The 125,364-nt window shown below is 46.3% G+C and overlaps 1 protein-coding gene across 1 annotated transcript; it reads right to left on the reverse strand.

Annotated features, from left to right (window-relative positions):
* Positions 1 to 16,354: 16,354 nt before the first annotated feature.
* Positions 16,355 to 77,649, reverse strand: LOC137374203 (NXPE family member 3-like). The gene is made up of 5 exons (XM_068039992.1): positions 77,560 to 77,649; positions 72,124 to 72,902; positions 53,558 to 53,631; positions 25,601 to 25,810; positions 16,355 to 16,908 (listed from the first exon to the last, which is right to left on the reverse strand). The coding sequence occupies exons 1-5, from the start codon at positions 77,647 to 77,649 to the stop codon at positions 16,355 to 16,357; spliced, it is 1,707 nt and encodes a 568-aa protein (XP_067896093.1).
* Between the last annotated feature and the right edge of the window lie 47,715 nt (positions 77,650 to 125,364).

Consider the following 125,364-nt stretch of genomic DNA (forward strand, 5'->3'; position numbering starts at 1 on the left):
ATGTTTCAAAAGATTGCTTTTCATTCTTCTAAACTGCAATGAGTATAGGCCCAACCTGCTCAAACTTTCCTCATAAGACAACCCCTGCATCCCAGGAATCAGCCTAGTCAACTTTCTCTCAACTGCCTCCAAATATATCCCTGCAGAGGATCACGACGATCTGAAGATCACAGGGATCTGAAGAACACTGCAGAAGATTGAGAGGGTCTGAAGATTGCTGCAGATGATTGAGGGGGTCTGAAGCTTGTCAGTGTCTGAAGATCACTGCAGAGGATTGTGGGGTCTGAAAATTGCGGTGAGGGAGCCTGAATGCTGCAGGTTCTGAAGATCGCAGTGTCAGAAGATCTCTGCAGTGGATTGCAGAAGTCTGACGATTGTGGGGGATCTAAAGATCGTGGAGGTCTGAGGAGCTCTGCAGAGGATTGCGAGGGTATGAAGATTGCAGGTCTGAAAACTATGCAGAGGATTGCGGGGGTCTGAAGATCTCTGTCGAGGATTGCGGAGGTCTGAAGATATCTGCAGAGGATTGCGGAGGTCTGATGATTGCGGGTGTCTGAAGACTATACATGTCTGAAGACAGCACGTGTCTGAAGATCGCTGTAAAAAATTGCTGGGATTTGAAGATCCTGGCACTCCTGCTTGACCTGGCTCACAAACAGTGCTCTAAAAAGCACTTATCTGTTGCATCTGGCAGTTTCTGCCTCTCTTTAGCTGCTGGATTTTCTAAACGCTGGGAAACCAGGCCCACAATTACACAATCCAAATGACTCCCAAAATCTCAGGAGTGGAACTTCATTTAAATATTATAATTATAGACCTATCTCGCCAGAGCAAGTTACTCAAACACTCCCAAACCCACATCAGTATCATACGCGCCATAGAAAAGGCTATGGGCATTCTGGAATCTTGATTTAGACGCCTGAATAAATCTGGTGGAGCTTTGCAATACACAGAACAAAGAACAAAGAACAGTACAGCACAGGAACAGGCCATTCGGCCCTCCAAGCCTGCACCGATCTTGATGCCTGTCTAAACTAAAACCTTCTGCACTTCCAGGGACCGTATCCCTCTATTCTCATCCTATTCATGTTTTTGCCAGGATGCCTCTTAAACGTCGCTATCGTACCTGCTTCCACCACCTCCCCTGGCAGCAAGTTCCAGGCACTCACCACCCTCTGTGTAAAGAACTTGCCTCGCACATCCCCTCGAAACTTTGCCCCTCGCACCTTAAACCTATGTGCCCTAGTAACTGACTCTTCCACCCTGGGAAAAAGCTTCTGACTATCCACTCTGTCCATGCCGCTCATAACTTTGTAAACCTTTATCATGTCGCCCCTCCACCTCCGTCATTCCAGTGAAAACAATCCGAGTTTATCCAACCTCTCCTCATAGCTAATACCCTCCAGACCAGGCAACATCCTGGTAAACCTCTTCTGTACCCTCTCCAAAGCCTCCACATCCTTCTGGTAGTGTGGTGACCAGAATTGCACGCAATATTCCAAGTGTGGCCTAACTAAGGTTCTGTACAGCTGCAGCATGACTTGCCAATTTCTATACTCTATGCCCCAACCGATGAAGGCAAGCATGCCGAATGCCTTCTTGACTACCTTATCCACCTGCGTTGCCACTTTCAATGACCTGTGGACCTGTACACCCAGATCTCGCTGCCTGTCAATACTCCTAAGGGTTCTGCCATTTACTGTATAATTCCCACCTGCATTAGACCTTCCAAAATGCATTACCTCACATTTGTCCGGATTAAACTCCATCTGCCATTTCTCCACCCAAGTCTCCAACCGATCTATATCCTGTTGTATCCTCTGACAATCCTCATCACTATCCGCAACTCCATCAACCTTTGTGCAAACTTACTAATCAGACCAGCTACGTTTTCCTCCAAATCATTTATATATACTACAAACAGCAAAGGTCCCAGCACTGATTCCTGCGGAACACCACTAGTCACAGCCCTCCATTCAGAAAAGCACCCTTCCACTGCTACCCTCTGTCTTCTATGACTGAACCAATTCTGTACCCATCTTGCCAGCTTACCTCTGATCCCCTGTGACTTCACCTTTTGTACCAGTCTGCCATGAGGGACCTTGTCAAATGCTTTACTGAAGTCCATGTAGACAACATCCACTGCCCTTCCTTCATCAATCATCTTTGTCACTTCCTCAAAAAACTCAATCAAGTTAGTGACACGCGACCTCCCCATCACAAAACCATGCTGCCTCTCGCTAATAAGTTCATTTGTTTCCAAATGGGAGTAAATCCTGTCCCGAAGAATCCTCTCTAATAATTTCCCTATCACTGACGTAAGGCTCACTGGCCTATAATTCCTGGATTATCCTTGCTACCCTTCTTAAACAAAGGAACAACATTGGCTAGTCTCCAGTCCTCTGGGACCTCACCTGTAGCCAATGAGGATACAAAGATTTCTGTCAAGGCCCCAGCAATTTCTTCCCTTGCCTCCCTCAGTATTCTGGGGTAGATCCCATCAGGCCCTGGGGACTTATCTACCTTAATTCTTTGCAAGACGCCCAACACCTCCTCCTTTTTGATAATGACATGACCCAGACTATCTACACTCCCTTCCCTAGACTCATCATCCACCAAGTCCTTCTCTTTGGTGAATACTGATGCAAAGTACTTATTTAGTACCTCGCCCATTTCCTCTGGCTCCACGCATAGATTCCCTCCTCTGTCTTTGAGTGGGCCAACCCTTTCCCTGGGTACCCTCTTGCTCTTTATATACATATAAAAAGCCTTGGGATTCTCCTTATCCTGTTTGCCAGTGACGTTTCATGACCCCTTTTAGCCCTCCTGACTCCTTGCTTAGGTTCCTTCCTACTTTCTTTATATTACTCAACGGCTTCGTCTGTTCCCAGCCTTCTAGTCCTTACGCATGCTTCCTTTTTCTTTTTGACTAGGCTCACAATATCCCTTATTATCCAAGGTTCCCGAAACTTGCAAACTTATCCTTCTTCCTCACAGGAACATGGATTTTAATCAACTGACGTTTGAAGGACTCCCACATGTCAGATGTTGATTTACCCTCAAACAGCCGCCCCCAATCTAAATTCAGTTCTGCCTAATATTGTTCTAATTAGCTTTCCCCCAATTTAGCACCTTCACTCGAGGACTACTCTTATCCTTATCCACAAGTACCTTAAAACTTACGGAATTATGGTCACTGTTCCCGAAATGCTCCCCGACTGAGCCTTCGACCACCTGGCCGGGCTCATTCCCCAATACCAGGTCCAGTGCGGCCCCTTCCCTAGTTGGACTATCTACATATTGTTTCAAGAAGCCCTCCTGGATGCTCCTTACAAATTCTGCCCCATCCAAGCCCCTAGCACTAAGTGAGTCCCAGTCAATATAGGGGAAATTAAAATCACCCACCACCACAACACTGTTGCTTTTACATCTTTCCAAAATCTGTCTACATATCTGCTCCTCTACCTCCTGCTGGCTGTTGGGAAGCCTGTAGTAAACCCCCAACATCGTGACTGCACCCTTCCTGTTCCTGAGCTCTACCCATATTGCCTCATTACAGCCAGCAAGAGTCTTCATAATCATTATTGCTAGCTGTATACTGCCTAACATCGCAACGAAGAACACATTACAGTTCTCGCAAGCTGAGCAGGCTGATGATGAAGATGGGGAGTGGGTGCGGGGAAGGAGGAGATTCCTCTCTACAACATGAGGAGTGTTGCAGGAGGGGAAGACTGTCAATTAGGACAACCAGTAGCCAACAGCCAGAGAAACTATAACGGAGGCTTTCAATGAGTAAAAGATGACGTATCAAATAAAGTTGCCTTACACCTTCCTGTTCTTTCCCCCAAGACCCATGCTCACTCTCAAAGACTTCTGCTTATTTCTTACACAGTACAGATTTTACGGTTTGCCTGACACAAGCAAACTATGAAAGGTTGCAAGAGCACTCAGACAGACATAAATTCAGTTTGCCTATTGCCGAGGCATATTTACTTTGCAAAATACCATTCATCCAGAGGTGCCAAACAATCTATTCACCTGATCTACATTGTGTTTATCTTACATGCCAATTTCTTGCTTGAGCTCCTATTCTGCTACTCCTATGAGTTGTTCCCTGTGTGAAATGCAGTTAAATGGTGGGTGGCTGGGTTGGTTCCCCTATTCACTTCTACAGACTGATCAGGATTCTCACTAGTGCAAGGGGAATTGAAGCAAGAAAGAAATTAATGTAATTTATTAAATCTTATAATGCCTGCATTTCACTCAGTGACCAATAAAGTTCCCTTCTTGAAGGTGTGTGTAACTTCACTGAAATACTTGCTGGCTGCACAATAACCATGATTTTCATGTTGCAATGACCTTGTAGTTAATCAGAGCTAAAGTCCAACTGGTCAGCTGTTGGCCAGGGGCTGCAAGAAGTACAGAGTCTGTTACAAACTGTTGCTTAGCTCATGAACTGAAGTAACCTGAGCTCAGACACTGTTGAACAGCTCATGAACTAAAGTAACCTGAGCTCAGATACTGGCCTGTGCTGGTAAAAACCAGTTTAAACTAATTAATTTATGTGAAAGACAAGGGAGAGATCACAAGAATAGAGCCTTATTTGGACATGGAGTGATACCGGGGTCTTTGGGCCTGGGCCAATAATGAGAAGATACGAACGAGGTGAGCAGGCCTAAACCAACAGGAAAGAGACAGCACAGCTCGAAGAGATAAGAAAGAGAATAAGTATGGAGAATCTCGGGCATAGAGCCAGCGAAAAACTCCGGAGACCAACCATCGCGGAAGTGGAAGACCCTGCGTCAGCAACGCGGCAACATCGTAAAAGAGAGAGAGAACGGAATGCCTGGCCAGCGTCAGCTCTCCCATTTTCCGGGTATTATCCTTTGTTTTCTGTGACTAGGTCAGGGAAGGTCAGAGGAACCTCGTGGGTTTGCGTATTGATTCTAGCTAGCTTTCTCATTAACTGTATAACCCAGTTTGAGTTGCATGCTTTTGTCTAACCAAGTGTATAAGCCTTATTCTTACATTGTACAACAATGTGAATAAAGTAAATTTATAGTTAAAGAAAGGACTGAGTTTCCTCCTCTTTGTACTAACCCATTAACCGTAGCCGGTGGATTAGGTGGAGGGTGGCTCTCCTGTAACCCCGATATCCCAAACACCCAGCCTGAGCCTGAATTAAGAGGATTTAGTCCCACGTGACGGCCAGGATCAAGTGGGTGAAGGGATTAAAGGGGCCAAGGGGGAGTTGACTCCTCGCCACGGTTTAGACAGCTCTTAACTCTTAGTCATGCTGAAGGTTGGTCGATGTCACTGCCTGCTGAAAGCCCGACCAGGTGAATTGGCATGCTACACTAAAAATTAAAGTATTTCTCCCAAACAAATATAAATCTAGTTTGTATAAGGTGTGCAGCTCAGAGATAGAAATCAAATAGATTTTTTAAAAAAATACTATGCTTGAATTTATTCAAAGACACTGAAGAAAATGGCTGTTGTAAATCCCTATAAGGAGCTGAAGTGAGAAGGTATTTTAAAATACCAATACACCTGTTGCCATTTTGACTAGTAAAGTGAAATTGGCATTTTAGTTGCTGGGCCACATTTCTAACTCAATCATGGAAAAATGGTGGTTGGAGCCTCCGTAATTAAAGGAAGGAGAATTATGCTTGAGATGGTTACCTTGTTAAATGTTTTTTTATCTCCTGCTCACTTTGAATGCTACCTTATTGCTCTGAGTGCAGACTGGTTTATAACCTGATGCAATCTTGTCTGAACTGATAAATTCACACTGTTTGCAGGTACGTTGCAGCACAAACAATAAGAAGAACTAATTCAATTTGAATCCATGAAATTCAATCCATGGTCATGATGGGGATCATAACAAATTCTGTTTTACAGCTGCAGCACATACTGTGTTGAAACCATGCATAGCCTAGATTAATCACACGCACAACATACAGGAACTTGTAAGGAGAATAAATAAAGGAAATATCCATATAATTGATACTGATGCTGTAAGCATCAAACCATTAGGCATTTACGTCACAGAAGGCGGTCCTTTATAAGTATGAAATCATTGGCTAATTAATTTATACAAATCACCAGCTAAGTCACAGTTAGAGTAGTGTTTGCAGTTTTGAGTGCCCCATTATCAAAAGGGCATGAAAGCCATATATATATTCAGTATGGATTCACCAGAATTATTTTAGGGACGGGAAACTCTAGATATTAGATGTGGAGATACTGAGACTAATTGCACATGAGCAGAGAAGGCTAAGAGGATATTAATAAAGGTTATTGAAATTTTGAACAGCTTTGATAGGGTGAATAGGGAAAATCTGTTTCCTCTGGTTAGGGAGTCAATGATGAGAGGTTATCAATTTAATAATACACCCAACAGAGTAAGGAGAAAGGTTTTTGCACAGCAGGTTGTTGGAACATAGGAGGCTGAATTTTACAGCTCCCCACCCTCAATGTTATGGGTTGTGGGGATTTGCGGGGGGGGGGGGGGGGGGGCGGTCCAGAAAATGCCTCCGACAGAGGCCTGCCACAGGCCTCGATGCGGTAAGGCCCAGCCTGAATATTGCCGGCAGCAGCAAGGCCTTGTGGCAGCCCCCCACCACTCGGTGATGGAAGTAAAGTTTACATCTTTTAAAAAATTCAAATGAATGAATAAATGACCTACTTACTCCTGCCGTCCATTCCAGGACGATATTGGTGCTAGTGGCCGGCGCTCCCACGCCTTCGGATACTCGTCTGGGGAACGGAGGTGGAACACCAATAGGGAGTGGGTAGCAAGAAAGTTTTTCAGTGCGGGCTGGGGGGAGAGTGGCTAATGACGCCATTGCCACTTGCCCCGTCCACGTCATCGGGGGCTGGGGCGGTCTGCCCTGACCATTTAAATGAGCTGCCGTGTTTAATATTGATGTGGCTTCATAACGTGCGGGCCGTGTGGGTGGACGGCCATTGTTTATGTCTATCGCCGAAGATGCAGCCAGAATATTTTTGCCACATTAGATTTTTTCAGGCAAAATTGTTAAGTATTTGAAGCAGAGAAAGTTACAGGTTAATGGGGAGAGTGGTCCAGTAGAATTAATTTATATTCCCTTAGCAAAACATGATTGACTGAATACCCTCCTTCTGTGCTGCCAAAGTCTAATGTTCAATGCTGAAAACATGTGTATCAATTTTAGAGACATGGGCCGGGATTTTATGCGGCTCCCTGAGGTGGGAGCAGAGGTGGGGTGTGGGTGGAGGGCCTGTCACCTCTCTGTATCCAAGCGATCTTCCCAGGGGTGCAGGGTGGGGCGGGTGGGGGGAGGCTTATGACAGCTTTCCCGCCCAGAGGCCAATTGAGGTCCTCAAGTACCCTATTAATGGCTCATTAAAGGCCTCTTCTCACCACCACTGGAATCCAATCAGCAGCAGGGGTGCCTCTGCCATGCGGGGAGGACACCTTGTAACACGAGGGACCCTCCCTCTGGGCTTGGGAAGGGGGTTTCCCTCCATCGTGGGCAATTTGTGGTCCACGGAGTACCCCTGTCAGGAACCATTTTATCCCTGGTGATGCCCCCTCTTGCCCTGGGCTGCATGACCAGCCCCCAACGCTCCCCTTGCTAGGGTCTTCCGGACTGGACCCAATGACCCTGTTGCACCTACCTCTGGTCCAGGATTCCAGTGCAGGGCCTGGGTCCGAGGTCTCTGCAGTACTGGCAGTGCCAATATTGCTGGGTTTCCAACCCTCTGATTGGTCGGCAGCTCCTGGAGGCGGGATCATTGTCTTTAAATGGATGGAGATCACGGCTTGTGAAACTTGGAGGTTAAAAGACTGGAGGATCACACTGTTGGTGGGGGTTGGTGGGGGGGGGATGTGAAAAGGCCGAGATGGAGATCCCCCTGTCTTTTCAGTTCATAGTGGGAGCCCTGCCTCCAACACATCCAGCCCATAGAAAATTTATGGCACAGAAGGAGACCATTCAACCTATTGTGTCAGTGCCAGCTGGAAAAGTGCTATCCAGCTTAATCCCACTTCCCAGCTCTTGGTCTGTAGCCTTGTGGGTTACAGCACGTTCAGTGCAGATCAACGTTTTTTTTAAAATGCAGTGAGGGTTTCTGCCTGTACCACCCTTTCAGGCAGTGAGTTTCAGATCCCCACCATCTTCTGTCTGAAACAAATTCTCAACTCCCTTCTAATCCTTCTACCAATTACTTTAAAATTATGCCCTGGTTATTGGCCTCTTTGCTAAGGGAAATAGGTTCTTCCTATCCACTCTATCTAGGCCCCTCATAATTTTATACATTTCAATTAAATGTCCTCTCAAAATCCTGTGTTCCAAAGAAAACAGTCCCACATTGTCCAATCTTTCCTCATAGCTAAAATTCTCTATTTGTGGCAACATCCTCATAAATCTCCTCTGTACCCTCTCTCATGTGATCACATCTTTCCTGTAATGCGGTGACCACAATCAACACAGTACTATAGCTGTGGTCTAACTAGTGTTTTATACAGTTCCAGCATAACTCCCCTGCTCTTGTACGCTATGCCCTGGCCAATAAAGGAAAATAACCTGTTTGCTATCTTAATCACCTTATCTGCCTGTCCTGCTACCTTCAGGGATCTGTGTACTCCAAAGTCCTTCTGTTCCTCTACACCTTTCAGTATCCACCATTTATTGTGTATTCCCTTGTCCTTGAAATCTCGGGGAGTCGAGGGTTATGTGGAGCAGACCCAAAAGAGGAGCTGAGGCCTGGGACAGATCAGTTATGGTCTTAGTGAATGGCGGGGCAGGCTTGAGGGGCTGAATAGCCTACTCCTGCTCCTATTTCTTATGTTCTTGTGTTCTCATGTTTCCCCAATGCATTATCTCACATTTCTCTGGATTGAATTCCATTGCCATTTTTCTGCTCACCTGACCATTGTTATCTTCCTGCAGTCTGCAGCTTCTTTCCTCACTATCAACTATGTGATCAATTTTCATATCACCTGCAAACTTCTTAATCATGCCCCATTGTTATGACCGAGTGAGGAAGGGGTCTCAGGCTCCCCTCTTGCCCCTTACCTGATATGGCCAAAACAGAGTTTATCTTTGAAAAGCACAGTGATTGTAGCTTACCCCCTCAGTGAGCTCTGGCTCATTGCACTCGAATTGTAAATACAAATGAACCAATCAGACAGGTTTTCTTGAGTTTAAACAAGAAAGATGTAAGTTTATTAGCCTTATCACTCTAACCCAGTTAAAATGATTAAAATATGTGACGCAACCATGCTCGCATGCATACGAGAGGCGCACTGTCATGGTCCTGTAGTTTTTTTTCAGAATATGTGCTTTGCTTTTAAGGCTTGCAAGGGATCAGTATTGCTTTAAGAACCAGCAAGCCTCAGAAGTTATAGAAAGGTGCATTTTTGATTGCCGTTAGAAACAGCCATTTGGAGACTGCGATTAAAAGGGTGCATTCTTGTTACCATAGATACAACCACTGTGAGTTAGTCACAAATGACACATTTGTTATAATTCAATTTTGAACTGGCTTTTAGTTGAAGACAGTTTGTTCTAACAGAACACACAGACACAGAGGACACAGCTGTGATGACAGCACCTGGAAAAAGAGCTCTCAACCATTTAAACTGAAGGAAGAGGATTTTAGTCTGTTTAATTATTATCTCTCAAAATTCTAAAAGAAGTCAAGCCAAAACAGAGATCTCTGGTAATTTATATTGAAGAAAGGGAAGTTGGACTGTGACAATCTTTTATCCCTCAAAAACTCTAAAGTCAGATTGATACTATCGAAAGTGTTTGCAAGTCGTTAATTGTTGAAATGCGCTAGAGAAGGAAAGCAACATTCTGTGAGCACTTCAAGCAACATTGGACTGTAAATTTGCAAAGACTCTATTTTTTTCTATTTTAAATGTTGTTTATATCTTCATGGTCTTTAAGAATTTAGTTCTTCTAATTAAAGAGTTAATTTGTTGATTTAAAGATACCTGGTTTGGTTAGCCTCATTCGGGGGTTAATAGATAACATAATTTGGCTGGGTCTTTCTTAATTTGGAAAGTTTTAAAGATATGTTAGGCACTCTGTGGAGTGACAGGATTGAATTAACAGTGCATTGGTCCCACCACAATCAGAATCGTATATTTTGGTTTGGGGCGTTGACTGGAGCGGTCGGTCGTAACATATTTATTGGAGCTTGTCCCTGGATTTGAAGAACATATTAATTGGGGGCTTGCTCAAGATTTGAATCTCATATTAATTGGGTTTCTGGATTTGAATCATATCTTAATTGGGGGCTCGCTCGCAGTTGCATCATATTTAATTTGGCGGCTCGCATCTGGGATCAGAATCAGACTAATCTGGAGGGCTCACATTTGGAATCATAGTAATTACTCGTTTCTGAGATGGCATATTCAAATTGGGGTCTTGCGTTTGGCATCATATTAATTGCTCTTGAGTCTGGGATCATATCAGTTGGAAACTCAATTTGTTGGGATCTAAATCTGACACCAATTACAAAGAAATTAAAAGAACCAAGTCTCTTGTATAATAAGGTACAGTCTATAGCATTGTTATGGCATTAGTGATTGTAGCAGCATTTTTGGGAAAACAGAATGTTTCCCTGAGTGACTTGATAACTTTAACTAAAAACAAATTATAAGAATTGGCAGCGAAATTGGGGTTGGAATTGAAATCAGGTGCCAAAAAAGCAGGGATAATTGAAATAATAGCCAAACATCTGAAATTAGTAGATGATGATGATAATACAGATGAAGGGTAATATGAGAAACAAGAAAAGGAATATGAGAGACATGAAGGTAATAGGTCTGAGACTGATGCAGTGGAATTGGCTAGGATTCAGTTAGAAATGAAAAGACTGGAGCTTCAGCAGGAAAAAGAAACAAAAAAACTTGAGGCAGAAAAAGAAATAAGAAAACTTGAATTGGAAGAAAGGGAAAAAGAGAGAGCATTTTGGAGAGAAAGTGAAAGAGAAGAGAGGAAATTTAGGTTAAAAGAGATGGAACTAAGACGAAGGGGTAGTCTTAAATCCAGGGAAAATTCTGGTCAGGAAGAATCTGAATTTAGATCAGGACCCAGCAAGAAGTTATTTAAATTTATACTGGCTTTTCCTAAGTTTGAGGAAAGGGACGTAGAGGTATTTTACATATCTTTTGAAAAAATATCCAAACAGATGAAATGGCCAAAAGAAAATTGGACATTGGTAGGCAGAGCTCATGAAGCTTATGCCAGGCTTTCTGAAGAGGCTTCTGCAAATTATGAGATGGCAAAAAAGGCTATTCTTGCTGCGTATGAGTTAGTCCCTGAAGCTTACCATCAGAAGTTTAGGAACTTACGGAGATTGACTGTGCAGACATATTTAGAACTTGAGAGGTGAAGCAAATGAATTTTGACCGTTGGATACAGGCACTAAAGATAGAAACCATGTATGAGAACCTTCGAGAATTAATTCTCTTAGAAGAGTTTAAAAACTCCATTCCTTCAGTAGTGAGAACTCATACAAATAACCTGAAAGTTTTGAAAGCTAGGCAAGCAGCAGAGATTGCTGATGATTTTGAGCTTGTGAATAATCCAACCTATTTTGTCCTTCATCCCCATAAACCTGAGAAGGATAGAAAGTGGGCGAGTGAAAGGAAGGCAAGTTGCCAGGGACAAGAAGGTACAGCTGGGAATGCCCCAGGATCACCTCCTCAGGTTAGAAAGGATACAACCACTTGGACTGAGCATCATGCGATAAATTTATTACAATTCAATTTTGAACTGGCTTTTTAGTTGGAGACAGTTTGTTCTAACAGAGAATACAGACAGACAGCTGGTTTTAGCACCTGAAAATAGAGCTCTCAGCCATTTAAACTGAAGGAAGAGAATTTAGTCTGTTTAATTATTATTATCTCTTAAAATTCTAAAAAATGTCAAGCCAAAACAGAGATCTCTGGTAATTTAAATTGAAGAAAGAGAAGTTAGACTGTGACAATCAGAATCGTAGATTTTGATTGGGGGCTTTGACTGGAGCGGTCGGTCATAACAACACACACCCAAATAGATGCAGAGGAGAAGAAAGAATTGTGGCGGGGGGGGGCAGTGGTTGTAGTAGAGTTTGTAATAAATGGAATACAGATAGAGTTATTATTGTCCTTGTGTTAGTGTTGATTGAAGTGATGTTCTTGGAGTCCTCGTTGGGGCCCAAGTGCACAATTTCAGACTTGCTTCGCTGGTACCAGAAGGCCGAGGAGGGGCTTTGTCTGTAGTCTTGAAGTTTACAATGTCAGCATGAATTCCCTTGGACCTTGCTGGAGAGAGAGAGACAGAGCGAGATCTTCTCTTTGGTGTTCAAAATTGCAGTCCTTTTCATTCTGTGTGGCACAATTCAAAAGCCCCAGTCTTTTTTTTTTTGAGATACAGCACTGAAACAGGCCCTTCGGCCCACCGAGTCTGTGCCGACATTAGTTTAGTTTAGTTTAGTTTAGTTTAGAGATACAGCACTGAAACAGGCCCTTCGGCCCACCGAGTCTGTGCCGACCATCAACCACCCATTTATACTAATCCTACACTAATCCCATGTTCCCTACCACATCCCCACCTGTCCCTGTATTTCCTAACCACCTACCTATACTAGGGGCAATTTATAATGGCCAATTTACCTATCAACCTGCAAGTCTTTTGGCTTGTGGGAGGAAACCGGAACACCCGGAGAAAACCCACGCAGACACAGGGAGAACTTGCAAACTCCACACAGGCAGTACCCAGAATTGAACCTGGGTCGCTGGAGCTGTGAGGCTGCAGTGCTAACCACTGCGCCACTGTGCCGCCCCCATTATATTATATTATATCTTGCCAGCAGGTTGGTCATGTGAGCACCTCTTTCTTTGAAACAGAAACTTCTAGGAGAGTTATTGGATTTCAAAGCTTTCCAAACACACTTGGTTGGGGGGGGGGGGGGGTGGGGGGGCTGCCATTCTGGCTCTTACACAGTCAAAGGATGTTGATCACCACTATTGTCCAGACCAATCTTGTTCATTGAATCAAGGAGCACCCCAATTATTTCTCCATTCATGTCTCTCAGAATGCAAATGTGCAACCATGTTTTCAGCTACTCAGCTCTGCTTTTTAAAAACAAGTTAGTTGCAATGTCCAGTCAAAAGTTTCAAGTAGTGTCCCATTTGGCAGGTGTGATTTCTGTCACACCATACATTTAAGTCTAAATCATGAATACATATCATAAATAGCAAGGGACCCAGTACTAAGCCCTGAAGAACCCCACTGGATACAGCCTTCTAGTCACAAAACACCCATTAACCATTACCCTTTGCTTCTGCCACTCAGCCAATGCCACTTGTCCTTGGATCCCACGAGCCTTCAATTTTCTGATCAGTCTGCCATATGGGACCTTGTCAAAAGCCTTGCTAATATCTATGTAGACTACATCGACCTCCTTGTTACCTCCTGAAAAAATTCAATCATTTTAGTCAGACCTAACCTTCCCTTAACAAGTACCTGCTGACTGCCCTTGATTAATCCATGCCTTTCTAAATGATGATTTATTCTGTCTCTCAGAATTTTTCCAATAATTTGCCCACCACAGAGGTTAGATTGACTAGCCAGTAAATATCCCTTCCTCCCTTTTGAAACAATGGTACAATGTTTATAGTTCTCCAGTCCTCTGGCACTATGCCTGTAGCCAGAGAGGATTGGAAAATGGTGGTCAAAGACTTTGCTATTTCTTCCCTTGCTGTTTTTGGCAGCCTGGGATACATTTCATCCAGGCCTAATGATTTACCCACTTGCAAGGATCTAAATGCCTTAATATTTCCTCTCGCTATGCTTATCCCATCCAATATTTCACAATCCTTCCCCTTCGCTACAATATTTGCTTCATCCTCCTCTTTTGTAAAACAGACGCAAAACATTGATTGAGAGCTATGCCCACATCTTTCACTGCCACACGTTACCTTTGTCGTCTCTAATTTGCCCTACTCTTTCCCTAGTTATCCTTTTGCTCTAATGTATTTATAAAACATTTTCCTTGATTTTACTTGCCAATAGTTTTTCATGCCTTTTCTTTGCTTTCCTAAGTTACTCCCGAATAACCTCTCAGAGATGGGACACTTGGGCATGTCAACCCACTGCTGTAAAAATGGCAACAGGTGTCAGGTTGGGAATGCATTCCCCATCTTTTAGCAGTTAAACCATCCCAATCTCCTTTGCTTTATAATGGGGTGGTTAATATCAAGGCCCATTTTTTCTGATTTCTCCACTGTTTACAACAGCCTCATTATTACACTAGCTCCTTCCATCACATGACTAGTTATATCCGTCCTTGTTTGTCTCCTGATGTATTACCATTATCTTATCCAGATGGTGCCAAACCCAATTTCTAAATAATGTGCTCACTTTATGTTACACACTACACTGTGCATTGAAGCTTTAGTTACTCATCGCTTTTATTAGCAGTTTTTACTACTTAATATAAATAAGAATGAATGATCAAACTCAACAGCAAATTACAATCAAATTTAAAAAGAAATACACAGAAATAATAAAAACCCAGTAACAGCAAAGTAAAGAAAACATTTCTTGTTTAAACTAAATCAAAAATAATGATTATTTTTATATTGTGCATCTAGAACCTGAGGACACAATTTCAAAATAAGGGGGACACCGCTTAGTGCAGAGATGAGGAGAAATTTCTTCACTCAGAGGGTTCTGAATCTTTAGAATTCTCTACCACAGAGGGCTGTGGAAGCTCAGTCATTGAGTATGTTTAAAGCAGAGATTGACAGATTTCTAAATTCCAATGACATAAAGGGATATGTGGATATTGTGGGAAAAAGGCATTGAAATGGATCATGATCATATTGAATGGTGGAGCAGGCTTGATGGGCTGAATGGCCGACTCCTGTTCCTATGTTCCCAATATTTCGGGGCTATAATCTGCTGATTTGCATTAGAGTGCAAAAAAAAACTTATGTAACCATTCAAATATTTTTATGATAGCATCGTCCCGATCCTGAATTGTCTCAAGTGCATAGAATGATTTTACCTTTTCAGTTTGTACTGTGTAATAGTTCATTTACACTTAAGAATCACTCAATTCAAATTAAATGCCACTTTAATGCAAATCAGCAAATTACAGCTCCAAAATAAAAAAGAGCCAGTTTAGATTACGTGCTGGAATTATATCAGAGGCAACTTTCATACCCTCCTGTGAACATCACACCTCATCACCACCAGCTGTCAGTTTACCAAAGAACATAGCATGTAAACCTATACGACACACAGTAAAACATTCTGTATTTCATTCGTATTATCATTGAATAGCAGTAAGTGTTTTAAGACTGTAATCTAATCTCAGTTTTACATGATGGTTTTAAGCACTTTGAGTTCAGCCAATGAGCTATGATATTATCCGAGCGTCTTTGATTAGATTATGGACCCAGAAATATTTCTTACTGTCTTTAACGTAACTATGATGAATCATAGCATTTTACATCACAGGCATTAAACTGTTAAATGAGTTTATTAAGGTTTCTTTTAAACAGATCCAACACGACCGTCAAATTCATGCTGCCAGTGCGTTTCTAATGGTGAATGCACTCTTGAGCAAGCTCTGCGCCTGAGAGTATCAGCCCTAAAAAAACCTCTGTGAAAAATAGTGTAACTTCTATTTCAGCAATCAGCTCAATCAGCTTCTTAAAAGGACCGCAATCAACTAGGCAACATTTTAAATTATATTTTTATCTGTATGTGGAGCCCACCTTTTCCTCCACCCAGTCACTGCCACCCTCTCCCCCACCCAGTTGCTACTACCCCCCCACCCCTCGTTCATTGCTTCCTTTCCCCCCTCATTGGCCACCAGTACTTCCCCACACCCTGTCACTTCTGTCCTCCCCTCTCTTGGCCACTTTTACCTCTCAACTTGATTGTGTTGACATCGCAGCTGCCTGCTATCCCATTCTGCTTTGCCAGTGAGCTGCCTGTTAGTATCCACAGCTTGCTGGCTCAAAAGAAATGTGGCTTGAGGCCCAAAACCGGGTGCGCCTTGGGCCTCACCATTTAGGCACTGTGATGGATGCCTGCATGTCCAAAAATTTCTAGGCTGGTGTGTTAAGTTAGAGACTTAGTGAATGCCCACGGGCGTTAAATTTGACAAGTTTCCCTTGGGATTTTTAATGTTCAGCGGATGATCAGGAAAAACCTTTCTGGAAATAACTGCCATGCATATTAACTAAGACGGTTCCACAAAACCTTAAGAGTTGTGATGGCAGAGTTAGTTTTCATCATATTTTCTACATTAATCACATGATTGCCAAAACTTGGTTGGAACATATCTAAAACAGTTTCTAACCCTTTTTCAAAGGACACACATATGAAAGAAACACATCTATTTCATTCTTTATAATGACTCGCTGGGGATGTATTTCATGACGCAGGTAATGGGCTATTGTCATCTCCCAGGCATCTACTAATGCCACATTGATGCCCTCAAACATCTTTCTCAGCACTAAATCAAGTTGATAGGAATACCAGTCACTGCTGTAGAGACTGACCTTCTGGTTTAGGTTCTGGACATTGGCAGTCTTTATTACAACCAATGTATCTGGACTCCTATCCAACAATCGTAGAATTGACCTGCGGATGTTCTGTAGCCTTCGGATGTATGGTTCGACTGGAAAAGTGTTGAAATGACACCATATGGTGAAGGCTATAACTGTGCCCTTTCCTCCTTTAATGTCATCTAGTTTATTTGCAATGAATGGCAGGTCCTGAATCGAAGTGGGGAAGATTCGGATCGGTGTGGCGTGGGGGTAATATTCCATGCTGATGTTGTTTGCTGTATCCACTGTGAGTTGAGGACTGGCCTGACTATGATTGGCAGTACTCAACTTTCTAAGACCTAAAACAGAAGATAATCATATTTTTAACATGATGCGTTTTCATTTTGCGGCTAAGTACTGACAAGTGTGAAGCAGGGACACATAGGACAAGCAATCCATTCACATAGCACTGCTTCTAGTGCGCTACAGGTTTAACTTGCTTCCCTGGGGGCAGGCAGCACCTAGGCTGCTGCCCACATGACAGTCTTCATTGATATTGGTGCACGCAGCTGCACCCCCTGTGTGCTCTCGAACACTTTGAAACAGCGCTATCCTGACGTCACCCAGTCCAACCAGCTGATGTCAGGTGATGCTAGGATCACAAATTTAGACAATGGAGGTCCTGGCAATGCCTGCGTTATCTACTCCCAAAAAAAGAGGCATAGAGTAGCAAGATGGACCCTGTAGTAGCATTATTCAAAGGGCTAGGCACCTTTATTGCAGATAATTATGAAACTTTTTCTGTTGAAAAGTATCTGAAAATAACCTGGAATGTTCTTGGAGTTGTTTTGGTGTATTTGCCAGAGAGTTTTGCTGCATCCTCAAAGGGATGGCAGAGACAAAGACTGCAACAGGGGTACGGGACAGTGACAGTACCTCTAGGTCTGTAGCATGACAGGGGAGATGGAGCAGAGGCTGCAGAGAGGACAAGCTCTGCTCCATGCCCTCTGCCAAGTTGGAGTCAGACTACTCCATGCTTCTTGCAGGCCAGCAAATGCAGCCAGCATCTCGGTGTGCATGCCCATTCAGTGCTCTCCTGCATGCTGCCCCATTGAGATCCTCCACTGAGTCCTCTGCAGCAGCTCTCGTCTGCCACCTTGTCCTCCAGTGAGCTGGTAAACAAACCATCCTCTACCTGTGGCATGCTTGCAGCTAATTTGTGCCCAGTAACTCATCTTGTGCTGATCCCAACTCTATGCTAGTCTCCAAGGTACATGCATTGCCAGTATCTGCGTTGGTGGCTGCAAATGTCACATCAAGTGGCGGGGCCCTCTCATGAGTGCTGTGCTGTTGTTCTCTCCCTTTGTCCTTGGCTGTGGCTTTGCAGGCAGCGGTTTTTAAGTGCATAAAGGCAGGAATTCAGACGGGGAAGATTGGTGAGAGGGAAGGCCGTTGAGACAGGAAGCCAGAGGTCCATGGCCACACCATCAGCAACTTGCTCATCATATCAGATAGCTGGATGTGGGAGAGCTGGGAGTTGAGAAGGGCATAAGGCAGGAAGATTGCATCACCCTCAATGTTCTCAGCCGCACTGGATGCTGAGTGCCCTAATGCAGCTGGCCACATAATGCAGAGAAGCATCTCTGTAGGGCTGAGGAGATGCAGGTGTTCTTGTGCACTGCTGGCTCTTCTCTGCTCCTTTCCATTGGGTGCCACCTTGTCCTGCAAAAGAGAGGGCAGAATATCAATGATTGTGTGGCGCTGTGTTTGGGTAATGTTCCCGCCATAGCTGAATAGCTGGAGGTATGTGGAGGTGGTGAGAGGTGGGTGTGAGGTTGGCACCTGCATGTGAGTAAGGTGGAGTATCTGGATGTTAGGCATGATCCCTGTGTGTCAGGGTGTGCTGCTGAGTGAGAGATCGGGTTGAGGTGCACTGAGCAGTGTTAGAAGCTGGTGGTGTGGTGAGTAGGAGATGTCATGTGAGGATGCATTCAGTGACCTTGACCACCAGCCTGAAGCCTTTAGTCCTCTTGTGATACTGCTGCCTGGTCTCTGGGTCCACACTCCACTTGAACACTTTGGCCACTTGTTTCCACTCCCTTCTGACAGTGGTCTCTGAGGATCTCCTGGTCTCTGTGGGACCATTGTGTTTCTCCTCCTGCCCACCTGCACCACTAATATGTCCAGGGCCACATATGTCAGTCTGTATACCTCTAAGTGCCCTGGTCTGCATGCTGCAGGAATTTCCATTGCAATAATCATTTTTTCCACCTTCTCTTTAGGAGGCAGCCTGCCTTTAAGAAAAAGCAGGCTGTCTGTACTATGCGATGGCAAACAATGGCCTCCTGCTGTTTGCAGAGTTGACTGGCTGGAGGATGGACACCTGCCTCATCAGCCTGGACCAGGAGAAGGCTTTTGACAGGATATCGCACATCTACATGATGGACGTTCTTTCCAAAATGGGGTTTGGGGAGGGAATCTTCAATTGGATCAAATTGCTCGACACAAACATCAGTAGCGCAATCTCAATCAATGAGTGGGAATCGGAAAGTTTCCCGATCCAATCTGGAGTCAGACAGGGCTGTCCTCTCTCCCCAGTCTTATTTGTTTGCTGTATTGAACCCTTTGCTGAGTCTATTAGGAAGGATGCGAGCATAAGAGGGGTGACAATCCCAGGCAGTGGAGGCAGTCAGGTTAAAACCTCCATGTACATGGATGACGTCGCCGTCTTCGGCTCGGATCCGCTGTCCGTGCGCAGACTGATGAGCATCTGCGACCAGTTCGAACTGGCCTCGGGAGCCAAAGTTAACCACGGCAAGAGCAAGGCCATGTTCTTTGGGAACTGGGCTGACCGATCCTTTGTTCCCTTCACCGTCAGGTCAGAATACCTGAAGGTGCTGGGGATATGGTTCGGAAGGGCCGGGGCGTGCACCAAAACCTGGGAGGAGCGAGTAGCCAAGGTACAACACAAGTTGAGCTTGTGGGGGCAGCAATCTCTCTCCATTGTGGGTAAGAACCTGGTCATCAGGTGCGAGACACACATTGTTGTTGTACGTGGCGCAGGTCTGGCCCATACCCCACTCCTGTGCTGTGGCAGTCACCCGAGCCATTTTCCGCTTCATCTGGGGATCTAAAATGGACCGGGTCCGGAGGGACACGATGTTCAAACCTCTGGATAAGGGCGGGAAAAATGTACCCAACTTGGCCCTCATCCTGATGACCACCTTCGTGTGCGGCTGCATCAAGCTGTGTGTAGACCTCCAGTACGCAAACTCCAAGTGTCACTACGTGCTGAGGCTCGATCTGTCCCCGGTGTTGCGAAGGATGGGCCTGGTTACATTGCCGCGGAACGCTCCATGCAGTTGGACCGTGCCGTACCACCTATCCTGCGTGGAGCAGTTTCTGCGGGAAAACACCTTTGACCACCGATCCATCAGTCAGTGGTCTGCACGGAACGTCCTCAAGGCCCTACGGGAAAAGGAGACGGTGGATCCTGTTGGATGGTTCCCCGAGCAGACCGCCAAAGTCATTTGGCGGAATGCCTCATCACCAGAATTTTCAAACAAGCACCAAGATGTAGCTTGGCTGGTGGTGAGAAGAGCCCTCCCCGTCAGATCCTTCCCGCACGCCCGAAGTCTCGCCCCCTCCGCGCAATGCCCCCCTGGTGGCTGTGGTGGCGAAGAGACGGTTGCCCACCTCTTTCTGGAATGTGTCTTTGCAAAGCAGGTGTGGAAAGAGATGCAATGGTTTTTGTCGAGGTTCATCCCAAGCAGCTCTGTAACACAGGACTCTGTGCTCTACGGGCTGTTCCCAGGGACGAACACCGAGACAAACATCAACTGCTGCTGGAGGACTATCAATTCAGTGAAAGATGCAGTTTGGTCTGCCCGAAACATGCTGGTCTTCCAGCGCAGAGTTGTCCACCACCGAATGTTGCAGACTGGCATATTCCAAGGTCCAGAACTACGTGCTGAGGGACGCACTAAAGCTTGGGGCAGCCACAGCAAAGGCTCAATGGGGAAAGACCACAGTGTAAGGTCCCCCCACCAAGCTGAATGGAGGGGCTGGATCCATGGGAAACCCCTCGAACTGTATCGGGAAAATTTTCATTTGCTGTAAAATGTAAAAATGTAATTGGCATGACTATTGTGAAATGGAAGGGTTGTGAGGCAACTCATGATTGTAATGAAGCAAATGGACCTCCTTTGCACTGTTTGTATTTTTTGACTTGGTGCTGTTTGAAACTGGTAATGTAATTTTTCCAGATTTTTATGAATTAAGTATATTTTGGAAATAAAAAAAAAACTGGCTGCACTGAGAAGAGGAAACTAGAAATGGAAGCACAGGTACTGGCACTGAAATCATGCAGATGGGTGGGTGAACCAATTTCGTTTCTTACCCACCTTGATCTGAACAGGTGCGGGCACGGCAAGGATTGCAGTCCTTGCGCCCAAAAATATGAACACATGAATTTAGCACCCATACTATTGAAACCACAGAACATCAAAATAGAGCCAGACCTCCAATCCTGACCCACTGAGATCACATCAATTTTGTGCAAGGACAGATGTCCTGGATAGCACCAGACATTGTTAATTATACTGTATTAATGCAATGGCACAAATATCCCCATCGTGGTGATTAATTCCACCATCAGCCCCCTACGGATATGGGAAAGGGTTTTCACCAGATAAATTACAAGTTCGACTTCTTTGATCAAATTTTTTCCTTTAACCCCTGACAGAATTTTCCTTTCTACTGAAGTAAATAGATACCAAATGGGGGTGGGTTGTATAACAGGCAGCCAATCTGCTAGCTCCCACTTGCCACCCTGTGGTAACTGAAATTTGGCCCACCCTATGCACGTATTCTTTGGTGATGCATTCAGAGAATGAATCAAAATCGTCTGTGTCAACATGCATCCTGTGTTCACATTAAATTATTGCAGCTTCCATATTACCTCACGGCACCCAAATTCTCAGCCATCCTTCCAGCAAGTAGTTAGCTCTCATGCATTCATTAAATCAGAGTTACTATTTTTCTGCTCCTTTTCTTAGGTACTTGCAACAATACCCTTATTGCATCTGGAGCTCCGATTTTAACTCAGAGCAGGAGTTGTGTGGACAGAGGTGAATGACAAACTATCCTGACGTCGGCAGCATGAGGCCCAGGAAATTTTATCTCCTGGGCCTCATCTCCAACTGAAGCCAGTGAGGAGCAGCAGCTGGCCAGCAGCCGGGAGCGCAATGCTGGGCGGCACAGAGACTGCTGCTGGGAACCTGAAGGTTCAGAGGGATTTCGAGAGGGCCTCACCTTCAGGGGAGGGGGGAAGCTGGAGTCTGGGAGGCCTAAACTATCTGCATTGGGCCAGAAGAACCGATCCTGCTCCTTCTGGCCCCACACAAAAAGTAACTAAAAAAGAAATCCGCTTATTTTTATGGGCCACTTCTGGTCAGGCCTCCTTTTCCCACTTGGGTTAGCCTGGCAGTGAAGCCACATGACTGCTCCTGTGGTTAATCGGAAACATCATCGGAGGCCAATCTGAACATTTAAAGAAGGACCCGACTGCATCTGGCACGTGTAGTCCGGTCTGCTCAGAAGAGCAGTGCAGCTGAGTCCCACGGGCAATTTTAACTGCTGGGCAGGCAGTGTTAAAATCAGCAAAGGAGTCTCCTAGAAGTTGGTACAATACAATTAATAAACAGGAAACAGAGTAGTGGTGAATGGTTGGTTTCCAGACTGGAGGAAGGTATACAATCTGGTTCCCAAGGAGTCAAGTACTAGGAGCACTGCTTTTCTTGATCTATATTAATGACTTAGACTTGGGTGTACAGGGCATCATTTCAAAATTTGTAGATGGCACAAAACTTGGAAGTATTGTGAACTGTGAGGAGGATAGTGATAGACTTCAAGAGGACATAGAGAGGCTGGTGGAATGAGCAGATACATGGCAGATGAGGTTTAATGCAGAGCAGTGTGTAATGGTACATTTTGGTAGGAAGAATGAGGAGAGGCAATATAATCTAAAGGATACAATGCTAAAGTGGGTGCAGGGACAGAGAGACCTGGGGGCACAAATCATTGAGACGTCAGAGCAGGTTGAGAAAGTGGTTCGGAAGGCAGATAGGATCCTGGGCTTTATAAGTCGAGGGATAGAGTACAAAAGAAAACACGTTATAATAAACCTGGTTCGGCCTCATTTGGAATATTGGGCTGGACCTTGTTCTCCTCCAGGCATCGGGTTCCGTGGTGGGGGGTGGGGGGCCTGAAGATGGCTCCGGATGAGACCTGCCATGGATCTTGATGCCGTGAGGGCCTGGCCCGACCCTCCCGGCGGTGGCAAAGCTCTGAGGTGGCTTCCCTGTTGCTGGTGAAGGGACCATAATTTAAATATTCAAATTAATAAAATTAATACATTAAAATATATGTACCTGAGACCTTGAGGGCCCGCCGCAATCTTTGGCACGGCAAATGGCACTCCTGCGCCTTCAGATCCCCATCCGGGCAAACGAGGCGCCACACTGGTGGGGACGGCGGCGAAGGTAATTTTGTCAGTGCAACGTTGTGTGTAGGGGAGGGTCAAATACATGTAATCGGTGTAGGGAATGGTGGAAAGGGTTGAACTGTAAACTTTGTGCACTTTGGGGGGCAAAGGTCAGATGTTAAAGGTTTTGGGTGGGGACGGGCAAATAGTTAAAGTAACTGTCATGGGGGGGGGGGGGGTGGAGTTGGTGGGAAAGGGATGTTAGAAATTAGTTAATTTATTTTTTGTGGTCTGTCTTTAAAAATTTAAATTGGGTGGCAGGGCTGACTGCCTCTTAAAAATGGCACTAGTGCCTGCGCATAGGCAGCTGACGCCATTGCCGGGGATGGACAACCCACCCCCTCCATGAGGGGGGTGGTGGGCTGCCCCGGCTATTTATATGAGCCATCACACTTAAGATCATGGCAGCGCTTTGGTATGTGGCCCACACAGTAGGGCTACTATTTTTTTGAGCTCGCTGCTGATCACGGCAGTGGGGTCTTAAAATCCAGCTGATTGTGTCTAATTCTGGGACCACACTTTAGGCTTTAGAGGGTGCAGAAAGTGAAAGCTTTAGAGAGGGTGCAGAAAAGGTTTACGAGAATGGTTCCAATGATGAGAGACTTCAGTTATGAGGTTAGATTCAAGAATCTGGGGCTGTTCTCCTAAGAGAAGAAAAGGGTGAGAGGAGATTTGATAGAGGTGTTCAAAATCATGAGGTGTCCAGACAGAGTAGATAGGGAGAAACTGTTCATGTTGGTTGAAGGGTCGAGAACCAGAAGGCACTGATTTAGGTGATTGGCAAAAGAAGCAATGGCGACATGAGGAAAAACTTTTTTACGCAGTGAGTGTACTGCCTGAGAGTGTGATGGGGGCAGATTCAATGTGGCTTTCAAAAGGGAATTGGTTAATTATCTGAAGAGAAAAGATTTACAGGGCTGTGGGGAAAGAGCAGGGGAGTGGGACTAGCTGAATTGCTCTTGCAGAGAGCCAGCACAGATACGACAGACTGAATGGCCTCCCTCTGTGCTGTAATCATTCTATGATTCTATGCTTCTACTGAACTGCCAATACGAATGTACGGGGCTAAAGGATAACTGAAGCTCATGGTAAAGTAGAAATTCATCTTGGGCCATAGTGTAAAGTGGGAGGTACCACCCATAATAAATCCTGCCTCATATTCAGTTCCATTGACTTCAACAGAATTGTCTGACTCTGCTTCTGTGAAGTGCCTTGGAATGTTTTTCTAAGTTAAGGCACTATACAAATGCAAGCTTTTGCTGTCACCATTTGCAAATCTAAGGTTGTGCACTAAATGAACTGTAGTGTGACATATATACGGAGGCCTTCACTTAAATGGAAATATATCTTTTGAACGCTAACTACTTGTGTGAGAATTCCATAATGGAACTGTCTGAATAGTTGACAAATGAAACATTCGGTGATTGACAATAACAAACATTTTTTGTCATGCAGAAAAGGATTGTGCACAACTCCCGGGAAGAACAGGAGGAGAAGCGACAGCAACAAAAAGAGGTAAATGAATCATAGAATATCTAGCACAGCAGGAGGACATTCTGTCCATTGAGTCTGTACTGGTTCTTTCGCAGAGCAATTTAGTTAGATCCAGTCAAATGAAATGCTAGGAACTCACTCAGCTATCATGGTAGGAAATGGAGGCATGGGACAGCCTGCACCTACAAATGGTTTATGCTGATTAAGTGTTTACAGTCAAAGATCAGAAATGTTTTTTTTTGAGATCCATACTCTAATGAGACCCTCACATGAGCAGGAAGGAAAACATGGACAGCTGAAGCATAAGTGTAATATTCTTATTTCCAGGAAAGCAGGATACATATAAAGAGAGAGAGAGCGAGAGAGAGAATGAAAGGGTGAAAGAAGCAGTGCCAGAGCCTTCAACATCTGGTACTAAGGGCTGAAATTGACCCACAGCGGTCCAGATAGTTAGCTTGGGGCAATACAGAAGGGGTGAAATTTGCCTAACGCAGTAGCATGAAATGAGCGAGTGATAACTCATTGGCAGCTTGTTTTACGCATTCAATGGAAAAGAAAATTGACTGTGATGTGGGTTGTTCCACCCACTGTCCTGAATTGGATGGCACTCCCAGAGGCGGCCTCTTAGTTGGCCTCCTTTGGTAAGATCACGCAGGTAGGTGGCCAGGTATAACCAATGGGGCCAGAACCTTCTTTTAGTCTCAACCTCTGAAAGTAAGGTTCCGCCCATTGTCTTGGAGCCAACTACACACAAACAAGCTTCACTTATACCTTTACAGTAATAATTAACTAATGTTTTGCATTACCAAAGCAAATATTAAAAATGAGTAAACTGGGCAGTTGCTAGTTCCAGCAAAGTTATCACCAGGATGTTACAGTGGCTTCAGCTGTACCATGTAGAAATGCCAAACTGATGATATTCAAAAGTGCACTTATTCATGGAAGTACAAGTATATGAGGTTCTAGACTGGTGTATATATAGGACTTAAAAGCAGATTATACCACAACCTAACCTGGTACAAATCTCGTCATGTATTCAAACCACTGGCGTATAGTGGAATCTCCAAAAATGTAAACTTTTTTTCCACGAAGACAATCTGTAATATTTGCAGGAGTGTTGAAGTGCCGAATGTCACAGTTTGTTGACATCCACCGATTCTGATAATAAAATCCAGATGGGGAAAGCAGAGTCTTGCCAGGGACACATTTTCCAAGACCTTTGCCTGAGAATAAAAGAAGGAAGGCTGAAAAGGAATTCAGGAAAAGGGAGGTGGTGGTGTAGTGGTATTGTCACTGGATTAGCAACCCAGAGACACAGGGGATTGGTCTGGGGACATGGGTTTGAAACCCACCATGGCAGAAGGTGGAATTTGAATTCCATGAATAAATCCAGAATTTAAAAAAAAGCTAGTCTGATGATGGCTATGAAATGATGGCCATGAAACCTTTGTTGATTGTCATAAAACACCATCGGGTTCATTAATGCCCTATAGAGAAGGAAATCTGCGGTCCTTACCTGATCTGGCCTACATGAGACACCAGACCCACAGCAATGTGGTTGACTCTTACTGCCTTCTGAGATGGCCTAGTAAGCCACTCAGTTTTATCAAACCGCTACAAAGTCAATAAGGAATGAAACCGGACGGATCACCTGACATCGACCGAGGCACCGGAAACGACAACAGCAAACTTAACCCTGCTGACCCTGCAAAGTCCTCCTTACTAACATTTGGGGGCTTGTGCCAAAGCTGGGAGAGCTGTCCCACAGACTAGTCAAGTTGCAGCCTGTCATGGTCATACTCACGGAACCATATCTTGCAGACAATTTCACAGACACCGCCATCAGCATCCCTGGATATGTCCTGTCCCAACAGGCAGGACAGACCCACCAGAGGTGGCACACAGTGGTATACTGTAGGGAGGGAGTTGCCCTGCGAGTCCTCAGCATCGACTCCGGACCCCATGAAGTCTCATGGCATCAGGTCAAACAAGGGCAAGGAAACCTCCTGCTGATTACCACCTACCGCCCCACCTCAGCTGATGAATCCATACTTTTCCATGTTGAACACCACTTGGAGGAAGCACTGAGGGTCGCAAGGGCACAGAATGTACTCTGGGTGGGGGACTTCAATGTTCAAAACCAAGGCTGGCTCGGTAGCACCATTACTGACTGAACTGGCCGAGTCCTAAAGGGCATAGCTGCTAGACTGGGTCTGTGGCAGGTGGTGAGGGAACCAACTAAACGAAAAAACATACTTGAACTTGTCCTCACCAATCTGCCTGTCACTGATACATCTGTCCATGACAGTCCTTGTGAAGACAAAGTCCCGCCTTCACATTGAGGATATCTTCCATTGTGTTGTGTGGCACTACCACTGTGCTTAATTGGATAGACTTTGAACAGATGTAACAGCTCAAAACTGGGCATTTATGAGGCGCTGTGGGCCATCAGCAGCAGCAGAATTGTAATCAACCACAATCTGTAACCTCATGGCCCAGCATTTCCCCAACTCTACCATTACCATCAAGCCGGGGGATCAACCTTGGTTCAATGAAGAATGCAGGAGGGCATGCCAGGAGCAGCACCAGGCATGCCTCAAAATGAGGTGTCAACCTGGTTAAGCTACAACACAGGACTACTTGCATGCCAAACAGCATAAGCAGCATGAGATGGACAGAGTTAAGCAATCCCATAACCAACGGATCAGATCTAAGCTCTGCAGTCCTGCCACATCCAATTGTGAATGGTGGTGGACAATTAAACAACTAACTGGAGGAGGTGGCTCCACAAATATCCCCATCCTCAATGATGGGGGAGCCCAGCTCATCAGTGCAAAAGATAAGGCTGAAGCATTTAGGGCGGCACAGTGGCGCAGTGGTTAGCACTGCAGCCTCACAGCTCCAGCGACCCGGGTTCAATTCTGGGTACTGCCTGTGTGGAGTTTGCAAGTTCTCCCTGTGTCTGCGTGGGTTTCCTCCGGGTGCTCCGGTTTCCTCCCACATGCCAAAGACTTGCAGGTTGATAGGTAAATTGGCCATTATAAATTGCCCCTGGTATAGGTAGGTGGTAGGGAAATATAGGGACAGGTGGGGATGTGGTAGGAATATGGAATTAGTGTAGGATTAATATAAATGGGTGGTTGATGGTCGGCACAGACTCGGTGGGCCGAAGGGCCTGTTTCAGTGCTGTATCTCTGGAAAAAAAAACAATCTTCAGCCAGAAGTGCCGAGTGATGATCCATCTTGGCCTCCTCCTGAAGTCCACAGCATCACAGATGCCAGTCTTCAGCCAATTCGATTCACGCCACGTGATATCAAGAAATGACTGAAGGCACTGGATACTGCAAAGGCTATGGACCCTGATAACATTCCGGCAATAGTACTGAAGACCTGTGGTCCAGAACTTGCCACATCCCGAGCCAAGCTGTTCCAGTACAGCTACAACACTGGCATCTACCTGGCAATGTGGAAGAATGCCCAGGTATGTCCTGTACACAAAAAGCAGGACAAGTCCAACCCGGCCCATTACCGCCCCATCAGTCTGCTTTTGATCATCAGTAAAGTGACAGAAGGTATCGTAGACAGTGCTATCAAGCGGCACTTACTTAGCAATAACCTGCTCAGTTTGGGTTCAGCCGGGGTCACTCAGCCCCTGACCTCATTACAGCCTTGGTTCAAACATGGACAAAAGAGCTGAACTCAAGAGGTGAGGTGAGAGTGACTGCCCTGGCATCAAGGCAGCATTTGACCGAGCCCTAGCAAAACTGGAGTCAACGGGAATCGTGGGAAAACTCTCCACTGGTTGGAGTCATACCTAGCACAAAGAAGATGGTTGTGGTTGGGTTTTTTTTATTCATTCATGGGATGTGGGCATCACTGGCTATGCCAGCATTTATTGCCCATCCCTAACTGCCCTTGAGAAGGTGGTGAGTTGCGTTCCTGAACTGCTGCAGTCCATTTGGGGTAGGTAGACCCACTGTGCTGTTAGGAAGGGAGTTCCAGGATTTTGACCCAGCGACAGTGAAGGAACGGCGATATAGTTCCAAGTTAGGATGGTGTGTGACTTGGAGGGGAACTTGCAGGTGGTGGTGTTCCCATGTATTTGCTGCCCTTGTCCTTCTAGTTGGTAGAGGTCACGGGTTTGGAAGGTGCTGTCTAAGAAGCCTTGGTGCATTGCTGCAGTGCATCTTATAGATGGTACACACTGCTGCTACTGTGCATCGGTGGTGCAGGGAGTGAATGTTTGTAGATGGGATGCCAATCAAGCGGGCTGCTTTGTCCTGGATGGTGTCGAGCTTCTTGAGTGTTGTTGGAGCTGCACCCATCCAGACAAGTGCAGAGTATTCCATCACACTCCTGACTTGTGCCTTGTGGATGGTAGTTTCGCAAATTCACTTTTGGCAAGGCTTATTAATAAATTAGCCTATAGTAATTTTCTAAACAGAGCTTCTAGTTGTTCCAAGTGGTCCTTCCAAGTGTCACTGTTTACCAGCACATCATCAAGGTAAATTACACAGTTAGGAACACTGACTCCCACTTGGTTCATTCATCTCTGAAAGGTTGGTGGGGCATTTTTTTAGCCCAAATAGCATCACCTGGCATTAGAAAAGACCATCTGATGTGACAAAGGCTGATGTTTCTTTAGCTCAGGGTGTTAAAGGGACTTGCCAGTATCCCTTTAACAAATCTATTTTTGTAAGAAACATGGCACTGCCCAGTCTGTCAATCCAGTCTTCCAAGCAAGGGATTGGGTCGGAGTCTCCCTTTGTTACTGCATTAACTTTTCTTTAGTCTATGCAAAGTCTAATTGAACCATTTTTTGGCACAAATACTACTGCTGAACTCAGTTGCTTTGACTGGGTTCAATTAGGTGGTTTTTTAACATGTATTTGATTTCTGCTTTTACCTGGTCCTGTTTCTCTGGACTTAAGTGATAAGGATGCTATTTTGTCGGAAAGGATTCCCCTGATGCTGTTCTATGATTCTATATACACATCATGTGTGGCTAAGGTTGTATATCCTGGCTTGTCCCTACAGACTCTTTTAAATGCTATGAGTAGCCTTGTTGGGTCTTCTCGTAGTTCTGCATCTAAATATGAAAGCATAGAGTCCAATCTCCCTAGCAATTCAGTATTAGCTAACCGGATAGTAGGAGGTTCAATTTGAGAATTGTCTAGGCCTCCTGCTGCCTCATCCTCTCTATCCCTTTCATACTTCACAGTCCCTATTACCTGACATACCTGTGCTTGCTTATCCTCTTCCCAGCAATAATATTGTTTCAACATTTAATATAACATAGCCGGTTCTTTTTCCGGCGATCTGGGATGTCAATCAAATAATTTACTTCAACAATCCTCTTGGACCACTTTATATGGACCACTGAATCTTGCTTTCAACAGTTCACTAATACTAACACCTCATCCCCTCTTTGAAATGTTCGGGTTTTGGCATGCTTGTCTGCCCATTTCTTCTTAGCTGTTTGGGAAGTTTTAAGGTGCTCTTGAGCCATTTTGCAAGCTCTCATGAGCTGTTCCCGGAATACGGGTACATAATCTAGCACAGAAGATTTGTCCCTCTGTTCTAAAAGCCTTTCTTTAATTAATTTTAGAGGTCCTCTTATCTCATGCCCATAAACTAATTCAAAAGGACTGAAACCTGTCAACTCGTTGACTGAATCCCTAGTGGCAAGCAAAAGAAATTCTAGCCTTTTATCCCAATCATGGGGATATTCATGAAAGTATGCCCTGATCATTGTTTTGAGGATCTGATGGTACCTTTTTAAAGCTCCCTGTGTCTGTGGGTGGTATGCTGAAGACTTTAACTGTGTTATATTCAAATTACTCATAACGTCCTGAAAAATTTTGGACATAAAATTGGAACCTTGATTTTACTGAATCTCAATCGGTAATCCATATCTAGTGAAGAATTGTGTTAACTTCTCTACTACTACCTTAGCAGAAATTTTTCTCAATAAAATGGCCTCTGGGAACTGAGTAGCCATATTCATAATAGTGAGTATATATTGGTGTTCCGCTTTTGTTTTCAGTAAAGGTCCTACACAGTCTACCAACACCCTACTAAATTGTTCACCAATAACAGGTATGGGAATTAGAGTTGCTGGTTTTATGGCAGGGTACGGTTTTCCCACAATCTGACATGTATGGCATGTTTTACAAAACTGCACCATGTCCTTGGAAAAATTTTGACTGATCCATGATTTGGTCTTCTGGTTCCCCACATGTCCCACTTTAGGAATTTCATGGGCGATCCTTAATAGTTCCTGGCGATACTTTGGCAGTACCACTATCTGATGAACTACTGTCCATTCTTTGGCCACAGGTCTGTGAGGAGGTCCCCACTTCCTCATCAGAATCCCATTTTTAATATAGTAGCCTTCTGGAAATCCCTTTGCCTCAGCTTCTGTTAGAGCTGATTGTGCCACTTTACTTAACTCTGGATCGGCTTGCAGAGCCTTGATCAGAGAATACTAATTAAACATTACCTTTGGATTTGCCAAATCCCCAAAGAAAGTTTCAGATATTCGACTATCTGACGGTAGTACCAATTTTACCTCTAACACTGGAACTAGTTTAGTCGTTGCTCTCGTTACTACACATAAAGGAAAAAATCCTGGAAACTTTTCCTGCAACTGTTCTGTCTCTTTAACTTCACTTGGTTTTTTTGTGACTACTGGAGAAGCTACTACTTTTGCTGTAGCCACATCATTCCCCAGGAGTAGGTCAACTCTGTCTACTGGCAAACTATGGACAACTTCTACAGTTACTGTTCCAAACATTAGGTCACACTTTAGGTGCACCCGATACAAAGGTACGGGTATATACTCCCCACCAATACCATTCACTAAACTTTAGCATTCAGTGCGCTCTCTGGTGGAAATGTTATGCCTTTCCCTAGCATAACTATAGGGTTACCTGCCTCACTTGACGGATAAGGAGTTACTTTTCCTTTTGACAAGAATTCCCTATAACTCTCAATCTTCTTATTCAAAACGCCTGCACTTACATTTGTTTTCATATTTGGCCTTACAACTGCAGCCAGAGCTACACACCTGATCTGTCGTACTCTCAGTCAGGGCCCCTTTCTCTGCATTGGCTTTGTGTACTCCAGTAAGTCCCATGGTTTTACACTGCAACTTCCAGCATTCTGCCTTGTGACAGTGGTCACACTTAGGCTTGCCCACCTCACTTCCACCCTCAGCATCTTCCTTTCTGGCCTGGGGAGGAAATCCCATGGTGTTCCCAGCTGTCCCTTCTTGTCCCGGCTTCTTGCCTTCCTTTCACCCTCCGACCTTCTATCTTTCTCAGGTTTGTGGGGGTGACGAACAAAGGGTTTGGGTTTATACACAAGCTCATAATCATCAGCAATTTTCGCTGCCTGTCTGGCCTTTGAAACCTTCTGGTTCTCTACATGGGTCCTTACTAACAGAGGGAGTGAATTTTTAAATTCTTCCAGGAGAATTAGTTCCCTAAGTTTCTCATACGTAGCTTTCATCTTTAGTACCCGTATCCAACAATCAAAATTAATTTGCTTTACCCTCTCAAATTCTATATAAGTCTGCCCAGACAGTCTCTGGAGGTTCCGAAATTTCTGTCGATAAGCTTCAGGGACTAACTCATAGGCAGCGAGAATGGTCTTTTCCTCAAGTTCAAGTTTTCTCATTGTCAATTCTCTTTCAAGTTCAAGTTTTTTCAATTCTTTGTCCTCCTTTTTTTGTTCAAGCTCAAGCTGTGTCATCTGTAACTGAACATGGACTTGTAACCCAGAGACCCAGGGTATTGCTCTGGGGACATGGGTTCTAAACCCACTATGGCAGAAGGTGGCATTTGAATTCAATTAATAAATCTGAAATTAAAAGCTAGTCTAATAATGGCCATGAAACTATTGTCAATTGTCATTAAAACCCACCTGGTTCACTAATGTCCTTGAGGAAAGAAAATCTGCTGTCCTTACCTGGTCTGGCCTACATGTGAATCAAGACCCACAGCAATGTGATTGACTCTTAAATGCCCTCTGAAATGGCCTAGCAAGCCACTCAGTTGTATCTAACCGCTAACAAGTCAATATGGAATTAAACTGGACAGACCACCTGGCATCAACCTAAGCACCGGAAACAGCAAACCCAGCCCTGTCGACCCTGCAAATTCCTCTTTACTAACATCTGGTGGCTTATGCCAAAGTTGGGAGAGCTGTTCCACAGACTAGTCAAGCAGCAGCCTGACATTGTCATACTCACCAAATTATACCTTACAATGTCCCAGATACCACCATCACCATCTTCAGGTATGTCCTGTCCCACCGACAGGGCAGACCCAGCAGAGGTGGCAACACAGTGGTATACAGTTGGGAGGGAGTTGCCCTGAGAGTCCTCAACATTGACTCTGGACCCCATGAAGTCTCATGGCATCAGGTCAAACATAGGTAAGGAAACCTCCTGCTGATTATCATTTACTGCCCCCCCTTAGCTGATGAATCAGTACTCCTCCATGTTGAACAGCACATGGAGGAAGCACTGAGGGTGGTAAGGGCACAGAATGCACTCTGGGTGGGGACTTCAATATCCATCACCAAGAGTGGCTCGGTAGTACCACTACTGACCAAGCTGAAAAACATACTTGACCTCATGCTCACCAATCTGCCTGCCGCAGATGCATCTGTCTATAACAGTATTGATAGGAGTGACCACTGCACAACCCTTGTGGAGACAAAGTTCCGTCTTCACATTGAGGATACCATCCATTGTGTTGTGTGGCACTACCACCGTGTTAAATGGGATAGATTTCAAACAGATCTAGCAATGCAAAACTGGGTATCTATGAGGCGCTGTGGGCCATCATCAGCAGCAGAATTGTACTCAACCACAATTTGTAACTTCATGGCCCAGCATATCCCCACTCTACCTTACCATCTAGCCGGGGCATCCACACTGGTACAATGAAGAGTGCAGGAGGTGGTGGCGCAGTGGTAATGCCACTGGATTAGTTACCCAGAGACCCAATCTACTGCTCTGGGGACAGGGGTTCGAATCCCACCACATCAGATTGTGAAATTTGAATTCAATTAATCTGGGAATTAAAAAGTTAGTCTAATGGTGAACAGGAAACCATTGTTGATAAAAACCCATATGGTTTACTAATGTCCTTGAGGGAAGGAAATCTGCTGGTCTGGCCTAAATGTGACTCCAGACCCACAGCAATATGGTCGACTCTTAAAATGCCTTCTGAAATGATCTAGCAAGCCACTCAGTTCAAGAGCAATAGGTATGGGCAATAAATGCTGGCCTAGCCAACGACGATCACATCCTATAAAAAAAAAGGAGGGCATGCCAGGAGCAGCACCAGGCATACCTCAAAATGAGGTGTCAACCTGGTGAAGCTACAACACAGGACTACTTGCATGCTAAGCAGCATGTGATAGACAGAGCTAAGCGATCCCACAACCAATCAGATCTAAGCTCTGCAGACCTGCCACATCCAATCGTGGATGGTGGTGGACAATAAACAACTAACAGGAGGAGGTGGCTCCACAAATATCCCCATCCTCAATGATGGGGGAGCTGAGCACATCAGTGTGAAAGATAAGGCTAAAGCATTTGCAACAATTTTCAGCCAAAAGTGCCGAGTTGATGATCCATCTCGGCCTCCTCCTGAAGTCCACAGCATCACAGATGCCAGACTTCAGCCAATTCAATTCACTCCGCCTGATATCAAGCAACGACAGAAGTCACTAGATACTGCAAAGGCTATGGGTCCTAACAACACTCTGGCAATAGTACCAAAGACCTGTGTTCCAGAACTTGCCGCGCCCTGAGCCAAGCTGTTTCAGTACAGCTACAACACTGGCATCTATCTGACAATGTGGAAAATTGCCCAGGTATGCCCTGTACATAAAAAGCAGGACAAATCCAACCAAGCTAATTACCGCCCCATCAGTCTACTCTCGATCATCAGTAAAGTGGTGGAAGGTGCCATCACTAGTGCTATCAAACGGCACTTGCTTAGCAATAACCTGCTCAGTTTGGGTTCTGCCAGGGCCACTCAGCTCCTGACCGCATTACAGCCTTGGTTCACTCATGGACAAAAGAGCTGAACTCAAGAGATGAGGTGAGATTGACTGCCCTTGACATCAAGGCAGCATTTGACCAAGTTAGACAAAACTGGAGTCAATGGGAATCAAGGGAAAACTCTCTGCTGGTTGGAGTCGTAAAAGCACAAAGGAAGATGGTTGTTGGAGGTCAATCATCTCAGCTGCAGGACATCACTGCAGGAGTTCCTCAGGGCAGTGTCCTAGGCCCAACCATCTTCAGCTGCATCATCAATGACCTTTCCTCCATCATAAGGTCAGAAGTGGGGATGTTCGCTGATGATTGCACAATGTTCAGCACCATTCACGACTCCTCAGGTACTGAAGCAGTCCGAGTAGAAATGCAGCAAGACCTGGACAATATCCAGGCTTGGGCTGATAAGTGGCAAGTAACATTTCATAAGAACTAGGAGCAGGAGTAGGCTGTCCGGCCCCTTGAGCCTGCTCCGCCATTCAATAAGATCATGGCTGATCTTTTCGTGGACTCAGATCCACTTACCTGTGCTCTCACCGTATCCCTTAATTCCTTTATTGTTCAAAAAGATATCTACCTTAGCTTTAAAAACGTTTACTGAAGAAGCGTCAACTACTTCACTGGGCAAGGAATTCCATAGATTAACAACCCTCTGGGTGAAGAGGTTCCTTCTCAATTCAGTCCTAAATCTGCTCCCTCTAATCTTGAGGCTATGCCCTCTTGTCCTAGCTTCACCTGCCAGTGGAAACATCCTCTCTACTTGTATCTTATCTATTCCCTTCATAATTTTATATGTTTCTATAAGATCCCCCCTCATTCTTCTGAATTCCAATGAATATAATCCCAATCTACTCAGAATCTCCTCATAAACCAACCCCCTCAACTCCGGAATCAACCTAGTGAACCTCCTCTGCACCCTCTCCAGTGCCAGTACATCCTTTCTCAAGTAAGGAGACCAAAACTGCACACAGTACTCCAGGTGCGGCCTCACCAGTACCTTATACAGCTGCAACATAACCTCTCTGCTTTTAAACTCAATCCCTTTAGCAATGAAGGACAACATTCCATTTGCCTTCCTAATTACTTGCTGCACCTGCAGACCAACCTTCTGCGATTCATGCACAAGGACACCCAGGTCCCTCTGCATGGCAGCATGCTGCAACTTTTTACCATTCAAGTAATAATCCTTTTTACTGTTACTCCTACCGAAATGAATGACTTCACATTTATGAACATTGTATTCCATCTGCCAGACCTTTGCCCACTCACTCAATGTATCTATGTTCCTCTGCAAAGTTTCACAGTCATCTGCACACTTTGCTCTCTCATCTTAGTGTCATCTGCAAACTTTGACACCCTACACGTGGTCCCCAACTCCAAATCATCTATATAAATTGTAAATAATTGCGGTCCCAACACCGATCCCTGAGGCACACCACTAGTGACTGATTGCCAACCAGAATAGCACTCATTTATCCCCACTCTCTGCTTCCTGTTAGTCAAACAATCCTCTATCCATGCTAATATTTTACCCCTAACGCCATGCATGCTTATCTTATGCAGCAGCCTCTTGTGCGGCACCTTGTCGAAGGCCTTTTGGAAATCTATGTACACCACATCCACTGGGTCCCCATTGTCCACCTTGCTCGTAATGTCATCATAGAATTCCAAACGATTTGTCAAGCATGACCTGCCCTTCATGAACCCATGCTGCGTCTGCCCAACGGGACAATTTCTATCGAGATGCCCTGCCATTTCTTCCTTGATAATAGACTCAAGCATCTTCCCCAGTACAGAGGTTAAGCTAACCGGTCTATAATTCCCCATCTTTTGTCTACCTCCCTTTTTAAACAGTGGCATCACATCTGCTGTTTTCCAATCTGCTGGGACTACCCCAGAGTCCAGCAAATTTTGGAAAATTACTGCCAGTGCACCTGCTATTTCTCCCGCCATCTCTTTTAGTACCCTGGGATGCATTCCATCAGGGCCAGGAGACTTATCAATCCTTAGCTCCATTAGCTTGCCCAACACTACCTCTTCCGTAATAATGATTGTTTCCAGGTCCTCACCTACGTTCGTCTCTTTGTCAATTACTGGCATGTTATTAAAGTCCTCCACTGTGAAGACCGATACAAAATACCTGTTCAATGCCTTGGCCATTTCATCATATCCCATAACTAAATTCCCCTTCTCATCCTCTAAAAGACCAACGTTTACTTTAGCCACTCTTTTTCGTTTTATATATTTATAGAAACTTTTGCTATCTGTCTTTATATTCTGTGCTAGTTTTTTCTCATGTTCTATCTTACTTTTCTTTATAGCTCTTTTTGTGGCTTTCTGTTGACCTTTAAAGTTTTCCCAATCTTCTAGTTTCATGCTGTTTTTGGCCACTTTGTATGCCTTGTCTTTCAATTTGCCAGGCAATGACCATTTCCAACAAGAGAGAATCTAACCATCTCCCCTTCACACTCAATGGCATTACAATCGCTGAATACCCCACTATCAACATGGTTACCATTGACCAGAAACTGAACTCGAGTAGCCAGCTAAATACAATGGCTACAAGAGCAGATCAGAGGCTAAGGATCCTGAGGCAAGTAACTCACCTCCTGACTCCCCAAAGCCTGTCCACCATTTATAAGGCACAAGTCAGGAGTGTGTTTAAATATACACCACTTGGGTGCAGCTCCAACATCACTCATAAAGCTCGATACCGTCCAGGACAAAGCAGCCCGCTTGATTGTCACTCCATCCACAAACATTCACTCCCTCCACCACTGATGCATAATGCCAGCAGTGTGTACCATCTACAAGATGCACTGCAGCAATGCTCCAAGGCTCCTGAGACAGCACCTTCCAAGCCCACGACCTCTACCACCTCGAAGGACAAGGGCAGCAGCTGCATGGGAACACCACTACTTGTAAGTTATCTCCAAGTGACACACCATGCTGACTTGGAACTATATCGCCATTCCTTCACTGTCGCTGGGTCAAAATTCTGGAACTCCCTTCCTAACAGCACTGTGGGTGTACCTACCCCACATGGACTGCAGTGGTTCAAGAAGGCAGCTCACCACCACCTTCTCAAGGGCAATTAGGGATGGGCAATAAATGCTGGCCTGGCCAGTGACGCCCACATCCCAGTTTCCCAAAGCACATAAAAAAGGTTTCTACATCTTCCTCATTGAATTTTGGGATTAGATGAGCTAGTTTTAACAATTTTGTACCCAGCCCTGAATTATGCTCCTCCATATTGGCCATGCTTTCACTGGGGTTACTTTGTCGCCTCCTGGTTAACTCAAGCTGCTACAAGGGAAAAATGGTTGGCCACTAGTCTTTGGAGTTTAGACTTCCTAGCCTTGCCACTGACAGTGATCCCACACGGCTCAGCCATTTTCCTCAACTCCTCCATAGACTGTACTTTTAACTTATCCCAAGTTACTTCACCCTGGCTTGGGGAGCTACTAGCTTCAGTGGCAGACATGTTAGTTTTCTAGCATACACAACCACAAGAAAACCTGTATTGAAATCTTGCTCTTTTTTGATTGGGAACAATTTGGCTTCCCACTTCCAATTTCTCTCGTCTGTCTGTGGGTAAAATCCAGGATGGTAGCACCCAAATTTCTGTTACGACCAGGTGATAAAGGTGTCCAGGGTTCCCTCTCAGCCTCCACCTTGTAACAGAGTTAAATTTTTTAAAGCACTGTGGTTTTAGCTCCCGCTTGGTGAATCCTTGTTCAATTATAAAGCAAATAAACCAGCACAAATAGGTTTTCTTAGGTTTAAAGAAGAAAGGTTGAAATTTATTAAACTTAAACTCTAATTAGGTTAACTCCTACGATGCGCCCACGCTAGCATGCATACACGATAAACACATGCAGATAGAGACTGTGGGATTGGAATTCCTCCCCACCCCCAAACTGGACTTTAAAACTGGACTTTGTGGAGTATGGGGAAGGAACCCCCACCCCCACGGACACTAGTCCTGTAAATAAGAGCCAAACTTCAACACAAAGCACACAGAGGCAGGCTGCATTCTGATGAGTCAATTTTCAAATATCCCAACATCACAACAGAACTGATACTGTTAAAGGACTGGAATTTGGGATATTATCATAACAGTGACACGGGATAACTGCCATCATGTTAAGTAATCGGGGAGGCCATTGTTGCAACTAACTGGCCCCAGAGCACAGCATTCACTCCTGTCAAGACAGGAGAAAAACCTTTGTCATGTATATCAGCTCTGGAGCCTGGAATACCTCAGCTTGGTGGAATTCATTGTTCTCAGTCATGGAAATCACATCAGCACTAAATGGATCTGTCTGGACCAGTCAGGTAACAGAGGAAAAAGATTAAAAGGTGCTAAGTGCTGACCATCCAGCAGGATGGCTTCAGGAGATGTGTTCATAACATTTCGATAAGGACCATCGTAAAAAGGACAAGATCGAAGGGTTTGGCACGACAGTTATGTGAAGAAATAAGGGGACTGGTCATCTCAGGTCCAGGCCTACAATCAACATGGGTAATGAGTAAGTTTTTCAGTCAAATCTTGAAGGGGTTTGTACTGTGGGGGCTGCAGTTGAGAAGGAGGGTCAGGAATGGTCAACCTGGCTTGTGGATCCACAAATTCTCACCAGAAGGCCCACTCGCATGGAAGATTGTAAGCTATCAGCCAAATCCAAGGGACATTTGAGGCTGAGAGTTTGAAAACAATTTTAGGTGTAGCAGCCAAATCCTGGGAGGATTTTGGGTTTTGAATTGAGTGAAATTGGGGCAGAAATGTTGGGTTTTGCCTGTGGTTTTTTTTCCAAAAAGGTTTATTTTATAAGTCATGGTGACTTGTGTGTTTGGGTAAGCACCGAGGTTGAATCGCGGAGGGATTTAAATCGGACTAACCAATCAAGGTGTTGTGTGAACAAAGAACAAAGAACAGTACAGCACAGGAACAGCCAATTTAGCCCTCCAAGCCCGCGCTGATCATGATGCCTGTCTAAACTAAAACCTTTTGCACTTCCGGGGTCCGTACCCCTCTATTCCCATCCTATTCATGTATTTGTCAAGATGCCTCTTAAACGTCGTTAGCGTACCTGCTTCCACCACCTCCCCCGATAGCAAGTTCCAGGCACTCACCACCCTCTGTGTAAAAAACTTGCCTCGCACATCCCCTCTAAACTTTGCCCCTCGCACCTTAAACCTATGTGCCCCAGTAACTGACTCTTCCACCCTGGGAAAAAGCTTCTGACTATCCACTCTGTCCCTGTCACTCATAACTTTGTAAACCTCTATCAGGTCGCCCCTCCACCTCCGTCGTTCCAGTGAAAACAATCCGAGTTTATCCAACCTCTCCTCATAGATAATACCCTCCAGACCAGGCAACATCCTGGTAAACCTTTTCTGTACCCTCTCCAAAGCCTCCACATCCTTCTGGTAGTGTGGCAACCAGAATTGTATGCAATATTCCAAGTGTGGCCTAACTAAGGTTCCGTACAGCTGCAGCATGACTTGCCAATTTTTATACTCTATGCCCCGACCGATGAAGGCAAGCATGCCGTATGCCTTCTTGAATACCTTATCCACCTGCGTTACCACTTTCAGTGATCTGTGGACCTGTACGCCCAGATCTGTCTGCCTGTCAATACTCCTAAGGGTTCTGCCATTTACTGTATACTTCCCACCTGTATTAGACCTTCCAAAATTCATTACCTCACATTTGTCTGGATTAAACTCCATCTGCCATTTCTCCGCCCAAGTCTCCAACCAATCTATATCTTGCTGTATCCTCTGACAATCCTCATCACTATCTGCAACTCCACCAACCTTTGTGTCGTCCGCAAACCTACTAATCGGACCAGCTACATTTTCCTCCAAATTATTTATATATCCTATAAACAGCAAAGGTCCCAGCACTGATCCCTGCGGAACACCACTAGTTACATCCCTCCATTCAGAAAAGCACCCTTCCACTGCTACCCTCTGTCTTCCATAACCGAGCCAGTTCTGTATCCATCTTGCCAGCTCACCTCTGATCCCGTGTAACTTCACCTTTTGTACCAGTCTGCCATGAGGGACCTTGTCAAAGGCTTTACTGAAGTCCATATCGACAACATCCACTGCCCTTCCTTCATCAATCATCTTCGTCACTTCCTCAAAAAACCCAATCAAATTAGTGAGACACGACCTCCCCTTCACAAAACCATGCTGCCTCTCGCTAATAAGTCCATTTGTTTCCAAATGGGAGCAAATCCTGTCCCGAAGAATCCTCTCCAATAATTTCCCTACCACTGATGTAAGGTTCACCGGCCTGTAATTTCCTGGATTATCCTTGCTACCCTTCTTAAACAAAGGAACAACATTGGCTATTCTCCAGTCCTCTGGGACCTCACCTGTAGCCAATGAGGATACAAAGATTTCTGTCAAGGCCCCAGCAATTTCCTCCCTTGCCTCCCTCAGTATTCTGGGGTAGATCCCATTAGGCCCTCGGGACTTATCTACCTTAATGTTTTTCAAGACGCCCAAACACCTCCTCCTTTTTGATATCGACATGACCCAGACTATCTACACTCCCTTCCCCAGACTCATTATCCACCAAGTCCTTCTCTTTGGTGAATACTGATGCAAAGTACTCATTTAGTACCTCGCCCATTTCCTCTGGCTCCACACATAGATTCCCTCCTCTGTCTTTGAGTGGGCCAACCCTTTCCCTGGCTACCCTCTCGCTCTTTATATACATATAAAAAGCCTTGGGATTCTCCTTAATCCTGTTTGCCAATGACTTTTCATGACCCTTTTTAGCCCTCCTGACTCCTTGCTTAAGTTCCTTCCTACTGTCTTTATATTCCTCAAGGGCTTTGTCTGTTTCCAGCCTTCTAGCCCTTACGAATGCTTCCTTTTTCTTTTTGACTAGGCTCACAATATCCCTCGTTATCCAAGGTTCCCCAAACTTGCCAAACTTATCCTTCATCATCACAGGAACATGCCGGTCCTGGATTCTAATCAACTGACGTTTGAAAGATTCCCACATGTCAGATGTTGATTTACCCTCAAACAGCCGCCCCCAATCTAAATTCTTCAGTTCTGCCTAATATTGTTATAATTAGCCTTCCCCCAATTTAGCACGCTCACAGAGGACTTCTCTTATCCTTATCCACAAGTACCTTAAAACTTACGGAATTATGGTCACTGTTCCCGAAATGCTCCCCTACTGAAACTTCGACCACCTGACCAGGCTCATTCCCCAATACCAGTTCCAGTGCAGCCCCTTCCCTAGTTGGACTATTTATATATTGTTTCAAGAAGCCCTCCTGGATGCTCCTTACAAATTCTGCCCCATCCAAGCCCCTAGCACTAAGTGAGTCCCAGTTAATATAGGGGAAGTTAAAATCACCCACAACAACAACCCTGTTGCTTTTACATCTTTCCAAAATCTGTCTACATATTTGCTCCTCTGTCTCCCCCTGGCTGTTGGGAGGCCTGTAGTAAACCCCCAACATTGTGACTGCACCCTTCCTATTCCCGAGCTCTACCCATATTGCCTCACTGCATGATCCCTCCAAGGTGTCCTCCCGCAGTACAGCTGTGATATTCTCCTTAACCAGTAATGCAACTCCCCCACCCCTTTTACATCCCCCTCTATCCCGCCTGAAGCATCTAAATCCCAGAACGTTTAGCTGCCAATCCTTTGCTTCCCTCAACCAAGTCTCTGTAATAGCAACAACATCATAGTTCCAAGTACTAATCCAAGCTCTAAGTTCATTTGCCTTACCTGTTATACTTCTCGCATTGAAACAAATGCACTTCAGACCACCAGTCCCACTGTGCTCTGCAACATCTCCCTGCCTGCTCTTCCTCTCAGTCTTAATGGCCTTAATCACTACTTCCCCCTCAGTTATTTCACCTGCTGACCTACTGCTCTGGTTCCCACCCCCTGCCACACTAGTTTAAACCCTCCCGAGTGACGCTAGCAAACCTCACTGCCAGGATATTCGTGCCCCTCCAGTTTAGATGCAACCTGTCCTTCTTTTATGGGTCCCACCTGTCCTGGAAGAGACCCCAATGATAGATATCTGAAACCTTCGCTCCTACACCAGCTGTTTAGCCACGTGTTTAGCTGCACTATCTTCCTATTTCTAGCCTCACTGGCACATGGCACAGGGAATAATCCCGAGATTACAACCATTGAGGTCCTTTTATATAACTTTCTACCTAACTCCCTGAACTCCCCCTGCAGGACATCGTCACTCTTCCTGCCTATGTCATTGGTACCGATGTGTACCACAACCTCTGGCTGTTCACCCTCCCCCTTCAGAATGCCTCCTGCCCGTTCAGAGACATCCTTGACCCTGGCACCAGGAGGCAACATACCATCCTGGAGTCTCTTTCACCTCCACAGAAGCACCTATCTGTGCCCCTGACTATAGAGTCCCCTATAACTATTGCCCTTCTGCGCTTTGTCCCTCCCTGATGAACAACAGTGCCAGCCATGGTGCCACTGCTCTGGCTGCTGCTGTTTTCCCCTGATAGGCCATCCCCCCCAACAGTATCCAAGATGGTATACTTGTTAGAGAGGGGCCAGCCACAGGGGATTCCTGCACTGACTGCCTGCCCCTTGTAGTGGTCACCCATCTATCTGCCTGCACCTTGGGTATAACCACGTCTCTAAAACTCTTGCCTATGATGCTTTCCGCCACCTGCATACTCCTAAGTGCATCCAGTTGCTGCTCTAATCGATTCATATGGTCTGTGAGAAGCTGTAATTGGGTACACTTCCTGCAGATGTAGTTGTCCAGAACGCTGGAAGTGTCACAGACCTCCCACATCTCACAGGTGAAGCATTTTACCCCTCTAACTGACATTTCTAGCACTAATTCATAAATTAGTTTAAAATAAATACTTATTAAATCCTTACTAAATTAAGTTACAAATAACTATATGGCCTCTAGCGCTAGATTTCTACAATAAATATTAAATGCTAAATACAGTAATCTCCTCCCTCCCGTTTAGTTATTCCTCTACTTATTAATTAATTAGTTAATTAGGGTTAATTAGTTTATCAATGTTTTATTTTCAAATTCAGTGCAGATTCCCTACAAGCCAATCAGGTCACAGCTTTCCTGTGACATCACTTTTTCAGGTTTATTTTCCTTTTTTTTCCCACCCGAGGTAACTTACTCTATACAATTACCACTCCGGAACTCTGCCCTCTGAGTCTTCTCCCTGAAACTCAGGGAGGTGTGGTGTCCTTTAAATTAGTTTCGAGATCTTTGCAACGGGGTGTTAGGTGGGTTTTTTTTTTATATAAACAAATTTGTGGTTCAGCCTAACCCTGTGTCGTCTGCAATTTTGTTCTTGTAATTCCCAAAGTCCAAGAACTGTAAGGGGGCATGGGAACAAGTATGCATATGCGATACACACATGCAGATAGAGACAGAACAGAGCAGAAGAAATAAAGTGGAAAAGTTTGAGGCAATCTCTGAAGAGGGTTTTTGTTACGGATCTTTGAGCTCACTATAGAGTCCTTGATTGTAGGTAGATATTGCTTTTCGTTGGGCCCAGTATTCTTCTTAAACCTTGTTCGCTGTAGGAGACTTTTCTCTTTTGAGGTTCATGTGTTTTCAGTGAATTTGGAGTTCTGTGAAGAAAGAGATGGGAGCAGACATGAGAGGCTGTGGCGAGCCAGCCAGGAGAGGTCTTTTCAGTCCAGGAGCAAAACAGATACTCTGAGTTCAAACACTGTGGCTAGTTCAAAAAACCCTGGACCAGCCAGTTAGTCATGTGATCAGCTGGTTAAACCAGTTTGTGGATTGTATCACCTTAACAGTCTCTGGAATGCTCCTCTTACACACAATACCAGGTGATCAAAGTCCATTTTAGGATAAGTGGATAAGGGAAGTAACCTCGCTTGTCCCTATTGGTATGCAAATGTCCTCCATCCAAGTCTGCCAACTCTTGTAACAGGCCTTCTCTTTTTCCCAGCAACAATTTGAAATTTAATGTCCATATGCCGAAATTAATATGCTTCATTCTTGGCAGGTGGGGGCCCAGCATGACTCCTCCGCACCCAGTGGAATGAAATGCGATCTGTGAAAATCACATTTCATTAAAAGTGTCGAGAGAAAATTTAAGATACAGAACAAAAACCATGGCATTTCTCTCATTCGTTCCCATTCATTCATAAATCCTAAAACTTATTACAACCTGTCTTTTCTTGGTGCCAGTGCTGCTTTAATTGCCCCCTTTTTGGTATCCCAATAAACATGTGGTTCTTTGGGGAATTTTCTCTTCAGTTTGTCCATTTCCATGGCTGCCTAGGGTCTTTGAGATGGTTTGGTTTAATTAGACCTGAGTTGGAATTTTTTTTCAGGAGACTCAGTAGTGGGCGAGCCTATCCTGAACTCTCCTTAGTGCATTGCTAAGTCATGCAAAGGCTTTTGACTTTAGGGGAATGGGTGGTTTTCTTTTTTCTGACTGGGTGACTGACTGCTAATCTCACCTTTGTCTTCTGGGACACTCCTGCCTGCAGGTATTTGTGCAACTCTACCCTGTGGCACCTCAATTAGGTGAAGCATCACCCTCATGGTTTCTCTGCCCCCTTTGTATCTGCAGGTTCCTGTAAATGCTGTTAGCAACTCTGGTGGGGTGCTTCTAGTATCTGCTTTTACATAGGAGGATGGGGGGTCTAACTTATCACATTTTTCGGGGTTGGCTGACCGGACAGTAGGGGTTTTCATCCACAATTCCTACCGGACCTCCTTTAATCCGTCCTCTTGCTTTTTCCCCTTCCCTTTCTAAACTTTTGTCAGCCTTGTGCCTGCCCTTTTGTTCTCGGTGGGGGTCCCTTACAGTTCACCAGCCCTCTGCTGGAGGGTCCTCCCAGCAATGGTACAGGACTTAGGGGTGCAGGGTTCACTGTAGTTTGGGGTTTCCCCTCAACCTGGCACATGTAGTAACTCCTGCAGTACTTCACCACATCTTTGTGGAGTTTTGGCCAGTTAAACTCCTGTCTTATACAGGCTTTGGTCTTTCGTACAACGGCATGTACAGCCACTGTAGTCTTGTGGGCCCTTCTTAATATTTCTCTACAGTACCTCTGCGGCACCACTTACTGGTGAACTACTGTCCACTCTTTGCTCTCAGGTGTGTGAGGAGAACTCCATTTCCTCATCAGTACCTCATTCTTTAAATAGAAGCAGTCAGGGACTCCCTCTGCTTCATTTTCAGACTGGGCAGCCTGTGCTAACTCTCACAATACTGGGTCGGCTCGCTGAGCCTCAGCTAGGGAAGATCCATTTAATTAATTCCCTGGGTCTCCTAACTTTCCAAAGGAAGTGTCAGACAAGCAGACCTGGTCATCTGAAATAAAAACAAGAAATGCTGGAACCACTCAGCAGGTCTGGCAGCATCTGTGAAAAGAGAAGCAGAGTTAACGTTTCGGGTCAGTGACCCTTCTTCGGAACTGACAAATATTAGAAAAGTCACAGGTTATAAGCAAGTGAGGTGGGGGTGGGGCAAGAGATAACAAAGGAGGTCTAGATTGGACCAGGCCACATAGCTGACCAAAAGGTCACAGAGCAAAGGCAAACAATATGTTAATGGTGTGTTGAAAGACAAAGCATTAGTAAAGATTAGGTGTTAATACACTGAATATTGAACAGCAGCAAGTGCAAACCTGAAAAAAACAGTGGGTAAGCAAACTGAACAAACTAAGATGAAATGAAACAGATGCAAAAAAAAATTGTAAAAAATGTAAAAAAAGAATGTAAAAAAAAGGAAGAAAAAATAACTAAAAATGAAAGTAAAATGGGGGGCTGTCATGCTCTGAAATTATTGAACTCAATGTTCAGTCCGGCAGGCTGTAGTGTGCCTAATCGGTAGATGAGATGCTGTTCCTCGAGCTTACGTTGATGTTCACTGGAACACTGCAGCAATCCCAGGACAGAGATGTGAGCATGAGAGCAGGGGGTAGTGTTGAAATGGCAAGCAACCGGAAGCTCAGGGTCCTGCTTGCGGACTGAGTGGAGATGTTCCGCAAAGCGGTCACCCAGTCTGCGCTTGGTCTCCCCAATGTAGAGGAGATCACACTGTGAGCAGCGAATACAGTATACTACATTAAAAGAAGTACAAGACCTGGTCATCTGCCTGGAGTGTCAATTCAGTCACCTGTGGGGGAGCTGTTTTGATTATGGCCTGACCCACTACACATTCAGGGAAACTGCAGGGGTCCGTCTCCTGCCACTGCCCTGTCTCTCTGACCTCCTGCAGTCATTATTTCACTACTGGTGTGGGGAGCTACCACCTTCACCCCCGCCAGATCATTATCTAGGAGTAGGTCAACTCCATCCACAGGCAAACTAGGGACAATCCCTAAGTCACCGGTCCCGCAAACTAGGCCGCATTCCAGGTGCACCCGGTGTACACTGCCCTCCAATACCATTCACCACCATTTTGGTGTTCACTGCACTCACTGGGGGAAAGGTCAGGCCTTTTCCCAGTAAAAGGGATCCAGTGGCCCCTGTGTCTCTGAGAATTGCTATGGGCTTGCTTGCCCCACTTGAGGGGTGCATGGGGTTACTTTCAGCCTTCAGACACAAAACCCTGATAGCCCTCAGGAATCCTATTAACTTTTCCTGCACTGGCCGTAGTAAGCTTCCTGGGTTGCACTCTTACTGCAGTTAAAGCCACAGCTTGTTCTGCTGTGCTCTGCATCAGGATCCCTGCTTCACTGAGCGGGTGTTCCCTGATCAACCCTACAAGTTTTCCCTTTAGTTTCCAGCTGTCAGCTTTTAAATGCCTTGCTTTATTACAATGGAAGCACACAGGTCTCCAGGTCATGCTCCTGCTCATAGCATCTTCCTTTTTGGTTACAGAATGACCCCCCTGTGTCTTCTGCTTTTATTTCTCTGCCAGGACTGCTTGGGCTCCTATCACCTTCCCACCATTTGTCCTTTTCGGATTTGTGGGGGTGACTAGGAAAGGTTCTCCCCTGGGAAACCGACTTATAAATTAAAGCAAACTCATTGGCCAGAACTACCGCTTGCCAGGCTCTCTGAACCCGCTGCTCCTCTACATGTGTCTTTATGAAGAGTGGGAGAGATTTTTTACATTCCTCTAACAGAACTACTTCCCTGAGATCCTCATAGCTGAGCTGTACTTTAACAACCCTCAGCCACTGGTCAAAAGCCAGCTACTTGCTTCTTTCAAACTCCAGATAAGTTTGATTAGTTTGCTTCTTGAGGGTTCTAAACTTTTGGTGATAGGCTTCGAGTACTAATTCATATGCCCTGAGGGTAGCATTTTTCGTCAGTTCATAATTTAATGAACTCTCATCTGGCAACAGGGAATAAACCTCATGGGCTTTTCTGGTTCGCTTGCTTTGTAATAAAAGAGGCCAGGTCTCAGCTGGCAATTTTGCTGCCTTGCCAGTTTCTCAAAGGACAGTTTTCTACATCTTCCTCATTGAATTTTGGGATTAGTTGAGCTAGTTTTAGCAATTTTGTACCCAGCCCTGAATTACGCTCCTCCATATTGGCCATGCTTTCACTGGAGTTATTCTGTTGCCCCCTAATTAACTCAAGTTGCTTTAGCTCTCTCTGCGCATTTGTTCCAGAATGTTCTGTTTCTCTCTCTCCTCTCTCTCTCATTCCTTCTATCTTTCTTTTTCATCATGTTCCTTCTCTTTCTCTCTCTCTTTCTCCTTCTCCTACCTCTCACTCTCTTTTTCCTCTAATTCTAGTTTCCTCTGTTCCAATTGTAGCTTTGCTAGCAGTACCCTGTCTGGGTCGATTTCTAACACTGCTTCTGTTTCTTCAGATTCAAGGGAAAAATGGTTGGCCACTAGCCTTTGGAGTTCAGACTTCCTAGCCTCGACACGTACAGTGATCCCACACTGCTCAGCCATTTTCCTCAACTCCTCCATAGACAGTGCTTTTAACTTATCCCAAGTTACTTCACCCTGGCTAGGAGAGCTACTAGCTTCAGTCACAGACATGTTAGTATTCAAGCACACACAACCACAAGAAAACCTGTATTGAAATCTTGCTCTTTTTTGATTGGGAACAATTTGGCTTCCCACTTCCAATTTCTTTCATTTGTCTGTGGCTAAAATCCAGGACGGTAGCCCCCAAATCTCTGTTACGACCAGGTGATAAAGGTGCCTAGGGTTTCCTCTCAGCTTCCACCTGGTTGTACCGTAACAGAGTTCAATTTTTTCAAGCACCGTGGATTTAGCTGCCCCTTGGTGAATCCTAGTTCACTGCTTTCCAATTTTCAAGCAAATAAACCAGCACAAACAGGTTTTCTTAGGTTTAAAGAAGAAAGATTGAAATTTGTTAAATTTAAACTTTAATTTGGTTGACACCTATGGATACACAACGTGTCAACACTAGTATACATATGTGAGACACACATGCAGATAGAGACAGAACAAAGCAGAAGAAATAAAGTGGAAAAGTTTGAGGCAATATCTGAAGAGGGTTTTTGTAACGGATCTTCGAGCTCACTATAGAGTCCTTGATTGTAGATAGATATTACTTTTCATTGGGGCCCAGTATTCTTCTTAAACCTTGTGCGCTGTCGGAGACTTTTCTTTCCTGTGGTTCATGTGTCTTCAGTGGATTTGGAGTTCCGTGCAAAAGAGATGGGAGCAAACAGGAGAGGCTGTGGCGAGCCAGTCAGGAGAGGTCTTTTCCGTCTAGGATCAAACAGACACTCTGAGTTCCAAACTCTGTGGCTAGTTCAAAAAACCCTGGACCAGCCAGTTAGTCATGTGACCAGCTGGTTTAACCAGTTTGTGGATTGTATCGTCTTAGCAGTCTCTGGAATGCTCCTCTTACACACAATACCTGGTGATCAAAGTCCATTTTAGGATAAGTGGATAAGGGAAGTAACCTCACTTGTCCCTATTGGCATGCAAATGTCCCCATCCAAGTCTGGCAGCTTTTGTAACAGGCCTTCTCTTCTTCCCAGCAACAATTTGAAATTTAATGTCCATATAGCAAAATTAATATGCCTCACTCTTGGCAGGTGGGGGCCTAGCATGACAATGAATAATTTTTTTTTTAGCTAATTCAACTGCACTACCCTCTGGTTTGCTTTCCTCTTCTTCCAATTGCAAATGTTGTGTTATTACTTCAATTATGTCTGCTTTCTTAGCTCCTGAATTTAACTCTAACCCCAATTTTGCTGCTAATGCTATCACTGGGATCTTCCTGGAACAGTTCTTTCCAGGCGATGTTGAAAATCAGTTTGGGTAGGCTTTCCAGGAAATGCAGCAACAGGGGTTTCAGTTCCCACAATTTCGAAATGCTGAGTTTCTTTCCAAGGGAGAGAAAGAGAGGAGCTGGGTTTCCTTGGCACGCAAAAAACAACAGGGTTCCAAGCACTTTACACTCCAACTCACTGCCCAAAGTGAAACCAAATCAATGTCACAAGATTCAAGCCTCCTGACCCTTATAAATCTTGACCTGTCACTTCTCTGTAAACATCCTCTCCAAGTCAAAACAACAAGCTCCTTGCTGGTATTTTATCTGAAAACAGGTGCGTTCCAGTAAAGGCTTGTTTACAAGCCGAGCCCAGGAATCCTTCTGGTGACCTCTTTTTAAAAAAACACAAAGTTCAGCATCTCTTCAAGCTTCCAGATGAATCAATGTCCATAATTCAACTAAAGTCCTTAAAAACATATTTTACAAAAAACATAGAAGGAGTCTCATAACTTTTTGTAAGTCTATCCTTCTCTTTGTCCCCTCTCTCTTCTCTCACAAATGTTCCTTTACAAATGTACTCAATTTCTATTTTTCATCATTTTTAAATCCAAATTACATAGTATAATAGTATTCAACAGATACTGGATTGGAGGTGGGTTTTGGGAGTTACTGGAATATTGTGGTTAAGAGGCTGGAGGAAGTGGGAAGGAAGGAGGAAGTTTGGTGATGTGGGAGGCAGCTAGTGGAGGGGACCGAGGTTCTTATTGAGGGATGAGATCTGGGATCAACTGAAATTTGGGCCTTGGAAGTGTTTAGGGTTGGATGAGCTTTGAGGAGTTGTGTCTCAGCAAGGCAAAGGTTGGAATATGTGGTCTGCAAGTAGTTAGGTGCAAGTGACTGGGAGCATCTGATAGGTGAATTTGGAAGTAGTTAGGAGCCTATGAGCACTGGGAGTTTGGAGGCATTGCGTATTCAAGGAACAGGGAGAGTTGGGGAGCTTTGGCTTGGAAGTGCAAAGAGGGGGCCAGGGCAAATCTAATTTGCCAGAGCAAACAGCAGCCAGGAGCAAAGTGCATGTGCAGAGGCCTGAAACATGATTCAAGTAGATAGAGCAGCCATAATCTCATGTGGTTAGAAGAGGAGGCAGAGGGTTGCCAGGGAGGTGAGAATTCTTGGATAGAGGTTTGAATTTGTGCACAAATTGTTCTGAACAAAGTTTTGTCCTTTCAATTTTGGGAATGAGAGGGCAAGCATGTCTCTCATGCACTGTGTCTTCAAAAATATCAGGGCCCAAGGATGAAAGTGAGATTGAACCCCCTTGGGAGAAGAGCAGGTCTATGTTGGAAAAAGTTAGTCTAGGCAATGGAAGGTAGGATGAGCAGATTTATGGCTATGTTTTGCCATTTTTAAAAATTAATCAACTAATCCAAAGCATGTTACCTAAAATATTTAAGCACTGGGATAACTTAGAAATATTTCAGCTAAGTACTTGAAACAAGATTACTTAAGGAAGTATTTCAAGGGAGAGGATTTACAAAGGATTTACTCACATGGTATTCAGGGAGGATCAACTGGAGAAGCTGGGGTTGTTCTCCTTAGAGCAGAGAGCATTCAGGAGATTTGATAGCAGCATTCAAAATCATGAAGGATTTTAAAGATAAATAGAGGGGCTACCCCCCCCCGCCTCCCCACCACCTCCCCCACCACCCCCCCCCCCCCCCCCCCCCCCGCCTCCCGCAACAGTTGTGGCCTGGCTGCAAGAACCATCTTTCACTTAAAGCTTTAACAAAATTGGTGAGAGGGTGCCTCCATGTTGAAGTACCTCTCAGTTACTTAGCTTCCTTCACAGCCTGCTGCCTCTCTCAAGCTGGAAGGCCTCTGATAGGCCCTCCAGCTTTGAGAGCCCACCCACTGCTATTAATTGGGCACAAAACCTGTCTCCATGCCAATTAAGGGAGTGCCTCAATCTCAATGAGTGACTGCTCCCCCCCAGGGGTGGGTTCGGGAACTGGGAGCAGTCTGACTTATGTTTCCCATGCCCGTAAGGAAAATCCAGCCCTATGACTATGACTATCAAGCACACATGGCCATCCACAGCAAGACCTACATTAACCACCTCAGATAGTATTGCATCGCCAATTTTGACCATCAAATCTTCACAACTTATTCCAGTGCTATCTTGGAAGGAAAGCACAAATGTAAATTCTCGTTCACCATTATACATTGCCTCCTTGACCTCCCTCACCTATCCTCACCACTGATGCCAGACATTTCCAAAACTGAGACAATCCAACCCTCTGTCTCTGCCTCAGCCTCCGCCTGCCCAATTCCTCCTTCACTCTTCCTTTCCAGCCTCTCCCTATGCAAGCCCCAACTTCAGAATACTCTGTAGTTATATCTTGTCATTCCCAGCTCTCATCAAATGCAACCCCTCCTTGCAGCTCTTCACTACTCTTCCAACCTCCTGTTGGCCCTACTCCTGACTACTCAATTGGCCAAAAGCTCACAAATATAGAAAATCTTTCTCAAAGATAGTCAACGAATCCTTTTCCTCAGGCATTGTTGTCACGCTTTTGAACTTGCTGTTGTCACTCCTCTACCCCATTGCCCACACACTCATCCTTGATAATCCCTGAGGAGCCACTTTAGTCCCCTTCCATTCCTCACATACAAGTGACTGGTTAACAATATTATTCATAATTATATGGTTCGTGTATACTGATAATACCCACCATCATTCTAGACTCCATAACAGTTGCTGTGCTGTCCTGAATGCTTATATGATGCCAAACTTTGGATAGGCCAGAGCATCGTCCAGGTAAAGATTGGTAAGAAAAAAGCCATTCTATTTGTTTCTCATTGGAAATTCTACAATTTTATAGCCTTTATAAATGTGCAATCAAAATTAAATGATGCCAATTACTCTCAGTGATGAATGTTTACCTTGTATGTATCAAATTTCTCTGTCCTCTCTTGGGACGAGTTGGCCCTTTTATTTTAAATGTTTCAGTTAAAATAGTGGGAAGAAGAATTTTATACAACACATTAAGCATTTGTGCACCTTATATCTCTCCTAGTAATTTCCAGGCTAATGTGCCTGGTGGATAACCCAAAGTTCAACATTAACACTTACCTACATAGTGGTCAACAGCATTTATGAACAGATAAAATTCTGGGAATACTTTCCTGATCAATCAATTTGATGCTATGTTGGACTGTGCTTTGACAGTCAAGATCTAGACTCAGATTGTTGTACAAGATCTCAGAAAGTTTTAATTGAAGAAAAGGATTTTTAAAAAATCAAACATTTGAAATCACAATTTAAAAAAAGAACATGTTTTAAAACCACGAAAAACAACGTACACTTATTTAAATGGTTACAATACACCAAACTCAACAAATCTCAGGTCTTGCGGTAAATGTTGAATGGTTTGTACAGAAACAATAGGTGGATTCTAACTGGATCAGTATTAATCACAAGGATGTAATCTCATGAAAATTCAAGTTTTTGTAGGACAAATCTTAATTGCTTTAAGTACAAATACAGTACTCAAAATCTTAATTGACTGAATAATTTATACATGAAACACTAAACTGCATTTTGTTCGGAGTTTAATGAAGTATGTGCAGCACCGACTCCACCATTCCTCTAATATATGAAATTTCTAATCTGCAATAATTTATATTTCTCTTACCTGCCTGAGGCGAGGGCTTTACAGTTACATAACTCGGACCACGGGGTAATATGGGCTTCTTGATGTTGACTTTACTGAAAAACGTAATACACCATTGCATGTTAAGCTACTGGATCCTTCAATTGTTAAGAAGTAGAGCTCATAACGTAGGAAACTTAAAAGTACATAGAGGGAGTGAATTTTCACAGTGGTTAATTCATTGTAAATTTAACAAGAATTGTGGAAATATCGCACAAATGCAGTGAACAGCATTTTATCCAGGGACATCTGCAGCTTTATCACCAAAGCTGGAATGATGAGTAGGAGAACCATTAAAGACATACATCCCAGCAGTCTTTACTCGAGGATGTGAAAGGAATAATTTTCTCATTTTAAAGGAGAAATGTCAGGAAATTGTGATTCCAGTGCATTTTGAAACATATATGGTGTAGATTTTCAAATTACTGCCTAGGTTGTAAAACTGGTGAATGGATTAGCCGGTTATAGAAATGGCACAATTCTCATTTCCATTGAAGTCAATTGGGGTAAAGTTGGATGGTTTCTAGAATAATCAGCTGGTTGTTCTAGAAACCATTCAACTTTACCCCATTTGACTTCAATGGAAATGAGAATTGTGCCATTTCTATAACAGGCTAATCCATTCACTAGTTTTACACTCTAGGCAGCAATTTGAAAATCTACCCCATTTAGCTCATTGTCCATATTGTTAAATCAATGCAGATTAATTGCATGCAGCATTTAAAAAAATAAATTACCTGATGGCGCGTTAGGTTCACCCAGTGAGTAGCTGAGTTATAGGCCGTAATTTTACCTGGTCAAATTGGGCATCTTCTGTGGTGGCCGAGGTGAAAAATGGCAGGCAACGACGTGAGTCAGGTCCCCGATGTCATGATTCCCAATCCCCACGTTATGTAGGTCGGACAGTGGGCGAGATCAGAGCGCCATTCGCCATCCAATTTGCAGCAGTTAAGGGTCAATTGAGGTAGTCTACAATCCAATTGACAGCCATTTTATGTCGGCTGTCACATTTTACGTCTGCCAAACGGGTTGAAGGAGGAGTCGGGAACCCGGCAGCTTTAAAAGAGCAGCAATGAGTGTGTATGTGAAGGAGTTGGAGGTACTGGATTTTTCATTACTCGCTGAAAGATTTGTGTATTGTTTGCAAGGTTGGGGCTATTTTTATGGTTCACCAGGGTCCACATGAGTGAGTGAAACTCCTGGCAGGGCCACAGCACCAGTGATTTATTCTGTGTAGGGGAGAGGATGTTGTGAGTGCCTGTCCTTGCAGCAGGCTGGAAATAGATGTCTTCATTACATCTTTGAGACACTGCAGTCATTGGAATTGTCCACTCTGGAGGAGGCTCATCTAGTGAGGAAGAGAACGCCACAAGGAGGGACAGGAGGACAAGTGGCCAGGGAAATCAGTGACCTGCTGGCCAAGTGCAGCCTGGTAATGGAGAGGGGCAGAATGTCACAGAGTGCACCGGGAGCAGCCACCTGTAGGAGACGAGTCGACCCGGTAGACAGGGTCTACCGCCTGTGATTGAGCTTTCTGCAGATTTCAGAGCGCCAGTGCCAAAGCAGATTGTGTCTGTCCCAAGAGACTGTCACATCTCTGTGTGAGATGCTGACAGCGGAGGTCGCTTCCAACAATGTGGGTGGCCATCCAATGCCGGTCACACTAAAGCTAATAGTTGCTCTGAACTTCTACGCATCAGGCTCCTTCTGGGCTTCATCAGGAGACATGTGTGGAATCTCACAGTCATCAGCGCAGCACTGCATCAAGGTGGTAACTGATGCCAGCCCCGTCATCAAGTTTCAGACAGACTGCACCAGTCAGGCCTAGAGGGCCAGAGGCTGCAGTGCCATCCCTGGGTTCCCCATGGTCCAAGGCATGATTGATTGCACACATGTGGCCATTACAGCACCTACAGGTTAGTCAGCCCTTCATTAATCGAAAGGGGTTTCACTGAATGAATGTGTAACTAGTCTGCGACCACCATAAGAGTATATTGCAGGTATGTTCTCGCTATCCTGGAAGCAGTCACAATGCATTCATTCTTCGGAACTCCCAGTTGCCAACACTATTCAGCCCCCGAGTGCCTGCAATGTTGGATACTTGGCGACTGGGGTTACCCACTGAAGACATGGCTGATGACATCTGCGAGGAACCCACAGAATGAAGCAGAGGAATGGTACAATGCAAACCATGTGACGACCAGAGTCACCATAGAGCAGACTATAGGTCTTCTGAAAATGAGATTTAGGTGTCTGGATCGGTCAGGTGATGCCCTACAGTCCTTGCCAGCAAGGCTATCTCGCATTGTTGTTGTCCGCTGCGCCTTACATAACTTGGTACTGCAGAGGGGGGAGGCCCTGGAGGATGAGGACATTGTTCACCGTGAGGCATCCTCAGACGAGGATTGTGAAGCGGCTGAGGATGAGGAGGAGGGGGCATAGCCACTTGAACAACGGAGGTAGGGAGCTGGAGGTTTGCAGGTGTTGAGTGCAAGGAAGGCCCGGGAGGCTCTAATATACAGGTGTTTCTCCTGAACAGAGGCTCATCGCCCAGCGACTGACATCTTAGTCTGAAATGAGGCATTCACATCAGCTGGAAGCGCAGAAGCACTCACCTGCAGGTGGAAATCTCAGCTGCAACGGCGCACTTTTCCTTCAAACACCACAAGGCCCGGATGTGGCACCAACCCAAGTCGACATCTCATGCAGATGAACAAGATCACCTAAAACATCATCATTGACTTCTGACAGATGAAAATGCCAAGCGAAGATTTTAATAGTTTTTAGTGAAGAATAACAGCAAATAAATATTTACAAATCGCACCAGTGACCCCCTTCAGTGCAGTTATTGTGATTTTCTGAAACGTTTGTGAGTGCTCACGTGTGTGGACGACCCCTAGCTGCCAGCCATGACAGAGTTAGGTGGCTGCTTAGGCTGCCCCGTGGCTTTGGATGACCTTGGCGGGTGTCTTCTGCCTGCCCGAAGCTGTGAGGGCCCCTGAGCAGTCTCAGAATCACCCTCTTGACACCCTGGGATTATGAGCTGCTGATGTCACTGGCAGAGGGGACAAGGAGCTGCTGAAGGTATCAGGAGCGCCCTGAGAGGAGCCCCCATATGATTTCTACTGCTGCTCCTGTGCTCTGTTGAGGCTCAATTGGACCTCCCTGCTGATCTCAGAGGGATGAGCAGCTTCCGGTTGCTGCAGGAACCTCATCGACAGCTCACTAAGGCACTGCTCCATAGAGCTCACTTTGTGAGGTTCTGCAGGGCCTCCAGGCTCAGGCCCTCCGCAGCAGCAGCCAATCTGTCCGTGGAGGAAGCCAGATGCACAGAAGACAGGGACTGTGCTTTACTCATGGCCTGGATGGAGATCTCCAAAGTCTCTGGTAACTCTGCCTGATCTGCATGCTGCATCTGCAGTATCTCCCACCAAATAGATGTCATCAGAGGGTCATCGTCAGCATGGGGCTCAGCACTGGCCTGGCCTCCTACAGTCCTCGGAGTGTCAGAGGCATCGGTCGATACTGCCTCTGGCAGCTGGTCCGGCACTTGTGTAGGGTGTGACCATGAATCCGAAGACGCATACACCCCAACTGAGGTGAATCTCTCTCACTTGGTGTGGGGAAAGGATGTGATGCTGCACCCTCTGAGGTCCACTTCTCCTCCTCAGAGGTGGATGGATGAGCTCCGGAGATGCTTCCTGGCTGCTTCTGTGTTTCACCTGCAGGAAAAATCAGAATGATCAGTTGTCATCAGCACTCCTGATTGAAGGACATGTCATTGACTACAGCGTGGCAATATGTGTGTGACTTTGACTTTGCAAGCAACCTCCATTGCTTGATCCAAGCCGCCCACCTCCCCCTCAAACACACTCTGGGGAACTCACCCTCCTGACCAGGTGCTCCAGCCTCACCATCAGCTACTGAGCATCCTCCGTCTTCCCAGCAAGTAGCAATGCCTCTTCCTCCACTCTGGTGAGAATGTAAGGTTGGCCACCCCGCAACCAGTCCAGGCCCTCTCTCAGGCATTCTGTGCCCTCTTCTCCTGTGGAAACACATGGCAATCAGTTCAGTCCCTTGACTTGAAGGAGCACCCACTCACCCTTGTGCTGCGTACTACATCTGGATCAATGCCATTGAAGTGCACATTGGCACATCTCTGGACAATTGTGCTCTCAGATGTGCGCAGCATACGCCCATTGGCACGAGCAGCCAATCACTGCAGATGGATGGCTTCGACTTTGCAGCATCAGCACCCGTGGACCCTCCTGTACAGATAGAAGCTGCGATGACTGCAGAATGCCCTTTACCCTGGCAGAGTGTAGAAGGTCATTGACCCGCTTGCAGCACTGAAGCTGTGTCCTCCTCACTACCCCGCAGCTGGTGACCCCCTCCACTACCTCCAGCATGCCTTCACGGTGACCTGGGGAAGCCTCCTCCTTCTGTCCGTTAGGAAGAGCACCTCCTGCTTTGCCTCAACCGCCTGGAGGAGGACAGGCATGGAGTTTTCAGAGAAGCTGGGTGCCATGTGGTTGCATCTCTCTGCCATTGCCGCAAGCGGGTTCTGGTTTGTCTCGGGTATATTAATGTTTACTGGATGCGGTGCCCCTTTAAGTCCTGTTACATTCCTTTCATTCTCAGGCAGTTCTATTCCTTCTTCTAATATGCTGCTCCTCCCAACGTCCTCCTTGCTGCAAGTAAGCCTCTCAGAGCCACTGAGGTTGCTGAAAGCCCTGCCGACTCTCACCCTCCCACCTGCATGCCCCCTTTCTGTCTTAAATATGCTGCCGAGCTGCCAATTGGTTTGTACGCGCTCAATCGGTAGCGCTGTTGGAGCCTCAGAGTTGCTGGCCCTCTGATTGGGCTGACAGCATCAGGACTCTGCCCGCCATCATTAATTGGATGTCAGGCCTGGAGGCGGCCAGTTAGGAGGCCACCTCCAGTAACATCGTCGAGCCAAACCCTCTGCTGGAAAGTGCTCTCATTTAGTCCCAACATCAGGGCCCTGAAGCCTCCATAAATTTTAGCCCCAATAAATGAGTAATATCCCAAGTTTGATGTCCCATCTGTGCTGAGTTAGCTGGGAATCCTGCAGGAAGTGTTGTTATGGACAGGTGGGAGATCATAGAGATGGTTTTCCTGTTTCACCTTTCAACTGACTGAAGATAGCATGTTTATTAAAAAGAGTTTAATCCCTAAGCTTTTTAATGGTCAACAAACTGACAAGTGACAGGTTTTCTCATAGTTTTAAAGAAAGGCAAATGTTTATCAAACAACACCTGAAAAGTCACAACTTCACCCACTCTCACAAGCACACAGAGACACACACACATGTGGCTCAAAGACTAGTGTGGGAGAAGTGGGTTTCGGTTCATGAGGCACTGGCACCAATACTGGGGATAGTGGGGGTTATATCGTTGGGATGGTCTGCACCTGAACCATGCTGGGACCAGTGTTCTAGCAAACCATATAACTAGGAAAGTAGAGAGGGCTTTAAAATAAACAAGGGCGGTGAGGGATCAAGCTTGGGTAGATGTAACAAATCAAGGAGTAGAGTGAAGGCAGGAGATCACAATAGTAATATGGAAAATTAAGGTCAGAGAATGACAGGAAGGGACAGAGAGAAAAAAACCAAAGAACACACCAACAGTCAAGACTAAAATAAAAGCAAAATACAGTCAAGACTAGATGTTACAAAAATAACAAAAAGACAAAACAAAAGGTTCGGTATCTGAATGCACGTATCATTCAAAACAAAGCAGATGAACTGATAGTACACATTGAAGTAAATAAATATGATCTGTTAGCCATTACGGAGACATGGTTGCAGGATGACAAGGATTGGGTCCTGCATATTGAGGGGTATATGATATTCAAGAAGAATAGGAAGCGAGGTAAAGGTGAGGGTTAGCACTGTTAATCAAGGATGGCATTGGTGCAATAGTTACAGATGACCTTGGTTCAGGAGATCAGGATGTAGAACCAGTTTGGGTGGAGATGAGGAAAAGAAGGGGAAAGAAGTCACTAGCGGGAGTGGTCTACAAGCCCCCTAACAGTAACCACAATGTAGGATGAAATATACAAATGAAATATTAGGTGCTTGTGATAAAGGGACAGCAATAATCATGGGTGATTTTAATTTACATATAAACTGAAAAAATAAGATTGGCAATAGTAGCCTGGATGAGAAGTTCATTGAATGCTTTCAAGATAGTTTCTTAGAGCAACACATCCTGGAACCAACCAGAGAGCAGGTTATATTAGACTTGGTATTGTGTAATGTGACAGGATTAATTAATGACCTCAGAATGAAGGCACCTCTAGGTAGCAGCGACCACAATGTGATTGAATTTTACATTGAGTTTGAAAGAGAGGAGAGGGTCCAAGACTAGTATTTTAAACATGAATAAGGGCAACTATGTGGGCATGAAAGCTGAACTAGCTAAAGTGAACTGGGTTACTAGGCTAGGAGATAGATCAATAGAGAAGCAGTGGCAGATTTTAAGGGGATATTTCAGAATACTCAGAATAAGTGTATTCCTACCATAAAGAAAAATTCTAAGGGGAGGACCCACCATCCGTGGTTGACTAAAAAAGTTAAGGAAAGCATCAAACTTAAGGAAAAAGCATATAATTGCACAAAGATGTGTGGAAGGTTAGATGATTGGTCAGAATATAAAGAATGGCAGAGAATGACTAAAAGTTTAATTGGGGAAAGAAATTAGAATATGAGAGGAAGCTAGCTAGAAATGTAAAAATGGATAGCAAGAGTTTCTATATGTATTTAAAAAGGAAAAGAGTAAGTAAAGTGAGTGTTGGTCCTCTAGAGAGTGAGAATGGGGAGTTAATAGTAGATAATAAGGAAATGGTGGATGAAATTAACAAATATTTTGCTTCTGTCTTCACTATAGAGGATACAAAAAAGCATTCCAATAGCTGTAGATCAGGAGGTGGAAGGAAGAGAGGAACTTGGTGAAATTACAATCACCAGGGAAGCGGTATTGACTAAACTGATGGAGCTGCAGGTGACAAGTGCCTGGGTCCTGAAGGGATTCATCCTAGGGTCTTAAACCAAGTGGTTAGTGAGATTGTAGATGCGTTGGTGTTAATTTTTCAAAATTCGTTAGATTCTGGAAAGGTTCCATTAGACTGGAAAGTAGCAAATATAACCCCTCTATTCAAGAAGGGTGGGAGGCAGAAAACAGGTAACTATAGGCCATTTAGCTTGACGTCTGTCGTGGGGATGGTGTTAGAATCGATCATTAAGGAGGTTATAGATGGGTACTTAGAAAAACTCAAGGTAATCGGCAATAGTCAGCATGGTATTGTGAAAGGGAAATCAAGTTTAACCAATTTATTGAAATTCTTTGAAGGAGTAACATGCGCTGTGGATAAAGGGGAGCCTGTTGACGTACTGTACTGACTTCCAGAAGGCATTTGACAAAGTGCCACATGAAAGGTTATTGCGCAAAGTAGGAGATCATGGTGCAGCATGTGTATAATGTGGGAAAATGTGAAGTTGTTCACTTTGGCAGGAAGAATAAAAAAAGCAGAGTATTACTTAAACGGAGAATGACTGCAGAATTCCAGGGTGCTGAGGGATTGAGGTGGTCTAGTACATTTGAGACAAAAAGTGTGCAGGTACAGCAAATAATAAAGAAGGCTAATGGAATGCTATCCTTCATTACGAGGGGAATTGAAAATAAAAGTAAGGATGTTATGCTTCAGTTATACAGGACATTGTTGAGACCACATCTCGAATACTGTGTGCAATTTTGGTCTTCTTGTCTAAGGAAGGATGTAAATGCATTGGAGGCAGTTCAGAGGAGGTTTACTAGATTGATACCTGTAATGAGCGAGTTGTCTTATGAGAAAAGTTTGGACAGACTGGGCTTGTTTTCACTGGAGTTTAGAAGAGTGAGGGGAGACTTGATTGAAGTATATAAGATCCTGAATGATCTTGACAAGGTGGAAAGGATGTTTCCTCTTGTGGGTGAGTGCAGATGAGGGGGCACTGTTTTAAAATTAGGGGTTGCCCTTTTAGGACAGAGATGAGGAGAATTTTTTTCTCTCAGAGGGTTCTGCGACTTTGGAACACTATGCTTCAGAAGGCGGTGGAGGCAGGATCATTGAATATTTTTAAGGCAGAGGTAGATAGATTCTTGTGAGGTGTCATGCAGGCTCCCACCTGCCAAGCATAAGGCATATTAAGTTCACCACATGGACATCAAATTTCAAACTGTTGTTGAAGTGAGGAAAGGACTTGCTTTAAAAAATTGCCAGATCTTGGCTGGAAAGACATTTGCATATTAACAGACAGTGTTTGGAAGGACAAAGCAGCCATTCCCTGACCCATTCAACCCACAATGGACTTTTGATCACCAGAAGTTGAAGGTGGGGGAGCTTGCATTCCAGGTTGACTGCTAAGATGGCCGAATACACAAATGGACTTGGTCAAACCAAATAGTCACATGACCAACATGCTGGGCAACCTGAGTTTTTTGAATTTGCACAAACAGTTTGGGCAGAAAGCTGAATGCTTTTGGACTTAGAAGATCTCTCTTGGCTGTTTTGCCACAGCCTCTCCTGCCTGCCTGCTCCCACCTCTTTCTCACCAGCCTCTGAATCCACTGAAGACACATGAACCCCAAGAGAAAAAAGTCTCCTACAGTGAACAAGGTTTAAGAAGAATACTGGGCCCCAACGAAAAACAAGATCTACCTACAATCAAGGACTCGACAGTGAGCTCGAAGTCCCGCAACAAAAACTCTTCAGATATTGCCTCAAACTTTTCCACTTTATTTCTTCTGCTCTTTTCTGTCTCTCTTTGCATGTGTGTATTGCATATGAATGCTAGCGTGGGCGCATTGTGTTTCCATAGGCGTCAACTGAATTCAGTTTAAGTTTAATAAATTTCAACTTTTCTTGTTTAAACCTGAGAAAGCCTGTTTGTGCTGGTTTCTTTCCTTTATAATTGGAAAGCAGTGAACAAGGATTCACCAAAGGGGGAGCTCAAAACACAGTCTGTTTAAAAAAATAAAACCCTGTTACAGTAAGACCAGGTGAAGGATGAAAGGGATCCCTAGACACCTTTCTCACCTGGTCGTAACAACACACATGCAAGAACAGATAGAGATTAAAGGATAATATGCGTTTAGGTCTGATGGTTTTTAACAGAGTTCACTGTAAACCTTCAGTTCTTCCCCAGGGGTGAAGGTTTAAAAAAATGGTTGGACCTGTTTTCCTTGTCGTGGTTCACTAAAGAAAATTTCAGGAGGGTGAATACTTTGTTGTCAACTTTGTTTTGTTGTCTCTCAGTCACAGCTCAATGTCAAAAACTCTGGTATGGTTTCTCTGGTATTGAGTTCCAGTCACTACCTGCTTGTAGTTTAAAATGGTGTTCTTAGGCAGGGTCTTTCTTTTTCTGCTGGAACAGATGGAATCACTCTCTCTCTCTAGCTCTCTGTCTTTGTCTGCCCAGCATATATTTTAATTAAGCTCCTTTAATTAAAGTGTACATTAATGATTTAGACGTGAATATAGGAGGTATGATCAGTAGGTTCGCAGATGACACGAAAATTGGTGGTGTCATAAATAGTGAGGAGGAAAGCCTTAGATTACAGGACGATATAGATGGGCTGGTAAGATGGGTGGAGCTGTGGCAAATGGAATTTAATCCTGAGAAATGTGAGATGATGCATTTTGGGATGTTGCCTGAGCTGGAGCTTTTCAGCTATGAAGAGAGACTGGATAGGCTGGGGTTGTTTTCTTTAGAACAGAGAAGGCAGAGGGGAGACCTGATTGAGGTATACAATATTATGAGGGGCATAGATAGGGTAGATAGGAAGAAACTTTTCCCTCAGCAGAGGTGTCAATAACCAGGGGACATAGATTTAAGGTAAGGGGCAGGAGGTTTAGAGGGGATTTGAGGAAAGATCTTTTCACCCAGAGGGTGGTTGGAATCTAGAATACACTGCCTGAAGGGGTGGTAGAGGCAGGAACCCTCACAACATTTAAGAAGTATCTAGATGAGCACTTGAAATGCTATAGCATACAAGTGCTGAAAAATGGGATTAGGATAGATGCTTGATGGCCAGCATGGACACGATGGGCCGAAGGGCCTGTTTCAGTGCTGTATAACTCTATGACTATGACTCTATGACTTAACAGACCCCTGGTTATTATCATGTAACCATGGTTTTTCTTTACCATTGTCCTCATAAATGGTGTCTGATGGTGGGGCCATTGTTAGACAATGAGGTTTGGGTGTCACACATCTTCATTCCATTTTGATAAAGTGGTATTTTTCACACCCATTCATTTTAGTTTGAATTTGGAGACACCATGTCTGTCATGCCATTGTTGACCCTAAAGGTTGGAGAAAAGTTAGGTATTATCATAGAATTGGTAATCTACATTTCTATGCCTTCTTCAAGGCTGGTCCAGACATGAAGATTGACTCAGAGTTCTTGCAGTTTCCATGTGTATTGGCAGTACAGGATAAAGTCATCTGACCTCTCAGCTTCATCTTGTTTTTCAGGAAAAGTGTCTGTTTTAGGTTTGCTTCACAAATTTATTTTTCGTTCATAATTTCTCCATGTATGTGTGTTACAGTGTGTGTGTGTAGGCATTGAGTGAGGAATAGATCAGCCTCAGCTCTGCTGCCCCAATGAGCAAATAAGTTACAAATAGACACCATTATCTACGAATAGTGCCCATACTAGTGAGGTAACAGAGAGCAACCAGCATTAGTGGAACCATGTTTCAGCAAGTATAGCCTGGGATTCATCATTTTTACTAAATAAAAGGCAGTTTCTGAGTGGGGTTATATGGTACAGTAGTCTCCAGTCCATGACATTGTGTTATAACTCTAGACTATTTTTCCAGTTCAGATCAATACAGTCAACTCAACAGACAGCAGTTGGTTGTGGTGAAGTTCCACTCCTTCCAACTTGTTCCCTTTTGACAGCATTGTCAACAGAAAGGCATGCAGACAAACATTAACATGTCAGCATCAAAGGCAGCTTCAAAACACTGGCCATCAGCAATGTGAAGACAGATATCAAGCACTAGGCAGATGGAAGAAGAGTGGTATCAAGCATGGGATTTCAATGGAGGAAGATTCATAGCATTGGCAATCAGAGACAAAAGGGTAGATAACAAGCAATGAGCATCAGAAACAGGAAGGCAGATGCCAAACATTGAGTGTCAAGAGAGAGGAAGGGCAAGAACAAGCAGTAGACAGGAGGTGAAGCTCAGAGGCTGTGAATATCAATTACACAAAAGTCACTTCTGGAACTCTTAATCTTAACATCTTTGACATTCACAAACTTTTGAAGGAATCTCTATCTAAATCTTAAGTGAAAGTTGACATGTCTGGAAAGAAGTATAATTTGGACACAAAATGCACAGAATTTTCAAGGCTGCTCCCACTCCAAGACTGTTTGTGCTCCAGAAGCCATCATATTTGCGTAGCATGCTGAGGAATATAAGCATCGATGTCAGCACATGATGGCCTGGATTTTGCAAGGACACTTGCCGCTGACCTCGAAGAAAGCCTTACTGAGAGATTTGTCCTGCCCTTAGAGATGGGGAAGGAGGCGGGGAGGGCAAGCAAAATAGCAAGGGGTGCCATTCCCAATGTTGTCTGGGGCGAGGAAGGCCGAGGATAGCCTTCCCACCCCAGGCCAATTGAGGCCATTAATGGTCACTTAAGGGCCTCTTCCTGCTCTACTCCAATTTTGTGGAGCTCAGAGAGGCCTGCTGCTGCATGGAGACACTGTCAAGTGAGACCTGTCTGCCTCCTAGCAGGGTTGAGGGGGTCCCTCTTTTGGGGCAATCAATGGCCCACAGAGAGCCCCCCCTGGCAGAGATGCCACCCCCCTAACCCCCAGCAAGACCCCCCCCCGCAACTCATGTCCTCACCAACCTTCCCTCAACCTTGCTGGGGCCCTGCCTGACTGGTCCTGGAGACCCCGATATCACTCAACTATCCTGGGGTCTCTGACAACTTCGTCACTGCAGGTCATTTGCAGGGCTGACAGTGGCCACCACCCACTGTGGTGCGGCCGCTACTGAAGAGTTGACAGCCCTCCAGTTGGCCTCCAGGTTTGGAGGCAGGAGCTTATTCTTTAAAGAGACAGTTGTTTATTGGCTGCCCGCCATTAGATTGCAATGGGGGTCTGATGGAGGGCCGAGCCGGGAACCCTGTCGCTGAAATAAAGTCCAGCCCTTAGTGACTTCTCGGGGCACATTTTTACGTGTCCCCCATGGCAATTTTGGAGGTCTGGAGCGCATTTAATCGGGTGGGATGGTGATGAGTTGGGACTGCGCCACCTTCCCGCCTCCACTCCGATTAAGCTCATAGTGGGTAGGCCCATGGATGGCTTTCCCACCTGCCACTAATTGAGGCCCTTAAGGGGAAAATTAATACCCAATTACGGGACTTTTCCCACTGCTGCTGTTATTAATGGGCCTGTTGCCACATGGGAAGCACTACATGCAAACCTGTGTGGGGTTGCTTATGGTCTCCCAGGGGGTCCCTCGTTCAAAGGTACTCAGTGCCTGATCGAGGGTCCTGGCATTGGGAAGGGTGGGCCTGCTGAGACCCACCCCCTGCCCTTGCTGCCAATACACTCCATTGCCCCATAACCCCCACACTGCGAATCCCCCTCCCTGTCATCACTTACCTCTGGTCTGGATTACTTTGCAATCCTGGGTCTCCACTGGGTGATGTTCCGGCAGCAGCCACTGCCTCTCTGAATGTGCAGCTGAGCAAAAGAGCTGCTGGCCTCTGATTGGCTGGCAACTCTTGTCGGACAGGACATCTAGCCCCCGGGGTCCTGATCCCAGGAAAGGCCCGCTGGTGGCCTGTTAATTGCCTGATTGGCTCCTCATAAGGTGGCCTTTCCTCAAAGGAGGCAATGTGGGTCTCTCGCCGGCTCTCCAGCCGACGGCTGAGATCCCCTTCACCTCCATAAAACTGCCCCCTCCCCTCCATTCGCAATCAATTTTGTGTTGTTTAATGGAGATTTGCAGAATGTAGCTGCAGTAATGTCATCAAGCTGTCCAAGCAACCAATCACATTAATGAATTCTCACAGAAATTAAAAGCACTAAAATCAAATTGCTTTTGAAAAAATTGAACAGAGTGAAATAAAGATTGAGACATACTCATGGGGTTAAGTTGAAGCTGAAATATCACGGACAAACTTTTTAAAAAATTTAAAGAATTTAGTTTAAAAAATCTAGCAATTAACTGCAATAGAGACATTTAAGAACATTCCACAAATATGAAATTATTTTTTCAGGGCCAGACCGGTTGTTCAGCAGTAGTTATTTAAACCATTGCTAAAAGCCCAGTTACACCTCATTGAACAAGAGTTAACTTTTAATGGGGTTTTTAACAGCAATAAGAGGGTGGAAAATGGATTGTTCTTGCCGATCAGATTTCACTAATTGCTGGCTGTTTTATGTGTATATATTGTTATACTATCTGTAAAGTGTTAGGAACGAATTAGCTAGGAACTAGTTGTTATGTGTAAGTTGTCCAGTAGGCGGCCACATTCACGGCTGCACTGGGGAGTCATGTTATATGTAACACAAGAACCAGTTGAACCAGGTTCCACAGCACAAAGCATGGTGCTGAATTAAACAAGACTGACTCCAGCCTTTTCCAAGTTTAAAGTGTGATTCTTTCCAACATAAAGACGAAACACTGGCTTGGGTGGTGGGGGGGGGGGGGTGTGGTGGGAAGGTGAAGGTGGAGGTGTCTAACAGAGCAGCCTGTGGTGGAGCAGTGAATGACAGACCACAAGCTCAGGATTTCTGCATTAATTTGTGTTGTGATAAATTTTCACATTGCGGTCAGATTCAGAGGGGTGGTGATGGTGAATGCTGACAGCTTGCCACCAAAAGCCCTGCAAATGTTGGGCCATTATTGCAGCACTAATGGCCAGATGGTATTGGGAGGAACATGAGACACAGGAAAGGAAAAGAGTGAAACCAGCAGCAGTACATATAATGGCATGATCATCTATTCTCATTGGCTGCATGAAAGCAGACCCCAGAAAAGATTAGGGCCGGGATTTTACCCCCCCCCCACCCCCCCCGCCCCCAAAGAGCGGGATGATGATGGGGGTGGTGGGGGGAGTGTAAAATGGAGTGGAAGGCTTAGGGTCATTCACGACCTGGTCCCGCCTCTGCCGCAATTTCATGCCAGTTAATGAACACTTAAGGGCCTCTGCCCGCCGCCATGGGGATTTTAATGTTGGCAAGCAAGTGGCCCAGTCCTGGGAAAAGCTGCCTGTTTAAAATAGGTGGCTCTCTGGCGGCCTGGGGGGGTGGGGGGGGTGGGAGGGTCCTACTGATCAGGCAACCTGTGCCCAACAGAAGGCTGCCCACGATGCCCCAATCACCCCCAATGCCCAACACGTCCCCCCATCCCCCAAATTGACCACCCTTGCCTCGCCGGGGCACGACCAATCACCCCCAGTGAGGCCCTAAAAACGTAACTTTTCCTGGGGCCGTCCTTCCTCTTCTTCTCGAAGCTGGGTTGCTGTCCCAGCAGTGGCCACTGCTCCCGGTGGTGCTGCTGGGACTAAGAGCTGCCGGCCCACTGATTGGCTGGCAGCTCTATTAGGCGGAACTTCCTGCCTCAATGGGGTGGATGTCCCGCCTCAGGCCAAGTAAGAGCCTGAAAGGCGGTCTGGTCCCCAGGCCAGGCGGAGGCTGGATAGCAAACGACTTTTCATTCGGTGGATGGCTCCCGTCTGACGAGGGTAAAATTCTGGCCTAGAAAAAGTTGGGAAAGGCAACTTAGGGAGACCTGTGAGGGGCCATCAAGGAGATGGGCGGATGGTGAGGAAAGGACCTCAGAAGCCATGGATTAAAGTAACTTCATTGAGAAGGCTTAGGACTAAAGTACTTCGGCAAACATACTCAGATCCCTGCCCTCTCAAGGGTAGAAATCAGACTGAAACTAAACAAAATAATCTGGAATGGATATATATATTCTACTCAGGGTGAATAGTTGGTACTCTTCATGTTTAATACTCAAGTTTTACCTAAAAACAAATAAAACAGATGTGAATGCTGCCTCAGTGAGAGGGCCTGGATCAAACATGCCACTTTCCAATCAGTTGCACCATCAGATTGGTCCCTACAAATTGCCAGCATGATAATACCACATGGGGGGGACAGACCAGGTAGCTCTCCAAATAGAGATTGAGCAAAAGTGGACAGTTAGCACTAAATTGGTTCAAGTTTGAGTGCCCTTGATTTTGAGTTATTGGCTCAAAATGGGGTCAGTAGCCTTACTGGGATGTTAACACTGGTGATGAGGATGGCTCCATTTGAAAAGGGGCTTACCACAGAGTATCAAAAACAACGCCTATTTCAGGCAATAGGTTCCTTTTAATATTGAAATTATGGAGTGGCAGTGGCCGCCATGGAACCCAACGCCGGGATTTCCAGACGCAATCTTCCCAGTGATGGGAAGCTCCATAGCGGCTCCTCCGCTGCTCTGCGACAGAACACGAGTGAGCATACGTAAATTAGATCTTTGAATGAATTAAGATGTAAACCGCAGTGATCTTACCTTCAGCTCCCAATTTTTAGTGCATGGTGTGGCACTCGCGCCTTCAATTTCCTGTCCAGGGAAAGCTGGCACCACCGAGGTGGGGAAGGGGTGAACTCTGCATTCTTTTGAGTATGGGGGGGAAGGATGAACACTTCACTCTGATGGGTATGGGGGAAGGCATGAACTCTGGACTCTGTTAGGTTTGGGGGAAGGGGTGAACTCTGGACTCTGTTCGGTACAGGGTGGTAAGGGGTGAAAACTGCACTCGGCTGGGAATGGGGTGGGGGGGGTGAACTTTGCACTCTGGTGGGTATTGTGGGGGCAGCGAGGGAAATCTGCACTCTGATGGGTATTGCAGGGTGAAGGGGTGAACTCTGCACTCTGAAGGATGTGGGGGAGGGGTGAACTTTGCACTCTGATGGGTATGGGGGGAGGGGGTGAACTCTGCACTTTGACGGGTATGGGTGGGAAGGGGGGAACTCTGCACTCTGATGCATATGGGTGGGAAGGGGTGAACTCTGCACTCTGATGGGTATGGGGGTAAGGTGTGAACTCTGCACTCTGATGGGTATGGCGGGAAGGGGTGAACTCTGCACTCTGATGGGTATTGCGGAGGGAAGGGGTGAACTCTGCACTTTGATGGACATGGGTGGGAAGGGGGGATCTCTGCTCTCTGATGTGTATGGGGGTAAGGGGTGAACTCTGCACTCTGACGGATATGGGGGGTCGGGGTGAGTTCTGCACTCTGATGGAGATGAGTGGGAGGGGTGATCTCTGCACTCTGATGGGTATGGGTGGGAAGGGGTGAACTGTGCACTCTGATGGGTATGGGGGTAGGGTGTGAACTATGCACTCTGATGAGTATGAGGGTAAGGGGTGAACTCTGCACTCTGATCGGTATGGCGAGAAGGGGTGAACTCTGCACTCTGATGGGTATTGCGGTGGGACAGGGTGAGCTCTGCACACTGTTGGGTATTACGGGGGTGATGGGGTGACTTTGCACTCTGGTGGGTATGGGGGTAAGGGGTGAACTCTGCACTCTGAGGGGTATGGGGGTAAGGTGTGAACTCTGCACTCTGATGGGTATGGGAGCAAGGTGTGAGCTCTGCACTCTGATGGGTATGGCGGGAAGGGGTGAACTCTGCACTCTGATGGGTATGGAGGGAAGGGGTGAACTCTGCATTGATGGATATGGGTGGGAAGGGGGGAACTCTGCACTCTGATGTGTATGGGGGTGAGGGGTTAACTCTGCACTCTGACAGATATGGGGGGTCGGGGTGAGTTCTGCACTCTGATGGATATGGGTGGGAGGGGTGATCTCTGCACTCTGATGGGTATGAGTGGTAGGGTTGAACTCTGCACTCTGATGGGTATGGGGGTAAGGTGTGAACTCTGCACTCTGATGGGTATGGGGGTATGGTGTGAGCTCTGCACTCTGCTGGGTATGGGGGTATTGTGTGAACTCTGCACTCTGATGGGTATGGCGGGAAGGGGTGAACTCTGTACTCTGATGGGTACGGGGGTAAGGTGTGAACTCTGCAGTTTGATGGACATGGGTGGGAAGGGGGGATCTCTGCACTCTGATGTGTATCGGGGTATGGGGTAAACTCTGCACTCTGACGGATATGGGGGGTCGGGGTGAGTTCTGCACTCTGATGGATATGGGTGGGAGGGGTGATCTCTGCACTCTGATGGGTATGGCGGGAAGGGGTGAACTCTGCACTCTGATCGGTATGGTGGGAAGGGGTGAACTCTGCACTCTGATCGGTATGGCGGGGAGGGGTGAACTCTGCACTCTGATGGGTATTTCGGAGGGAAGGGGTGAACTCTGCACTTTGATGGATATGGGTGGGAAGGGGTGAACTCTGCACACTGTTGGGTATTACGGCGGGGATGGGGTGAACTCTGCACTCTGATGTGTATGGGGGCAAGGGGTGAACTCTGCACACTGTTGGGTATTACTGGGGGGATGGCGTCAACTCTGCGCTCTGATGTCTATGGGGGGTAAGGGTGAATTCTGCACTCTGATGGATATGGTTGGGTAACGGTGAACTCTGCACTCTGATGGAGATGTGTGGGAAGGGGTGAACTCTGCCCTCTGATGGGTATGGGGGGGAGAGGTGAACTCTGCACTCTGATGGGTCTGGGGAGGGAGGCAATGAACTCTGCCCCCGATGGGTATGTGGGGTAAGGGGTGAACTCTGCACTCTGTTGGGTATGTTGGGGAGGGTTGAACTCTGCGCTCTGATGGATATGGGTGGGAAGGAGTGAACTATGCACTCTGATGGGTATTGCGGTGGGATGGTGTAAACTCTGCACTCTGATGGGTATTGGGGGAAGGGGTGAAATCTGCACTCTGATGGGTGTTGTGGGGGCATGGGGTGAACTCTGTATTCTGATGGGTTGGGGGGAAATGATGAACTCTGCTCTTTGATAGGTTTGGGGGGCAGAATGAACTCTGCACTCTGATGGATATGGGCGGGAATGGGTGAATTCTGCACTCTGATGGGTTGGGGGACGCGGTGAACTCTGCACTCTTTTTGGATATAGCAGGGAGAAGGGGTGAACTCTGCACTCTGCTGGGTTGGCGGGGACAGGGGAGCTCTGCATTATGATGTAGTGTTTGCAGGGCTAGCTGCCTTTTAAAAATGGCGTCAGCACCTGCTCCTTCAACAGGTGACGCCGTGAATGGTGTCGCCAAGGCTACCCCCCGCCACTTGATTGGAATGTGATTGGAATGGGGCAGCCACCTTCACTATGTAAAGTGGCCACCCGCCACATAATTGCAGTGACGCAGGTCCCATGGGGGATGGCTGCCACGTTCTACGAAATCCAGCCCTACAGTCCTAGACGTAGATTGGACCCCAATTGCCATGATAGGCTGGACCTGGTCAGAGGCATTGCACCTTTATTCTCATGTGACATAAAAGGAAAGCAAATCTTAAATAAGAAATTGATGAATGACATACCTTTGAAAATAATGCCCTTCTTTTCCTTTTAAGAGTTTCTGTTCATAACCCCCCAACTTATGGTTGATACGAGCAGTGCAGGGAAGCTTCTTTGGTTTGTAACAGAACCAGGGCTCCCCAGTCCTGAGATCAGTAAAGTTACAGAGCGGTTTTGTTTGAGGCAAACAAAGATTACATACAGTGGTCTCTGAAGTACGCCCATACTTGAATGCACTTTTAAAATATACTCTCTGTACATGTTCCTCACGTAGTCTTTCAAGTACTTGGATCCCTTCACTGGGATGAACCAAGGAAACAGACACTTCAACTTTCCCTGGCCAAGATAAATTGAAATTTATATAGTAAGATCCATTTTGGTTATCTATAACTGTTCCTGCTGAACCAGCTTTTAAAGCTGGGGTGTGGATTCGGGCTTGGAGATAGTCACCCCCATATTGCTTTGGGTGGCCATTAAAATCATTCATTCGCAGCATCACTTGTAACTGATCTCCAACATAGAAAGTCTTTGCAGAATTTAAAATAACAAAGCGAGCATGTGATGGGTCACTGCTTTTTCGGAAGGGCACAGAAGGGTTGGGTGGTTTTGGCCATTCGAGCATTTTCATAAGGAATGTTCCCTCTGACCTTTCTTCAGGGGTGAAGCTGTGATTCTGGTAGCCACATTGCATCAATCTGTCTGTCCAAGGATCCCACTGTTTCTCTATTTGATTCTTCATTGACTTTGGAGCTGGGTAACTCTTCCGATACAGCTCTGATCCAGAGTTTGCGTATTTATTATGCTGTGAAAAGGAACAACCTTTTATAAGAAATATTATCTCCTTCCAGGTCCCAAATGCCATTTTCCAATACACATCCTCCTCCTGTTGAGAAAAAAAAAGCAGGAAAACAAGAAAGATTGGTTTGGGCCATTGATGCCTTCAGGACCTTTGACATTGGAACTCCATGGGATGTACTTTTCAATATGGTAATTCAGTCATTTTCTGATTTTGTGGTCATGGGCAGCCTAGCCCAGCGAGAGTCATTACCAATAATTTGGGCACGCACAATGGGATTCTTTTGGGGGGGTGGGTAGCGCAAAATGGATGATAGCAAATCAGCAGTTTGTTTTACGCTGCAATTACTGCAATGGAGAGGAAAATGAGACAAGGTGCAAAAGAGAAATGTCAACTTATTGGCGCCCATCTTGCGATGCTGCCTGAGATCAATTTTGCCCTTCCAATGTATTTTTTCCATTATTTTAAATGAGTGGTAAACCTTGGGCATCATTTACGATATGGGCTTTCAACATGTGAGACTTACTGCCAGAAGCACCAAGTTGGAAAATTACCCTCTTGTTGCCTATATTTAATGTTGTGCATTTTCAGGCAGCACTTTAAGCTGTTGAATTGGCTTATGATATGTGCTACAGAGTTAAGATACAGTGTTATTCAGCAACAAAATCTATTCACAATGCAAAACATTAAAATAGCAGACATAATAGAACCATAAATGGTTCAACGCAAATTAAAAAAGTAGAAGATATATGGAAATTCATAGGATCACTTGAGTAAATCAAATGTTCTGACTACAAAATGAATTGAATACTTATTAGTCTAAGAGCTGTCAATTATTTGAACTTGTTGCCTTAGTTCATGATTTTTATTAGAACCATGGAACTTTACAGCACAGGCTATTTAACTCATGCTATCTGTGTTTGTACTTTACAAGAGAAAAACTAATCCTACTGCCCTTTACTATCCTCATAGCCCTATATATTCCTATGCTCCAAAATATTTAACTCGTTTTACTTTGAAAGATGCAATGGTCTCTGCTTTAGCCAATTTGTGACACAACACTTTATGCTCTAATTCCCCACTGCCTAAAGAAGCTTCTTCCGACTTGACTGATCTTCTCAATGGCAATTTTAATTAGACAAGCCTTCATATCCAGTTAACAAGTCTCCTTTTTATTCCATCAAAAATCCTTCATAACTTTAATACCTTGATTAAATCTCCTCTTAGTCTTCTCTGCTCCAGTGGAAATAGTCCCTCCCACATTTCTATAACTATAATCCCAACCGTGGCATCATCCTGACAAATATATGCTGTATGTGCTATATGGCTTTAATGACCTTTCTATAACAGGGTGTCCAAATTGTAGACAATACCTAATTTGTAAATGTACCTGAAGTTTACCTGACAACTATCCATAAGCAATACTGGTCCACATTAGATGACATGAGCCAAAAAGCATATACTACCACATAAATCAAATTCATCACATTTAAAATATAACTCTGGTTCATGAGATAACTGTTATTTCTAAGTAGGATGCCTCATCATCCTTGCTAGAAGAGACTGAGTGATGCTGAATGGAGAAAAATAATAAATTTAAGTTGTTATTTCTGCTGCCATGGAATGTCAGATAGTTGCCACTTTGGCTTTTGGAACCACTGTTGAAAGGAGCTTCCAGGCGTCACATCATTCACACACTCCGTTCTATAGCAGGCACTAGGAGTGCTGCGACACCACCTGTGAGAATGTCCTTAGCTCTATGGGAAAGTCACCTGCTGACCTCTTTCAGGGTGACACCATGCCTGCCCCCTTGTCACCTACTCCACCAGTGTCATTCTTAGCGTCACATAGCCAGCGGGGCCAGACAGCTTCGGCCACACCGAGATGCTGCAATGCGCAGCTGGGCCCTTGAGGCTGAGAGCTGCTTGAGGTTAACCCTCAAGGATATCTGAAGTGTCCTTCATGGAAGCTCAGCAGCCTTCAACCTCCCAAGCTGTAATTAATGAGGATGAACTTTGTAGCAGTACCAGGATAGGAATATAGGCAAATAAGACAAACACCTAGGGCTTGCACAAGAGACATTCGTCATCATTTTTGTCAATGCTGACATAATTTGCTTGATAAATTTGCTATTTTTTCTGCATTTGTTTCATATTTGTCTTTGTGAGGATAAGGCCCATAAGTTTCAAGAGAAGGAAGGCGGGTTGTTATATGAAGAATGGTAAAGATTGTGGGACTGTTGGTGAATGGGGAATGGAAGGTCTGATTTTGTTGACATGCTTCTCAATGAGCTTTTCTCCGAGTGCTTGGGCAGATAGGGACTCTGCAGAGCTCTGCCTATTTCCCTCTTCCTTCTCGTCTTCCTCCTATTTCTACTCTTCTTCCTCTACTTGTTACTGGCAAGGAGGAGTAAGCGCCAGTCCTCATGATGGCAAAATTCTGGAGAATGCAGCATTTGATGACAAATTAGGATAAGCGCTCAGAGATGTAGTGCAAAGCTTCTCAGGAATGATTCAGGCAGCAGAAGCATTGCTTGAGCACTCTGATAGTTTGTAATCCCCTTCCCCAGCTTGCTATCTCCCCGGCCCAACCTCTGACTTCCCTCTCTCAGCCTCTGATCCCCCAGTTTGATTTCTAATCCCCCTCACTGGCCTCCTGTCAACCGAATTCTGATTTCCCTCACTGATCTCCAATTCCCCGCTCTGATCTCTGATTCCCCTCCCCCGTCTCCTACCTCCTGACCCCTGGCCTCCAATTCCTCACTAACCTGGTTGCTGCTGCAATACTAATACCTACCTGTTTGTCATTTTTTTTTTTTATTTCCAAAATATACTTTATTCATAAAAATCTGTAAAAATTACATTGCCAAACAGTTTCCAAACAGCACCAAAAAATACAAACATTGCAAGGGAGATCAGTTTCCTTCAATACTGTCATGAGTTTCTTCCCAACCCTTCCGTTTCACAATTGTCATGTCAATTACAGTTTTACATTTACAGCAATTCAGAATATTAACGATACAGTTCGAGGGGTTTCCCATGGATCCAGCCCCTCAGTCCAGCTTGGTGGGGGAACCTGACACTGTGGTCTTTCCCCATTGAGCCTTTGCTGCGGCTGCCCCAAGCTTTAGTGCGTCCCTCAGCACGTAGTCCTGGACCTTGGAATGTGCCAGTCTGCAACATTCGGTGGTGGACAACTCTTTGCGCTGGAAGACCAGCAAGTTTCGGGCAGACCAAAGGGCGTCTTTCACTGAATTGATAGTCCTCCAGCAGCAGTTGATGTTTGTCTCGGTGTGCGTCCCTGGGAACAGCCCGTAGAGCACAGACTCCTGTGTTACAGAGCTGCTTGGGATGAACCTTGACAAAAACCACTGCATCTCTTTCCACACCTGCTTTGCAAAGGCACATTCCAGGAGGAGGTGTGCGACCGTCTCTTCCCCACCACAGCCAACGCGGGGGCACTGTGCGGAGGGGGCGAGACTTCGGGTGTGCATGAAGGATCTGACGGGGAGGGCCCTTCTCACCACCAGCCAAGCTACGTCTTGGTGCTTGTTTGAAAGTTCTGGTGATGAGACATTCCGCCAAATGACTTTGACGGTCTGCTCGGGGAACCATCCGACAGGATCCACCGTTTCCTTTTCCCGTAGGGCCTTGAGGACATTCCGTGCAGACCACTGCCTGATGGACCGGTGGTCGAAGGTGTTTTCCCGCAGAAACTGCTCCACGAAGGATAGGTGGTACGGCACCGCCCAACTGCATGGAGCGTTCCGCGGCAATGTGACCAGGCCCATCCTTCGCAACACCGGGGACAGATAGAACCTCAGCACGTAGTGACACTTGGAGTTTGCGTACTGGGGATCTACACACAGCTTGATGCAGCCGCACACGAAGGTGGTCATCAGGATGAGGGCCACGTTGGGTACATTTTTCCCGCCCTTGTCCAGAGATTTGAACATCGTGTCCCTCCGGACCCGGTCCATTTTAGATCCCCAGACGAAGCGGAAAATGGCTCTTGTCATTTACACTTTGCTGCCCGGCTGTTTGTGACACACCGGCTTGATGTTACTGAGACTCCAAAAATGGGCATGCCTGAACGCCTACCTTCAAAGTGTCAGTGGCAGACCCCAGTTGCATTTTTCCTGGTAGCCAAAGAGGACACCAGCACAAGTTTGGGAACATACTTCCTGCTTATTGGCAGAAACATATAACTCAGAAAAATAACTGGATAAAAAAAGGGGAGAAAATCTGACCCTCATCTAACAATGGGCTTTGCCATGAGAAATCTACATGAGTGCACATCGGGTGAGGGTAAGATTGGATTTGGATATGACACATTCCTTAGTCAGACAGTCTGCCGGCACTTACTGTCAAGCTTCACATAACACATGATTAACAGTCACTTGGCTGAGGCAGTGGAAAATCATTGCTAACTGTTGAACCTTATCTCTGGAAGTAAGCCACCACCTCATAGGAGAAGGTGGGGAGGAGGAGAGAAATTTAGAAAGAGAAAAATTGGACCAAAAGGAGCATAATCTACTGTTATAAAGAAAGACAAAGGCAAAATATATCAACCATACAATTTGGAATGCAGAAATGGCATACACACAAGCCACCATATTTTAACCAATATGAGTTACTTTGAAGCAGCTGTCCATTCCCAATACCTTTATATGGCCCATGTTTAGAATCAGCACCAAAAATATTATCCGTAAGAAAAGGAACTGGAGAATGGAGATGGTGGGTTGTTCATCCATTTTGGGGGCTCACGACTGATTTGTATTTTTAATCAGTTTGGGCAATATTTGCTGCTTCTTAAATCTGAAAGAAAGAAACAGGAAAACTAGGCACTAAATAAATCTGGGAAGTATTCTGCTTATCTTAGCTTCTGTACATTTATTTGTATAATCCTTTTACAGCAGCATGATTACAGGCAAACATTCCAGCAGCAATGAATCCTTTACCATCAGGCTATCATAGAGAAAGCAAGTGGAACCCTTGGCTTTAGCACAGAATCACAGAATTGTTACAGCACAGAAGGAGGCCATTTGGCCCATCGTGTCTGCGCCAGCTCTCTGAAGGAGCAATTTACCGAGTGCCACACCCCCGCCTTTTCCCCGTAGCCCGGCACATTCTTCCTTTTCAGATAACAATCTAACTCCGTCTTGAATACCTCGATTGACCCTGTCTCCACCACACTCTCAGGCAGTGCATTCCAGAACCTAACCACTTGCTGCATGAAAAAGTTTTTCCTCATGTTGTTACTGTCTGTTTTGTCAATTACCTTAAATCTGTGCCCTCTTGTTCTTGATCCTTCCACCAATGGGAACAGTTTCTCCCTATCTATGCTGCCCAGACCCCTCATGAATTTGAATACCTCTATCAAATCTTCTCTCAGCCTTCTCTTCAAGGAAAACAGTCTGAACTTCTCCAATCTATCTACATATCTGAAGTTTCTCATTACTGGAACGATTCTCGTGAATCTTTCCTGCACTCTCTGTAATGCCTTCACATCTTTCCTAAAGTGTGTTGCCCAAAACTGGATGCAGTACTCCAGTTGAGGCCGAACCAGTATTCTATACAAGTTTAACATATCATTCTTGCTTTTGTATTCGGCAAGAGCGAGGCCATGTTCTTTGGGAACTGGGCTGACCGATCCTTTGTCCCCTTCACCGTCAGGTCAGACTACCTGAAGGTGCTGGGGATATGGTTCAGAAGGGTCGGGGCGTGCACCAAAACCTGGGAGGAGCGAGTAGCCAAGGTACGACAAAAGTTGGGCATGTGGGGGCAGCGATCTCTCTCCATTGTGGGTAAGAACCTGGTCATCAGGTGCGAGGCGCTCACGTTGTTGCTGTACGTGGCGCAGGTCTGGCCCATACCCCACTCCTGCGCTGTGGCAGTCACCCGAGCCATTTTCCGCTTCATCTGGGGATCTAAAATGGACCGGGTCCGGAGGGACACGATGTTCAAATCTCTGAACAAGGACGGGAAAAATGTACCCAACGTGGCCCTCATCCTGATGACCACCTTCGTGTATGGCTGCATCAAGCTGTGTGTAGACATCCAGTACGCAAACTCCAAATGTCACTACGTGCTAAGGTTCTACCTGTCCCCGGTGTTGCGAAGGATGGGCCTGGTCACATTGCCGCAGAACGCTCCATGCAGTTGGACTGTGCCGTACCACCTATCCTTCGTGGAGCAGTTTCTGCGGGAAAACACCTTCGACCACCGATCCATCAGGCAGTGGTCTGCACGGAACGTCCTCAAGGCCCTACGGGAAAAGGAGACGGTGGATCCTGTCGGATGGTTCCCCGACCAGACCACCAAAGTCATTTGGCGGAATGTCTCATCACCAGAACTTTCAAACAAGCACCAAGATGTAGCTTGGCCGGTGGTGAGAAGAGCCCTCCCCGTCAGATCCTTCATGCACACCCGAAGTCTCGCCCCCTCCGCGCAATGCCCCCGCGGTGGCTGTGGTGGGGAAGAGACGGTCGCCCACCTCCTCCTGGAATGTGTCTTTGCAAAGCAGGTGTGGAAAGAGATGCAGTGGTTTTTGTCGAGGTTCATCCCAAGCAGCTCTGTAACACAGGAGTCTGTGCTCTACAGGCTGTTCCCAGGGACGCACACCGAGACAAACATCAACTGCTGCTGGAGGACTATCAATTCGGTGAAAGACGCCCTTTGGTCTGCCCGAAACTTGCTGGTCTTCCAGCGCAAAGAGTTGTCCACCACCGAATGTTGCAGACTGGCACATTCAAAGGTCCAGTACTATGTGCTGAGGGACGCACTAAAACTTGGGGCAGCCGCAGCAAAGACTCAATGGGGAAAGACCACAGTGTAAGGTCCCCCCACCAAGCTGGACTGAGGGGCTGGATCCCTCGAACTGCATCGGGAAAATTTTGTGTGCTGTAAATGTAAAAATGTATATGGCATGACAATGAAATGGAAGAGTTGTGAGGCAACTCATAATTGTATCGAAGGAAACTGATCACCTTTGCACTGTTTGTATTTTTTGACTTGATGCTGTTTTAAACTGTTTGGGAATGTAATTTTCACAGATTTTTATGAATAAAGTATATTTTGGAAATAAATTTAAAAAAAGTATTCTATGCCCTATTAAGTCTAGGATAATGTATGCTTTATTAACTGTTCTCTTAATCTGTCCTGCCACCTTAATGACTTATGCACATTTACACCCAGGTCCCTCTGCTCCTGCATCCCCTTTAGAATTGTACCCTTTATTTTATATTGTCTCTCCTCATTCTTCCTACCAAAATGAATCAGTTCGTACTTCTCTGCATTAAATTTCATCTGCCACTTGTCTGTCCATTCCTGTCTATGTCCTTTTGAAGTTCTACACTATCCTCCTCATGGTTCACAATGCTTCCAAGTTTCATATCATCTGCAAATTCTGAAATTTTGCCTGTACACCAAGGTCTAGGTCATTAATATATATCAGAAAGAGCAAGGGTCCTAACACCAACCTTGGGGAACTCTACTACAAAGCTTCCTCCAGTCCGAAAAATATCCATTAAGCGCTACTCTCTGTTTCCTGTCACTCAGCCAATTTTGTATCCATGTTGCCACTGTCCCTTTTATTCCATGAACATACAAACATACGAATTAGGAGCAGGATTAGGCCACACGACCCCTCGAGCCTGCTCCGTCATTCAATAAGCTCATGGCTGAACTGATTACTCCATATTTCCACCTAGCCCCAATAGCCTTCCGTGCACTTGCTTATCAAGAACCTATCTACCTCTGCCTTAAAAATATTCAAAGACTCTGCTTTCACTGCCTTTAGAGGAAGAGAATTCCAAAGACTCACGACCCTCTGAGAGAAAAAATTTCTCCTCATCTCTGTCTTAAATGGGCAACCCCTTATTTTTAAACAGTGACCCCTAGTTCTAGATTCTCCCACAAGGGGAAACATCCTTTCCAAGTCCACCCTGTCAAGACCCCTCAGGATCTTATATGTTTCAATCAAGCAGCCTCTTACTCTTCTAAATTCCAGTGGATGCAAGCCTAGCCTGTCCAATCTTTCCTTGTAAGACAGGCCACCCATTCCAGGTATTAGTCTAGTAAACCCTCTCTGTACTGCCTCCAATGCATTTACATCCTTCCTTAAATAAGGAGACCAGTACTGTACACAGTACTCCAGATGTGGTCTCCCCAATGGCCTGTATAGCTGAAGCATAACCTCCTTACTTTTGTATTTAATTCCCGTCGCGATAAACGATAACATTCTATTAGCTTTCCTAATTACATGCTGTAGCTGCATACTAACCTTTTGCGATTCATGCACTAGGATACCCAGATCCCTCTGCATCTCAGAGCTCTGCAATCTCTCACCATTTAGATAATATGCTTCTTTTTATTCTTCCTGCCAAAGTGGACAATTTCACGCTTTCCCACATTATACTCCATTTGCCAGCTATACATTTGCTCACAAATCTGTCGTGTGGAACTTTATCAACTACCTCGAGGCATAGAGTACAAAATTAAAGCTAATGTTTAACTTGGAGATGACATTTAGTTAAGTTGCAACTGAAGTTTTATTTTATTCTTTCATGGGATGTGGTTGTCGCTGGCAAGGCCAGTATTTGTTGCCCAGTCCTAATTGCCTTGACAACTGAGTGGCTTGCTAGGCCATTTCAGAGGGCAGTTAAGAGTCAACATTGCTGTCGGTCTGGAGCCACATGTAGGCCAGACCAAGTAAGGATGGCATATTAACGTCCCTGAAGGACATTCGTGAAACAGATGGGTTTTTACGACAATCGATGACTGTTTCACGGTACCACCACAGAGACTAGCTTTCAATTTCTGATTTTTATCAATTAGTTGAATCCATTAATTAATTGAACCCATGGCCCCAGGCCATTAGCGTGGGCCTCTGAATTACTAGTTCAGTGCCATTACCAATGTGCCACCACCTCCCCAAAGGAATACCATGTGTAGCCCTGGGCACTGGAAGGGTATAGTAGCAGAGAGAATGGTGGAACATAATTCATTAGAGTATCACCGGGGATGAGGGATTTGATAAAATTTGAGAAGTTAGCTCATTCTTCCACGAGAACAAAGAAGGTTAACAAGTGACTGATAGAGATCTTCTAGATTATGATGGGGTAAATAGTGATCAATAGAATGGGGATAACATTCAATCTCTGTGGTAGCACGAAATAAGTGATATTGAATTGGCAGCTTGCTTTACATCCTGCCAGCTTTCTATTCCATTGAAGTCAATGCAGAAGAAGACTGGCAGCATGTAAAAAATGGCTGCTGATCGGCTATTGCCTGTGCTGTGCAACAGCCCAAGTTGAATTTCAGCTTCAATGTTTGAGATGGTAACAAGAGGCTACAAATTTAAGCCAACCATCAAAATCTTTGATTAGAGGATAGTTGGAATGTAAAATTCTCTGCCACAAACAGTAATTTAAGCCAAACCCATATATTTTTGTGATTAGATAGTTGGCATATTAAGAGTATGAGGAGCATCAGAAGAGTGGGATAAGGATTATATGCAGGAAAACCCCAGTGAAGCATTCATTGGCTGAATGGCCAGTTTTATTGCTGTAGCATTCTATGGCTCATAGCAAGAATGAGAAGAAGGACCAGATTGAGATATATAGAATTGCAAGTTTGTTGTTATGTCCAATACATCAGTGCTATTTGTGTTAAAATGATTTTTCTTTCGATAACTACTGACAATTATTATTTACTTTGATCGCTCATTTAGTTAAGACACTTGTTTATGTATAGGCTGCTGCATTATGTTCTCCTAAGTACTACCTTCTGATGATGGAAAAATCAAGAGTCAGTAATTAAAAAATTATTTTGTATAATCATTCAAGAGTAAATTATTCTGGCGTCGACAGCTAAGGTCATTTTGATTTTTGTCAATAGTGTAACATGGGTGATATCAGATCAGTCGTCCGTTACATATCTCTTCTGCTTTTCATTTCCTGAAGTCCAAATAGTGGATTTTGAATACGCAAACAGGGGGCCTTATATCTGTTTGAGGCCTCCTTCCATAAATTGGGTTGCTACTTCAGGATAGCCGTGTCTACATGTGGCCTAACCAGCACTCCTTGAAAGGACTGTTAGAGGCAGCCACAAAAGTTTTTTAAAGATATTTATTCCTGAATACAGAGCCAGGAGGGGCAATTCCTGCTTGCACCCGCCCAACCAGCTCCCCACCCAAACCTCCGGCTGTACAGTAGCTTAGAAAACAATTGCTGCTCTCACCTACCAATTCCTACCCTCCTGATCCCCCCTCCTTCCAGTTCCCTCCCCACATCCTGATTGTCCTCTTCCTCCCACCCAATTGCCTCCCCTCTCTTGATTGCACCCTGGCCTCCCTCCTGATCACCAACCTTCTTCCTGATCAACATCCTCCCTCCCTTTTGCCCTCTCCCAGCCTACTTGAGGACAACTCTTAGGGAGGTTTATATCAGCCCAATTTTGTCCTTGTGAAACCGGTAAGCTGCTTCGCATGCCCAAGTGTTGTCTGCTGCTTGTCAACAATATGTTGTCAACAATATGTTATCAATATCCTAGGGGCTACTATTGACCAGAAACTGAACTGGAGTAGCCATATAAATATCGTGGCTACAAGAGCAGGTCAGAGGCTAGGAATCCTGTGGCGAGTAACTCACCTCCTGACTCCCCAAAGCCTGTCCACCATCTACAAGGCACAAATCAGGAGTGTGATGGAATACTCTCCACTTGCCTGGATGGATGCAGCTCCAACAACACTCAAGAAGCTCGACACCATCCAGGACAAAGCAGCCCGCTTGATTGGCACATCATCCACAAACAGTCACTCCCTCCACCACCGACACACAGTGGCAGCAGTGTGTACATCTGCAAGATGCACTGCAGCAACGCACCAAGGCTCCTTAGACAGCACCTTCCAAACCCACGACCTCTACCACCTCGAAGGACAAAAGCAGCAGATGCGTGGGAAAATCACCACCTGCAAGTTCCCCTCCAATTCACACACCATCCTGACTTGGAATTATATTGCCGTTCCTTCACTGTCGCTAGGTCAAAATCCTGGAACTCCCTTCCTAACAGCACTGTGGGTGTACCTACCTCACATGGACTGCAGCGGTTCAAGAAGACAGCTCACCACCACCTTCTCAAGGGCAATTAGGGATGGGCAGTAAATGCTGGCCTCGCCAACGATGCCCACATCCCATGAATGAATAATAAAAAAAAATGTTGAGGCCTGATGCCAGACTTCAGGTGAGGCTCAGCACCGTCATCCCATTTCAAACTAGGAAACGGGGCAAAACAGAAGCATTGGGCTGGATTTTAAGGATCCCTCGACATCGGGATCTGTGGCGAGGGGGCCCAAAGATGGTCCCAGATGAGACCCGCCATGGATGTCGACCGGGCAGGGCCTGGACTGATCCTCTCGGCAGTGGCGAGGCACCGTGGTGCCACCACCCCCCACCACCCCCCCGCTCGGTGATGGGACCACAATCAGCATATGCAAATGGGCGGCACAGTGGCGCAGTGGTTAGCACCGCAGCCTCACAGCTCCAGCGACCCGGGTTCAATTCTGGGTACTGTCTGTGTGGAGTTTGCAAGTTCTCCCTGTGTCTGCGTGGGTTTCCTCCGGGTGCTCCGGTTTCCTCCCACGTGCCAAAGACTTGCAGGTTGATAGGTAAATTGGCCATTATAAATTGCCCCTAGTGTAGGTAGGTGGTAGGGAAAATATAGGGTCAGGTGGGGATGTGATAGGAATATGGAATTAGTGTAGGATTAGTATAAATGGGTGGTTGATGGTCGGCACAGACTCAGTGGTCCGAAGGGCCTGTTTCAGTGCTGTATCTCTAAACTAAAAAAAAACGAAAACATGAATACAATTATTACATTTACATGTACTTAGCTAAGATCTTTCTTGAGGGCTCACCACAATCTTCGGCGCGGCAGCCGGCACTCCAGCGCCTTTGGATCCCCGTCCAGGGAAATGAGGCGCCACACTGCTGGGGAAGGGGGAGGAGGTGAGTTTCTCAGTGTGGGGAGTGGGGGGGTAGGAAATGGAGTCAAATGAAAGTCATAGACGTGTTTTGGGGGGGAAAGGGCAAATAATTAATGTATTTGTTATGGGGTGGCGGGAGAGAGGCAAAAGAAATGTATTTATATAATTTTATTGAATATTTCTTTAAACAAGCCAGTAGGGCTGACTGCCCTTTTAAAATGACATCAGTGCCTGTGCACAGGCAGTTGGCACCATTGCCGGGGATGGTCAGCCTGCCCCCTCCATGTGATTGGGGGGGTGGGGGGTGGGGGTGGCCCGCCCCGGCTATTCAAATGATCTGCCGCGCATGAGATTGCGGCAGCTCTTTGGTATGCTGCCCGCATGGGTGGGCCGCCATCTTTGGAGCTCGCTGCCAAGCTCATAAAATTCAGCTCAGTATGGCTGAATAAAAAACAAGAATGAATTACACCAGATAAAGATAACTTTCTTACTTGGCACTCCCAGCATGGAACCATGAATGCATATCAGAAATTCTGGTGCATTAATAATACAGTTTTCTGGCTGTTTTATCAACTGGTTGCAGAGCACGTTGGATCTTCTAACAAGAGCTGTTGCCGAGTTGGGGGTCCTTGTGCATACACAAAGTTGAAATATAGCTCCTCATATGTTAGCTCAATATATCTGTTCAATCATATGAACCACCTACTTCAAAAATCCCAGCAACAACATGATTACCATTGCCTAAAGGCAAACTGAGCATTACTGCAGGTTCAGAAAGACACAGCCAGAAAGCACACAAAGTAATAACAACTGTCACTAATTAAGAAACAACAAAGCTTTTGGCCTCAAAATGTCACTGAGTTATAATCTACTGAATGGAGTTGAACAGCACACACAGTTCCTGACTCAGGCTGAGTAACCCAAACAACAAGGTTAATTGCAGATAAAAAAAAAGTGGGAACATTGTGAACCAGAGCATAATAGGACCTATTATTTATTTTAAGTTGCTAACGTATTATTTATTTTAAGTTGCTAATGCAGAAAAGTCATCATTTGGTCAAAGGGCGCACACCATGGGCTTTAGTGGACTATTGCCTCATTTAATAGTGAATCAGGGAGTTCTCGTAATAGTTTGAGGCAATTCCCTCTTTATACCTTTGTTTTGATGGACCCCTGAGATCTTAGATGTTAAAGTGTGAGCACACTGTAATAAGTTGGAGGGGAAGATCTTTGTGCAAAGTTGAGTGCTTAACAATTGACTTAAGTGCTCTGCACTTTTCCTCTCTTGCTCCTTTAAACAGGCATGTGATTCAGCTAGCAATGGTTAAAACAATTGCTTTCATTTAGACAGCCAGGCCAATACTACGAGCTACAAAAAAGTGGGTGACCAGTTGTATTTAGAAAATATGCATTTTCACAAGAAGATACAACATACGAAAAAAATACAAACATTGCCTTTAATAGTTGTCATACAGAGACTGCATACAATGGGCCGAATTTAGTGTGGCTGTCGCATGGACCTAGAACTTGGGTGTCCAGCCCATTGCGATCATGCAGCCGCCGGCCAATTGTAATTACGGAGGCGCGGGCCCAGCCAAACATGCGGCGGGGGTTGGATGTGAGCCGCTGAAGATGTTGTTGGATGACTGCAGAGCAGGTGCCAGTGCCATATTTAAAGACCTGCCAGCCCTCCTCACATTGCTGCCTCGCACTCATCTGGTAAAGCTGTTGCATTTGTGACTCCTGGACCTCCCCCACCCCCCCGGAGATGGATGTCGCAGGATGGCAGAGGCAAGACACAGTGTAGCCTCACAGTTTAGCGATGCCTCCCTTGAGGTTCTCCTCATGGCTGCAAAGGGAAGGTGGGAGGTCCTCTTCCCCAGCGATGGCAAGAAGACATCCTCCCACTTGACCAAGCAAGCCTGGATGGATAAAAGCAAAATACTGCGGATGCTGGAAATCTGAAACAAAAACAAGAAATGCTGGAATCACTCAGCAGGTCTGGCAGCATCTGTGGAAAGAGAAGCAGAGTTAACGTTTCGGGTCAGTGACCCTTCTTCGGAACTCCTGGATGGAGATCGCAGAGGAGGTCAGCAGCTATGGGGGTCACCCAACCACCCCCGAGTATGGGTCCAGTGCTGCAAGCAGGTCAACACTCAAGTCAACGGTCAGTTCTGATGAAAGGCCACAGACCTGACATGTTAACTCTGTTCCTCCCTCCACAGATGCTGCCAGACGTGTTGTGTATTTCCAGCATTTTCTGTTTTTATTTCAGATTCCCAGCAACTGCAGTATTTTGCTTTTATTTTAGTGTCCCCAGTGGTTCCTTGGAATGGTCTAGACATGTAATGCCATGGTAATCTTCAAGGCATAGGGTGACCACCAAATCCCAAAGGTCGGAACTCGACCTGCAGCAGGGCACACAAGTCAGTGACAGCCTGCCTGAAGAGCCGTAGCAGGAACATAGGAATATAAGAGTAGGCCATTTAGCCCATCGAGACTGCTCCGCCATTCAATATGATCATGGCTGATCATCCACTTCAATGCCTTTTTTCCACACTATCCCCATATCCCTTTATATCATTGGTATTTAGAAATCTGTTAATCTCTACTTTAAACATACTCAATGACTGAGCTTCCACAGCCCTCTGGGGTAGAGAATTCATAAATCCATGTTGACTATGCCCAATCAGATCATTATTATCCAAGTGTCCATTTATCACATCCTTGAGAATAGATTCTAACATTTTCCCTTTTACTGATGTAAGGCTAACAGGTCTGTAATTCCCTGTTTTCTCTCTCCCTCCCTTCTTAAATAATTGGGTGACATTTGCTAGCTTCCAATCTGCAGGAACTGTTCCAGAATCTATCGAATTTTGGAAGATGATCACCAATGCATCCACTATCTACATAGCTACCTCTTTCAACACTCTGGGATGTAGAATATCAGGTCCAGGGGGCTTATCAATCTACAGCCCCATTAATTTCTCCAATACAACCTTCTTACAAATACTAATTTCCTTCAATTCCTCATTATCCTTAGTCCCTCGGACCTCTAATTCTGGGAGATTTCTTGTATCTTCCTCAGTGAAGACAGATACAAAGAAATCATTTCGCTTCTCTGCCATTTCTCTATTCCCCATGATAAATTCTCCTGACTCTGCCTGTAATGGACCGACATTTCTCTTAGCCAAGCATTTCCTTTGTATGTCCCTATAGAAGCTTTTACAGTCCATTTTTATTCTCCCTTTCTTTATCAGTTTCATCTTTCTCCTTTGCTGTATTCTAAGATCCTCCCAATCCTCAGGTTTACTACTATATCTGGCAACTTTATAGGCCTTTTCTTTTAGTCTTATACAATCCTTAACTTTCTTTGTTAGCCATGGTTGACTGCTTTTACTTTTGGGCATTTTGTGCCTTGAAGGTATGTATAGCTGCTGTAAACTATGTAATAATTCTTCGAAGACTATCCATTGTCTTTGCACTGTCGTACCTTTTAATGTATTTTCCCAATTCACCTCAGCCAGTTAGCCCCTCATGCCTTCAAATTTCCTTTGTTCAAATTTAACAGCCTGGCTTCAGATTGAACTACCTCACTCTCAAACATAATGTAAAATTCTATCATATTATGGTCACTCATCCCTAAAGATTCTTTTACAACAAAATTATTAATGAGCCCTTTCTCATTACATAAAACTAGATCTAAAATAGCCTGCTTGCTAGTCGGTTCCTCAACATACTGCTCTAGAAAATCATTCTTAACACACTCCAGAAACTTGTCCTCCACAGAATTAGTGCTCATTAGATTTACCCAGTCTATGCAGATTGAAGTCACCCATAATTACTGTATTACCCAAGCTACATGCTTCTCTAATCTCCTGATTAATACCGTGCACTACACCACCACTACTGTTTGGTGGCCTCTAAGAAACTTCTACCAATGTTTGTTGCCCCTTTGCTGTTTCTTAGCTCCACCCAAACAGATTCCACATTTTTTTCTTCCGATCTGACATCCTTCCTTACAAATGTACTGATCCCATCCTTTATTATCAGAGCAACACCATCTCCTGTTCCTTTGTTTCGCCTGCCTTCTAATGTTGCTTGCTATTTTTCTACCTCCTGTTACCAGCTTTACTTCCTTCCAATTTGAGCTACCCTTCAGGTTTCCACCCCCTGACAAGCTCGTTTAAACCCTCCCCAACAGCACTAGCAAATCTCCCTGTGAGGATGTTAGTTCCAGTCCCATTAAGGCGTAGCTCTTCCATTTTGTACAGATCCCACCTACCCCATAACCGGTCCCAATGCCTCAGAAATCTAATGCCCTCCCTGCTACACCAGTTCTCCAGCCACGTGTTCAATTGATCAATCCTCCTATTCCTATGCTCACTAGCACATGGCACTGGGAGCAATCCTGAGATTACTGTTCTTGAGGTCCTGCTTTTTAATTTTCTCCTAACTCCCTAAAATCTGCTTTCAGGGTCCTCATCCCTCTTCCTACCTATGTCATTGGTACCAATGTGGACACGACCTCTGGCTGTTCACCCTGCCCAACAAGGATGTCCTGCAGCCACTCCATGACATCCTTGACTCTGGCACCAGGGAGGCAACATACCATCCTGGAGTCATGGTTACCACCGCAGAAATGCTTGTTTGATCCCCTGACTATCGAATCCCCTATCACTATTGCTCTTCCACTCTTCTTCCATTTTCCTGTGCAGCTGAGCCACCAGTGGTGCCATGGACCTTGATCTGGCTGCACTCCCCTGAGGAACCATCGGTCTCACCAGTATCCAAAATGGAAAACCGTTTAGCAAGCAAGATAGACTCAGGGGACTCCTGCATTGCCTGCCCGGTTCTCTTAATCTGCCTGGCGGTCACCCATTCCCTCTCTGCCTGTATGCTCCTAACCTGTGGTGTGACCACCTCCCGAAACGTGCTATCCACAAATCCTCTGCCTCACGGAGGCACAACAGTGACTCCAGCTGCCGCTCAAGTTCCGAAACCCAAAGCTCAAGCTTTTGCAGCTGGTGACACTTCCTGCCGATGTGTTCGTCTAGGACACATGGTGTGTCCATGACTTCCCACATACCGCAGGATGTACATTCCACTTGGTTGAGTTGACCTGCCAAACCATAACTTTGAAAACTATTTATTTGAATTGGAAGTAGAATAACGTACCAGTTACTCACCAAGACAAGCAGACAAGCAGCACTGAGAGTCCCCTGAATTTATGCCCCTGCAAACAATGCTGTGTCTGCTCTGTTAGAGCTCAGAAACCGGTTTAAACCAGCTACCTAATTAACTAGCTACAGCTACTCTCAGAGAGCTTGTATATCGCTGTTTAAAACTGTAAGAAACCTAATTTTCCTCTTAACTTAAACAGTAATTTCAATTAATTGCTAAATATAAACAAAACATAAACTAGACTTCAGACAGATTAACCCTTAAAATCCACTCACTTACCAAACTCCCTTTTTCACACTCTGTGCACTCCAGCAACACTCAGTGCAGTCTTTGCTGACGATGCCGCTCGGACATATGGAGGTAGCTAGTTCAAGTCCAGTACACTCTTTGCCGCAGGTGGGCCCTTCTTGGCATGGCTGGCTACTGCTGCCCTCATCATGGAGCTTCATGGGCAGGCACAGCTGCATCCTGGCCCTCACTTCTCAGAGGCGCTGCATCACGCCACGGGGGTCAAAAATGACAGGATGTGTGAGACACATGGCAGGTGATCAATAGGCTTCCAGAGCTCTGACCTTGCAGATATGACACTGCCATGGCAACTGTCCCATTGCTATTTCTTCCAGAAGACTTCCTGATGACCCTCAGAGCCCACCCTTGCTGAAAGCTGACCCTCTCACCCAACAGTTTAACCACCTGATGCAGCCAACTAAATCCAAGCCCCACCTTGCAAACAATTCATAAGCAAGCCCACCTTTCAGACTACCCAAAATCAAGCCCCCTTGAAGTCACCCGAGACCCACTTCACCTGGTACTGGCACCCAAGACACAATTCATTCGATACTGCCATCCGAGACCGTGCTCACACAGTACTCCCACCCGGGATCCTGCCCACCCAGCACTCCCACCTGAGACCCACTTCACCTGGTACTGGCACCCAAGACACAATTCACTCGATACTCCCACCCGAGACCCTGCTCACCCGGTACTCCCACCCGGGATCCTGCCCACTTGGTACTCCCACCCGAGACCCAGATCACACGGTATTGGTACCCGAGACCCTGCTCACTCAGTACACCCACTTAAGACCCAGCTCACCAGGTATTGCCACCCGAGACCCAGATTACCCAGTATTGGCACCCGAGACTCAGATCACCCGGTATTGGCACCTGAGACCCAGATCACTCAGTATTGGCACCTGAGACCCTGCTCACTTGGTACTCCCACCCGAGTCCCCGCTCACTTGGTATTGGCAGCCGAGACCCAGCTCACCCGGTATTTGCACCTGAGATTCCGCTCACTTGGTACTCCCACCCAAGACCCAGCTGCCTCGGTATTGGCGCCCGAAACCCCGCTCAGCCAGTATTGTCACCCGAGATCCAGATCACCTGGTATTGGCACCCGAGTCCCCGCTCACTCGGTACTCCCACCTGAGACCCAGCTCACTCGGTTTTGGCACCCGATACCCTGCTCACTTGATACACCCAACCGAGTCCCTGCTCACTCGGTATTGGCACTCGAGACCCAGCTCACCGGTATTAGCACCCGAGACCCCGCTCACTTGATATTGGCACCCGAAACCCAGCTCACCCGGTATTGGCACCCGAGTCCCTGCTCACTCGGTACTCCCACCCGAGACCCAGGTCACCCAATATTGGCACCCGAGACACAGATCACCCAGCATTGGCACCCGAGTCCCAGATCACACGGTATTGGCACCTGAGTCCCCGCTCACTCGGTACCCTCACCCGAGACCCAGATCACCCCCTATTGGCATCCGAGTCCCTGCTCACTCTGTACTCCCATCCGAGACTCAGATCACCCGATATTGGCACCTGAGACCCAGATTACACGGTATTAGCACCTGAGACCCTGCTCACTTGGTACTCCCACCCGAGGCCCCGCTCACCGGTATTGGCACCCGAGACCCAGATCACTTGATATTGGCACCCGCAACTCAGATCACCCGGCATTGGCACCTGAGATTCCGCTCACTTGGTACTCCGACCCAAGACCCAGCTGCCTCGGTATTGGCGCCCGAAACCCCACTCAGCCAGTATTGGCACCTGAGACCCAGATCACCTGGTATTGGCACCCGAGTCCCCGCTCACTCGGTACTCCCAAATGAGACCCAGATCACTCGGTATTGGCACTCGATATCCATATCGTCTGGTATTGGCACCCCAGTCCTCGCTCACTCGGTACTCCCACCCGAGACTCGGATCACCCAGCATTGGCACCCAAGTCCCAGATCACACGGTATTGGCACCTGAGACCCTGCTCACTTGGTATTGTCACCCGAGAACCAGATCACCCGGTATTAGCACCCCAGTCCCTGCTCACTCGGTACTCCTACTTAAGACCCAGCTCACCAGTTATTGCCACCCGAGACCCAGATCACCCAGTATTGGCACCCGAGTCCCTGCTCACTTGGTATTGGCACCCGAGACCCAGATCACCCGGTATTAGCACCTGAGACCCTGCTCACTCGGTACTCCCACCCGAGACCCAGATCATCCGGTATTGGCACCCGAGTCCCTGCTCACTCGGTACTCCTACTTAATACCCAGCTCACCAGGTATTGCCACCCGAGACCCAGATCACCCAGTATTGGCACCCGAGTCCCTGCTCACTTGGTATTGGCACCCGAGACCCAGATCACCCGGTATTAGCACCTGAGACCCTGCTCACTCGGTACTCCCACCCGAGACCCAGATCATCCGGTATTGGCACCCGAGTCCCTGCTCACTCGGTACTCCTACTTAATACCCAGCTCACCAGGTATTGCCACCCGAGACCCAGATCACCCAGTATTGGCACCCGAGTCCCTGCTCACTTGGTATTGGCACCCGAGACCCAGATCACCCGGTATTAGCACCTGAGACCCTGCTCACTCGGTACTCCCACCCGAGACCCAGATCATCCGGTATTGGCACCCGAGTCCCTGCTCACTCGGTACTCCCACTTAAGACCCAGCTCACCAGGTATTGCCACCCGAGACCCAGATCACCCAGTATTGGAACCCGAGTCCCTGCTCACTTGGTATTGGCACCCGAGACCCAGATCACCCGGTATTAGCACCTGAGACCCTGCTCACTCGGTACTCCCACTTAAGACCCAGCTCACCAGGTATTGCCACCCGAGACCCAGATCACCCGGTATTAGCACCTGAGACCCTGCTCACTTGGTACTCCCACCCGAGTCCCAGCTGCCTCGGTATTGGCGCCCGAAACCCCGCTCAGCCAGTATTGTCACCCGAGACCCAGATCACCCGGTATTTGCACCTGAGATTCCGCTCACTTAGTACTCCCACCCAAGACCCAGCTGCCTCGGTATTGGCGCCCGAAACCCCGCTCAGCCAGTATTGTCACCCGAGACCCAGATCACCTGGTATTGGCACCCGAGTCCCCGCTCACTCGGTACTCCCACCTGAGACCCAGATCACCCGACATTGACACCCAAGTCCCCGCTCACTTGGTACTCCCACCCGAGACCCAGCTCACCCAATATTGGCACCCGAGACCCAGATCACCCGGTATTGGCACCCGAGTCCCTGCTCACTTGGTTCTCCCACTTAAGACCCAGCTCACCAGGTATTACCACCCGAGACCCAGATCGCCCAGTATTGACACCCAAGTCCCCGCTCACTCGGTAAACCCACCCGAGACCCAGCTCACCCAATATTGGCACCCGAGACCCAGATCACACGGTATTGGCACCCGTGTCCCTGCTCACTCGGTACTCCCACCCAAGTCCCAGATCACCCGGTATTGGCACCCGAGTCCCTACTCACTCGGTACACCCACTTAAGACCCAGCTCACCAGGTATTGCCACCCGAGACCCAGATCACCCAGTTTTGGCACCCGAGTCCCCGCTCACTTGGTATTGGCACCCGAGACCCAGATCACCCGGTTATGGCACCCGAGTCCCTGCTCACTCGGTGCTCCCACTTAAGACCCCACTCACCGGTATTGGCACCCAAGACCCAGATCACGCGGTATTAGAACCCGAGACCCCGCTCACTTGATATTGGCACCCGCAACTCAGATCACCCGGTATTGGCACCTGAGATTCCGCTCACTTGGTACTCCGACCCAAGACCCAGCTGCCTCGGTATTGGCGCCCGAAACCCCGCTCACTCGGTACTCCCACCCAAGTCCCAGATCACCCGGTATTGGCACCCGAGTCCCTACTCACTCGGTACACCCACTTAAGACCCAGCTCACCAGGTATTGCCACCCGAGACCCAGATCACCCAGTATTGGCACCCGAGTCCCCGCTCACTTGGTATTGGCACCCGAGACCCAGATCACCCGGTTATGGCACCCGAGTCCCTGCTCACTCGGTGCTCCCACTTAAGACCCCACTCACCTGTTTTGGCACCCAAGACCCAGATCGCGCGGTATTAGCACCCGAGACCCCGCTCACTTGATATTGGCACCCGCAACTCAGATCACCCGGTATTGGCACCTGAGATTCCGCTCACTTGGTACTCCGACCCAAGACCCAGCTGCCTTGGTATTGGCGCCCGAAACCCCGCTCAGTCGGTACTCCCACCCGAGACCCAGATCACTCGGTTTTGGCACTCGATATCCAGATCGTCTGTTATTGGCACCCCAGTCCTCGCTCACTCGGTACTCCCACCCGAGACTCAGATCACCCAGTATTGGCACCCAAGTCCCAGATCACACGGTATTGGCACCCGAGTCCCTGCTCACTCGGTACTCCCACTTAAGACCCAGCTCACCAGGTATTGCCACACGAAACCCAGATCACCCAGCATTGGCACCCGAGTCCCCGCTCACTTGGTATTGGCACCCGAGACCCCGCTCACTCGGTACTCCCACCTGAGACCCAGATCACTTGGTATTGGCACTCGAAACCCAGATCGGCTGGTATTGGCACCCCAGTCCCCGCTCACTCGGTACTCCCACCCGAGACCCAGTTCACCTGATATTGGCACCCGAGACCCAGATCACCCGGTATTGGCACCCGAGTCCCTGCTCACTTGGTTCTCCCATTTAAGACCCAGCTCACCAGGTATTACCACCCGAGACCCAGATCACCCAGTATTGGCACCCAAGTCCCTGCTCACTTGGTGCTCCCACTTAAGACCCAGCTCACCAGGTATTACCACCCGAGACCCAGATCACCCAGTATTGGCACCCGAGTCCCCGCTCACTTGGTATTGGCACCCGAGACCCAGATCACCCGGTATTAGCACCTGAGACCCTGCTCACTTGGTACTCCCACCCGAGTCCCCGCTCACTTGGTATTGGCAGCCGAGACCCAGCTCGCCGGTATTGGCAACCGTGACCCAGATCACCCGGTATTAGCACCCGCGTTCCCGCTCACTTGATATTGGCACCCGAGACCCAGATCACGCGGTATTTGCACCTGAGATTCCGCTCACTTGGTACTCCCACCCAAGACCCAGCTGCCTCGGTATTGGCGCCCGAAACCCTGCTCAGCCAGTATTGTCACCCGAGACCCAGATCACCCGGTCTTGGCACCCGAGTCCCCGCTCACTCGGTACTCCCACCTGAGACCCAGATCAGTCGGTATTGGCACTCGATACCCAGATCGGCTGGTATTGGCACCCCAGTCCCCGCTCACTCGGTACTCCCACCCGAGACCCAGCTCACCTGATATTGGCACCCGAGACCCAGATCACCCTGTATTTGCACCTGAGTCCCTGCTCACTCGGTGCTCCCACTTAAGACCCCACTCACCGGTATTGGCACCCGAGACCCCGCTCACTTGATATTGGCACCCGCAACTCAGATCACCCGGTATTGGCACCTGAGATTCCGCTCACTTGGTACTCCGACCCAAGACCCAGCTGCCTCGGTATTGGCGCCCGAAACCCCGCTCAGTCGGTACTCCCACCCGAGACCCAGATCACTCGGTTTTGGCACTCGATATCCAGATCGTCTGTTATTGGCACCCCAGTCCTCGCTCACTCGGTACTCCCAACCGAGACTCAGATCACCCGGTATTGGCACCCGAGACCCAGATCACCCAGTATTGGCACCCACGTCCCAGATCACACGGTATTGGCACCCGAGTCCCCGCTCACTTGGTACTCCCACCCGAGACCCAGATCACCTGATATTGGCACCCGAGACCCAGATCACCCTGTATTTGCACCTGAGTCCCTGCTCACTCGGTGCTCCCACTTAAGACCCCACTCACCGGTATTGGCACCCGAGACCCCGCTCACTTGATATTGGCACCCGCAACTCAGATCACCCGGTATTGGCACCTGAGATTCCGCTCACTTGGTACTCCGACCCAAGACCCAGCTGCCTCGGTATTGGCGCCCGAAACCCCGCTCAGTCGGTACTCCCACCCGAGACCCAGATCACTCGGTTTTGGCACTCGATATCCAGATCGTCTGTTATTGGCACCCCAGTCCTCGCTCACTCGGTACTCCCAACCGAGACTCAGATCACCCGGTATTGGCACCCGAGACCCAGATCACCCAGTATTGGCACCCACGTCCCAGATCACACGGTATTGGCACCCGAGTCCCCGCTCACTTGGTACTCCCACCCGAGACCCAGATCACCCGATATTGGCACCCGAGTCCCAGATCACCCGGTATTAGCACCTAAGACCCTGCTCACTTGGTACTCCCACCCGAGTCCCTGCTCACACGGTACTCCCACCTGAGACCCAGATCACCCGGTATAGGCACCCGGGTCCCTGCTCACTCGGTACTCCCACTTAAGACCCAGCTCACCAGGTATTGCCACCCGAGACCCAGATCACCCAGTATTGGAACCCGAGTCCCTGCTCACTTGGTATTGGCACCCGAGAACCAGATCACCCGGTATTAGCACCTGAGACCCTGCTCACTCGGTACTCCCACCCGAGACCCAGCTCACCAGGTATTGCCACCCGAGACCCAGATCACCCAGTATTGGCACCCGAGTCCCTGCTCACTTGGTATTGGCACCCGAGACCCCGCTCACTCGGTACTCCCACCTGAGACCCAGATCACTCGGTATTGGCACTCGATACCCAGATCGCCTGGTATTGGCACCCCAGTCCCCTTTCACTCGGTACTCCCACCCGAGACCCAGCTCATCTGATATTGGCACCCGAGACCCAGATCACCCGGTATTGGCACCCGAGTCCCTGCTCACTTGGTGCTCCCACATAAGACCCAGCTCACCAGGTATTACCACCCGAGACCCAGATCGCCCAGTATTGGCACCCGAGTCCCTGCTCACTCGGTACTCCCACCCGAGACCCAGATCACCCGACATTGACACCCAAGTCCCCGCTCACTCGGTACTCCCACCCGAGACCCAGCTCACCCAATATTGGCACCCGAGACCCAGATCACACGGTATTGGCACCCGAGTCCCTGCTCACTCGGTACTCCCACCCAAGTCCCAGATCACCCGGTATTGGCACCCGGGTCCCTAGTCACTCGGTACACCCACTTAAGACCCAGCTCACCAGGTATTGCCACCCGAGACCCAGCTCACCCAATATTGGCACCCGAGACCCAGATCACACGGTATTGGCACCCGAGACCCCGCTCACTCGGTACTCCCACCTGAGACCCAGATCACTCGGTATTGACACTCGATACCCAGATCGCCTGGTACTGGCACCCCAGTCCCAGTTCACTCGGTACTCCCACCCGAGACCCAGCTCACCTGATATTGGCACCCGAGACCCAGATCACCCGGTATTGGCACCCGAGTCCCCGCTCACTTGGTATTGGCACTCGAGACCCAGATCACCCAGTATTGGCACCCGAGTCCCCGCTCACTTGGTATTGGCACCCGAGGGCCAGATCACCCGGTATTAGCACCCGAGTTCCCGCTCACTTGATATTGGCACCCGAGACCCAGATCACCCGGTATTTGCACCTGAGATTTCGCTCACTTGGTACTCCCACGCAAGACCCAGCTGCCTCGGTATTGGCGCCCGAAACCCCGCTCAGCCAGTATTGTCACCCGAGACCCAGATCACCTGGTATTGGCACCCGAGTCCCCGCTCACTCGGTACTCCGACCCAAGACCCAGCTGCCTTGGTATTGGCGCCCGAAACCCCGCTCACTCGGTACTCCCACCCGAGACCCAGATTACTCGGTATTGGCACTCGATATCCAGATCGTCTGTTATTGGCACCCCAGTCCTCGCTCACTCGGTACTCCCAACCGAGACTCAGATCACCCGGTATTGGCACCCGAGACCCAGCTCACCCAATATTGGCACCCGAGACCCAGATCACACAGTATTGGCACCCGAGTCCCTGCTCACTCGGTACTCCCACCCAAGTCCCAGATCACCCCGTATTGGCACCTGAGTCTCTACTCACTCGGTACACCCACTTAAGACCCAGCTCACCAGGTATTGCCACCCGAGACCCAGATCACCCAGTATTGGCACCCGAGACCCAGATCACCCGGTATTGGCACCTGAGACCCAGATCACTCAGTATTGGCACCCGAGACCCAGATCATCCGGTATTGGCACCCGAGACCCAGATCACCAGGTGTTGCCACCCGAGACCCAGCTCATCCAGTACTCTCACTGAGACCTAGCTCACCCGGTATTGGCACCCGAGAACCAGTTCACCTGGCACTCTCACCTGAGACCCAACTCATCGGTGCTGGCACCCAAGACCCAGCTCACCCATATGGAGCATACAGCACTGTAGGTGGACACTGGCCTTCGCTCACCCCTTTTTCCCTGTGCAATGCTGGTCATGGCTGATTAGCTATTGCAGCAGTGAGGCCTCGCCTCGGTGTCACCAGCTTTCAACGGCTGGGGATCCAAAGGCACGTGAGGGCCACCTGTCGTTCACTTAATTTCAAGCCCTCCATTGAATCGCTTACAATTACATGCTAATGTATTATAGCTACATATTCTGCAATTTAAATCGCTGTCCCATCACGCCGAGGTGGTTATGCCCTTGGTGCTTTCCCACTGCTCACTAAATCTGGAACCGACATCACAATGTCGTATTTCTGGGTGGACACATCTGATGCTATTCTCAGGCACCCCCAAGCCTTCATTCCCACTCCAAACCGCAGCACTAAATTCAGCCCAATGAGTGCGGGGGAATCACTAGCTATGGGGGGTATTGGTGATCTTGGGGGAAATGAGGGCTGGGTGTGGTGGGCCGGGAAGATCACTGGAGGTAGCACTGGTGGGGGACACTGATTGGGTCTCAGGCTGGTGGGGGGGATGTTGGAGTGGGGTGGAGTGGGAGGCTGGGGTGGTGATGTTGGTGGCCATGTCAATGGGATTGGTAGCAGAAGGGTGGGGGTGATTGGATCTCAGGTCAGGTAGGTGTTAGCATTGGCTGGGGTGGGTGGGGGGGAGGTGTGGGTAAGGTAGTGAGCAGATTTTAGGTCAGGAGGTAGGTAATGTTTGCCTAGGGAGAGGGATTAGGCTGGGGATAGATAGTGGAGGGGTGCAGCAATTGGAGGCCTGGTTGGGGAATTGGTAACAGGGGCTGTGGGGCAAGCAGCCATTCATCTCCACCTCTGCTTGGACCACATAAAGCACTATCAGGTCCTGCTCTCCTCTGCCAAAATGGCTCATTATTCCAGGATCCTCCTGGAATGCAAAAGTAATCCCGGCTTCTTTGCTCCACTGCAAACTGTCTTCTTAAACCCCTTATCCCTGCCTCTCCCATAATCACCTCCAACGAGTTAGGAGCTCATGGATGTCTTTGTCACTAGGATTGAGAGCATCTGTTCAGCTGCCTCTGCTGCTTCCCTCCCTTCTCCTACTCCACTGGGTCAAACCTACTGTAAGGTTTTCCCCTGTCCTGGCCCTGAACTCACGTCTTTCTCTAATTTCTCATATATCTTCACTCATGCCCTCTCTGAGCTCACCTTATCCATGAGACCATCCTCCCTCTCCCTCAACCCTATTCCCACCACATTGCTGACCACCCAAATTGCTTTTCTGGCCCCATGTTAATGAAATTGTTAATGCTTACCTTTTTACAGGTTTTGTGCCCCTCCCTTTCAAATTACACTTCTCCCCTAAAAACCCACCATTGACCCCTGTCCTTACAAACTGCCACCCCCATCCCCAACCTCCCTTTCCTCTGCAAAGTCTTTGGACATGTTGTCACTTCCCAAATCCTTGCCCATCTTCCCAGAACTCCATGTTTAAATCAGGTTTTGTCCCCGTCACAGTACCAAAATGACCTTTATTAAAGTTACAAATGACATCCTTTGTGATCATGACAAAGGTAAACTATCTCCTTCATTCTTCTTGCCCTGTTTTGCCTTTGACATCATTGACCATATCACTGTACCCCAATTCCACAATGTATTCCAGCTGAGTGGGACTACACTCACTTGGCTCCATTCTTCTCTATCCAGTCGTAGCCAAAATATCACCTGCAATAGCTTCTCTTCCTGCTTCCACACCATTACATCTGGTGACCCTGGGGATCTATCCTTGGCCCTCTCCTATTTCTCATCTAGATACTTCCCCTTGGGAACATCACTTGAAAACACATCAGGTTCCACACGTATGCTGCCACACCCAGCTCTACTACTATAACCTCTCTCAACCCCTCACTGTCTCTGATTTGTCAGACTGCTTGTCCAACACTTAATACCGGATAAGCATAAATTCCCTCCAACCAAACATTGGGAAGAACCAAGCCTTTGCTTTAGCGCCTGTCACCAACTCTGTTCCCTAGCCACCAACTCCACCCTCCCCCTGACTACTGCCTGAGGCTGAACAGGATCATCTGCTACCTTGGTGTTGTATTTAACCTTGAGATGAGCTTCCAATCACATATCCACTCCTTCACTGAGACTGCCTACTTCCAACTCCATGACATTGCCCCATGCTGTAATTGCCTCAACTCATTGCTGCTGAAAGTCTCACCCATGTCTTTGTTATCTCTAGACTTGACAATTCCAATCTTTGCCTGGATGGCCTCCCATCTTCCTACGTAAACGTGAGCTCATCCAAAACTTTGCTGCCATACCCTAACTAGCACCAAGTTCTGAACACCCATTACCCCGCTGATCACTGAATTACGTTGAAATAAAAACAAGAAATGCTGGAACCACTCAGCAGGTCTGGCAGCATCTGTGAAAAGAGAGGCAGAGTTAACATTTCAGGTCAGTGACCCTTCTTCGGAACTAACAAATATTAGAAAAGTCACAAGTTATAAGCAAGTGAGGTGGGGGTGGGGTACTATGCAAATGTCTTTCCAGTCAGGGGCTTGCAATTTTAAGTTTCAATGTTCATGTGGCGAAATCATGTGTGCCTCAGCCTTGGCAGGTGGGCGGTTTGCCTGACATGCATTCTTTCTGCCAGTCAGATGGTAATGGTAGGATCTACTGGGTTAATGTTTAGAGTTCTTCACTTTTATGGTCTCCAAACCCTGGAATTCAGGAACTCGGGCAGTTATTGCTGTTTATGAGGCTATTGGTCATCCAATAAATGGCACACTTTCAGTCTTTACCATGTTTGTTTTGATTTGGTTTACAATTTTAGGGACATGTTGGCAGAGACCAGTTTCAGGTCAAAAATAAGCTGATGTCATTGTACAGGTGGAGAAAGTCATCTGCCCAGCAGGATATCAAATTGCAAATGTTTATAGCTGTTCATATTAGTTGGCTTTCCTAAAATAAATCAAGCTTCCTGTGTTATGAAGGATGTCTATCATTTGAAGAATGAAGAAGGTCTTCTCAAATATTGGCTCACTTGTCGACAAGATAATAATTTTAAGTTTAGAATTTTTTTTAGTTGCATCAGATTATGTCAGTAGTGCAAGTTTGTCAAATTAATCAGCAGCTCTTCTGTGCTGTTGCTCATGGCAAGTATAAGGATATAACAATAGAGCAGTTTTACCAAAAAAAGTGTGGCTGGTTAGGTATGACAGGCATTGTTAGTGGTGTTATGAAGGAGGTACGAAAGGAACGTATTGCAGGAAGTAAGTGTGACAGTTGCAGGAAGTATGTGCCATATGCAAGAGGCCAAACCTCTATGGATCCACAAGTCACTGACCCCAGCAAAGTACCTGTGGCAGGGGAAGGTTCACTAATTTAAATATGGTTCGTGGGCACCAAGGACACTAATGGTGTTCCTTTTGGGTGCCCGCCATTCCAGGGAGGTCATAAAATGCAATGGAGACTGGCCTCTCCAGAGGAGTTTTGCTAAAAGTAGTAGGGTAGATGTTGGGCCTGTCCTGCTCAGGATTCTTCAGCCTGTGAAAGGGAAGCTTGATACAAAAAAAATGTTCTTCTGAGCCAGGAGGAGAGGCGATTCAATAGGAATTGTGTTCACTTCCCCTCTCCTTAGGGGTTTAACTGAGAGTCATTGCCAATGAGGCAGGCGACATCGATGTCTTCACTCAGATGAGCTGCCTGTGAAGGCATGAGCAGCTGGTGCTGAGTCTCGAGGGCCAATGTTTATCCCTTTTGGGTCGAGTATGCGCTAGTGGCTCAGTGCTAATTCTGAGTCTGAAAATGGGCTCAGACCAAATTAAAATATAGACTGGTAGATACATAAATAGATGAAGGCTTAGCAGAGACATCCAGCAAAATAATATTCAAGCATATTCAGACTGTATTCAGCATACAGATACTGAAAGCGATACAGCCCAGACTGTTGCAGGGCCAAGGCAGCAGTATGGGTGCTACAATTAGCCACATTCTTTGGGCTAAAAGGGGAAACTACAGTTTGTTTTGCAGGTAAGGCAGTTGAACTCAGAGCATGGATCGGTACATGGGATTGTGATATTATTGCTATTACGGAAACGTGGTTGAGGGATGGGCAGGACTGGCAGCTCAATGTTCCGGGGTACCGATCTTTCCGGCGTGACAGAGGTGGAGGTAAGAGAAGAGGGGGAGTTGCCCTATTGATTAGGGAGGACATCACGGCAGTACTTAGAGAGGATATCCCGGGGGGAATGTCCAGCGAGGCCATATGGGTAGAACTTAGAAATAAGAAAGGGGTGATCACTTTGATGGGATTATACTATAGGCCCCCCAATAGTCAGAGGGAAGTGGAGGAGCATATATGAAGGGAAATCATAGATAGGTGTAGGAATTATAGGGTTGTAATAGTAGGTGATTTTAACTTCCCTAATATTGACTGGGACTGCCTTAGTGCTAAGGGATCAGATGGGGAAGAATTTGTTAAGTGTGTCCAGGATAGTATTCTGAAGCAGTAAGTGGATAGCCCTACGAGAGAAGGGGCTACACTCGACCTCCTCTTAGGAAATGAGGCTGGGCAGGTGGTTGATGTGTCAGTGGGGGAGCACTTTGGGACCAGTGACCATAACTCTATTAGCTTCAAAATAGTTATGGAAAAGGGCAGGACTGGTCCTCAGGTTGAAGTCCTAAATTGGGGGAAGGCTAATTTCGATGGCATCAGACAGGAACTCTCAAAAGTTGAATGGGAGAGGCTGTTTACAGATAAAGAGACATCTGGCAAGTGGGAGGCTTTTAAAAGTGAGATAGGAAGAGTTCAGGGCCGGAATGTTCCTGTTAGATGGAAGGGCAAGGCTGGCAAGTTTAGGGAACCTTGGTTGACGAGGGATATTGAGGGTCTGGTCAGGACAAAGAAGGAGGCATATGTCAGGTATAGGCAGCTGGGATCGAGCGAGTCCCTCGAGGCGTATAGGGGATATAGGACTACACTTAAGAATGAAATTAGGAGGACAAAAAGGGGCCATGAGATTTCCCTGGCAGATAAGATAAAGGAGAATTCTAAAAGATTCTATAAGTATATTAAGAGTAAAAGGGTAGCTAGGGAGAGAGTAGGTCCCCTTAAGGATCAGTGTGGCAATCTATGTGTGGAGCCACAGGAAATGGGCGAGGTCGTAAATGAATATTTCTCGTCTGTATTTACCGTGGAGAAGGTCATGGAAGCTAGTGGGTTCAAGGGAGGGGACACCAATATCCTGGAGAGTATCAACATTACAAAGGATGGGGTGTTGGAGGTTTTAAGGCGCATTAAGGTGGATAAATCCCCAGGGCCTGACCAGGTGTATCCTAGGATGCTATGGGAAGCAAGGGAGGAGATTGCTGGGGCCCTGGCAGAGATTTTTTATATCATCGTTAGCCATGGGTGAGGTACCGGAAGACTGGAGGATAGCTAATGTTGTGCTTTTATTTAAGAAGGGCAGCAGGGATAAGCCAGGGAACTACAGACCAGTGAGCCTTAGATCAGTGGTGGGAAAGTTATTGGAAGGGATTCTGAGAGACAGGATTTAAATGCATCTGGAAAGGCATGGTCTGATTAGGGATAGTGCATGGAAAATCATGTCTCACGAATTTGATTGAGTTTTTCGAGGAGATGACCAAGAGGATTGACGAGGGCAGGGCGATGGACGTTGTCTACATAGACGTTAGCAAGACCTTTGACAAGGTCCCGCATGGTAGGCTGGTCCAGAAGGTTCAAACACATGGGATTCAGGGTGAGCTAGCAAATTGGATACACAATTGGCTTGGTGATAGGAGGCAGAGGGTGGTACTGGAGGGTTGTTTTTAAGATTGGAGGCCGGTGACCAGTGGTGTGCCGCAGGGATCAGTGCTGGGCCCTCTGTTGTTTGTCACATATATTAATGACTTGGATGTGAATGTAAGGGGCATGATTCGTAACTATGCAGATGACACCAAAATTTGTGGTATAGTGGACAGTGAAGAAGGTTGTCCAAGGTTACAACAGGATATAGATCAACTGGGAAAGTGGGCAAGAGGTTGGCAAATGGAATTTAACGCAGACAAGTGTGAAGTGATGTATTTTGGGAAGTTAAACCAGGGCAGGACATATACAGTGAATGGCAGGGCCCTGGGGAGTGTTGTTGAGCAGAGAGACCTTGGGGTGCAAGTACATAGTTCCCTGAAAGTGGCACTACAGGTAGACAGGGTGGTGAAGAAGATGTATGGCATGCTTGCCTTCACTGGCCGAGGCATTGAGTACAAGAGTTGGGACGTCATGTTACAGTTGTACATGACGTTGGTTAGGCCGCATTTGGAGTACTGTGTGCAGTTCTGGTCGCCGCACTACAGGAAAGATGTGATTAAGCTCGAGAGGGTGCAGAAAAGATTCACAAGGATGTTGCCCGGTTTGGAGGGCTTGAGTTATAAAGAGAGATTGGATCGGCTGGGTCTGTTTTCCCTGGAGCGAAGGAGGCTGAGAGGGGACATGATAGAGGTATATAAAATGATGAGAGGCATAGATAGGGTAGATAGCCAGAGTCTGTTTCCCATGGTAGGGGTGACTAAAACTAGAGGGCATAGATTTAAGGTGAGAGGGAGGAGGTTTAAAGGGGATCAAAGGGGTAAATTTTTCACAGAAAGAATAGCGGGTATCTGGAATGAGCTGCCTGAGGAGGTGGTGGAGGCAGGAACAGTAGCAACATTTAAGAGGCATCTGGACAGGTACTTGAATGAGCAAGGCATAGAGGGATATGGAATTAATGCAGGCAGGTGGGATTAGTATAGATAGGCATTATGGTTGGCATGGACGCGGTGGGCCGAAGGGCCTGTTTCTATGACTCTTTGACTCTCATTCATGTTTCCTCCAAATACATTTGAGTCATATTCCTCGCAAAACACAATTTCCATGAGCTCTTTTATGTGCTGAAACTTGTTTCTTTCTGGGTGTTATGATTGGGATACCTTGCCTAGCACTAATACGTTTGCTATAGTATTATGAGCTGTTAAACATCTGTGCTCTATGTGCTTACCTGTCCATTATAAATCTCCTAAATATTGCACATTCAGACTTCACATTCAGGATAAAACTAAGTCAAATTTATTTACAAGCAGGATAATTACACAGAAACTGAAGAATGCATCAAAAAAAGACAGCAAAACTAAACTTTATTTATAGAAGACACAAATGCTTCAAAAAATTGAATAACATAGTCCAGAATGTGAACCTTTTTTTTCCAGTAACTTTTTGCTGAGAACCTGATGAAATATTACTTTGGACAATCCTTCCTTAACCTCTGCCGATGGATTAAACAGAGTGGAGCAGGGGGCTGGAGATGGGTTCATTTGTAGATCAAATCTATTCTTTTCAACAATAATTGAGATATAACCATTTGAAGACTTGAGTAGATCAAGGATGAATAATCTCTTGGCCATCTGGTACTCTATTTGTTTATGACAAGTTTATAGCGAGAAAGATCAGTGCTGCCACTGTATTTGCAGAAGTACTGTGGGTTGTAACTTCTTCCCACCTGTGTGTTTTGGTTATCATAGAGTCATAGAGAGATACAGCACTGAAACAGGCCCTTCGGCCCACCAAGTCTGTGCCAACCAACAACCACCCATTTATACTAATCCTACATTAATCCCATATTCCCTACCACATCCCCACCATTCTCCTACCACCTACCTACACTAGGGGCAATTTACAATGGATAATTTACCTATCAACCTGCAAGTCTTGTGGCTGTGGGAGGAAACCAGAACACCTGGCGGAAACCCATGCAGTCAAAGGGAGAACTTGCAAACTCCACACAGGCAGTACCCAGAACTGAACCCAGGTCGCTGGAGCTGCGATGCTAACCACTGCACCACTGTGCCACAGAAACCTGAAGGAAACAGATTTCCTCTCAATTTCTCAGCAGGTCTGGTAGCATCTGTGCAGAGAGAATCAGAGTTAACATTTCAGGTCAAAGACTCTTCTGAAGGGTCCCAGTTCTGAAGAAGGGTCTCTGACCTGAAACGTTAGCTCTGCTTCTCTCTGCACAGATGCTGCCAGACCTACTGAGTATTACTGGCATTTCTTGTTTCTATTTCAAGTTTCCAGCATCTGCAGTATTTTACTTTTATTCCTCTCATTTTCCTTGTTTTCCGCTGCCACCCATCAGAATTGTGTCCATAAAAGGACTGTGCTGATATCTTTTCACGTTCTTGTATACATGCCAGTATTTTTAAACAATAAAGAACCTAAGGCTTCAGACATTAGAGTGAATAAGCAAAGAAAATTGCAAAGCTAGAAATTTCTAATGAAACAGCGGAATTTTTGCTGCATTGTTGGGAACCTGCGCCAGAATATTTCCAGGTCCTGACCTCATGCTGCTATTTTAATATGTAAAGGGCCTAATTGGCCCTGGAGGTGGGATGAGGTTACAGACAGTTATTTTAAAAGGCAAGTGGCAGTTATGACTGGGCTTGCCATTGCCTTCAGGGATGGAGTAGCAGGGAGATCAGAGGGGCAGTGTTGGTATGGGCATACATCTGCGGGCGGCACCACATTTTCCTGGCTTCAAGATGGAGAAATCTACTTAGTGAGACCAAGAGGATGGAGGTCAGCAGCTGGGGATTCATGAGAAGGATGTGAATCCAGTGTGGGAAAAGGTTTAATGACCTCTTGCAGTTGGGTAAGGTGAGTGGCCAGTGGCACCCAGTTTATTGGACACCAGCTCTCTAAGCACCAGAATGCACGGGAGCTGACCTCACAGACTGTACATACGTCTCCCAAACATTGTCAGATCATCTGTACAATTGCAACACTGAGACGGTGTTCTTGATGTTTCATCTCAGAATGGGAATGCAGCATTGTGGGTTGAGTGGGGGCATGTGGGGTTCTTGGAATGTTATGTACCTACGTCTTGTGGTGTTGGATAATGTAAGCAGAGGAACCCTCATTCTGCATGTTCATGTCTGGAAATGGGGCATAGCAGTATGATAGCTCTCTAAGCTGGAAGGTGAGTTTTGGGGTCATCAGCCACAAGGGCATGGAGATGATCAGGTAAAGTGCTACCATGCCAACCTGCAGCTCACCCTGAGGTCTGTGACAGTGTTGCAGGGTGTCCTCCGCTGCCTGGGTGCTGGACACCTCTGGAGATATTCCTTCCTCCTCCTCTTCTTCCTCCTCTTCCCAGTCCTCCTCTGAAGTGCAGTGGGTTTCCAATTCCTCCTCTTCATCCAGCTCCAGGCCTCTTTGCATTGTAATGTAATGTTGCATAGGGCACAGCAGACGACCACCATACAGACACTCTGGCTGGCTCATACTGGAGGGCACTGCCCAAATGGTCAAGGCAATGGAAGAGTATCATCAAGAGGCCAATGGGCTGTTCAGTGCAAGTCCATGTTGGGAGATGGATCTGGTTGTAGTGCCTTTCTCCATTAGTGTCTGGGTTTTGGACAGGTGTCAGGAGCCATCCCTTTAGGGTACAACCCTCATCACCCAGCAGGCACACAAAGAGTCTGGACGTGGGCCTGAAGTGGTGTGACACATGGACTCTCGCAGGATAAAGGAGTCATGACAGCTGACCGGGAATCGGGTGCAGACCTGCAAGATTTGCTTCCTGTGGTTGCAGATCTGAATGGGTTGTAGCTCTTTCCATTCAGGAACCTTGCTGGCTGGTCTGTCGGTGCCTTCATGGCTACTGAGGTGCATTAGATGACACCCTGGACCTGAGGAAATCCACCAATGTTGGCAAAGCCTTCTGTGTCTGCACTGGCCCATCAGTGTTAAAATGGATGGAATCACTGCCCTCCTGAATATGGCATCCAGGACCTGCCTGATGGCATGATGAGCTGCCAACTGTGAGATGCTATCTAGGTCCACTGCTGATCCCTGGAACGACCCCCGGTTGCACAAAAATTCAGGGCAATGGTGACCTTGATGGCTGCAGATAATTGACTGTCATAAGGGGCATGAGGCCTCAGGTTATTGTGGATCAGGGCACAAATGTCCGAAACCATCTGCCTGTATAGGCATTGCACTGGTGCTCTGTCATTTGCAGGTAGCTGACATTGGGCAGTAGACCCGATGTCTTGGGTAGTGCCTTCTTCCCCTTGCAGCTCCCCCTGTGCTCCTCTGGCTTCCTGCTGTTCAGAAGGTTACATCTGCTGCAGCTCGTCCTGGTTGCTCTGTTCAATGTCAGAGTAGCCTGTTCCCATCTGAATTCCCTCAGCTGGGCTTTGTGCGTTCACCATGCCTCACCCTGCAACCCCAGATGCCAGCAGCCTCATGTTCCTCTCCAGATTAAGTCTTACAGATCCAGCAATGGCTACACTGTGGCATTTTTGGTACAGTTGAGCTTTATTTTGTGTCTCTGCATTATGTTAAATCAGCCCTTCCCATAGCCCTCATGACCCTCCGCATTGTTCACATCCTCTATACCCTGCCGTGTTCCAGACATGGTGTTTTCCCCGTGCCCTTCCATAGATACTGCTTCTGACAAGCCTTTTAATGAGTTTATCAATGAACTCAACAGGTGATTAATTGAGTGTGCATGCTTCCTGTTCCCTCCCTCCCAGCATCCCTTTAAAAGTAGCTTCACATTCTGGAGGCAGTGGGAGCCAGTACTGACCTCTGAGAACACGATCTTTAAATCATGCATGCACCTACTCCTGCCCCCAGCATCTATAGCTACTGACTGTTTCCAGCATTTTGTTTGGTTATTAAAGATAATGGGCATGAATTTCCACAGGGATTCTCCTGCCTAATCATTGTAACTGCAGCCACATGTCTGCTTCTTTCTGGCTCTTCCACCAAAGTTATCTTGGATGAGTGGGAGGATTCCCAACAAGTTTCACCTCCGATAAAATTTATCTACTTCATCGGGGGTTGGGTGGGGGCAGGAATTTTAACCTGCCAGGGTGGGTGGGTGTTGGGTCTTGTGGCAGGTTCAAAAAAAAATTCCATCATGTCGGAAAGCCAGCAGGAAACTGTCAAACTTCTGCATTTAACTCCAACGTGTTTGGTAGCATCTGGGAAACCTCAGTGGTTCAGATGGGTCTGCTATTAATACGCTAAAAGGCAAATGAGTGCATTTTTATCCCTTGTTTCTATCTTTAACTGTCAGATCATGAGTGTCTTGGGCTTCTTGGAACTCGCCAGGTTGAACAGTGGGGATTGAAGGGGCTGAGCAATTGACAAGCTGAAAGGCCTTTAAATACTGAGATTTTATAGCTGCTTCTTTGCCTAAGTGAAAGGCTTTGGTTCACAGAACTTGTTCTGAGAGTGTGCTTTCACTTCTTTGGAGCCACCCAGTAGCCACCCTCAGGTATGCCATGGGGATTCAAATGCATATGGCATATCGGACTGCCGCAGAATGAAGGCATCATGACTGCTGCTAGGCTACTGGGCATTGACCTGCATGATACACCACGTGTGGTCACAAACCAACTGGACATGAGGGAGTGGAATCCCTTTCAGTTGTGGTACATCTCAGAGTTGGCATGCAGCACCTACAAAGTGATCTGCGGGAGTCAATGGCACCCCTCGCCATGGGAAAGCTTGCAATCCTTGTGAAGCCACATGTTCAATCCACCTGTTTCTCTCTGGCAAGAGAAAATGAAATGTATTCAGACCTCTTGGAATACAGAATGTCAGTTACCTCCCTTATGCGACAGTGGATGGCATACTGCAAGCTTTTTTAAATATCGCCCACTCCAACATGGACGGAGCCAGACGCATAAAGGTTCATGGCCATGGTCGCCTTCACAACCACTGGCAATGCGGTTCTCGCCCTGCTCTGAGGCTGCAGTTGTGGCTGCAGTAGGTGGCAGATTCTAGTAAGGACATCCTTACTGAAGCAGAGATGCCTGACACATAGTTCCTTATTGAGGTTCAAATAGGAGAATTGCCGCTCAAACACTCTGGACAGATGTGGCCTCCTGCTGAGAGCCCTTGTTCCTCCTCCTCCTCCTCCTCCTCCTCCTTCTACCAGCAGTTTGTCCTGCTGTGTTGCCTCTGCTCATTCTCCCTGTCGTGCTGTAGACAAAATGAGATGCAAACTATTGCATCCATGTCTGGGAGCAAGTGGCTTGTGCCGAATCTTTGAAGTCAGGACAAAGCCCTTCAGCCTGTTAGAAACATAGAAAATTTACAGCACAACAGGAGGTCATTCAGCCCATCGTATCGGTACCAGCTAAAAAAGAGCTAGCCAGCCTAATCTCACTTTCCAGCTCTTGGTTCATAGTCCTGTAGATTGCGGCGCCACTAGTACATATCCAAGTATTTTTAAAATGTGATGAGAGTGCCTCTACCACCTTTTCAGGCAGTGACTTCCAGGCCCCAAAGACCCTCCGGGTGAAAATAGTTCTCAACTTCCCTCTAATCTTTCTGCCAATTACTTTAAATCTATGCCCCCCGGTTATTGACTTCTCTGCTAAGAGAAATTTGTCCTTCATATCTAATCTATTTAGGCCACTCATAATTTTATACACTTATACAATTAAATCTTTCCTTCGCCTCCTCTGTTTCAAAGAGAACAAAGCCAGCCTATCCAATCTTTCCACATAGTTAAAATTCTCCATTCCTGGCAACATGCTCGTAAATCTCCTCTGTATCCTCTCTAATGTGACCCCTTTCTTCTTGTAATGCGGTGGCCAGAACGGTACTCAGTACTGTAGGTGTGGCCCAACTATATAGATCTAGCATATTATATTCTATGCCTTGACTAACAAAGGATGATATCCTGTATGTCTTTTTAACCACCTTATTTACCTGTTTTGCGACCTTTAGAAACCTGAGGACATGCACTTCAAAGTCCCTCTGTTCCTCTACACTTCTCAGTATCCTACAATTTATTGTGTATTCCCTTGCCTTGTTTGTACTCCCAAAATGCATTACCTCACACTTCTCTGGATTGAATTCCATTTGCCACTTTTCTGCCCACTTGACCAGTCCATTGATATCTTCCTGCAGTCTATAGCTTTCTTCCTTACTATCAAACACATGGCCAATTTTTACATCATCTGAAAACTTCTGAATCATGCTCCCTACATTGAATTCTGAATCATCAATATATACCATGAACAGCAAGGACCGAGTACGGAGTCCTGTGGAACCTCACCTGAAACAACCTTCTGTCACAAAAATACCCATCAACCAATACTCTCTGCTTCCTGCCACTGAGCCAATTTTGGATCCAACTTGCCACTTGCTCTCGGATCCCATGGGCTTTTACTTTCCTGACCAGTTTGCCATGTGGGATCTTGTCAAAAACCTTTCTAAAATCCATGCAGATTACATCAAACATGCTCATCAATCCTCCTTGTTACCTCAGATTTTTTTCCAATAATTTGTCCAGCACCAAGGTTAGTTTGTCTGGCCTGCTCATAGATCCAAAACAGTTGTAACTGGTCCGTTTGGACCAGTTGACCATGGAAATTTGGACAACTTGACCAGTTGTACTGGTTCCAGTTGGAAATTATATTGGCTCCAGTTGAGACCAAGTAAACCTGGTTCTAGTTGAAAATTATATTGGCTCCAGTTGAATCTAGTGAACCTGGTTCCAGTAAAAAATTATATTGCTTACAGTTTTGACCAGTTAAACTGATTTCTGGCTTAACTCATTCCATTTGAGAGCAGAGTATTAACTATTGAAAAATGTTCATTTAAGTACCACAAACAAGTGAAAATTGGTGTATGCTGTGGTCATGCAGTGAAGCTAAAAACACTCTTGACTGCACGGTTCATTCCAAATTTTATTGTGATGCAGGAAAACACAAAGCACAGTTAAATAGCAAAAACCAAGTTAAACAGTGCAGTAATCAAGAAATAAATGAACACAGCAGTTCAAGTGCAAAAATGTTAAATTACAGCTGGATCAAAATACAAGACTTAAATATTAATTACATTTAGATGTTTGATGGTCCACCGGATGACTGAGTTCTTGGACAAGACTAAAATGGCAACAGACAAGGCTTCAATGCAGCAAGTCAACAGATTAATTTCTTAAACAAATTAGGTGATAGTAGACCAGCCACTTCCAATCCTTGCCGCCTGGACACAGGTGATGTTGTCTTCGGTTTTTCTCTAATGTCTTCTTCTACTCTGGATTCTTCTTCTATGTGAATCTTCTTCTGTGGTTCTTGCTGTGTCTCTGTAGTTGCCTGTTCTGTGACTCGGTTTTTTTGTATCTTTTTATCATAGCCTATGTGCCAAAGTGCAAATTCTGTGCAGCTTGCTGTGCTTGACCTTATAACAATTGATATTTTTTTCCTAACCTGATTGGCATCTCCACATCTCATTCCAGACTTATTGGCACCAACTTGCAGCAGAAACAATGGACTGAATTTTATAGAGCTCTCGATGTCGGGAACAGTGGCGGGGGAGGGCATGAAGATTGCTCCAGATGAGGCCCGTCACCTACCTCGACGCTGGCAGGGCCCGTCCCGATCTTGATAGTGGCGGTGAGGCCTTGTGGCGGCCCCCTCGCTGCTCGGCGACGGGACCACTATTTAAATATTCAAATTAATTTACATACCTTAGGTAATGAAGTTCTCATCACCTCCTGAAGTGCCACTGTGATCTTTATCCCGGTGGCCGGCACTGCCTCGCCTTCAAATCCCCATCTGGGGAGACGGGGCATGACACATATGGGGCAGGGGGAAGAGGTAAGTTTATCAGTGCAGGAGGGGGGAGTGGGGTCAAACTTTCTTGATTGGTCTAGGGGTAAAGGTAAAAGGTTCTGAACTTTGTGGGGGGGAGGGAGGAGAGGGGGAGGTCATATATTCAAGGTATATTTTGTTGGGGCCAGGGCAGAAATGACATGTAATGCTATTGGAGGGGTGGGGTGAGAGAGCGCCTGGAAAGACTTTTTTAATTACATTTAATAATTGTAAATTAACTGTTCCTTTAAAAATTTAACTTGTTATTTAGGGCTCTGAATCTTTTAAAAATGGCGTTGCGCCTGCGCAGTGGCCGGGGACAGCTCGCCTGCCCCTCAACGTCATCGGGGTGGGGCAGTTTGTCCCGGACATGTTAATGAGCCGCCGCATTTAAGATCGCAGCGGCTCCACGGAGTGAATGCCATGCGTGCAAGCGGCCATCTTTTACGGCTTCCGCCGGCCCACAAAATCCAACCCAACATCTTTAAAAATTAATACAACAATCCTTTCAAAGCAAATCCTTTTCATAAATGTAAACATATTTTACAGTCTTTCCAATCAAACATGAATTGAAATATATTGACACCTTTTTCACCAGAACATAAATTTAAGCATATTTTACACCTTCTCATAGAGCTGGATTCAACAGGATTGATTATCAGTAATATTTTTTAGTTCAAAGATTCTGCCTGCTAACTGGTTACAGTTGATGAACTATGTGTCAACTGGCTCCACTTAATTCCAACTGATACTACTTTGTCTGCCAACTGGTTTCAGAGGAACCATTCGGCAAACCAACTGGGACAGGATGAGCCCAAATGGTGCCAGTTAAAGCAGACTGGGCAATTGGGAATACCAATTGGTTACCAGTTAAGATTGCTAGTTATCCCGGCTGTATCCAGACAACACTAGTTGAGACTACTTACTTGCAGTTGAGACCTGAAAAGACAAGTTAAGACCAATTGACTTTACCAACTGGTTTCAACTGGTTTGGAAATACAGGTAATTACGTGATCTATCCTTTCTTCCCTATTTAAATAACCATGCAATGTAAGCAGTCCTCCAGTCCTCCGGCACCATGCCTGTAACCAGATATGATTGCAAAATGATGTCAGCGCCGTCGCTATTTCGTCCCTTGTCTCCCTTATGAACATTTGAACATATGAATTAGCAGCAGGAGTAGGCCACTTGGCCCCTCGAGCCTGCTCTGCCATTCAATAAGTTCATGGCTGAACTGATTACTCCAAATTTCTGCCTACTCCTGATAACCTCTCACCACCTTGTTTATCAAGAATCTATCTACCTCTGCCTTAAAAATATTCAAAGACTCTGTTTCCACCACCTTTTGAGAAAGAGAGTTCCAAAGACTTAAGACCCTCTGCGAGAAAAAGAATTCACCTCGTCTCTGTCTTAAATGGGTGACCTCTTATTTTTAAATAGTGACCCATAGTTCTAGATTCTCCCACAAGAGGAAACATACTTTCCACATCCACCCTGTCAAGGCCCCTCAGGATCTTATATGTTGCAATCAAGTCGCCTCTTACTCTTCTAAACTCCAGCGTATACATGCCGAGCCTGTGCAACCTTTTCTCATAAGACAACCTGCCCATTTCAAGTATTAGATTAGTAAATCTTCTCTGAACTGCTTCCAATGCATTTACATCCTTACTTAAAGAAGGAGACCAGTGCTGTACACAGTACTCCAGATTTGGTATCATCAATATCCTGTATAACTGAAGCATAACCGCCCTACTTTTGTATTCAATTCCCCTCGCAATAAACAATAACATTCTATTAGCTTTCCTAATTACTAGTTGTATCTGCATACTAACCTTATGCGATTCGTGCACGAGGACATCCAGATCCCTCTGCATCCCAGAGCTCTGCAATATCTCACCATTTAGATAATATGCTTTTTTTTTTATTCTTCCTGCCAAAATGGACAATTTCACATTTGCCCACATTATTCTCCATTTGCCAGATCTTTGCCCACTCACTTAACCTATCTATATTCCTTTGTAGCCTTCTTATATCCTCTTCACAACTTACTTTGCTACCTATCTTTGTGTCATCAGCAAATTTAGCAACCATACCTTTGGTCCCTTCACCCAAGTCATTTATACAAATTATAAAAAGTTGAGGCCCCAGCACTGATCCCTGTGGCACACCACTCGTTACATCTTGCCAACTAGAAAATGACCCATTTATGCCTACTCTCCGTTTCCTGTTAGCTAGCCAATCTTCTATCCATCCAATATGTTACCCCCTGCACCATGAGGTTTTATTTTCCACAATAACCTTTGATGTGGCACCTTATCAAATGCCTTCTGGAAATCAAAGTACAGTATATCCACAAGTTTGTCTTTATCCACAGCACATGTTACTTCCTCAAAGAACTCCAATAAATTGGTTAAACACGATTTTCCTTTCAGAAAACCATGTTGACTCTGCCTGATCACCTTAAACCTTTCTAAGTGCCCTGCTGCAACGTCTTCAATAATAGCTTGTATCATCTTCCCTATGCCAGATGTTAAGCTAACTGGCCTGTAGTTTCCTGCTTTCTGTCTCTCTCCCTATTTGAATAAACAGCCCGTGATACATTTCACCTCGGCCTGGCGATTTATCTACTTTCAAAGATGTTAAAACCCTTAATATTTCCTCTCTCACAATGATTATCCCATCCAATATTTCACACTCCTCCTCCTTAACTGAAATGTTTGCATTGTCCCCCTCTTTTGTGAAGACAGACACAAAGTATTCATTAAGAACCATGCCCACATCTTCTGCATCCACACATAGGTGCTCTTTTTGGTCTCTAATCGGCCTTACTCTTTCTTTAGCTCTTCTTTTGCTCTTCATGCATTGATAAAACATCTTTGGGTTTTCCTTGATTTTAACTGCCAATTATTTTCAAGCTCTCTCTTTGCTTTCCTAATTTCCTTTTAAATTTCACCCTGTATTCTCTATACTCCTCCAGCCTTTCTTCAGTATTAAGCTTTGGTATCTGACAGAAGCTTCTCTTTTTTGCTTTATCCTACCCTGTATGCTGTTTGATATCCAAGCGGAGTCTAGATTTGGAAATCCGACTCTTTTTCTTTGTGAGAACATATTTATTCTGAACCCTCTCTATCTCCTGATATGAAAGTGTTTCCATTTTTAAAATACTTTATTTTTGTGAGGACTTGTGTTAAAACTGAAATGATTCTGTGGGGGATGTCTTTTTTTTTACTATGTTCACCGACTGGACAAGATGTTGTTTGAATGCCACCTGTGCTGGAGGCCACCTGTGATTTGGGCTCAGAAAACAGCAGAACCCTTGGTGACCTGGAAGAAAAATGAAGACAGAGAAGCCACATCTCAAGGTTTATGGAGATCAAGAGGTTGACTCACTGTTTGGGGTTTTAACATTGTCTTCAGTTTTAGTGTGGTATGAACTGTTCAAAGACAGTTGGTGTTTTCCTGTCAAGAAGAAAAGAAATGACCTGGCTCACCTCCTTCTCTACCTTGCTGAAGAAATCCTTCCAGGATCCAGCGTGGGAAAAAAATGCCTGGTGGCAAATAGCTTCTGAGGAAGAAAATCCTGTGACTCAAGTGTGTGCTGGCGAAAAAACCCTGATGCCACATTGTTACAACTGCGACAGGAGCTACACACTGTTCATTCAGTCCCATCACTCCACAGGTCGCACCATATTTATTAATTTTTACCAAAATCAGAAAAAACTGCCAAATTAAACACTCTAGTATCCCTAGAATGAAACAGACCAAACCAGGTATCTTTAGACAACAACAAATGAACTAGATATTAAAATAAAACTAAATCTTAAACACTATTAAGATAAACCTATGTCTGAAGATTTGACAATTGCTTAAGTTAATCTCACTCCTGGATTCACGCACATACATTCAAAAAGAACAGTGGTCCGGTTTTAAAGGTAGAGTTTTTAAAATTAGTTGTCCCTTGAGAATAAAATAAATAAGTAAGTTTTTGAGTTTTATGTTCCTGGTGACTGAGGCCTTCTGATGTGATGATAATCAATGTTCACTGATAGGCAGGCAGTTTGACTGCAGTAGCAATAACAGTTCCTTCCACAATAAGCATAGCAATACAAATAATTTGTTAAGAAAGAAAAGCTTTTCTTATCTAATTAGGAATTAATTTGGTTCGTAGCCTTGTCAAATTCTTCTTGAGAGAGAGAACAGAACTCTTTTCTCCAGATCGTCTCGCTGGCAAAACTCTTAGTATCAACAGCTTCAAACCGGTTTCTGCTAGCTCCACACACAGTCAAAATGGACACACCATACCATGTGACCTCTCTCTCTGTTGCTGTTGCTCGGTAACAAAATGCAGCTGTGGTACACTGTCTCTCCAGAATGTTCTCCTCCCTTAAAGGTGCACCGCTTTTTAACAGTCTTAAAGGCACACACTTTTTTTTAATGCGGGAGAAAAAAAAAATTCAAGTCTGTGACACACATTTCTCCGACAAAGTCTACTAGAATAATCTTGGCATCTTCAGAACGGACTACTCCCAGTGACTTGTCTCTGTATACCCAAATGTCAGACCAAAAAAGGGACAACTGACTTCCTTCCATATCTTTTTTTTTTCATTAAGTATTTGGCCAAAGTAATTTTTTTTTTGCTTTTGTTTTGTCACTCTGCAGAGTGAATTTCTGTATTTTTCCAGTGTGTGTGTGTGAGTGTAATTAGGGAATTTTTGAAAAAGGGAACTTCATATTTTAATCGGTGTGTTAATGTTTTGCTTCGTTACTGGTTAAGTCTTGTTTGATAATAAACTGATAATTTTGTTGTTTATTAAAAAAACCTGGTTGGTATATTTTATTCTGGGATAAAAAAAGAGTATATGATTGGCTATATCGGTAACCAAATAAACATTTAAATAGACGTTGTGACCTGTGGTGAAGTGGAACTAGAAAAGACAGTGCACTCCTCCCGCCTTGGTCGTAACACTCAGCCTTGAATGCTCTGCTCTCACTGCTCTGACACTTATTTGCCTTCAAATAGCTGTTCTCAGTCCACATTTGCCACATCACATCTCAGCTTAGTAACATAGGCCTTTCTCCAATTTACGACTTTTACTCTTAGTGTACCTTGTCCTATAAGTATGCTAAATCTGACTGAATTATGATCACTACCACCAAAATGCTCTCCCACTGATACCCCTTCTACCAGTTTCATTCCCTAAAATTAAGTCCAGAATTGCCTCTTTTTAAATATAAAAGCAAAATACTGTAGATGCTGGAAATCTGCAATAAAAATAGTAAGTGCTGGAAATACTCAGCAGGTCTGGCAGCATCTGTGTAGAGAGAATCAGAGTTGACGTTTCAGGTCTGTGACCTTTCATCAGAACTGGCAGAGGTTAGAAATGTAATAGGTTTTAAACAAGTGAAGGGGGGTGGACGGGGGAGTGGGGTGGGTACGGTGGGGAAGAGAACAAAAGGTAAGGTGTGTGATAGGGCAAAGGGCAGGAGCGATTAAGTAACAAAGATGTCATGGGACAAAGGCAAAGGGAGTGCTAATGCTTGTGGACTTCCCAGCAATTTACCCACACATTTGTTCTTTTATCTCCCTCCAACTACTTGGGGGTCCAACTTATACTCCCAGTATTGCGATTGCTCCTATTCCTCAGTTCAACCTATATAGACTCATTTGGTGAACCTTTCAGCATATCATTCCTCCTTACAGCTATAGTTGATTCTTTTAATCCATATTGCAACTCACCCAACCTTGCAGTTCCCCTCTGCATCCCATCTAAAAACTCTGTAACCAGAAATGCTGAACTGCCATTCCTGTCCTTCATTAAGCCATGTTTCAATAATAGCTTTGATGTCATACTTTGAATGGTTTTTCATTGCCATCTGATCATCTGCCTTATTCACCAGACTCGTTCCATTGAATTATATACAATTACTCACTGAACAACTTCTTTGTTGTCTTCCATACTCATTTGTTAATTTTTTGCCTTTCCAGTTATTGATGGGTAAATTGCCTTCTTCTGTGCTGTAAGGACTCTATGACTTTGCATCTCTTCTTTCTGAATCTATGCTCAGGTTCCCATCCCCCACCAAGCTAGTACTAGAAAACTTTCCTGCCACTATATTGGTCCTGGCCCTGTTGAGGTGCAACCCGTCCAGCTTGTACAAGTCCCACTTCCCCGAGAACAGGTCCCAATGTCCCAGGAATCTAAAGCCCCATCACCCGCCCCCCATGCCCCCCCCTCCCCCCCCGCAACAGCATCTCTCCAGCCATGCATTTATTTGAACTATTCTTTTATTTCTGTACAGGACATACACAAAAAGCAGGACAAATCCAACCCGGCCAACTACCGCCCCATTAGCCTACTCTCAATCATCAGTAAAGTGATGGAAGATGTCATCAACAGTGCCATCAAGCGGCATTTGCTTAGCAACAACCTGCTCAGTGATGCTCAGTTTGGGTTCCGCCAGGGCCACTCAGCTCCTGACCTCATGACAGCCTTGGTTCAAACATGGACAAAAGAGCTGAACTCAAGAGGTGAGGTGAGAGTGACTGCCCTTGACATCAAGGCAGCATTTGACCGAGTATGGCATCAAGGAGCCCTAGCAAAACTGAGGTCAATGGGAATCGGGGAGAAAACCCTCCGCTGGCTGGAATCATACCTAGCGCAAAGAAAGATGGTTGTGGTTGTTGGAGGTCAATCATCTGAGCTCCAGGACATCACTGCAGGAGTACCTCAGGATAGTGTCCTAGGCCCAACCATCTTCAGCTGCCTCATCAATGACCTTCCTTCAATCATAAGGTCAGAAGTGGGGATGGTCGCTGATAATTGCACAATGTTCAACACCATTCGCAACTCCTCAGATCCTGAAGCAGTCTGTGTAGAAATGCAGCAAGACCTGGACAATATCCAGGCTTGGGCTGATAAGTGGCAAGTAACATTCGCGCCACACAAGTGCCAGGCAATGACCATCTCCAACAACAGAGAATCTAACCATCTCCCCTTGACATTCAATGGCATTACCATCACTGAATCTCCCACTATCAACATCCTAGGGGCTACCATTGACCGAAAACTGAACTGGAGTAGCCATATAAATACTATGGCTACAAGAGCAGGTCAGAGGCTAGGAATCCTGAGGCGAGTAACTCACCTCCTGACTCCCCAAAGCCTGTCCACCATCTACAAGGCACAAGTCAGGAGTGTGATGGAATACTCTCCACTTGCCTGGATGGGTGCTGCTCCAACAACACTCAAGAAGCTCGACACCATCCAGGACAAAGCGGCCCACTTGATTGGCACCCCATCTACAAACATTCACTCCCTCCACCACCGACGCACAGTGGCAGCAGTGTGTACCATCTACAAGATGCACTGCAGCAATGCACCAAGGCTCCTTCGACAGCACCTTCCAAACCCGCGACCTCTACCAACTAGAAGGACAAGGGCAGCAAATGCATGGGAACACCACCACCTGCAAGTTCCCTCCAAGTCACACACCACCCTGACTTGGAACTATATCGCCGTTCCTTCACTGTTGCTGGGTCAAAATCCTGGAACTCCCTTCCTAACAGCACTGTGGGGGTACCTACCCCACATGCAGCAGTTCAAGAAGGCAGCTCACCACCACCTTCTCAAGGGCAATTAGGGATGGGCAATAAATGCTGGCCTGGCCAGCGACGCCCACATCCCGTGAATGAATAAAAAAAAAATTTGCTAATGGCACTGGGAGTAATTCAGAGATTACAACATTTAAGGTCTTGCTTTTTAATTTCCTTCCTAGCTCCCTAAAATCTATCTGCAGGACCTGATCCCTCCTTCTACCTTTGTCATTGCTACCTATATGGTCTCTGAGTTTTTAGTTTAGTTTTAGTTTAGTTTAGTTTAGAGATACAGCACTGAAACAGGCCCTTCGGCCCACCGAGTCTGTGCCGACCATCAACCACCCATTTATACTAATCCTGCACTAATCCCAAATTCCTACCACATCCCCACCTGTCCCTATATTTCCCTACCACCTACCTATACTAGGGGCAATTTATAATGGCCAATTTACCTACCAACCTGCAAGTCTTTTGGTTTGTGGGAGGAAACCGGAGCACCCGGAGAAAACCCACGCAGACACAGGGAGAACTTGCAAACTCCACACAGGCAGTACCCAGAATTGAACTCGGGTCGCTGGAGCTGTGAGGCTGCAGTGCGAACCACTGCGCCACTGTGACTCATCCCTTTGCAATGTTCTGCAGCCACTCAGTGACATCCTTGCCTCTGCCACCAGAGGCAACATACCATCCTGGAGTCATGTTTGTGACCGCAGAAATGCCTGTCTGTTCCCTAACTATTTAATCCACTATTACTTCCCCAATCTCCCTCCTCTTCCTGCTGTACAGCCGAGACACCCATGGTGCTGTGACCTTGGCTCTGGCTGTAATCATTGGAGGAACCATTGCCCTCATCAGTATTCGGATCTGAATTCTGGGGCTCCTGCAGAACCAGCCTGCTCCTCCTTGTATATCTGGCAGTCACCCATTTCCTCTCTGCCTGCATGTCCTTAAGCTGCACAATGACAACCTCCTCGAATGTGTTATCCACACAGCTTTCAACCTCACAGATGCACTGCAGCGATGCAGGCTTCTGCTCAAGCTCCGAAACCCTGAGTCGGAGCTCCTCCAGCTGGTGGCACTTTCTGCATATATGGTTGTTCAGAACATGAGAAGTGTCCTGGAGTTCCCACATGGCACAGAATGTGCATTTGACAGGACTGAGGTTCACTGTCATGCCTCTATTTATTAGACTATTAACTAAATTTCTTAGTTTAACTCACTACCCTAGCTTAAAGAGAAAAATAAAATCAATGGTAATGCTCACCAACCAATCACCCTGTGATGTCATACCTTGATTTTATTTTGCTGTTTTTGAATTCGTCGAATATATACTGCTGCCTCCACTTAGGCCTGTGCTCTGCCCTGGGCCTTCTCTCCCACTTGAAGGACTGGATCTTATCACACCAGCAGGCCTCCTGGCGTGGGCCAAAAAGGTGAGGGGAACCTCCCCACCCCCTTGGCCTTTCGGAGCCCCCCAGGGAATTGATCCAATGATGCTCAGACACTTTAAAGATGGGGATCCCAAGAGCTGCCAGCCAATCAGAGGGCCAGCAGCACAGCAGCACCACCAGGAGTGGTGACCACTGCTGGTACTACAAGAGAACTTGGACCCAGGCCGAGTGCTGGAGGCCAGACCCCAGGTAAGTGAAGAGGGGTTGTCGGGGCCAGAGGTGCGGGTGGGGGGGAGGGTGGACGTTTAGTGCAGGAGGAGGGGAGTTAATGTAGCTGGAATGTTTCCCAGCGGGGGCCCTCCATGGACCACAGATTGCCCATGCAGTAAGGGCCCCCCACACCCAAGCCTGCAGGGAGGTCTCCTTGTTTTACTGGCTAACCTCCTTGCGTGGTGGAGGCCCTCCCCCCACACCCCGCCCCTGCTGCTGGTTAAATCCCAGCGGCGGCAGGAACAGACTCTTAAGTGACAGATAATAGGCTACTTTAGGGTCTCAGTTGGCCCCTGGGCAGGAAGGCTGTCAACGGCCTATCTTGCCCTGACTAAATTCCCATGTGATGGGAAGGCGATGGGCCCTCTGCCCCCACTACCCGCCCTGCCTCCCGTCACAATTCTAGGAACCACCCCCCACCCCCCCACCCCCCCACCGCCTCAAAACTCATATCCAGGGGGCCCATTATATTCAGCTTAATTATGCCGAGTTTATTGTTTTTAATCTTTTAACTAATTACTGGATCTAGTTTAAGTGATAAGTAGATTATAGAACCTTTCATGACCACAGGACATCCCAAAGCCCTCTATAGGCAATGAAGCACTTCTGAAGTGTAGTCACGGTAACAATGTAGGAAATGCAGCAGCCAATTTGCACATGGCAAGATCCCACAAACAGCAATGTGTTAATGACTAGATAATCTGTTTCTGTGGTGTTGATTGAGGGATAAATATTGGCCTGGTCAGCAGGAATAACTTCCCAGCTCTTCTTTGAAATAGTGCCATGGGATCTTTTGTGTCCACCTCAGGTGAATGAGTTGAGTGAACCTTCTGTGAGCTGCTTCTAACACAATTATATCCTTTTTCAAATAAGGAGATCAAAACTGTACACTGTACTCCATATGTGGTCTCACTAAGGTCCTGTGCAGCTGCAGTAAAACTTCGCTACTTTTATACTCGATTCCCCTTGCGCTAAACACCAACATTCCATTTGCCTTCCGAATTGCTTGCTGTATCTGCATACTAACATTGTGTGATTTATGTACCAGGACACCCAGATCCCTCTGTACTAGAGGCTGGAGATCTCTCGCCATATAAATAGTATACAGCTTCTCTATTCTGCCTGCCGAAGAAGACAAGTTCACATTTTCTCACATTGTACTCATCTGCCAAATTTTTACACACTCACTTAACCTATTTACATTCCTTTGCACACTCTTTGCCTCCTCTTGACAACTTACTTTCCTTCCTATCTTAGTGTAATCAGTAAATTTAGCTACCATAAAGGCCGAAGATGGCCTTCCCACCCAAAGGCTAATTGAGGTCCTTAAGTGACCAATTAATAGCCACTTAAGGGCATCTCCCCACTGCCACTGGAATTAAACCAGCAGTGGTGCGGGGTGGGGGAGGGGGAACCTCCACCATGTCGGGGGGTGGTGCAGTAAAACAAGTATCCTTCCTGTGGCTTGGTGGGGGTGTGGTCCTCCTCCTTATTTGAAAAAGGATATAATTGTGTTAGAAGCAGCTCACAGAAGGCCCCCTGGCGGCAAAGCCTGCCCCTCCGCTAAGACCATCCCTTGCTGTCAATGACCACTCTCCCTGGGACTGGCCCCGGTGAACCCCCACACTTAACTGGGGTCTGGAGCTCCAGCGAGGGGTCTGGTCCCGGGCCTTTTGTAGTACCGGAAGTGGCCACTGCTTCCAGTGGCACTGCCAAAACTACTGAGCTGCTGGCCTTAAAGGGACATGGACCCCGGGGCTGGGCAGTTAATTGCCCAAGCTCCGTTAAATAGAGCAAGTGGGTGGGGGAATTTTTTTTATTCATTCAGGGATGTGGGCATCGCTGGCTCGGCCAGCATTTATTGCCCATCCCTAATTGCCCTTGAGAAGGTGGTGGTGAGCTGCCTTCTTTAACCACTGCAGTCCATTTGGGGTAGGTATACCCACAGTGCTGTTGGGAAGGGAATTCCAGGATTTTGACCCAGCGACAGTGAAGGAACAGCGATATAGTTCCAAGTCAGGATGGTGTGTGACTTGGAGGGAACTTGCAGGTGGTGGTGTTCCCATGCATTTGCTGCCCTTGTCCTTCTAGTTGGTAGAGGTCGCGGGTTTGGAAGGTGCTGTCTAAGGAGCCATGGTGCATTGCTGCAGTGCATCTTGTAGATGGTACACACTGCTGCCACTGTGCGTCGGTGGTAGAGGGAGTGAATGTTTGTAGATGGGGTGCCAATCAAGTGGGCTGCTTTGGCCTGGATGGTGTCGAGTTTCTTGAGTGTTGTTGGAGCTGCACTCATCCAGGCAAGTGGAGAGTATTCCATCACACTCCTGACTTGTGCCTTGTAGATGGCGGACAGGCTTTGGGGAGTCAGGAGGTAAGTTACTCACCACAGGATTCCTAGCCTCTGACCTGCTCTTGTAGTCACGGTATTTATATGGCTACTCCATTTCAGTTTCTGGTCAATGGTAGCCCCTAGGATGTTGATAGAGGGGGATTCAGCGATGGTAATGCTGTTGAATGTCAAGGGGAGATGGTTAGATTCTCTCTTGTTGGAGATGGTCATTGCCTGGCACTTGTGTGGCGCGAATGTTACTTGCCACTTATCATCCCAAGCCTGGATATTGTCCAGGTCTTGCTGCATTTCTACACGGACTGCTTCAGTATCTGAGGAGTCACGAATGGTGCTGAACATTGTGCAATCATCAGCGAACATCCCCACTTCT

Source organism: Heterodontus francisci, chromosome 10 (assembly GCF_036365525.1).
Source record: "Heterodontus francisci isolate sHetFra1 chromosome 10, sHetFra1.hap1, whole genome shotgun sequence".
NCBI classification, from domain to species: Eukaryota; Metazoa; Chordata; class Chondrichthyes; order Heterodontiformes; family Heterodontidae; genus Heterodontus; species Heterodontus francisci.

Excerpts from the sequence above, each read along its gene's own strand:
- LOC137374203 (XM_068039992.1), bottom strand. The coding sequence starts at position 77,649 with ATGGATGAACAACCCACCATCTCCATTCTCCAGTTCCTTTTCTTACGG. Across the intron at positions 53,632-72,123 it reads GAAGGGCATTATTTTCAAAG|TAAAGTCAACATCAAGAAGC; the intron begins GTATGTCATTCA and ends TACGTTTTTCAG. Across the intron at positions 16,909-25,600 it reads CATGACGAGATTTGTACCAG|GTCTTAGAAAGTTGAGTACT; the intron begins GTTAGGTTGTGG and ends CTTCTGTTTTAG.